The sequence below is a fragment of the Anser brachyrhynchus genome (assembly GCF_964034855.1).
Source record: "Anser brachyrhynchus genome assembly, chromosome: 14".
NCBI classification, from domain to species: Eukaryota; Metazoa; Chordata; class Aves; order Anseriformes; family Anatidae; genus Anser; species Anser brachyrhynchus.
This window is the reverse complement of record NC_137709.1, coordinates 776,597-920,775: the sequence shown is the minus strand read 5'-3', so window position 1 is coordinate 920,775 and position 144,179 is coordinate 776,597. Positions and strand designations below refer to the sequence as shown.

The window sequence follows — 144,179 nt, the reverse complement described above, 5'->3', positions numbered from 1 at the left end:
ACAACGTTTTGCAGGTTAACCACAAAGCAGAATTTAATTCGTCACATACTTTTATCATATTTACATTCCCTCACCCGATGATTTACATTCCCTCACCCAATGAGGGAACACTGAACATCTCCATTTCATTGCCGAGAGCGCAGCGCTCCCCCTGAAAGATTTGCAGCGACTCCCACACGTGCTGGCTGCACAGAAAGCTGACAGCACCCTCTTCTCTGCACTTGCTCAACATCTCAGTGTATTCTTGAAAAGAAGTTCTGCCACAGGATGACGCATAGGAATAAAGTAGATGAATAATGGAACAAATACTATCAAAAACACTCCTGTTTTCCCCTCCCTTCACTGCCACTTAACGTTCTGATGAACTGAAACTGAAAAGTTACAGACAACTGTACCGGTAGCAGAACTGTTTGATACTGGTTTCATAGGTGTCTGCTTCCTAAAAAGTGCATTTATGGATTTATAATTGTCTTATAAACCCATTTGTGGACAGGAGGCCCAATATTTCTTCTCTTCATTTAGATTTCAAGCTCTGAGAAGCATGGACTGAATTTTTCTTCCGCATGGTGCTTATGGTTGGAACAAAGTACAAATCAAGGAATAATGAAGTGATTGTGAAAATGTTTTGTACAGATGACCTGAAAAAGCTGACCAGCAGGACCCTTCCTGTCCGGGACATACCCGCTCACACTGGGCAGCCAGGTATGGAGGAGAACTGCCCCTTGCACAGCCCTTTTTAAAACAGGGATCAACTTTCCCTTCTTTCCAGCACTTAACAGACTACCTGCTCACTGGAGTCTTACAGCAAAGCCAAGAGTAGGTGCAGAATAACTGTTCCATGTTCTCTTTCTAAAATCTCAATTAAAAGATCAATAATGACAAATCAGGAAATGAGGGAAAATATGATAGTTTCCTAGTTTTATCTTTTCCTCATTTTAGTTCAATCAAGAGCCACAGTAGTAGTATTTAGTTGTAATTTCTTAAAGAGTCCTAAAACCATTGGAAGGCCGCTAGAGCTGGTGTTCCTGCACCCTGCACAACACTAATTTTGGTGAGCTTTGGTACTCCACTCCCTAAGGTTTAGGCACACAAGACACTTGGCTAACATACATTATAAACGGACGCATGGCATCTCTCTATACATGAGCACTCACTTCACTAAAAAATAGAGATAAATAAGTCTGATTTCATGGAAAAGTGCACTAAAATTCATCACGCTTTCCACATGCATTCATACAGAGCAAAAGATGCATGTAACTGGGAAGCCTTCGTTAGCTGCGCTGGGGGAGCAACCCCATCACGTGGAGCCAAGCCCGTGCCTCTGCACTGAAGTACTGAAGTAAGCAGTAGTGATGTGCACAAAGCAAGATATAGCAAAGTTGTATAAAAGTTTAAATGCAACCCAGAAGTGTTCAAGTCTCATCTCTCTGGGGTACACGGCATAGGAATGCAAGAATTTTTGGTAACATTAATCCTGCAAAACAGAAAACCTCAGGTGTCATTTTTGAGCTTTTGGGTTTCTAACAGTTTTTTAAAATTTTTGTCTAAGGTACTCCTGAAAATGAACTGAAAGAAATGTTGTCAAAAGACAAGCTAATTCCCAAATTAAACAATTCAAATGTTCAAAAAGCCAGGTTTCACCTCCTAGGCAGTTCCAACAGCCCCCCCCCACACACCCCCTTAGCATATGACAATACAGACCTTATCTAATTATATAATCAAATAGCGCTCTTGCCATTACACGTTCACCTCATTCCAGAAGTTGTTGAAGAGATCTTAGAGAAAAAGGTTATTTTCTATTTGGTCTTTTTATTTTTGCTGCCAAGACGGAAATATCAGCAGTAAAGAAGGTGAGAGGAAGATGGAAGGAGCAGCTAGTGCTCCACTGAGAGTGCTGATCATAATGCTATATACGAGCAGCATGATCAATAGAAAAACAAGCAAAGAACAGAATTCTCAAACAGATGGTAGGAGAGACAGCAACCAGCAGTGCTCTTCGCTGAGCTGCGCGCCATGTGGCATCAGCACAACCAAGGGGCAACAACGAGAGCCCTCCCGCTGCAGTAGCAGTGGGTCACAGGCACCTGAAGGGTACAGAAGAATGTGAAAGTGTGCCAGAGGCGATGCTGGCTAGGTTTTCACATGTGCACACAAGTGTCAGCATGAAAGACTCCACCAGCACAGTGAGACTTCTCCCAGCCTGGAAAGCATCTGAAACACTGCGGCGAAGCTCCAAGGAGTTTTGTAACCCAAGTGAACTCAGAAATGATGATGATGATTATTTTGGGTCAGAAAATGCATGCTGTAAATACTGAAATGTAAAGCCAGGAAAGAACAAACTGAGCTGAGGCTCAGCGGTACGATAAGGATTTGTATAGATACAGCTGCACTGTTGGAGTCTTAAAGTTTTCGGTGCTGTGCTGGCATTTCTGAACTCCTGGTAAAAATAGCACCACTGGTGTGGTTACAGAAAGCTGTAAGAAAGTCCCAGTGTTGAACAGGTATTAAAAATATAACAGCCTACTGGGAGTATGGATTGAAAAGCCGCAGGGAGAGGAATGAAGTTTGCATGTGTGAGAACAGTGACAAAATGCTGTGAGAAGCCTGGGGTGAGCAGGTCTGGAGCTGGACCTTCTGCACTCCCTCCAGCAGCAGCTGCTGTAACGTGGGCAGCCACACGTAAATTAACTCGTTCTCTGCAGTACAATACGGTCCATAATGTGCCACAACATATCTAGTGACTCTATTAGATTATTCAATACAAGTTCCTGATTTTAGGTGAAAAGATCAGAGACGCAATGTTCACTTGTGACAGCATCTACCAAGAAAGCAAAATGTAAACTTCTCCATTCTGATCCTTTCAGTGCATCCCCACCCTGAAATAAATGCTGTTTACGTTGCAGCATCAGACAGGCAATGGACAAGGACCTAGAGAAGACCGCGAGCTTTACAGATCTCTAAATACACACTCACTTTTGATTGAGAAGGTACAAAGCTTTAAAACTGTTATGTATCAGTCTTCGTATCTACGTAACAGCAACAGATGCCATCCTTTAACCAAACAATGTGGAAGTTATTCCAAATCTATTAACAGACACGAACAGTTAGATGATAGCTCAAAAGAGAGCATCATCCTGCTGAATTTCATCCCACGAAACCTTTAACAGCAATAACCATTTTTAGACAAATGTTATTTCAGCTTCTACACAACCAGTTCCAACTTGGGCTTGTGCGATTAGTTCCCTAGCCCACCTTCTCCGGTCTGGAAGCTTTCATTACTGTGGAAAAGCAGACATTGGGAAAAGCTTTCTGACTTCAGCGATGGTATTCTGAGCAGCACGGGCCAAATATCCCAGTCTGGCCCACAGATGTGTCAGAAAATATTCGCATGGGCTATCACTGCTTGCAGTATCACCGCTGGCAAGGCTGTGTTAGAATCAATGGTCCATCATGAGACTTGGTAGCCCCAGTGCTCTAGGGCCTCACACACAGTTGCAGGGATGCACTCCCATTGCCTCCGTGCTCAAACATCCGCTTACAGCTGGGTCACTTCGAGTTCAAGACCAGAAGATGGGTGTGAGCTCACATCCTCAGGTGCGTTAGCAAGATGCTGTCTCCTGTCTACCCCCCTCCCACCACCACCACCACCGGTGAGCTAAGGCACAGAGAGCACCATCTCCAGCCACCGCCTCAGGCATTTGGTAATACAAGGCTCTCTGTAAAGGGCTTTTCTGCAAATCAGCATGAGTCATTCCTGCTGCACCTCACCTTGTTGCTTCTTTTGACCTGCCATGAGCACATTCCAGAGCTATTGTCATTGCAGCGTGATTCAATTAGCCCTCTCTCTCCTCACACCCTAATTCTCTCATTTGCTAATTCTCTAGCCTGGAACAACAGATGCCTTCCTATCAAAACTTTCAGCGCAGAGTGCTGACATTTGGAGATAAACAGAAAAGCACTAGACAGGCAGCTAATTCTCATCTCATCCTGCTCAGAATTTCGATTACAATTTGCTTTTAAGATGTCTATCCACAGCACTAGTAGGGAGATACGTCAGACATGCAGCGCTGCTAATAAAAAGACAACATCGCACTTTGCATGTCAAACAACAGCGCAGATAGGTTTAGAAATTTCACAGCACACGTAAAATCCTATTAACAGCACCTCCATTTGAAGACCTAATTTGAAGCTGCAGCACAAGCTCATTCTCCAAACTGATTATGGCATTACAGAATACGTTTATCCCTCCAGGTCTGAAGATTTTATTTAAGATCTCTGACCTTGGAGGCCAAAATTCAGTAAACTTTGTGGCAGGCACAATAATTAGACGTGCCAGAGCAGGCTCCCCGCACTCTCACTGCACAGACTTCATTTCACCTGGCACTCACTTCCCAAGCACTAGGCAGCACAGCCAGGCTTACACATGGCAAGTGCAAGCAGTTGAACCCCTTACAGGCACACAGGCAGCTCGCAGGGTCAAGGGGAGTGAATATCTACAGAAAACAATACAGTGCTCTGCTTACTAGTAAGGACCAAAACATGAGGAATGGCAAGAAATCGCTAGCACAGCTTATGGCTAGCTCACAAGAATTGTCTCTGACAGCAGACACGTGTAACTCCAGTCTGTGCTCAGTTTGAAGCATCTCCCTGACTTGGGGAGCTCATTAGGCTAATGTATCTGAAGGCTTCACACATCCTGCCTATGCCAACCCAAAGCTCTCAGGTGCACGACAAGCTGAAGGGTCAGCAAAAGCTGCACTTCTGGTTCAATGGCTTGGTGACCAGGTTGACAGCTACCAGACAGCGTGCACAGAAATGGGTTTGAAAGAAGCCTGAATGACCTGAGTCCCCAGCTCACACACGAGGATCTCTTGACCAACAATGGACTGCAAAAACTAGGTCTCTTGCTTGTCTGCGTGAATAGGAGCATACTGAAGCCATGAAGAGGCGTCATAAGCTCTGAGCATGAATACAGCAATCATTCCCTCAGAGGATTTATAAACTATATGAAATAAAAGCCTTTTTTCACCTGGGCATGTTGGTAAAGCCACTTGATCTGGGTACTTAAGACAGAAGTACCAGGTATCATCATATGGATTTGCAGAAACCTTCCTTTAAGGCAAAGGAGCAGGAAAGCGTGGCCAGCAGCAGTGCATGGTTGTGCATGCTGCTAAATGAAACTGACGGAACAGTGGTCTGCAACAATCCTTACCAAAGCTATGAACATATCTAATGTGATCTCAAACTCATTTAGCCTTTGGTCAGTCTGATGCAGTTGCCAGCCACTAGCATCATTTGTGAGGTTTGCCCTATGCAGACCCCTCCAAAATGAGGGGGAAAAAACAATACAATAAACAAATCAGCTTTATTGACCACTACACTTAATGCAACATAAAGCCACAGGTAATTGTCTTGGCTCTGAATGAACACTAAACTATTTTTCAATAGGTTGGTGACAGCTTTTGTGGAATGAGAATTCAATTACTTATCAGTTAAGGAAAGCACAAAATGAGTACTACTGGGTAGATTTTCTAATAATTTGTGCAAGATAAGACATCTCATCTTTGCAAGAATTTACTGCAGAGGAAGAAATGACCAGTAGAGGAAACCGGTGTACGCAGCATTGCTGCTGGGGTAATTAGGAGCACAAGCAAAAGCTTTCACTATTGGAAAGTCAGTTTCCTTACAGTTGCATTTCTTTTAAAAGGGTATACTGAAATCATTGCAATATTATTCTTACCCTAAATAAAAGCTGATTCCTAGCCAGACTACACCAGGCACAGCATTTCCATCTGCATGCACATGAAACTCCGTTATGGAAACAAGCTAGGAAACACAACCTGCTTGTAATACGGAGAAGGACTTGAGTTGGGAACTTGCAGGTTTTTAGAAGGAACTTTTGCCATCAGCATTCAGGTTCACAACAAGTATATCCATTCCCCTGAGCACCAGTTGGCAGCCAGATGGCCTGAACAAGCTTGCAAGGCTGTTTCATCTGGTCCCCCGCTGCAGAGAGTGGCTGGCAGGCCAGCAAAACATGGCTTCGTGTGTCTGGGAAGCTGGAAATGAGGGAGACAGTGGTCAAGCCTGGCAGTTTGTCAGCACAGTGCTTCAGAAACTCTGGCGAGAAGTGGCTGTGAGCACACAGGCTCTGGAAATGCAGAGCCTTGCCAAGACAGCTGCACACCTAAGAAGCGGCAGGAGGAGCAGGAGGCAGCGCTGCGGCTGTGTCACAGCAGTGAGCGAAGCCTTGTCAGGGTCCTGCACAGCTGCACGCACTCAGTTCAGCTGGCTTCAGATACATCCTCTTCCAAAGTTCTGGTTAACTGCAGGGGTATCCCAGAGGACATTGATGCAGCATCTCTAGCAAATTTCCCTGCCTCCAGTAGAGTTTATCACCTGTTTGGAGGCTTTTGGAAGCCCCCAGAGTATTCCTGACAGACTTCTTGTAGCTGAGAAGTGTTTGACAGACAAGCTGCGTGTCCATGGGACAGATCAGGTTGTGCTGTACAACAGGTATTTACAGAATTTCCCTAAGAGCTATAATTCCATACAAGTTCTCCCTCCCACACCTTATTTCAAAGCAATATTTTGAAGACTCTCTACTAGCGGTCTATCAAAGACATTTTTCAAGAGTGCTTTGAACAAATACTAAGCAATAAAAGCTTATTTGTCAAACAGCATTACCTCCTTGGTTGCTGGAATTAAAGTGCTTTATTGTCATACAGAGACAAACATGGCTTTTACCCCACTCTCTGCAGAGGTACCAGGCTTATCCCAGCCTAACTATGGCCCCTTTTATTAAAAGCCCTTGTTAAAATACCATCAGTGTCTCATTGCCAGAGCAGGCACTGCCCAAGTGAAAGCCAGTCAGCTAATACCCTGAGCTTCGTTACAATCCTGATTTCCTATCTTCCAGTAAAAGCATTTCCACCCTGTCAACAGACAGGATTTCCTGGGTACATGAGGTATGTAGAATATATCTGATGTTGATTCTATTGGGCAAACCATGAAGTCAGACTGATCGGCATTTATGAGCACTGCAGGTATTTTCCTCCCCACACAGTTTAATAGATTTCTACCAGAGAATTCGTGCCATTTCTCACATGCCATATAACATGCCTCTGCCCTACACGCTGGCAGTTTATAGTGACTTCTGTATATCAGCAGCAATTGATACTTAGTCCAACTTGGCAATTTTCAATGAATCGCCACTTTCCTATATCACAATAGTGTTCCGAGATGAGATTTTTGTTTTAATGCTGCAGAACAAAGCAGCTAGTCGCAGGTCCTATTCAGCTCAACAGCTGCCTGCATAAAGTAGCAGTCTGAGTTAGTACCAGAACAACAAAAAAACAGGGTAATAGAATATTCCTTCATAAAGCCGTCACAATGCTTGCTGTTAAAGTATCAGTAGAAGAGCAGGGTATGGCACAAAATGAAACAGGAATCCAGCCCTTTGTACCAACACTTATTCAAGGCTCCGGACTAAGCTGGTTATTGGGGAGAAGAGCTAGATCCAGGCAGAATGGGACTTACAGAAATAAAGAAGATACTTCTGCACATTTTTATCTCAAAGTACGAGCAGCTTGGTCGAAGCTGCTGACTTCACCTCAGCACATTCTTACCAAATGTTTGAGAGGAAAATGTTGTTATTTAAAGCAGGACCCTGATGAACTGAAGAACGCATTTACCTAAAAGGCAATTAGGACATTCTCCTTCCACTTACCCAATATATTTTGTGAAACAAACATGAGCTTTGCTGCTGATTACAGACTTCTTCATAAATAAACATGGTTCAGAGATTGCCAGGTGCAGTTTTGTGTCACACTTCCGAGCACTTAACGGAGCATCCCTGATCCCCCACCGGAGGTCGTGCCCACTCCCCCTTTTGTAAGCACTGCTGCGGGAACATCACCGCCACTGCTCTAATGACAGCTGCTGCACACCCCACGAATTTGGCTGTTTGTACACACCTGCTCATCTCTTGAAACTAAGGGTCTGTAATGTGCTGCCACACCCTGCAGTTTCTGTACCCATCTGCAGAAGATTCTGCCTTATACTGCGTCTTTATTCCCAAGGCATTGTCACTAACTCAGGCTGGATTTTCAGACCCACCCGATCAGAAGAGCATCATCTGGATTTCTAAGGCCTACTGGAGCCCAGCTGCTCCACAGTTGCCCGAGGGTGCACCCTGCTCTTTGCCCGTGGCTGCAACGAAGAGGGGGAAGTGTGCTGTGCTCAGCAAGACTGTCACACAGACTTAGTTTTGATCCAGGATTTAGAGCAATGCTCAACATCAGGTTTCAGGTGGTATTGACATGTTTACCCATGCAAACTTCTCAGATTGGGATTTGTGCCAAGGCAATCTCAGAATGACATGAAAACCAAACAGGAACTTAATGACAGCAGCACCTGGACGTTGGTACATAGTGCCCATGCAGGTATTGCCAGCTGCCTGGGTATGCACTTCTAAGTATTTTCCACATTATTTTCCTCAGAGGTAGCTTTGCCCCTCAGCATCCTCATTCCCATTGATGCCTACTGAACTTGGGGTTCTCAGAGACTGCCACCCATTTTCCTCATGGATCTGCAAACACCACACATATCTGAGGTGCCACAATGTCTAACATTGTCTACAGTCCTCCTTGGAAATAGCATTTCTGATACAGTTTGTTACAGAGCTAGGCACCCTTGAAAAAGTCTACAAAGCCCAGCTAGGTTGGGAATGCACAAAGGGCAAGGGAAAGAAACCAAACTCTGGTGCCTAAAAGGGGTGACCTAGCCAGAGACAAACATCTGGGAGCATCTCCCCAGTCTAACAGCTCTGAATGTTAAAAGAAAAAAGAAACCTCTCATCCATGCCATGTAGTTTATCCTGTTACTTGTAGCTGAATCCATTTTAAAATTGTTCTCTTCTTGGCACTTGTACCCTTCACGCAGCAGTAGCTGATTATCACAGCCACTCTTAGTTGCTGTTTATCCAATTGAAACATTTTGTTCTTTTAATCTTTCCTTCTAAGTTTTTCAAGCTCCTTAATCATTTTTGTTGTACATCCCTGGCTTCATTGTAATACACAGCTTGCTGGCATTTTGGTACTCTTGATAATAACACTTGTAAGTTAATAGAGTCATGCCAAGAATGAATCTGCCCAAATTTAGATGCATTTTTAAGAGGCCAAAAATCCATAATCCCTCTTCAGACAACACTGGTAAGACTGCACCTAGATTTCTGCATTCACTATTCCATAACTAAATGCTAAAACTTTTAGGCTGATTAATGACTTAATTATTTCAAAATTTAAACATGGATGGTTCCATGGTTCCCCTCACTTCTTGCCAGCATGACTTGCTATAAACTCGAGCCAAATTGGCTTTCATCTACCATACCCAGATTTCTGTCATCCCCCCTCACTTCCCAAGTCCCAGCTCCTGCCCAACTCAGGCAGCTCCTGATGGAGAGGTTGCCCCTGGGAAACTCAACCCAGCAGGGAAGCCTTGGTCCTTCCCAGGCAAAGACCATGAGTAGATTAATTTTCTGCATAAAAAGAAGTAACGCTTGAAGAAGAGTTCCTTTTTATTTACTTTCAACTTTCTAACCTTTCTAGCGATGACTTTAAAATTATTTTACCTTCCCACGACTCACAACACTGCTCCACAGCTGTGTGCTGCACACAGTGAAAAGTGCCCTAGGGTAATGCTGAACATAAGCCAAGCATGCAGGAATTCATGCACTTGTGCAGTGCCTACTCCAAAACAAACCAACTGAAAAAACAGGTAAACTCACAGGAAGAAAATTCTTCGCTGTCCTAGCTGAACACTATTGTGCCTTATGGCAGCCATTTAAATTCCAGAAAGAATGTGTTTTTAGAGGCAGCACACTGAATCACGTAGACAAAAAAGCTGCTTGAGGCTGTCCATTTCTTCTGGCTGTCAGAGTTTTTCAGTTTGGTTTTATAGTTTTCTTTGGCTCTATAAAATACTATGACATACTGCTGCAGACCTCTGGCTTGCTATCTATTCCATTTTTTCTGACTAAGTGAGATGCCACTTTGAAAGGCACCGAGGCATCCCTGTTAAATTACACCCAGTTTGTGCAGACAAGCATGTAGTGAATTTACTCCTACTAGTTCGACGTTTAATTCAGCTCAGGCCTGGGACGACGTGCTGCTGACAGAAGACCCATGACAAGCTAGACAGACAAGGCAGGGAGACGCTTGCAGCGCCTGCTGCCGCCGAGTTGGATGCACGCATTGCCCCTGGGCAGCACGGGGCACGCAGACACACGGGAGCAGTGCTCAGGGCACCCGCATCACGTTCCATGCACCCATTTACCTTGTAGTGTGTATAGGGCAGCTCTGGTTTTCACCTCTTTTGATGTATTTGTTCTACCTTTGCAGAGAAGATAACTCTTAACACATTAATTCATTTTTTCCCCCAAAGCTTCACTTTCCCTTTAGTTGAACCTGTTTAATCGAACATTTGGGAGAGGGAGGGAGAAGCCAGCTACCCCATCAGAGCTGCAGAGCTACCACACCAGCAGGAACCACCCTGCAAGAGTGCATTTTTTCCTGCTTTTAAGGAGCTTTTATGTTTTACAACGTATTTTAAGCTCCTCTATCTAAATTTTTTTCAGTTAGAGAGAAACAAACATGTACTACTAAAATTTGATATTTACTGATTATTGAACAATTGCTTTTTTTTTTTTTTACAGTAGACAAAGACCTAATGCAGCAAATTAGCAGTATGGAAAGTCAAGTTAAAGAAAAATTAAAAATAAACAATATAATTGGATGTAACTACCTAAACCTGCATGCAGCTGTGCCCCCGTGCCATGCCTTGGGGGCAGCTTTAGAGAGCCTGGGGGCAGCCCTTCTACAAGGGAGGAATTTCCCTACTTCAGCCCAGCTGACCACACGCCCAGCTAGAAAAGCACACCGCTCTTCGTGGAATAGAAATAAGCCAAGTGACCAAAGACCCCGAATCAGCCTGCCGGCACTGCCATCCCGTGGGGGTAGCACTGTCCCCACAGGGCAGCTGGCCCCTCTGCCCCCACCCAAGGAACGTGGGCAGGTTTGCCCAGTGACTGCAGGAGCCCCTTTCACCTTTTTTCTTCAGCTGAGATAGCTGAGATGCCATGCTGATTTTTTTTTCCCCATCTTAATGAGAAAAATGGTACAAATAGACAGTGCTATGAAAAGAAGCATGGCTGGGAGATGGCCAGCCTCAGGTGACATCAGTAATGGGGGCGAGGGAGAAGGGTAGAAAATGTACTCTCATGTACTACAGATATTGTTCTTCAGAGACAAATGATACCAGCAAACACCAGCTCCCTGCCAAGATATAAATATCAAGCTGCTGATACAAGCCTGCCTTTGCTGGTCACGAGTTCAGCAATTCAGAAACGACACCAGAGGAGGGGAGCAGAATTACAGATGTTGACTCCAATGTTGCCCACAGCAAAGGAGCTGAGGGGTCTATTTATTTGCCAGGAATAGCAGCATCATTACTAAAAAAACTCCAGGATGACATTGAGCTGTTTAAGTTGCACCAGTTTGCTTCTTTTAAAGGTAATATCAGACTTCGCCTGGAAATATGCTAAACAACAGCCATTTTTCAAACCCAAAGAGGCTGAAATAAAAGCAACATACTCTACACTGAGGTTGTTTTCAGTGTTTTGTTTTTTTTTCCATTTTAGCAAAATACTTGCCACACACCTTCATGCTCACCAGCAAGAGCAACCATTTCTTACATACTGCACTGAAAGAGCTTTTCACACAAAGTATATTTCGGAATTCCCATCAAGAAAGATCTGCATGCAGTTCAGTACATTATTAATTAAATCAGACATGCCAAACAAGAAGTGAAAAGGAAACACTTAGAGCAGCTATCCTGTCAGTCTGCAGTAAAAGGAGAGTTGGCAGCTGAGATGCAGACATTCCTGGAAGAACAGCTTCTGTGGTGCTAATCCAATCTCAGATATTCAAATGCTTTGATTTTCACAGCCATCAAAAACCTCAGCCGAAAAGAGAAATGGATGCATTAGCCAGACAAAGTCAGAGAACATTAGAATGGCTGAAAAGACGCAGAACTACAGGAGTGGAAGACCAGTTTATCCGCAGTACAAGAGGATGACATGCGGCTTGTTACTGCGGGTCCAATGTACCAAATTTAACACTGCGTGCGTAGGACTGTGAGCCTCCCCAGTGTATTTGCAGCTACATTTTAAATGAGTAGTTAGCCCATAAGATACATCCTGGCATCTGGAAAAAACAGTATGTACAAGTCTGAAGGGAGTGATTCAAAATGTGGACAAGTGTGCAATGGAGCTTTCCAGCATGCACAGACGACAGCCGGGCTGGGTTACCCAGCTGCAGAGCCGCAGCATTTCTCATGGGCTGGCTGCCCTGAGGGGATGCGGTCTGGAAGGGGAGGGCACGGGTTTGGTTTGGATTTTGGTTTCCTTAAGCAAATAGTTACAAGCTGTAATACCTTCGGGACAATTAGACGCACCTCTTCCCAATGGGTTCATTTAGACACCTGAGTGCTGTACACAGGCACGCCCCCACAGGAGGACACGGCAGTAAAAGTCTCCTCTTCTGCTGCAGGGATCCAACATGACCACAGGTACTTTGTGTGGATACATTACCAAAGCTGGCTGGCAGTATCACTTGGGAGCTAAATCAGTCCCCTGAACATTCTTCTGCAGGGTACACATACATGCTGTCATGCTAAATGCAACCCAGTTCTTCCCTTACGGGCAAGTTTTCAGCTAATATTTCAGAACAGCAGTTTGGTACCAGCTGAAATCTACAGATCTTAGCAGCTCAAACTGCACAAGATTCTTTAAGAAATTCTGTCACAGTTGTCCTGAAGCACACCAAGAATATGAGCAAACCAGAAAGTGGAATATGAACTGACAGAGTAGGGAAAACAAAAGTCTAAAAAAAAATCGGCCAATTTTCACTCTATTTATGGTTGTATTTGTAGATAAGTTTTTTTTCCTGATTTAAACAAACCTTAGATATGCTGGGGAAGACTGCACATCTTGTTACTGCTCTGGGTTTAAAACTGGACTGAATGGTTTAGAGGATCAATTTCACAATTCTATCACAAAATCTGTCTGGCAAGGTGGGAACAGAAAATGGGAAGGATACCATCCATACTGTGAAATAAAATTCTTCCATTCCTATTAATCAGTGCAACAGCTATTAATAGCAATCACATTTCATCCAGTCATTGCTTCATAATATTTGGGTGTTCATCCACTTGTTTAAGACATATTCATTAAGTACAATCACCACTCAGTGCAAATAAATTCCAAGCTACTTTATTCAAAAAAATAAATTCATGATCTTCAGACTTCAATTCCATTACTTCACTTTTGCTGAGATGAAGCAAACTTTTCAAATCAAAATTTTCTCTTGAGTGTATGTTCTTTTCTTTAAATCTAACTATCCATCAACTTTGCAAGTAATTTCCAGAGCTCAATATAAAGAGGATTTTAATGACTTTCCTCTAATAAATTGTACATAGAGATAACAGTATGCAATATAGGCTTTGTATGAGGGAAATGTTTCACAGCCAAATGTAGTTCACTATTTGCTTAATCTCCATGTTTTATGTCAGAACCTTTAATTTAATTTTGCCATTAGCTTCTAAAATCTGCCATGTCTGAAATGCCACATATTAAAGCCTTTTTAATGACATTATATCCAATTTTTTCTTTGTGATATTAATTCTGAAAAATGGAAATTAAAAAGTGGTGAATGTTATTTCAGTAAATTTACTGGAAGCAATTAAAGTACAAACACATTTTTGTGATTGCAGAGAGTAGTGAAAATCCAGCTCACTTCTGAGTCACCTCTTCAAAAATGGGAATTGCTTGCTAATACGGGAACTGGAAGAAGCATGCACATGCAAAAGGTAAATAAATGCTGAACGTGCCACCGAAGTGGATGTCCTAGCAGAAAGCTGCGACCTCAGTGCCTCTTCAGACCACCACCAAGCCCTGCCCCAGAGCAGCCCAGCAGGGGCTGCGCACCCGCAGGACACAGGCACCCTGTGGGCGTGCGGGGCTGTGCCCCATCCCGCCACCCTCCCTGCTGCCCAGCTCACAGGCGGCTGGTGAGAGGATTTCAGATCTGTTCAGAGATACGTTATGAATTGTAATTTGCTGTTTATTTAATGAAACTCATTGAGACTAATCCTCATTTTCTAGCAAGTGTAAAAAAGTTCCATTTAATTAAAATTAATGACCTTCATGCCTACAAAAGATTTTCAGGCTTGGAGGATTAGACTTAACACTTTGAAAGAGGCAAGCACACATACGATGCTCAATTAAATAGAGAAAAATCTCTAAAAAAACATCATTTCTGTTGATACTTTAAACTTTTCCTTGAAGGGGGAAAATATAGTCATTGGAGAAAAAAATCACGTTTGCTAATACTGGCTACTCTCTGCAATCACAAAAATGTGTTTGTACTTTAATTGCTTCCAGTAAATTTACTGAAATAACATTCACCACTTTTTAATTTCCATTTTTCAGAATTAATATCACAAAGAAAAAATTGGATATAATGTCATTAAAAAGGCTTTAATATGTGGCATTTCAGACATGGCAGATTTTAGAAGCTAATGGCAAAATTAAATTAAAGGTTCTGACATAAAACATGGAGATTAAGCAAATAGTGAACTACATTTGGCTGTGAAACATTTCCCTCATACAAAGCCTATATTGCATACTGTTATCTCTATGTACAATTTATTAGAGGAAAGTCATTAAAATCCTCTTTATATTGAGCTCTGGAAATTACTTGCAAAGTTGATGGATAGTTAGATTTAAAGAAAAGAACATACACTCAAGAGAAAATTTTGATTTGAAAAGTTTGCTTCATCTCAGCAAAAATCAAGTTCCACTTTGGCAGATAATGCCAAATTAAGACAAAATACCACAGCTGCTCATCCCGCTCTGCGGGCACACTCTAAGCATAACAGGCTCACCGAGCACCACCAGTTTTTATTATTGAACCTGCCGGTACCGCTGCTCGCGCTAAGCAGGAAAGCTGTGGGTTTTTTGGTGGAAGCTCAAGTCTGACCTGCCTTCACACCTCAGCACCGCCAAGCAGCGACTAGGTGCTGGAAGGGGGGCACTGCTCCACTTCCTTCCCCTTTAAACTGAACTGCTCAGCCCTGGAGGAGAGGCCACCGCCTCCCCCCAGCACCACGCAGCCCTGGACCCTGGGGACAGGGACAGCCCCAAGGCACAGGCCAAGGCCACACGAAGCTCGCCTGCTTCATTGCAACTGTAAGAAGTAACACTTATTCGTAAGCAAGTTGTTATGCATACTTTGCTGTGTTTCTGATTTGCAGTGGGGGACTTTTAGTGAAATAATACATTTCTGCTGTAGACAGATGCCTGTATTTTAGGCTGAGTATCACAATGAAATTCTAAAATCCCTCTATTTAAATTACTGTGGTAAAGCAGAACATGACAAATTGATGTGTGGGAGTTGAGTGTTTTTAATTTTCTAATTAGTGTTTAAAAAATACCCCCCTTCAAAAAAAAGCTTGCAACTAAAAGCCCAGCAAATACACGAACAACCTTAATACCATACTTGGACTAATGAGAAACTGAATTCCTCACCACCACTCTCTCAATACTGTCTTTTCTGGGGCCATATTCAGCCCCTACCTTTCACCCGAGATACTAAGGACTATATTAAACGTAAGCTTTTATAGTCTAAAACTATAGCTGCTTTCCATACTGATGATTTTCAAACAGGAAAAAAATAGTTCCACTTCTCTAAAGCCCCCCATTTCATTTGGTGTTGGCATTTTACTTATTAACCACTGTTGAAGAAAGTTTCTCATGGCCCAGCTGATAATCTTCACAGCTTGTTGAATTTCGCCAAGCTGCAAATGTTTTATATATTTTCTCATTTATTTTAAAAAGTAACTTTCAAAAATTTCTCCTGAAGCAGCATCTGTGTTTGCATATATTTTAATTTCTTCCTTGAAGTTTACTTGTTAGTGGCTTTTCCTTCTCCACACTTCAGTGATAAAATCTGAGGCATAAATGCTTTTTACCATGCTGTCGTTCTGGTTTAAGGAAGGAATTAAATCTGCGTGAGCTGTGTGCCATTGCTCCTGCACCCCCCGGCAGCAGCCCCAGCACCTCACTGCAGGACCACAGGTTCGGGACAAGGACAGGGGAGCTTCTTCCCTCTGTATGACCAAAACTTAGAAAATACAAAGTAACAGATTCAGAAGAGGTTTCTAAAGCTTTGCTTACCATTCCCCTTAAAAACAGAGGCTTGAAATCAAACAGACTCCTGCCAACTCCCAACACTCAGGCCCCGTGCAGGCAGTCAGCAAGGATTTATCGGGTGGCACAGAGGAACGCAGCACAGAGCACCTGGGGCTCAGCTGTGACACTGGCTACCTGCCGCCTGTACGTCCACAATGTGAGATAAGGAAATCGGGTAGCAGTTCAGACTGGGGTAGCCTCTAGAGGTTACAGGAGATCCTTAGCACCGTCCAGATACATATAGCTACCTGGGGACTTCTGACTGGCGGACCTGAGCTGGGAGTATGGCTGAGCACTAAGGGCCCTCTTCAGCAGTCACTAAAACAAGTTCCTCCCACAACACATTTGCATCCTTAGCAAGGTCCTGGCATCACTGCATCTTGTGCTTACAGGAAAAAAATAAGATTTATTTTTGTATTATTTCTAAAGTCCAGCAGCAGGGAACTGTGCAAGGACGGGGCAACCATGAAATCAAAACGCAGTTCCTCTCTCCTGACCAAGGGCACATCCATCTTGGGATACAATATGGAGAAAACAAAGCAGTCCTCAGACTTCATCTTCTCCAATGAAATAAATATCTTAACGCATTATTTGGGTAGTTTAAACACAGCACCCATAACACCAGGGTGCTGAAAACCTTCCTGACGTGAAACCAGGGCATGAGGTGGAGGTGAGCTGTCTGAGGCTGCTCCAGAGTCAGCGTAACATGGACATCCAGAACAGGGCAGAAGAGCTGAGGTCTGTAGGAGTTTTCCTGTTCAAGAAGCCTGTAACTACTTTAACATTTTTGTAACAATTTAAGTCTGTATTTGTTTTCGTTAGGAAAATTAACTAAGTTTTACTTGGTTTGAAAATGTTGGAAGACTACACTTAACATAACTTGGTCAGATTTCAAAAAAAATATTTCCTTTCTTCCTAAAAAATTTTATAGGACACATTTCATCCCTATAAAATTTCAGGTACTCCATGTACACATTTTGTTTCTCCAACTACTTTTTCCTCAGCCAGTTGCTCGTAACCAGCAACTAAAGTAAAGCACTAGTCATGAGGCTGAATGAATTAGTAAAGTCTCTAGTATCCAGCTTTGCACAGATCATTCACCCTGAAGCTCAAGAAAAATTCTTGAGGCCCTTTGCTGAAATATATCCCAATACCCATCACCGCTAATTACTTTCTGATGCATTTAGGACATCAGTCATGAATCATAGCCTCATCTGCTCGTTTCCAGAGCTCAATGCAGTACCAGGGGCTCTCAGGAACATTTTCAGGGAGCACCGAGATGTAACAGCTTCCCCAGAAAGCTCTCTAATGGAGCTAGGAAAAGAGTCTTATAAAAGCATACTCATGAACTGATCCAAAGACAATTTTGTTCCAGCATCTAAACAATTCTTCAAAACAGCAGCATTAAAGTTTAAAAGAAAGAAAACTCAAACAAACCTTTCCTCAGTCTGGCAGCTCTAATAAGTCACAGGTTCCCAGAGATCACACCTCAGTCCCAAAAACTCTCTCCCTGCCTGTGAGGCCCTTTTATACCTCTCTGAGGGAGCGGCGCTGGCTCCTGCCCTCCCCTGGGTGGCCGGGGGTGCCAGGTGGCTGCTGTTAGTCGATCAACTTAATCATCACGGGGGGGGTCAGGCTCCTGTTGAAGCTGTTACCCACTGCCACACTCAGAGGACTCGGATCGTGGGTCTGTAATTCACACTGCTAATTTCCACTACAGGTAGCTAATCTTCTGAAATGATCTTCAAAAGCCAGCGGTGCTCTTGGGCTTCCGGAATTATTGTGCCACTGCTGAGTAAAGCCAAGTAGCTTGTAATTTTCCATGCATGTACTTTGATTTCAAAATCCGACATAGTAGATAAGCGTTAGTTGAAATAATTGTAGAAACTGCTTCTACTAAAGCATCTTTAATACAAATGAGGTATCATTAGCAGCAAGACACTTATTTTATTACAATTGTTTAAGACTTAGCAGTGATTATTGTTGGCACACGTACTGAAGTAAAAATCCTTTGACATTATTTTGGTTAATACACTTAAAATGTTGTACTAATAGAATAATTAAAGAAAAAGAGAGACAAAAATAAACAGAAAGCAAAGCTTAGGCAACCAAAGAGAACAAACTGTATCGCGCGTGCAGGCGCAGCACCAGCTCCGCGCACCCGCTGCAGGCCGGGCAGCGCAGGGCAGGGGGGGCCTGGGGAGGCTCCGGGGAGACACGGACGGGGCACGGGGAGCTGGGGCACCGGGCACACGTGGGGTGAGGGGACACGCGAGGGCAGGAGGAGCCGAGCAGGGAGGGCGAGGAGGCGCGACGGCAGCACGAGGCGAGGAGGCGGCAGTGGCACAAGGAGGGTGGCTCAGCCTCGGCCGCGGCAGCGGGAGGAGAGCGCGCTGCCGGTGGGTGGGCGGCAGCGATGCGTCCGCGGGGGACAGCGTCGCAGCTTGAGGGGACATGAACGCGGTTGGCAGCCATGTCTCGGGCGGCCTAGGTGACATACAAGCTGGGACAATTGGTCGCTTAAATTTAACCTCGGCAAATTTCATTTTTGAGTGAGAGAATAGAAGCACCAGATTGTGGGCAGATGCTGCATGCACTTCTGTTGTGTTTGCTGTGTTCGTACAGAGCTGCACAAGGAAAATGATCTCCAGATGCCACATGCCAACATCTAGGAGTTTAAAGATGAATTACAAAGCCAGGAAGGAAGGAAGGAAGGAAGGAAGGAAGGAAAGAAAGAGAGGGAGAGGGAGAGGGAGAGGGAGAGGGAGAGGGAGAGGGAGAGGGAGAGGGAGAGGGAGAGGGAGAGGGAGAGGGAGAGGGAGAGGGGGAAGGGAAGGGAAGGGAAGGGAAGGGAAGGGAAGGGAAGGGAAGGGAAGGGAAGGGAAGGGAAGGGAAGGGAAGGGAAGGGAAGGGAAGGGAAGGGAAGGGAAGGGAAGGGAAGGGAAGGGAAGGGAAGGGAAGGGAAGGGAAGGGAAGGGAAGGGAAGGGAAGGGAAGGGAAGGGAAGGGAAGGGAAGGGAAGGGAAGGGAAGGGAAGGGAAGGGAAGGGAAGGGAAGGGAAGGGAAGGGAAGGGAAGGGAAGGGAAGGGAAGGGAGAGAAGCACATCTTCTATCACCAATGTAATATTCTGAAAAAAATAAAAAATAAAAATAAAAAAAACAAGCATCCAAAAAAATCAGTACAAGATTCTCCTCTGAACACAGGAACTGGGACACCTGCAGACACGGCTTTCGCAAGTGAAGACCACCTCACTTCTCCCTGTGCTGCTCTGATTGCAGGGAGGGAGCTCAAAATGTCTCCTGGTGCTCGGGGAGAGGTGGAGCAGCTCTGCTCGCCTGATTGCTGCAGCGTGTTCAGCTCGTGGAGCTGCTTGCAGCTACCCCGGCACCGACCTGCGCTGCCCTGTGAAGCCCTGGATTTAATGCCTGCTCCTGAGTTCAGCCTCCCAGGGCTGGCAGGAAGCCACATGGAAATACAAAACTGAGTCCCTGGAAATGGATTCTGGCAATGTCAACGTTTTATGTGCCATTTAGATGCTGTTTCTGAGCAAGCTGTCACTAAGAAAGAGTTCAAAATCCAACCTACCACCTAAATAATAAAAAAAAGGAATTCTGAATAATAGTGCCAGAAAATCAAATTAAAAAAAACAATGCTTCATTAAATCAAACAAAACGGGGGGGGGGGGGGGCAGTGAAAATTGTGTCATTCACCATCCAAGACTGGCTTCAGCTCGTGAATAACATATAAAGCCCGTGCTGAGTGGTGCGATCACGCTCACAGCATTTGCACCGGGCTGCTCAGCAGGGGCTCGGCCAGCAGCAGCCCACCAAGAGAGGCCCCTGCCTGCTCCCTGCCCGCAGCGCGTGGTGGGGCGCTGAGCCGGGCCAGGCTGCTTCGTACAGAACAGCTTCCCCAGCAGCTCTCTGATCAACTGTTTGCACTCCTAAGAAACTCTTCAGTCCCTGTGAAAAAGAAGGTGCTTTCCTCCAGCCTGAAGAAATCTGAGAAATATGTCTGAGAAATGTAGCGTCTGTAAAACAAACCCTTATTTTCAGTGGTGCAACTCATTCAAGGAAAAGTGTTCTGCATGGTGCTACATGCTGCTGCAACGCCACCGCCTGCACTCGAGCATATGAAGAAACAGCTGAGCATCAGTCTAAAACAGTCCAAAAGTCAAGGAAAAAGAGAAAGTGCACTTTTAGTGGGCATGATTTATTGAGCAGCGTTCTTGAAGCTTTATATCTTGATAGCAGAGTTTATAATGCTCTTCTGTAGGACAGGGAATATGGAACTGTTCGGTTGTCTGCTACAGAAACTTCAATGTATTTAAGCTTGATTCAAATGCTCCTAAATGCTAAATTGCTTGTCAACAAAGTTCTTGGTGTATAAACGTACAACACAGACAAATATATAAATAGAAATGTGACGACGTGGTTTCAATGAGTTAGAATATAGGCAGGATTCAAAGGCATAGGTGGGAATTCAAAGATATAGGTAGGAATCAAAGTGAGATTTGGGGATATATATCTTCAGAGGCTCAACTGTGTCTTCTATAGTTGCACTGAGCCACATTCAGTTAGCTAGCTCAGATTTTGCTATCTTTGTGGATGAGGGGAAGCTCAGGCTCCATATGGACTCCTCTTGGAGACCTGCCCATATTACTGGGATGGTTTTGCACGATTTGCTAGAGCCTTCACTGGTGCGTGTACCCTATTGTCTCCATGGCTCCTGGCAGGTTTAACACCAGCGCAAGTTTGTCTGCCTGAATTACAATATAACTGTGCCCTTCAGTAGCACCTGTGTCATAAAAGGCTAGCACTTAAACCTAAATTAAATTATTAGGTATAATTCCACCCATTTGGCCAGTGGAATGACTGATCTCAGTGTAAGCATCACTGATGTCAGAGGAGGTTACCAAACCCAGCACAAGGAAAGAATCTCTGCTTATCAGAAACAGCAGAGGATGAAGACAATATACTGCATAGCTTGTTTTTCTCTAGATTAATTTAGTGGAATTAAGTATTTTTGTCTCCTGAAATCAGACTGTCCTGTTTTATTAGTGGGTAAAATCAGGCAACATGAAAATAACCTGCCCTGAAGTGGCTGAGGAGACCTACTCTGGGCTTGCGGCTTCGTCACAGGCTGAAGCAGGACACAGAGCTCCTTTGCCCCAGTGGTCACAGCTCAGGACACCCGAGCCCACCAAAGTAAGACCTTTGGGTAAGCCTTTCCTTCGGAAGGTGGCAGTGCCCCAGTGGCTGCAGTCTGGGAGCAGAGGGGACAGACCCCCGACCATGCCCAAGGGACCAGCCAGCACGGTTCTACAGAAACACGTGCTGTCACCGGGATCAATAACATATCGAGTAATGCATTCATCTGTCATCCAGCGTGCAGCCCTGCTTCACACCTGAAAGCAGCACTGCGGGGTATGAGGCCAGCAGCACCAAGCCAGCAAGGAGCGCCGCTGCCAGCACCTCATTTTCATAGCTCAGGGCTCTGCTCCCTAGCAAGGAGCAGGAGATGGCAGCTCCAGCAGCAAGCTCCAACAGAAGAGAAAGCGTCAAACAGATGGCTTCAATTACAGTCCAGGCACTGAATGTGAATAATGACTGTGCAGCTGACATAATATTAAGAGTGTTGTTAACGCTGCTAATTGTTAAAGAGGAGCCTGCTAAGCGAGGATGGATCACACTTCATCAGTACCTGCACAAGAGCATTATTAACTTCCTGCGGAATGGCTTCAGGTTAAGGCTACAGAATGAGGGTCAGGTTTTGAGACAGCCGTTGTGGAGCAGGTGAATTAATACAGGGTGGAAGGTATTTAGGGGGTGGATATGACAGTAGTGTGCCAAGAACTGAATTCTGTGACTGAATCTCCACCACAATTTCACTAATGTTTGTTGCTATGTTAACACCAGACAGCTTTAATACTTGTTATTTACTATTTAACTTATGTCAAATGCATGTGCCTGACAATCACTAGGCTAGGTGGTCAATGTTTTGTTTCAGTATAAAAAAACATAAACATTACCCAAAGAGTAAGAGTATTCATTCCATCCCAAACTCAGATGTGCAAACTAGGATCTCATTCTCTCTCTGATTTCAGGTGCAGTTTTCCTCTTACTCTCTGATGAAACGAGTGACATCATTTTCCTATTGCTTTGGTACAGATGATGTTGCTAACAGCAGCTGCAAAATAAGAGGCTATATTCTATCTGGATCTTACTCAAGGTTTTCCTAAGAGCTTACCACTCATAGCTGGGAGCTGCAGGAGCCTTCTGGAGTCTGTGAATGTTCATTCTTTCCTACACACTTGAAGGTCACATCGTAAGTGGCTGCGTTTCCAGAAGAGCTCAAAATCACTTCAGACGTGAACAGAAGAGCTGCTTTGAAAATACAGCTCCAGCACTGCCTGCAGAAGGCTTCAGTATTTAACCCATGAAAGCCTTTTGCTATTCAACAACTTTTGCAAGAAGTGCGCGAGCTGAGGCTTCTCTCCCCTGGGGCACGTGTGCCGCCAAGGAGCACTCACTGCCGGGGAGAGGGGGAGAGTGAACAGCAAGGAGACATCTAGGAGATGTCAGTTATTTAAGACACCTCGAAGAGCCTGCGAAATGAAAGGTAGCAGTGTATCACGTTTGATACAGGTAAAGCACCGAGAGGCGGCACACGGAGCTGCACTAGCGTGCCCCTGACCCAGTTTCCCACTGCAGGCGCAGTTCTGCCGCTCCGCTCAGTAGCCATGGAAGAGAAAAAAGGAGGGGGCTCACCCGGCTCCCAAAAGGCAAAAGAAACAGTTTTCTGCCATTCACCTGTCTCTTTCAGCCAGAAAAACAAACAACAACAACAAAAAAAAACCACAAACAAACAAAAAGCAGGGCAGTGTGGAGGGAGCCAGGTTCACCTTTTCCCTGCTGTCTCCCACCATTACGCTCTTCCCAGCTGCTTACAGCTCGGCTGCTTGGACTGAAACATCTCACGCTGTGCTCTTTCTTGAGGTTGATTGGTCTGAAAAATTTTAGTCATGAGTTGGACGTTTCTGAGAATAAGTTTGCTAAAAATACCAGTGACCTTTTTTTCTCCAGAACCGTCCAGCTTTCCCCAGGCTTCCAGCAGGAACTTGAGACTCAGGAGGGGTCCCTGGCGTGAAGCTGTGACCGCTGCAACGCCCCCCGGCCTGGCCCTGGGGGGGAAGACGAGGAGGAGTTTGTAGGTCGCCAGAAAGCGTGGAAGATTCAGCAGCTGCACATTCAGGGGCTCCCTCCCCAGAGGTGCCACCTGCTCAGGACGACAGCTCCAGCCAGTGCCAGGGAGCCCGCGCCCAGCCCCGCACACTCGGTCCCACGCAGGTGAGACAAGGTGGGCTCGCGGAGCATGCCCCGCACGTACGGCAGGCCAAGGGGCTGCATGGAAAGGGAGAAAATTGAAGGGCAGCAAGAGCGGGGGTTCTGGGGATGGCAGCGAGAGCGTTGTCCTGCTGCGGCGATGCTCGGGGCGTGGGTTGGGGGCACTTGCCTCCGGGTGTCCCTGCGGCGGGTGCACAGCCTGGCCCTGAGCCCTGCTGCAGCCCCCGGGGCTCTGCTGGCCCCCTTGGCACAGGTGGAACCTGGCTGAGCTGGAAGGGGTCCGTCGTTCCTGGACCTGCCGCTGTCTCACCTGGCACCTCACCCGCCCCTGCCCGGCGCTTTGCAATGCACGGCACGTGCTAGGACCGGGGTGCGGGCTCCTTGTTTGGGGAAAAAGCGAACAACAACTTCCAGGCTACCCAGCTGGGCGGGGTTTCATTGTTTCCTAATGACAGACCCCAGAACCACATCTTTCCTTTCTTGAACTCAACACTTGTTGCTTTTACATTAACTTCTGAGGTGTAAGTCATACGGGTTTGGGAATCGTGGATAATTTTCTTGGAGGTTAGGACTTTGGTAGTGGTGAAAGTTGGAGGTTGAAATACAAAGACATGAAACCAGAGGATGTGCCAGCGTGGAAGCGATACACTGGGTAGGTCGGGGTAAGGAGGGAAGGTCTCCACACTGACCACACCGCACCTCTGGGATGTTCTCCCGTTCCTGGCTTCACTCGGGCTGGTCAGCACTGGGTGTACAGTAAGGTGAAGAAAGATGGAGCTGCAAAACCAGTGCCAACCATTAGCAAGGAAGAAGAAAAAAAAAAAAATAATGAAAAAATACCATCAATGGATAAACAAAGCAATTGGGTATTATTCAATAGACCATTAATGCTACAAAGAAACAAAACAGGCACTAGGGAGTCATGCCTATAATCAATTTTTTAAAAAAAGATTAGGGTCAGAACGAAATGAAAGGCCAGACTTAGATGATTCTCTCTGCTCGTTAAGAGAATTACATGTTTCACAATGGAAGAACAGGAAAAAAAAGGGGAATAATTACAGTTATTTTGGAACAATGAGAGATCTGGGAAGAGAAATCTAATATTTTTTCTCCATTTTAAGCACAAATTCCAGTCGTGTTCAGTCTAGGGTAACTTCATGCATGTATTTTCCATGCCTCAGAAGCTTTGGTGCTGGGAACCAAGCGAGGAAAAGAAAACAATGTCTGCGTAACCCATCCCCATTCCCCTGCCGGTAGCCGTCTGCCACGCACTCACCGCAGCACACCTCGGGCTTCGTTACCAGTAACTGTGTGTTTTGTCACAAACTAGGGTAAATTGCAATCAGCCTGAAAAAATAAATAAATAAATAAAAGCCACCAGCTTGGCTTTGTTTTTCCCATAATAAGTTTTAATTGGATTTTAGCTCTCTGCCATTTATACTTCATCTTAGCCTTTATTGGGTTTAATTACAAATCCATAGCTATTTGTTATGTGGCTCTGGTTTGATATTTTGCACTGACAATTACATTTTTATTCAAAGAAAAAATGTATTAGGAAAAAATAGCAAGAGACAGGCTTATTGTATGATCTGATTAATTGAATTCCAGTTTTATGTGCATTTATGAGTGATTGCATGCCAAAAAATGAGCTGAATATTAGATCAGAGTGCACTTATTCATTTTAATTGGTTTGCACAAAGTGCAAGCCACCACAATGATAGACCAGCTGTGAAAATACAACGGCAATTGAGGCTTTCAGTGCCCCATTCCTGATGTCTCCTAAAACTCCATTTGGTTCTTTGAAATCCTTCCACGCAGAGGAAGAGAGGTAGGATGGATGTTAAAACATCAGCATCCTCTTTTAAAGAAACCAAGGACAAAACATCACTACCTCTGCTATGTTCTCTTCTTTTGACAGTTGCAATTTAGTTTTAATTATTCATAGCAACACCTATTAGCAAATAAGGTGTCATGTTTTTGCAGGAAAAAAATAAGCCGTAGAAATAAGAATGTAGCTCGCTGCCATTAACTTTTTTGAAAACATTGAGCAACTATGCACTAAACTAGTACTTATAATAAACAAAACCCAGTCGTGTCTGTGCTGGCTCAGCAAATCCGTTCCGGTGTGGATTTGCCACGGTGCAGCGTGGCACGGGTGCAGCGGCTGGCAGCAGCACCACTGAGCAGTGTCTGCTGATCACAGCCCCAGGTCTGGGCTGAGAGGCCACCCCCGCCAGGCTGCATGCACGTCCCACAGGCATCAGAAAGGGCAGGAGCCTGACCAAAATGTGCCTCCGAAGTCAGAGCAAACACCAGCCTTGCAGCAAATACACCTGTGCTCCTGCCCTGTGTAACCACAGAGGCTTTTCACCATACTTTGAATTTTGTTCAGAGTAACTTGCCGTGCTTTAATTTGAAGCTCTGAGGCTATGTTGTGCTGCTGTGGGTCAGCACCATCCCACAGCAGAAGTTAACACGACATGGCACTGAGAAATACAACCTGACAAACTAGTGATGATAGTCTTGCTGGAGAAAGCAAATTTGACTATTTGCCTTCCTCATCAACCACCATTAACTATAGTTTGCCAAGTACTGAAACTATTTCATCACTCCAGTGCCATCGTGTCACATCAAATTAACTTGGAACTAGGCATAGACAAACCCTAGAACATGAGCACACCACACTGATGATCTGAACCAAGTCCTGAGGTGCAGAAAGAAATAAAAAGTCCTTCTTAGAGGCTGGAGCATTGCAATGATAGAAAAATGCATCATTTATCATCACAAATTGATTCAATGAAATAATAATAATAATTTCTTCTTCAACCCTAAATATCTGCTGGAATAACAGAAGAACCCCCCAAAAAACACATACACCATGTATTTGGCCTTGCTTCTAGACAGCACATTTATGATATTGAGCCTTCATTTCAAATCAAGATTCCTAGTTGCTCCTTTGGCCTGTGCACGTTGCAACCTATTTAGTGGGTGTTCACAAATAATGACTTTGAGGGAAAACTTAAGTTGGTTACTCTCAGCTTCTCTCATCAATGCTTCAAGAGCTCAAGCCAAAAAAATGAATCCAAACCTTTTCTCTGGGAAGCTGAAGGGCAAGAACCTGAACAGGGACATTGTAAGTTTGAAACCGCCTGGAGATTTGTCTTTTTGCCTTTTTTCTTTTTTTTCCTAAAGCTTACTAACAAATCTGTTTGGAAGTCTGCTTGGCATATCAGGGAGAATTGTGTGTCCCAAGCACTGACCTAGATCATAACAAATTCACTAAGTAAAAACTAAGCTGCGCACTCCCATCAAGTACAGCCGTGGCGATGGCTGATGGTGCTGACACGGCGCTGGTGCCGCGCCGCTGCAGAGGCTGTGCAGAAATTCCTCCCGACCCTCGGTGACGCGGGGGGGCTGCAGGGGTCACACAGACACGGCGTTACGGACTGACAACGAGCATCCCAGCCCTTGCAGTAAGTGCTGCTTTTAAATCAGCCCCCCCGCTGCATTCCAGCAAAATTAGACAGTAGCATACATTATCAAATGTCATTAGGTAATCACGCATGTTCTCATTATTTTTATAGTTCCCTCCCAAGCAATTTGTCGAGTAAGCATGAGCCCCCACTCCCGGCAGCCCCTGCAGGCACCAGCGCCCTGCCGGGGGCACCCGCCTCTCGTCCGACCACGCAGGGGCCGCTTCGGCAGCGCCCGCACCACTGCCAGTGGGCACAGAGGGCATTGCCTTGCTGCCCGTGCATCGTATGCCCACGCATAAAATGTTCTTATCGCATTACCGGAACACAGCATAACAGCACATCAATAGAAATAGAATAATCAAAACACTCCTCGCGAACCTCTGAATCGAAATGTGAGTGCAAAACAGCTGAAGAAATGTAATACCGTCTTCAAATGTGCTTGCAATTCACAGTGAAATGATTAATGTCTGCCCAGTCTTAACATATTTCGATTTTACCTGTCATAGTCCTGACCTAAAAACAATCCTGGTCCTCAGCTTCCCAGGCCTGAGGATCCCAACAACAATAAGCATTCTGCAGCTGTCATCACTACGTGGAAAATGAGCTTTTTGCAACTGGTTCTGGGGTAGTTGCCCAATTAATGTTTCAGACCCTATCAACAGCACTGGAACAAAAATGAAACCTCTGAGATCTGCCAGTTTACCGTGCTTCAGGAGTCAGTAAAGGTCAACGCAAACCAAAGTAACAAGTGCCTGAATACTTACATGCAGGATGGCAGGATGGTTTCAAGGGATTTTCCCGATTGCTTTTAGGTTCTCAGACAGAGAAATTTGAATGGCTTTTGTGCTTTGGCTTTAATAATGTAGAATTAGTAGATGCTGCCATCAGCACATGCTTAAGGAAACAAAATACACCTGGGAGAGATGATGAAGAAAAGCCCATGTTTCTGCTCCATTCCCGCACCCCGTCCCTCGCTCTCGTGTCCCTCTGCCCTTGGAAGGTGCTGGAGGTCACTCAGCGGTGACAGGTGAGGGACGGGATCCCCAGCAGGGCACCTGCACCAGCGCCGCCGTGCTCCCTCCTGCCTGTCGGGAGCTCCCTGGGCCACCAATGTGACCGAAGGAAATGCGCTGCTGTGGAAGCCCAACAGCTCTCCCTGCATTTCTTGTGCTCTTCTTGGAGCAGCGAGCAATGGCACGTGCCCTGTGGCACAGGCAGGTAGCCGACGTGGGTGCTACAAAATCTCAGATTCTGATGGCCTTTGCTCTTCAACCATGAAAAGCTCAGCTTTCTCTGGCTTGTGAAAGATTTCAAGGATTAACATTTCTCTACGCTGTCTCCGTATGGTTGCTTCCCGAGGTGGGAGCACCAGCAGAGAGCAGCAGGTACGGGGCTAGCAGGGAGCGTGGCATGGTGCTGCTCACTGGGTTTGATGGCATTTTCTCTTCCCTTAACTTGTCACTTGCATCTCTCCATACCACACCTTCAAGAGTCATATCTGATACCAAGTAGGGAAAAAGGCTTTGGTCATCTTCCATGCCACACAGGGAGGTGGTTCTGGCCCTGCTGAGGATCCAAGATCTGCCAGCTTGTACTTAGATGCCATCCAACAGTACAGGGCTCATGCATTTATTTTTTGATGTTTGTTTGTGGGTAGGTTGGTTGTGGTTTTTTGATTATTTGTTTTTGTTTTTCTCTCTCTTCTTTTAATTGTCAGACTTCTCTGCTGGCATTTTGCTCTCAAAGAGACACACACGATGTAGCCCATTAAAGTTCTGCCAGGCAGAGATGAAGGAGAAGTAAGAAAGGGGAGGTGAAGGCCGATGCTCCATCACGGGGCTGGTTCACGCCTCCACAGGTGGGCAAATGGCTTGTGCCTGTTGGGAGACCCAGGACTGCTGGCCGGGGAAGATTCCAGCTCAAGTAATTTGTGGAATTAAAATGAGCAGCAAGTTTGCACAAGCTTGCAGCCTGCAAGCCATTGCTGAGTTCAGAGCACCAGATTAATTTTAAAGAAAACAAACTGCTCATACTCACTGAAAGCTGGGGGAATCCTGGGACCAACCTATGCAGGATGAGGCAGGATTTTTACACCACTGCAGAGCAGAATGAAGAGCACCCATCTCTAGACAAGCCACATTGTCCGGCACTTGTCAGCACAGGGTTGTGCCAGTAGCAGTACAAAGAAAAGGGAACCAATATGAAAGTGAAAGAGGAACAAAGGAAAGACAAAGGCTAGGCTCAGGCAAGGAATGATGCTGACAAGCAGGCAGCAAACAGGACAGTTTGAGGTCACACGCTAATTTATATGCACAAACGGCTTCCAGTTTCAGCCTCAGGATCAGCTGTTGTTTTTCCCACCTATTATCTTCCTGAATGCCCTTGAGCCAAGAGGAAGCGCCTCTGGCTCGCGCCTGTCCTTGAACAAGCTGCGGGGGGACCCAGGCAGCACCGGGGCTGTTGCTGACCCCACCACCCAGCGCATCTCAGTGGGGCTCTGCACGCTTGCAAGTGTGACGCCCCCCGTCCCTGACAGCACCCCAAAAGAAACACAATGACCGAGCAAAAGTGTTTCATTCATTAGTAAAACCCTGAGGTTTTAAGTAAAAATTGTAATAAAAGGGATGCACTCAGCAGCACTTCCAAGAGTTCCAAGCAAGCAGAACAGTGAAGTGTGTGAAGTGTTTTTTCCTTTATCCTGCCAGCATTAGTAACAGCTCAATCAGACAGGCTTCCCTCGGGAAAAAAGTGTGGGATCCGTAGTAGAGAGGTTGGACTTTATGGAAGAGTTGAACTTCATAGCAGCCATAAGCAACTCAAAAAAAGTCCAGAAATGTCACCACTGGCGTCCTCCTATCCCAAACCCATCTCACTGCCCATCGTCCACCCTCCACACCTGGAGGGTCTGTCACTAGCAGCACATCTCAGCACCCTGACGATCCTGGACCTTGCCAGGAACAGAGCAAGAGCACGGTGCTGCCAGACAGCCACCAGTATTTGTTGCAGCATTAGTGAGTAGATGCTAAAACTCTGCCACACCGGAGAAAAATTACATTTTGTAGCTTCTTTTTTTTTTTTTTCCTTCTTTGTTTTTAGCCACCACCTAGTCTTAGTCCTGCTACTTTCTGAGTTTCTTTACCGAAGTCTCAAATATGCTGAAATATAAACTTACATTTCGGAACAACCTGAACTCGGTAGAAAATAATTGCTATTTGTGAACATGCTAGGTATTAATTAGGGAGCATCACACAAGAACTTTAAAGAGATGTAAGCATTTTAGGGAAAATAACAGTATTGATCAGAATAGGAAAAAGAATAACCTAAAAATACACTTAAAAATTCAGGACTACAAAAATGGATAATAGCTGAAATGTAGTCCAAAAATAGAGATCGTTTCTACAACACAATCTGTATTTCTTACCAGGGGAACAAGCTGTACAAAAGAACTGAGATTTGCAAGACTAAGTTACAGCAGAAAGATAGCACAGGTGAAAAATTGAAAAGAAAAAGCAAAAGAAAATGAGCTTCAAGTGGAAAAGAACATCTCAGCTGGAGAGAGGCTCTCCAGCTCTGCCAAGGTGTTGTGAGAGGAAGAAAGTTTGTTTCCAGAAGCTTAAGACAACCAGATTAAATTATGTGAGTTGAAAGATGGCTCTTGCTTAGCTTGTCTTTACATACAAAGATAGTGGATATTTAATTGGGACCAGAAGGCAGCCTGATGGCAGAAAATATTTAAAGTAGGAGTGAAAAAGACACTGTAACAATGCAAATAAATTCCACCCTTCAAATCAGCTCGCTTTACAGCCACAGCAGGGCAAACCAACAGGAACCAGGGCACACGAGGGGCAGAGGGGGACCCGTCAGGGAGCCACCGAGCGCCAGCCGCCGCCAGCCCTGCAGCCACGGCTCACCTGCTCCAGCACCAGCACCCTGCCGGGCCCCGAACCAGGCAACATTCTGGGAATAAGGTTTCTAAGAGAACTGTATGCGTTAGTACCAGTGCAGGGATTAAAAAAAAAAAAAAGTACCAAATGAGAAATTGATGGGATATGTTAATATTATGATCATATATGAAAGTGTATCTGTGTTTTTGCTGACAATTAGTAGTCTATCCTGAAACATTCAGACTCTCATCTTGGTTTCAGAGATCTCATGACTGCAGTCCTCCTGCCATCTTTTAAACAGATTTTTGCTTTCCCGCATCCAAGTGGTTTAACGCTGTGATGTCCTAGAGTGTTGTACCTTGACCTTAGCATCCAGCTGACAGTCCTGAGAAGACTGCTGAGTACACGAGGAGCGGTGCAGGTATAACCCAGACGGCAAAACCAGCTGAGCCGAGTGGTGAGTCACGTGGGAGTGGGATAGATGCAACCACGATTTATCTTCAGTGGGATGCTCAGAGAATACCTTCACCTTCCACATTTGCAGAACTGCTGAAGACCCAGAAATTAATAACAATTAAAAAAAAAAAAAAAAAAAAGCATGGCTAAAGATAGGGAGAGAGCATCATTTCAACCTGCAGCATGAGTTTGGAGTGTTTGCCAACGTATGGGGGCTGATCCTCAGCTCATGTAAATTGTCACAGCTACACGAAAATCTAAGAGTTATGACATACCATACCAGCTAAATACCATTCTCTGTGTTGGCAAACATTTCACAGATCCTCATCTACTGGGGGCTGAAACAAAACTCTTCTTCCGCCCCCAGTAAACAGCTTGGTGGAAGCAAAGTTCTCGGAGCCCATGAGATCAGCTTCATGCCAGGAGCTCTGCCTCCCCCAGACACGTTTCACAAGACAGAGCACATCAGAAGGCAGAGAAAAAATCAGCTGCTAGAGCTGTGCTGATGGCAGAAACAAAGCTCCTTCTGCTCTAACGCATTTTCCTTCCGCAGTTGTCTGTCTCCATTTTTGACCAAACTCTGCAAATTCCTATTTATGTCTTTTAAAAAAAACCTGTGTGCCTCTGGCAGCTGAGAACAAGCAAAGTCCACCTAGAGCCAGTCAACTCAGTTACCTGATAATTCAGGAGCAGGAAAGAGGTTGACAATGAACTGAGCACACAACACCCTTTGCTCCACAGAACAGACCTCATGGGGAGGGGAAAAAAAAAAAAAAAAAAAAACCTAAAATATGAAAGCTACAGAAACTTCAGGTTAGCTATCACCCTTCAGAAAAGATGCCTGACAAAGCTATCACATGCCATTCCATCCTTGTTAATGTACTGCTCCAGAGGACGTTTGTACATGGTGTAGGAGAACAGTAACTGCATTACCCTGTGAAGTAACTCCGGGTGGTCTCCACACCGTGCGGCTGCTCCTTGTCCCGCCAGCAGATGCAGGTGAAGCCTCTGGCAGACGTCCCAGAGGCACGTCCAGGCTGTTCCTGCCATACGCGCCGACAGCTCCGTCCGGCTGTAGCTGAGACACAGATCGCACTGCACTAAGAAACTTCTCAAAAGGAGCGAAGCTGTACTCTGCAGCCTACTAGCCACGGCCAAATGACACCAGCAGTGTCTCACCGACGGTGCCCTTTCCCCAAGCACTTAGACTCAGATCCACCAGCTTCAGCAGCACGCGGCCACCGCTTTCAGGCCTGCCGGAGCTCCAGGGAGGGCACGCCGAGCAGCGGGTCCTCCACCTGCAGCACGATTGTTTGTCGTGTCCTGAACACCTACACCTGGACCAGCCCTGCCGGTGGCAGAAGTGCTGCACAAGGCCATTGCAGGGAACCAGCTGAAAAACGAGGAGTTATTCTGTTCCTCTGTGCACCTGTACGCCTGTGTCACACGGATGTAACTGAGGACACAGCTTGACGGTTTGAAAGGGTGCTGCTCCCCAGCATGCTGAGCCAGCAGGCAGCTGGGCAGAGAGGACAAAAAAGGGGGGGTTTTTACCAGCATGGGAAGCAGTGGTGGGACCAGGAGAGCCCAAGTCATGATTTATTGTGATGCCCAGGTTTAGCAGAAAGGCATACTGACTATTTTCCCCCCACAACCCACAAAACACCTACTGGGGCTTTCTCCCGGCAGCCTGCGTTCGCAGCTCAGCACAGCCGGGGGCTGCCGGGCCTCCTCCTGGCCAGCTCTGGGTCCGCGGTGGGGCTGGCCGGGCAGGCAGGGCTCCCCCCGCAGCAGCCCGGCCCAGGGCAGAGCAGGAGCCGCCACCTGCAGCACCGTGGCCGGTCCCTCCCATGGCAATCGCCTCGGTGACACCCTGCAGGGAGGAGGCTGGATCAGAGGGGGATGCGCAGATCCGCTTGGGCAGCGGGTGCTTTATATACCACTTAGAGCTTTGTAGGGCTGCCTACTCGCCATCGCTGCCTGGCACGGATACAAGGAAAGAAAAAGCTCTGCAAAGGTTTAAGGCAGCGGACAAAGCTCTTTTCCCTCCCTAGCTTTGCAGATTCTGTAGGCTTGTGTGTTGCAGACAATGAAAGAACCAGAAATTGCGTGTAAAATCTCAGCATCCTGTCCCAGTCCTGAGGTTGCTGTAGCTCGTTTTTCATCCGAGGCCAGTCAGTGCCCTGGCAGAGAGCCCCGCAGCTCCCCTTGAGCTGGGACCCGGCTGGCAGAAGGCCCCGCACGCTCCTCGCCCCGGACCAGGAGCCTCACGGTTACCCTGTGCTGGCCCTGTACATCACAGCCCGCTCAGCTGCACTTATCTGTTCCACAAGTATTTTGACTACAGGCTGCCTCCTGATTTTTCTTTGCCTCAGAGAAGAGTTAATGAGATGTCATCAGGTCCGAGTACTTCCCGATGTGCGCTGCTCAAACAACGAGTGGTGATCCTTCAATCAGCTACAGCCACGGGAGCAGGCAGACCAAAACAACGACCTTCCTTCTGAAGGGTGCAGGTGTACACATATAGACACAGATCTATGTTCTTTAAAGATATCATTTAAATCTATGTGTGTGTAAATTTGTATAAAAACCAGGCACTCGTGCAAGCAGCCTGTCATGCTTCATAAAGGTACCCAGAGGTAACAAGCATGCAGCCTGCAACTGGAGAGCTGGGGATGAAGAGCAAACACAGCAAGAAAGGGTAAAATTAATTTGTGTTACAGCTGGGATCACCAGGATCATCTTGTTCCATCATTATATTCAGATGGCATAATCATCAGTGTTGTTCAAGAAAAAAAAAAAGCGTAAAAAATACAGAAAAGAAAGGCAACCAAGAAGAGAGCTGATCAAGTGGAGCTGGTTTAAACAACTCAGCAAGTGAAGTGACACAACACGCTTGCAAGGGGAAGTATCAATTTTATTTAATGGTAACCAGCTGCATTAAAGGAAAACGCTCTTGACTTTGAGGGGAAAGCTCAATAGGAAACTGTCAGCACCAGACCCACAGGGCATGAGCCCGGGAGTTTTCCCTGCAGCACCACCTGCACCAGAGCAGAACATGCTCCAAGTCCTCAAATGAGAGATGAAAGTTAGGCTGAGCTGTTATTTCAGGGAATTTTCAACTCATAAGTATTCTCGGTGCTTACAGACAAAGGGAATGTTTTGAAGGTATGGAAGAAAAAACTACTTAAGCTTTCCAGAATACTGAACTGTTTGGTTTTGAGAATTACACTTGGATAATTCTGTGAATCTCAACCTTTAAAAAATTTACAACAAAATTAATTTCAGAATGAAACAATTGTAACTGATTTGAATGCTTTCTCTGAAATCAAATATGCTGTGATCCTTTTCACAGAGGTTTTCAGGGATTTTCTTCAATGAAACAAATTTATAAACTCAAGGTGTTTTAAAACTCCTGGTTAAATTGAGGCTATCTTACACAAAAAACAGTCTCCAAAATAACTGCTGACTTCTAAGAACATAACTATGCACGCGTTGTGGTTTCTCTACACATAGCTATGACCGCCCGTTACAGAAGTACAGGCAAACAGCGTTCCCGTTGCTACGAGTGGATTTGCAAAGAAGCAGGGCGGCAGCTGCCGGGGAAGCTCTGCTTGTGTCGGGGCCGCCAGCAGCAGCAGGAAAAGGAAGGAAGCATGCTGCTGTCGGGACAGAAGAGTCCTATGAGCTCTGAAGTAACCTTTCCCACAGGCTCTGGTTTCAGTTTCGCACAGACAGCTGGCTCCTCTGCCCACCAGAACAAGTGCCTGTCCCTGCAGCTCTCCGTTGTGCGCTTTGCCCCTGGAGCAGGGCGGTGGCTGCCAGGTCCAGCAGTGGCCCCTGGGCACAGGGGGTGCTGGCCGGGGCCACCCACACCACGCAGCTGGGACCTGGAGGAGGGCTGATGGCCAGGGCCGCTGGCCAGGCCCCTGGGGCACCGTCCTCGGAGCGGCAGGGGGACACCAGGCGCTGCCGCGGCACTGCCAGCGCTGCCAGGGGATGCCCATCAGGAGCCGGGCACGTGCGGAGGGCTCTGGCCACCCGTCTGCTGCCGACTCCTTTAGCTCCCTGACCTACCTGCCCAAGAGCAGCAGGATTTCTGGACAGCTCCTGCCATGCTGCAGGCACCTACACCCGCAGCTAGCCCACGACGTGGCAGAGGCAGAAATGAGGACAGCTCGACAGCAGGGCGCCTACGGAGAGGCCATTAGGAACAAGATGCTGACAGGCTCTAGGGGAAGAGCTGGAGGGCAGCTTTTACCTTGCCTTGCTTGTATAAACACACCACCTGCAGTAATGAATTGCGGTAGGAGGCAAATTGGAACGGATCACCCACAGATTACAAATGTAAAAACACGGTACTCGCTCATGGCAGGTGTAAAGGTTGGAGAGTAACCTTGCAAGTGATAAATGACGCTGATGTGGAGAAGCTAAACAGAAGGAAACAAATACGGAGGGAAAGCTCTGAGCTTTGATAATTAGCAAAAGATTGACCATCTAGAAGTAAAGTAACAGACTGAGAGGTCCCGTCTGCTGTCAGTTAACGCTGAAGAGTACCTGCTGTGGTTGTTCTTAGGACTCAGATGGTCTCCATTCATTTTGCAGGATTTAACAGAGTAGTAACAATAACAGTGAGGAATCTCCCTGCGCTCGCCCGGTGACAGGGCCCTCCCATCGCTCTTCCCATGATTTATCTGGGGGCTCGGGGAGCAATCATTAGACCACCACAGGAAGCAGAAGGCTTTCTGAGGGCTGCTGATCATGGTGGAACCCTCCCTGTGGGTGCACAGAGGCTGATTTATCATAGCTTGTTTTGTAATGCTGATGCACCGAGCAGTATTCCCATTGTGCCGTGGTCCTGGCAGAGGCAGGCGAGGCACGGATGCCGGAGGTGTGCTGTTCTGCCACACAACCGCCCCGAGCACGGTGCTTCTGCCTCGTCCTGGCCCGGTGGTGCCTGCTGTGGTGTCGGGGTCCTTGGGGACGCAGGGACCAGTTACCTCTGTCCTGGCCAGAAAGCGGAGCGGCCACATACTGCAGGAAAGGGAGTTGTCAGCGTCTGATCAATTGAAACCAAAACTGATCAAAATGTTTGTGGTTTTGTTTGTTTGTTTTAGTTTCTATATCATGTTTGCAGCCAAATCTGGCATGCAAGAAAATCAGGAAAGCCTCTCAAACTTCACACAGCAGAACCAAGACGAACTCTGTCCCCCATCCCCAAATATCCCAGGTAGTCCCAAAAGCCACAGGACACATTAGGAGTAACACCAGGCAGATTTCCTGAACTATTTTTTTATTGAACCTTCTAAGGTGTTTTGTTTTTTCCCAGCACAGCAGAATAATGTCTCTTCTCTGACTTTTGTGTTGTTACTCACATGACAAACAAATATCCACTTCTAAGAGAAAAGCCTCAGATTTTGCATTCCTGATCTGGGACTAACTCCTGGAAACTTTATGTGAATAGAAACAAGGTACTTAGTTTTCAGATGCTTTTAAAAACCCCACTGCATTTCCTTTGCTTGTCTAGTAAGAGACATTTTCAAAGTCACGTCCAGAGTTGGTTGGGACTTCTTGTTGATTTTTTTTTTAAGGAAACCAGTGCAGATTTAATGATAGAATCTACCTACCTTTCCTAAAAATCTTGATCTTAACTTGAAAAATGCTAACAGATATTTTTGGAACCAAATTGACAGTTGCAATAAGACCTTATCTTTTTCTTTAGATGAGAAAAGCGTTTATCACTTTTTCCCCTTTTGTGAGAATGGCAGCATTTGTGTACTAACATCTTTCTGGTACTTTGTCATGCACTCACCAGTGAGACTATCTGGGAGCATTCAGGAGGCAGCAAACAAACACAAAAGGAAGCATATGGTGCTCTGTTCAGAGAAGCGATGCCAGTCTCATCACTGCCGAGATCTCAGAAAATGCATCTCAGATGCAAATTGATTTCACAAAACCAGGGGGAAAAAAACAGTCATATTTCTAAGAAAATAAAGTGAAAAAATATATTGACTATGAAGAAACCAGGCATCACTGGCAGGATTGGTCATCAGCTGTTTTTTTTTCTTCCTGACAAATATCCCTTATTTTTTTCCACCCCAAATTCTGAAAACCAAGAAGGCACTCAAAGGGACCAATTTTAAAACTGGAAATCCCATAAGGTGGAAATCTAGTAGATTTCAGAGCAGTTATTGGGAGGTCTGCTAGAAAGTAAACACTGGTTTTGGCTCCCCTCAACCGACTGCTTCTTCCCCTCCAGGGGCCAGCGAGCAGTGAATGAGGCATTTGGACTTCGGAGAAGCTTTTTGCGGTCCTTATGGCAGTTTTGCTTGGCAGCTGTACGCAGAAACCTGGCAGCATCCTTGGTGAGGTGCAGGGCAGCCACGGGCCGGTGCCGAGACCCAGCGGGCGGCGGCGCTGCCAGCCTGGCCCACCGCACCCAGCCCCGCTCGCAGCCCCCTGCCCGGGGCAGCACCAGCAGCGACCACAGCAGCACAGCTAACGCCCGCTTCAGCCCAAAGGCACAGCACCAGATGAATGCCATTCCAACGGTACCCAGAAGTACAGCAAGCATTTTAGATTTGGGTAAATGAACAAATTGACGTTCACTGAACTGCTAGCGGTTATCCATAAGAATGGTGTTTGAGTGGCACTTCTTCAGCTATTTAGCCACTTTCTGTATGTGCCAAAAAAAGTTATTGAGTAACCAACTTCTGTGCTGTGATGCATTTTGATGCAGATGCTTTACAGGCTCCTGGCAGCCCCAACAGTTTTCTGCTTTTCTTGCCATTGCCATTTTTCTTGAAAACTCCGACAGTCATTTGGTTTCATTGCTGTTTGTCTCTAGCACCGTCTCCTGCAATGCTGGAGTTTATGAGCCGTAGTTAATGACAAGCATGTCTTTTGGCTAAGCCTGCTTAGTGTACCCATGAAACCAATAGCCATTTTTCCACAGAGCAGAAATTAGTCTGTCCTAAGCCTTGCCCCCAGTCAAGTATCAGCGCATAGCAGAAACACTGGCATCTCCGTTTGCTTTGCTCTTGCTCCCCAACATAAGAGGTCAGTAGATTTCTCCTGTGGCCACATTGCTGACTTTTTATTTTTTAATCTAGTTAAAAATAACCAGAACTTTTATTAGCTTTTTGAGTGGATTCATGTAGACACCAGTCTTTATTTTTACCCCTCAAATGTGGGTTAGTTAGATCTCAAATGGAGGAAAGAAAGAACAGGGTGACGGGGCAATAACTCAGTGCAGAAGAAAAGTCAGTTTCAGGACGGTTCTTAACTTTGTGAATGAGCAAAGTGACCTAGACCCCCCATGAGAGCTGGGTATCAAATTCATAATCCAGGACACCTCTTGCTTGTCCAGTCCACTGTCATAAAGATGTCCTGAAGTGTAAACAAAGTAGGAATGGTAGAATAAGGATTTGCTTATTCTCCCCAGCCCTGCAGGGCATCTTTCCCAACCTAAAACTGCACACGGACATCTTCTCTAAAGCAGAAAGTTGTATAGGATAAACAGAATTACATCCTGCAGGACCTTCTCCATCACATGGTTTTGTGTTTCGTTTTTTTCCCTCCTGACCTTGTGTTCGGAGCTTACAGTAATGAATACAAGCAATAACGTTTAAATTAATAATTTATTTTCTGGGCCACTGAAGGAAAGGAGGACCATGGGCCAAGCTGCTCACTTGCTCATCCAGAAGGTGTTCAGATGCCTCATGAAGTAGTGCATCATAGCTACCTGAAGAAAGTAGCATAAACAAGAAATTGGCTGGAGCACTGGTATTAAAATGGAAGTAAAGATGATGCAATAAGTGCTTATCCACAAAATTCAGTTTCTACTGCAATATTTCTAATTGTGATAATGACCTTGGGTACACTATTTTATAATAGGAGCTGACCAACTGGAAGAATGACCCTTCTTCCATTTGTAATTGCTGTAAAATGCATTCCAGATTAAACATTATTGCTTCAACAACATATGCAGAGCTACTCAAAGCTGTGTTTGCTCTGTACAAACAGAGCTCAATCCTAATTAATCTATGTACATTCCTAATTTTCTCACTGACAAAGAAATGGAAGGGTAGTGCTCAACATAGCTCAGAAGCGCAGGGTGTTTGCCAGTTGGTGCTACTTCCCAGCAATGCTCAAAGTTGCTCAAACAGAACAGCAACACTTACTGCAGAAGAAAGATTAGCAATATCACAATAGAAAGCAAATCAGGATGAAAACAGAGGAAGACATCAAATGTGAAAACAACATCCCTGTCATTATTCTGCAGCACAAAGCATCCCTAGGCAGTACAGTGTACATTCTCCATTTGAGTAAATGGATTATCTGAACACATTCCAACACTGCACAGCCTGTGCTCCATTACTCCCATATGGTAAATGGTTAACGACGCTCTGGTATCTGGTAAGTCATTTACACTGCCTAACCAGTGCTTTTGATCACTTTATAAATGACTTTCACTTTAATAGAATTCATTATGATGCCTTAACTGTCCTGGAGTTCCACATGGCAACTCACTGCTCTGTCACCCAGTTGTGCTGTTTGAGGATAATTAATGTCCTTGGACAAAGGCAAAATAGAATATAAATGCATAATACTTGTTCTGGTTTTTGGAAGGTGTGAAAAAAGCTCCCAATTTATCTCGTATTTTGCAGCTTTATGCCACCAAAAAAAGCCATTTTCTTCCCTGTGTTGTTTACTTACTGTGTTACTGACCAAGCCCCCCTCAAATTTTATTTCAGCATGAATATTAATTCAAGTATCATTTATATTACGAACAAAATGAGAAAAATATCTCAAGGCTGTTACAACTCCCCGTCTTTCTGGCAGAACCTTCTAGCTCTTAGAATAATCACACTCATTATTCATAAATTAACTGGGGCTTTACAAAATAAACGCAAAAGCACAGTCCTTGCATAGAAGGATTTCCAATGGACAGGTTGCTCTATCTTTTCTTCCAGCTGGATGAGTACCTACAAGACAAAGTGATCAACCGGTGATAAGACAGCACTATCTCTTTTCACTTTCCATATCTTTTCTCAGTTCTTTCTATTGCATTTAGTTTTCTCCATGTCTGGAATCACAGCACATGTACTACCATTGCCTACAAGCTAAATCAGTGCCCCAAAATCATCGAGCTTAGTGCAGAAGAAATCAAGCCACATATTCCTTTGTTTGGCTCATCACCAACATCATTAGCAGCTCACACAAATCAGAGTAGCTGAGGTTGGCAACATCTCTGGAGACCATCTAGTCCAACCCTCTGCTCAAGCAGCACGAGCTGCAGCAGGTTGCTCAGGTCCCAGTCCAATTGAATTTTGGAGCACCTATCTCCGAGGATGGAAACTCCACAGCTTCTCCAGGCAACTCATTCCAGTGTTTGATCCCACTCACAGAAGTATTTTTTTCCGTTATGCTCTGACAGAATAATTGACCTGATTACAACACTCATCCTAAGGCAGCCCAGGACGCTGTTGACTTTTTTCCCCCCAGCAGGAGCACATTGCTGGCTCACGTTCAGCTTGGTGTCCACCAGGAAGCCCACGTTTCTTCTGCTAAGCTACTTTCCAGACAGTCTCAGTGTGATCTGCAAACTCACTGAGGGTGCGCCATTGTCACATCATCCAGGCCAATAATAAAGATGCTAATCCATATTGGCTCAAAGTCAATTTCACAGTCTCTGATGATTACAGAAAAGAAAGCACCAGGCAGTGTGAGCAGGTTAACGATTGGACAGAACAGAACATTAAGTTTAATGAATTCTGAGCATCTAACTTGAATGGACAAGACGGTAGCTCTTTTCTGCTGCAAGACTCACACATTCTGCCTGAATATCACTTCAGAGAAATTTTCCATTAACTTGGACAACAATTTTGCAACCTCCAAGACATCAGCAGCTTACCCCTTACCATATATCCTCTGAACCTTGTTCATACATATTTCATGCTAACGGCTGTATCTGACTTGTTCATTCCAACCCCACAAAGTACTTTGTGCTTACATAGCAGGTTTGGGATTCCACGCCCAATCTTCCAGAGGCTGACTCTTGAACATCAGTGCTATGAAGAACACAGATAGTTCTTCATATGGATTCACCTTGGCTATCTGCATAAATTTTCATATAGGTCGCTGAAAATCTTCTCATCAGATCTCTGATTTCATTTGAATGTTTTGGATGTGTGAGCATCACCTAGCATATAGACAAGCTTTCTGCTGCTGTTGTAGCCATACTATCTCATGACAATACCACCCACATTGCAATCCTACCTGCTCATCTTCATTTTAGCTTCTTGCTCAGATCTTTCCACAGAGTTGCTCAGACATCTGACATACCCTTAGGAACAAATTCTATGTGCCACATCGCTTCAAGCCATTTAAAGTGTAGGTCTTCGCTTAACAGGTTCATTTCGGATGGAAGGGATTAGAGAGTGATCACACTCAGCTCTGCTGGCAGATTGACGTGATGATCAGCAGCTGGGAACGGGCAGAGCCCTCACCCCCAGCACAGCTGTAGCCAGACAGGGTGGGTGTCCGGAGCAGAAGTTGCACAGTGTTCTCTCTTTGCTGTTTTTATGGCATGTTTCATAACAGATGGATTAGAGACAGCCTTATTTGTGTATAGTTTCTAGCATTTGTATACAAATACAGTTCCTTGTACAAAGAAAACTACTCCCAAAACACTTGTATGAAAAACAAATTTAACAAAATGGTACAACTAGCAGAGGACACAAACATGACTGCACTGGCAACCGGATGGGATGCAAAGTACTGCTCTGTGCTGTTTTTGCAGTGCGCACCTGGTTCTGCTTGCTTAGACTGTAAAGAGCCCAGAAAGGTGCAAAGCCCTGGTCAGGCTGTGCAGGACCACGGCTGGAGTGTTTCCTCAGCTGCAGGATGCTGAACGCGGCGTGGGGAGGCTGTGTCCTTGTTAGACAATAAAGCTGTGTTGGCCAAACTGTCCATGTGCAATTGCTTGTGTGATCAAAAAGAGGCATAACTCAAGTGAGACTCAAACTTCATGAGCTATTATTAGCACTTTAATTGTCTGTATATTGCAGATTGCAAAAGCCAAATCTTTATAAAGCCAGTATGCCATTAGATACTGTTCGTATTTTCCATCATTATTGGCCATCTAAAAACCACAATGTCAAGATGAGCACTATGATTTCTTCTTCCAGTATCACCAAGAGAGCAGATGAGGTTTGGTTCTTGGCATTAGGTCCCTTTCTTGCCAGGGCACTAAGATTTTGGAAAGCCTAACTTAGCAAGTGGCTACAATTAATGAATAAACCTCTGCAGTAAAGAAATCCCCGCACATCTTGTATGGTAAGATACAGCTGCAAAGGGGCATCGTTTCATTCCACTGCTTACAGAGTTGTTTGTAACCTTTTTCAGTAAAGCTTAAGAAACAAGTAGGCTAGTACAGGTCATCATTAAGATTTGTCATTAATCATATTTTGGAGGGCCCAGACTCCAGAAGCTGCAGTGTAGGTACTGCACTACAGCTCTGAATTGCTCTTAAGCTTCTCAGAATAAAACAAAGCACTATCATCTTCTCTCTAGAGCCTGAAGAAATATTGCAGGTGTACAGGAGAGATAGAAAACTAAAGCCACCTATTCTGTGTCTGTCATCTGCATCAGTGAAGCAGATTTTTTTCCTCTGATGCTGGGGACAAAAGCTGATGGTTGATGCTAAGCTCCATGTGCTTGCCCCCAGGTCACTCGCAGACCAGGGAGAGCATGTGGATTCCGAGGGGTGTTGGGACAACAAGGAATGAATTCCTCTGCTCTGTCTCCTTTGTGAGGCTGGTGGCAGCAGGTCCTTGCGAGGGAGCCTGAAAGCTGGATTGCAGCACCTAACACCCATGCTCAGGCTGGGAACCGCAAACTCCCTGCTTCCCTAGCTGGGTGTTGAGCCTCAGAATCCGCTGCAAGCTGCTCTGAATTATTTTTACCAGAGTTGTGCTAGTTGATTGCTAGTGCAAAGGACAGCTCTTTTGTTTTACTTTCTTTAATTGGCAACACGAGTGTGCCTAAGAATATCTTCATTGCTTGGAAACAGAGTGACTTTGTGCTTGTCTGTCGTATCCTCCCATCTCAGCTCTCCATGAGGCATTCCTGGCCCTCGGAGAGCGGCTGGAGGCTGTCTGCCTGCTCCTCCTCGGCCCCATCAGGTGCGGTGCCATGGGGTCCCCCCCCAGTGCCCCCAGGGCAGCCTCCTCCTGCCTTGGGGGCGAAGCGCGCAGGCGTTAGGCATTACGGGTAGAAGTGAGGTGAAATAACGTAGCAGAGCGTTCAGCTTGCTGCTGTCTGGAACTTCAGGTGTTTTTTACCCCTTTGTAACAGAAGAAGCTGCATCTCAAGCTCCAATTGCACCAAGCATCGGAAGAAGGAAGGAAGGGGCTGCAGAGCGGCTGTTGGCATCTGGCCAGTGTGGGCCCTTTTTGCAGAGACATCTTTCAGAATAACAGTTTTGATTTGGCACAGCAATGCAGGACTGAAACACCTCTTTTGAAGCCCACAGCAGTCATCCTGACTCACCCGTTGTCTTGGGTTGCACACTGACATTTGGTGACTCAAACTTTCCCTGTGAGAGGCAGGGGTTTTCACACACTACTCGGAGTGTTGTACAGCAGTTTCATCTGGCAATGTAGGGGAGAAGAGGCGGATTTCATACACAAGCTTGGGAAAAAAGAAGAAAGGAGGAGGTTGGAGTCAGCTAAAATGTTAACGTGACAGCTCTCCTTCTGTTCCCTGTCTGGGGGAGGCCCGGCTGCGGCCTGCACAGGACAGCGCCACGCTCGGCCTGGCTCCGCCGCCGCCGCCCCATCGCCCGGCCAGAGGGAGCCGCGAGCGGGGGCAGCCGGGGCTCGGCACCTCGACACCCCCGGCCGGGGGCTCCGGGGGGCTCTGCGGGTGCCGGCACCCCTGCTCCCCATGGCAGATCGCACGGGATCGCTGGCAAAACCCATGCACAAGCTCTCTGGGTGGAACACCCGAACCCAGACAGAGCCAAAGTCTGCCATCAACGCTCGGTTCAGACAGAAATATGTGGCTACTTTCCTATGGGCTGCTAAATCTGGATGTCTTACAAATGTTTTCTTGTCCTGAGGACAGTAATTTCCTCTGTCCACTCTGTGTTGTGTGTGGCTCTAATGCCTGGACAAAAGGCTTCCTGGTTCGAAAACGGCATGAGCATTGCCAAGGAAATAGTAAGGCGTTCCAGATAATTATGCTTTAGTAGAGTTTAATCAAAGAAGCCGTGGAATGTACTAGCACCAGAGGCATCCTTCAGATGTATTGATTTCCACTACGAAAGCCACATCTGTGTGCTGTAGCATGTTGAGAAACAGAAAGAGGGGATTGTGAATCCTGGCTGGAAGATGGTTGGAATAAGCTTTATAAATCAATGCACAAATATGCTGTTTTATTTCTCAGAAATAAGAACAGAATATCTTTTACTCTTCCACCTCCTAGGGTTGTTTGTTGTGTTGTGTTGTTGTTGTTGTTGTTTTTATTTTTCATTCTTTTTCCTTCAGAAATACCTTTTTATTTGAAGCACACGTTTCTCTGGTTAGCAGCCAGACATACTTTATCTGATCAGGAGGTTGAACCATTTTATTCTCTAAAGTTGAAGTACTTCAGCAATCTGTTAACATTTCTCACAGCAGTAGCTCAGAGGGTAACCAGGACTGCTGGTGTAAATTAGTACGTTCTAGATTTCACATTTAATACAAAGTTATAATTCAGGGGGATGACTGTGTAGACCCTACAGCAAATTCCTCTTTTTCTGTCAAACCTTATTTACTCTACAGAATGGAAAATCGTCTGCATTTACAGTGGGTTTGATGGTGTGTTTATGTGCATTTAACATATCCGTAACATGATAATCCTAAAACTAGCCTTGTTTGTGGGTAAAAGGGTTGGTTAAAAACACCTCATCCCAAGCCTAATACATTTTACTAATGCCACGTGTGGCCTCTGTAAACAGCTGCTACTATAAATGATGTGCATGCACAGTTTGTGTGTAAATTCATGGCTTCAGTTCAAGTACGGAGCTACACTTTATATAAAGCTATACTTTAAACAAGCACACTGAGCTTCACCACACTCCCTTTGTCTTTCTGCTGCCTCCAAACATGCATTCAAAGCTGCAGTGGAGCAGAAGTTCCCCTCAGTGGAGATCCCCGATTTCCTGGGACATATTTTCACTTCATTAAAATTCTGTGGTTGGCAAGCAGAAACACACTGCCAGAGATGTTGCGGGAGAGCATCACTGGCTCCAGAAACCAGAAAACTTCCAGGAAGATGGACAATCTATATCACAATGATTGTAGGAAGAAGGAATCTGGGGTGCCTCTGGCAGGGCTCCAGCCGCGGAGGGGCAGCCGGGGGTTCGGTTGCCTCCTCCCGATCGCTGCCCCCCCGCACACCCCCAGTGGCAGCGGCACACGCCAGGTGTCCCGCATGAATTGGTTTGCTTGGTTCCTCTTGTCAGTAGGCACACAGAGATTAATCAGTCATCTTGGATGAAATTCATCTCAGCCAACATCATTTAAATGTAGATGCCTCACCGAAGCTAGTCGTTTTGTTCCCTCTATGGGGCGTTGCACACGTCATTTACTGAGGTGTGAGGTCCGTGCAATACACTCATCGTGGCGTTACGGCAGCTCCTCAGGCCAGGGGTTTGCCCGGCTGTCCTAGCGGCCGTCACAGCACCCCAAGAGCCAGGACTCGCCGGACCACGTTTGCCTGACGCTGTTCCTCCATTCGATCCCTGGGACTCTCCAGTCTCCAGTGGGCTGGAAAATCCATTTCTCTTCTCACACTGCACCTACCTGCTCCCCTTGCTTGGGTGACAGGCTGAAATGCTCAGAACCTGGGCAATTTGAAAATAGTTTTTCTTATTTCCATGGCACTTAAAAACACTAACTTGCAATGGGAATACCATTCGTCACCTGTCTTTCCTACTGTATGAAGCTAAATGGAGCTTACAATATCATGGTATTTGAAAGCACTAGGAAAAATACAGATACATCACAATTAACTTCTATTGGAGTTATTAATTAGCCCTGGAGCAGATCACCTGCCAGACACCTTTGTCCTGGCTGAGGGACCAGAGCCCTGTTGTATTTGGGCTGGATGGATACAAAAATATCTCTGCTCTGAGGAACTTACAGCAGAGCCAGCAAAGAAACCTCCACATGACCTGTTTCTCCCTCAAGAGGCTGATTTACTATAATGGAAGCATTTACAAGAACATAGGTGTTTCAACTACATTTTCAACTGGATAATATTTCTCATCTGTTTGAAGAAAGCACCGACTAAGCCCAGAGAGGCTCTGGGAGGGATGGCGTGGCGTGGCCTGCGCTGCGTCCTGCTGTGCCCCGAGCACAGGCACCACCGCCAAGGGGAGCGCCCTCCCCACCAGCCGTAAACCTGGGGCTGTGTCTGCTCCTTCACCTCTCCCGCGTATTTGAAAAGTTGGGTCTTGCACTGCTGAGTAGGGAAAACATTAAAGCTAAAACTCTTCTGCAGGTGTCTAAGCAGTTTCCCATCTATCCAAGTTACCATCTGAACAGACAAATGCGCACTCGGATTTCCACAACCTTGCTTTTCAAAGCATCGCTTTTCCTGTAACTTAGCAGCTTCTGGATGTTGCATGCCCAGCTGTGTTTTCCACTGAATCAGTCTTAGAAACAGGCTGATCGTCACCATAGCTGGCTAGCAAATAGGCTGAAAAATCCACTTTCCATAAGGCAAGACAGACCAAAGCCAATGTTTTAGTAAAAGAAACGATTGATATTTAGGTATTTGGCATATTCATTAAGTTACTTGAAAGGTCACCCTTTTAAACATTTGCAAACAAAATGCAGTAAGAAATTTTAGCTACACTCTATATAGCATACCAATGAGAAGAAATTTAAACAATAGTAGTCTTCCATTTAAAAAGAACAAACAGAAAGATTTGTGCTTCTCTTATCTCTAATCCTTACTTCTCCCTCCAGAGCTCTGGCACAATTAGTTATTTCATATTAATCACAGTTTTTGCTGTTCACTTTTTTTTCTACGGCAGCTTTCCACAGTCCTGTGTCTGTGTCAGAGGAAATAAAATACAAGTAGCACTAGCTCCTATAGCTTAGCAAGGACAGCACATTGACTGCTGAGGAAGATCAAGAGTTACTTTTCATTTTTCCAGCCTGCACATAGGGAGATCTATTTCTGTAATTGCAGGTGTAAATCTGCCCAGAAGGCTGATCTCTATTTGGCCAAAATAGCTGGAGTCAGTGCAAATCTCCAGCTATTTTTCAACTGTGGATTTTTTGATGCTATAGCTTAGGGGGATGTTTTTCTTATTTTTACATTTGATGGCTTATCAAATGCTAAAGAAATGTGAGATGTATGTAATTGTTTTGTATGCACGATGGGAGAGGCTACAATGAAGTTATATAAAATTGTGAATGGCAGATTAAGGGTGAATAGGGAAAAACTAATCTTTCACATAGAACAAGGAACACAAAATTAAATTATCTAGCAGCAGTTTTAAAACAAACAAAAAGAAGTACACGTAATTACATTTTGGAAATCATTGCCATGGAATGCATTGAAAAGCACGAAGTGTGAATGCGTTCAGGAAACAAGGGGCAAACTCCTGCCGAAAAGGCTGTCAATGGGTGCTAAATGCAACAGCGCAGGTGGAAGCTGTGGAAGCTGGGTAAGAGCTGTCACCTTCTCGTTCTCTCCTTTTGATGTTCCCTAATGACCACGTCAGGACTCAGAAACGGACCTTTGTCCGGACCCTATCCAGCCCTTCTAACACACCACAATCAACAGCCCCATGGCTCTACACCGTTCCAGGTCGCGCAGTCTGAAGTTACAGACGAGTTCCTGGAGCCATTTATAATCTCGTCTAACGTGCACTTTGGTCTCTGCTGCCTGATTAGAAGGAACAGAGATCACTTTAAAGGCAACAGGCAGGTCCAAGCAAACCAGACCGCAGTGCACAAGCTCACGAGCAGATCGCGCTTGTGCTGTCCCTGGCGTAGGTAAAACCGCACGGCAGTGCGCTGTGCCTACAGCGCGGCCACGATGATCGGTCACCCAATGCACCCCCGTGCTGCAGGCAGGTATACGGTGTACTTACATGGCTTCATGTTGGCTTAATCCACTGTCAGCAGGAGTCTGCGTGCAACTTGCTTATATTACCGCTCCACTGTGTATTTACGAACACACACCCTACCAAGAGGGTCACCTTTCACTGTCACAGCAAACCATGTCTTTCCCTGGATATCTGCTCATGCTTTTAAATTTTCCCTTAACATTTATTAACAATAAACAACCTCCTTTTGAGTTTAACTCCTCAGCATTAATATGATTCAATTTTACCTCATTTCAGTTGGAGCTCAAGTACTTTGGCAAATAGAAAAGTTTCAGATCATAAAGGTTTTGATAGCCAGAGCACGTTTTTTTATTCCTGAGAAGTGATAGACCAACAGTGAATGTCAAAGGCAATAAAAGCTGTCCAATCTCACAGGCTTTAACTTAGACATGTAACCGTACGGACAAGAGTGCATGTTAGCTCACCGCAGCCTTACCCTCTTCAGTCTTGACGTAAAGACGTTCACTTTCAGTCCACATTACCAGCAGTAGACAGGCACATCTTGAAATTTTTCATCAGAGAGCAAACCGGTGTCTGCAGAAGGCCAGACCTGGGAAATCCTTAGCTACAGCTTTCATTTCATTGTCATGTCTTGTAAATCAGTTGCACAGTCTCCATTAATGAGATAGAGGCAAGCACACTTCAAAAAAAAGTTAATTTGGCAGTCAGCAGTTAGCTGTGAAATCCTCATGGCACCCTGCGTTGGTCAAGGTGCTGCACAACAGTCCAAGAGAATGCCCTGAAGTTATTTTCCAGATATAATCTAGCACCTCGTGGGGCTCTTTAGCACTCTCTTGCTTACACGATGTTTGTGACCCATGCCTCTGCCTCCAAACCAGCCTCCCTGCTGCTCCTGCCCAGCCACAGCCCTGCTCAGTGCTTGGGAGATAACAGGAAAAACGTGTCTGGGCAGCAGCATGTTCCCCACAGTTTGCTGCTCAGCTGCTTCGCGGCAGGCCAGATAAGACTTGGGATAGAGGTTGAAGGTATCATCCAGTGTCCTCCCCAGCTCTGCTAAGCCATTTCTCTGTCAGAAGGTGATGACACATCTTCTACACTTCTGAAAGGCACATGGAGATGGGCAGATAAGCAGTGCTACTCCATAAAAACGTCTTAATTATTATTCTTCTCCTGTCCTGAAAATGTCACACAAATGTCACTTTTCAATATAATAGTTACTTCCATCTAGGATTGGATCACCTCTGTTCTTCAAGGTGAATATAATAATGTTGCATCTCCTCGGTGCTGAGATTGTACCACTGGCACTCAAAGTAAAAAGATGAGTAAAGAAATCAGGGTTGAGTCCTTTGTCTCTCCTAGATCATGTTTTTTGTTTCATACATTTTACTTCTCTTGAGATGAAGTGATAGGCATCTCTCTCGAACGAGCTAGACTGTCCTACATCCCCATTTAGGTCTTTCAGAAAGGCTGCTTGGTAAAGGCATCCCGTTCTCACTGGACACTGAATGTTATGCCACTTGAACTCTTATTGATTGTGGTATTTAGAGAATGCTGTACTCTGTCGTCTTCCAATTGATGGTTAATATATGAGATGAGACAATGTTCCCTGTCAAAGCATACTTGGTTATATTGACCTTGTCAGTAGTATTTAAAGCAGAACAACAGATCCGATTTCATTGAGGAGACTCTAAAAGGCGTCGCTGTACTCCCCAAAAGCCATAATCTGTCCAGTACTGAACTTTTCCACTAGATTAGTTAAATGCAGTGATCAAAAGCCAATTTTAAACTCAGAAGTATGTTTGAGGCAAGTATTACATTAGTATTATTAAGACGAGTCTTTTCAAATGAGGACAACAAATAAAGACAACTGACCTGCAAAGATACACCACCCTTTGAAGACCTACACTTGTCCCCGAGACGTACCTGACTGAGGGCTTTCTGCTGCTCCAATGCCTGCTAATCCGAACAACCTGCAATGTGACCTGAGCCCCAGGATGCCTGAAGGGGTTTTTAAATGCCTAATTCCTGTTTACTTTCTCCAGTCCTATAAATACACGGGGGACTTGGTCACCTAACGCTTCTATGGCTATAGGTCTGGACTGACTGAAATTACTGGAGACGCCGGGCTCTCCACGCCCAGGAGCAGGAAGCGGTTTCTCTGGTGATTAGAGATGATGCTCTACTCACTTTTACTTGTGTCCTGCTTGTACGACCAGTCAGCCGAGGAAGCCACGTCGCACCCCATATTAAGTTTTTAAGAAAGAAAAATACTATTGTACTTTTATTATTATTATTATTCAGTTGCTGTAAATATGTCCGCCTATAAATACATATTCAAAAATATATACTCAGATAATGTATTGCAAATACCTACAACCAACTCCCTATGACTTTATACCAATGACAGTATTTTTTCCCCCATATCTTCACCTAAATACGTAATTTTAACGCTTACAGGTTGGATTTTTGAATAAGAATCATCTCCTTCCGGCAGATGCTTGCTTTCGTGGTGAACTCGAGTGGAAAGCTGGTCTGTAGGAAAGTCATTTGGCTGAACAATTCTTTATCACATTTGAGGTTCAATGATGCGTTTTTATTAAGTAAAATAAAAATACAGCAAGTATTTTACAACGTGCCATCAACAACTACTGCCTGTTTGAGGGGGCAACAGGATGAAGATATCTGCTGTAATCTTTTTTCAACAAGATTAATCTTAACTCCACCATTTTTGAGCATTAGACACTGGAGCTTACAATATTGACTGTGTTTTTATCTTACAATGTTTAAGACCACATCTCAGAAAGTGGGTACTTTATGTTTAACTTAAATTCTTCTTTTCTCCAGTAATTCTTAGAAATTGTATTTTGGTTCTTTCCAACAATAAGTTGTCACGAGGATTAAATAAGTCATCTTGATAAGAAGTCTTCATACTTGCTCTGAGCTTCGTGTACATGCCTATAGCTACCTCAGTACGAAGCAGAGATGAAGTGCTACAAGTTGGGGCACACAAACCAGCCATGGCTGTAAGTTCTCATTACGATTCTAGTTCAAAGGCTCCTTTCAAATTTATCTTATCGTGCCATGAAACAGCACCAAAATGGCAACACTGAGATTGCAGCTTTGTTTTAAGAAATAAGAGCAACCCGCCCCAACAAAGAAGAGGTACTTTGATGTATTTCTCCTCCCACCTGCAGTTCTCTCTTCATCCTTTTCACTCTCTGAAGTGTTAAACAGAGTTTTTTCTGTGGCTAAACGTCTTAACTTTTGTTCACCCTGCTCCTCTTGATTTCTAAGAGTTTAGGGTGCAGCTTGAATAAGAAGCAGTCTTCATCAGATATTAAAGAGCCATGTGAAGTAAATACAGTAAAGTACACTTGGTCTTTTTATGCTCTTTAATTATCCAGAGCTGGATGTTAAATTTTGCTCTTCTCTCCAGTGACTACCACAGCTCACTCAGCACTTTGCACGTACGCGGGTCAGGTGCATCGCCTCCCGGTGTGCTGGGAATTAACGGCAGGGTGGCGCCTGCCCACGCTGCCCACACCCGGGGGACGAGCATAAAATCATGTAGCTATGCATCTCTCTAACACAGCCCTGCTTCACAGAATTAAAAAGCGTAACTATGAACGATATATGATGCAGAGTAAATTTCCACTTTGGCATCATGTGCCTAAGGATACGATTCCTGGTAACTCTCGCGTGTACGATGTCTGCCTGATTAAAGAGATTAGGAGTGTGTACAAGGGAGCATTACCCGTTCAGCCAGTTTAAAACATATTTTATAGCTTTGGGGGATAATCAGACCATAACAGGGCTGTCGTGTTTCTTCCACCTCCCAGCAGCGGTGATGGCAGACCCCTTGTCGAGAAGCACGCTGCTCTGGGCAGCTGCGACCCACGGGTGACAGCGCCGCATTTCCTGAGAGCTGGTCCCAGCACTTCTAATACCATCAGGCAAGCAGGTACCAGAGGATATCAAACCTAACAAATTTAATAGGTTTGTGCCTTGAAGAATGCAGCAAATATATCACCACCCTTACCACTTCAGCAGTTTGAGCTCCTGAATAAACCACAAGCGATGTATGGTACAGGAAGCACACCTTCTGTCAGGTGCAGAGTTGTGACCACCCCCTGTATGCCAACGCCCAGCTTTGAAGTATTTCAAAAGTTTCCAAAGGAGATGAAAACAGATCACTAACATGAGTTAAAAATATATATATATTAAAAAAGCCTTGTTTTTTAACACCACGTGTAAAAAAGAAAAACACTAAATAATCTGTTAGATGATCTCCAAGGGAGTGTTTATGGAAGTATAATCAGAACATAAGCTACATTTTTATATGAAGAAACCTGAGTGTGTGAGACCACAGAGTGAAAAACAATATGTAATCACCAGCTTAGAAGTGGGTATTTATCAGTATAAATGCTGAGAAGATTCTGATTACAAGAGGGTATTTTTCTACTGATTTGAGGTCTCGAATACTTTTTTTAAATACCTTTAGTAGAGCCTGGACAAATTCAGACAAATGAGTACCAGAAGGCATAAGGACGTTTGCCGGGTATCCAACCAAAGTTAGTTAAAGGAATCCACACGGATTTATTTTCCACGTGGAAATACCTGAATGCCCGACAGTTCAGTCTACACCAAGGAGGCAGCAGTAACTTACTAAGTTCCTGCTACTATCTTTGTTGTATTTCTTGTTAGCCCTATGCAAAAAGGTCTCCACGTTATGAAAGCTTATTCACTCACTGGGAAATGAGGCGACAGAAAAGCAGTGCTGCGTGGCCTTGAAGTACCCACGCTCCGGCTGCTGAACTCCTTTACCTGTCCTGCCGCTCCCAGGCTTGCCTCCGCTCTTAGAGCTCATCCTGCACCAACTGACTGGACTCAGTGAACGATTGTTTGCACTCTGCTTATTTAAGTTCTGTAAGAACTGTAAGCAATGCTAATCAAATAATTGCTGTGAAGAGTTAGAAATGTGCCTTGTATTAATATGCGCTGATTCTTCAAGTTTCTTACCAATAAATACCTGCAACAAACTGATCAGTTTAATACCAAAAGCAGCAAACATTTTACAGTTCAACAAGTTTAACCTTTCCTAATTCAATATCCTCATAATTACCTTTATTAAATAACTGTGCTTAATTTCTGTAACCGCAATAAAATAAAATGAAAAAAATAAGGTAAGGAATATCCGAGCACAGAGTCCCATGGCATAGGAGCTACCCTGGGACATACAGACCAGATTTCCACCCCATTCATGCTGCATTGCCCAAGCGACAGACTCCTTGAGGAAACCACAAACCACCCCTGCTCAGCGAAGCTGGCTTAAAATTTTCAGTAGAAACATTCTTTTATACCATAACTGACTTTTTCAATAGCTTCAAAGATGTTTTGTTTGTGGCTGAAATATCACAAGAAAAAAAAATCAAACAACTGCAGTTTTCCCTGTTTTGATCTTTCTTGACCATAACATGTTCAAAAAGGTCAAGTACTTACCAGTTTGGGGCAAATTAACCTGGTATGCTTCATACAGTTGGCAAAGAGAGGCAGTATCACAGAAGAGTAACTCATGACTGAGAGCAACATGTTTCTGCAAATACCACACATGTGACCCTCTATAGTTTTACATATATACCATAACAAGTTCTTCTCCTGGGAAATGTTCCCATGTTTATTTTACTCCTCCTAGTAACAAATTTAAATGTCTTTTTTTTTCCCCTGTATCTTATGTCTTTGCTTTTCTGTGTTTTGTAGAGCATCTTGTCACTGTGCTGTGCTATCGCTGCAGCACTAATCTGTAAGTATAATCCCTCCTGCTTCACATGGGGTGCCAGCCTCAAAAACCAACAGATCGCTCAGAAAGGAACAGACATCAGAACAAGAGCTTGGGAAAAACTGAATTCCCACATGGCAGAGTAAGAAATCTTCTGTTTTGGAAAGGAAAAACCTATGTGCTGCCAAGCCCGTGTTCTTGGCGTCAGACAGTCCCCTCTTCCTCAGTGGCAATTTTAGCTGTGAAACGCAGACCTGGAATCCCAGAGCGGGACGACGCAGAGAGAAGCTGGGCTTGGAGGAAGCTGATGAGAAACACGAACCACCCACATTTTGTTGTCACTGCTCCCTACCTGCATTCACATTACCTCTCCTGAAGAAGAAAGCTGACCTTCCTGTAAATCTCCCAGACAGCCTCCAGGCTCCGCTCGAGATGGGACAACCACCACCACCACCACAGCTCGTCCCCTTAGCAGCTGTCCCCGGGATTGTCTCAGACCCTTTCCTGGTGGCCCAGACCCCTGCCTGGCCATGTCTCCAGTGCTCGGGTGGTGGGGCTCATTCTGAAGCAATTTATTTCCATAGATTTAGTGTCAGCTCTGAAAAAATAGAGTTTAAATTACTGGAGGGTCTCTAAAGCATAAACCTGATAAGTCACATCCAAGACCTATTTAAATAAACCTTTCTACTTAAGCAAGAGACTGGACGGAAACATTCTCCTCCAGGCACCTTAGTACCTAGGAGAATGACACGTGTGCTTCCTCGAAACAGCATGATGGGGAGCTGGAGATGTGCAGCTGGGCTGTGACAACGCCTTACTACACAGATCTAAACTCCCCTCTGGCTCTGTGTGTCACCTCTTTGGAGGAGGCACCAGCTACCAGCTCCTGCAAAGGGATGCAGGACCTAGGATCAGGCTTCACTGGCAGCCAGCCAGTTGGCTGAGAAGAACAAAAATATCTCATTAACTGAAAAAAAACCTCCCAAACTGTCATGTTTCAGGGTCACAAGTGCTTTCAATCACAATCACTTTCTGTCTCAGCAGGAAGAATGGTTTTCATTCAGAAAGGGACCCGTTCATCAGAGAGAACAACAGAGATAAATCAATAAATGTCTGGGTCTTTATTAACTCTGGGATCAAGCCCTTTGGCACTACCTGTGAAGCCACCAGCTACAGATCGCAGTGAACGAAAGCATCCTCCACATTAGTTAAACTGACTTTTAGCACTCATTTCTGCTTAACTCTGGAACACAAGAAAATTCAAATGCCAAATGTGGGCTGGATTTCCACCATCCAGCCCCCAGTGTCACACAACTCCTCCTCCTATTCAGGATGGGTAGTGGGAGAAACAAAAAGAAGTGATGTACAGGAACATGATTTAGTAACCTCACAAATTATGTTATTTGTTATATATTGAACAGCATTTTAGGGTTGTTTTTCTAAGGAAATCATCAAAAGCTCATACTTTCAGTCCAAAATGATCACAAAAAGTTTCTGAATTCCAAAGGACATATGAGGAATGGGAAAACTAAAACCCACAGCTTTTGAACTAGTTCTACTTTTCACTTTCTTGAAGTGTGATAAGAAACAGCTCCTTGTTTCTGGTTCAGAGAAAAAATTGATTTTTAACTTTGGCAGCTTTCAGTGTGGCTGAGCTGCACAACACATGACACCACACTGTGTAGTTACCATATGAAAATGATGAATGAATATGAAGTGGAAGGAGCGGCAAAAGTAATTTTCCCATGACCTTGAAATGGAAAGGAAGGTAAACTGGGAAGGTGTGCGTGGCACCAAGCTCAGGCGCAGCCACAAACCTCGCTTCAGGTCTGTCTGCAGACCAAAAAAATCGCATGATATATCTTTTATTAAGTGATAGATAGCTGTGCTCTAGACCTACAAAACACTCTTGTGTGTATAAGATTCATTTTTCTCAAGCTGAAATCCCCAAGACTTGTGTTGTTTTGCTCTCAGAAATGAAATTTCTGCTGGTAGCAGTTATAGAAAGCAGAGAACATGCTTACCGTTAATGTAAGCAAACAGTATATATGGAAGTACAAAGCAGCAAATATTAAGAATAACTTATTGGTACCCCAAAAGACCATGGAAATTTTTAAACATACTTCTGGGGAGAAGGGGTGGTGGTCTCTCAACAGAAGTGATGCACTGGTTTAATAAATGAAATCTAATTTTGCAACAATCTCGATCCAGAGAGGCACGCGGACCTTGACTACTTACACAGTGCACTTCCATCCTTTTAACCTGCAAAATTGGATTCAAAATAAAGTTGCAAATTCCCAGCCATGCTCTCGTGGAGATACAGTATGTGCTACCACCTTCACAGTTGTTTTGCACCTCTGGACTTTCCAGTGCATAGGAAACTAGAAGGAAGCTGAAAAGAAAGCCTCCTTCAGCAGAGGTGTGGGAACAGGGGTGATCAGAGGGAGAAGCCCTTTACAAGCTGCTAAAAGATTTGTTTATAAAATCAGGAGGGCATTCTGGTAATAAAACTGGGAGGCATTCACAGAAGGTGATGTGCCTAATCACGCTGCCATCTTTGTGCAGAGGAAAGCTACCGCACCACAGATTGCACTTCTCCATGGCAATGGCTTCTGCAAGGTAGCAATCAAAAGATGGAGAAAAGTGCTGCATCACTCTGCCTTTTACAATCCCTCCATTATTTATTTACATCAAGACTAATTTCTCTGCTAGAAACAAAGTGATGAACTGTACCAGGGCAGAACTTCCCTGTTGCTTGAAATTGCTTCTCAGTCACCTGAAAAGAGAAATTCAAGTGAGAATGGCTTGTATTGCTCAATCCATCTTCAGATGAGAAACCCACCACCTAATCAGTATTTATCTTACCTAGGCAAATGGCAACATCTATCTGTTTTTTTCCTGATACCGCAACAAAGGGATGACTGGGCTCAGAGCCATTCATTGTAGGGAGGTTGCCTGTATTTAAGTAAAACAAGAAGACAAAGAAACAAGAAGAGAAAAAGTCAGCAGCAGGGCAGCACTGAGCTTACAACACACAAAGCTAAACTCACTCTCCTGATAGCCTTGATCAACCTTGTAAATTTGACCATTAAGAATACTATATTTGTTAAAAAAAAAAAAAAAATTGGGACTCTAGCTATTCAGAACACAATCTTTCCTGTTGTGAAATAACATGGGGATTTTCTTATTTATTTATAACATAACACTTACCACAAGCAGCTATTTTCTGAGGAGGAATCAAAACCAACCTCTTTCTTTTTAGATTTAGGGCAGACTCTAAATAGCCAAGGTGACTGAAGCCTTCATTACAGACAACGGTGCAGAGAGGATTGAATTTCCCAGTAGGAAGTGGGCAGACAGAAACTGAGCTCTGCAGCCCTCGGCTAGGCTGCGGTGCGCTGCAACGCCAGCACGGAGCACAGCGGCACCAACCGAAGCCCGGCAGCACGTCTGCCTGGCAGCAGCAGCAGGAGCTCCCTCCCTCCTCACCGGCCCCGTTCACCCGATTCCCGCAGCACCTCACTTCACGGTCACCGGCATCACGTGCGCCCTTCAAAGCCTCAAGCCAAAGCCTCCGGGAAGGTGAGGCACTGAACGAGCTCCCGATGCCCACCCGGCAGCCAGCTCCGGTCTCCAGCGAAGGCTGCCCAGTGCCCAGGAGATGCCACGGGAGCCCTGCGAGCCGGGAAGGCGGCGGTGCTTTCCAGAGAGCACAACACCTACGAAGAGGTTGTGTCGGCTCAGACACACCTTGAGCGACCTGCCAAAGCCAGGATCACACTGACCTTGTTTTAGGGCGGAAGAGACACCCAAGTAAGCATCAAGGTGCAAGCAACCACCAACCAACCGTTTGGTTAGTAAAAATCACCCTCCCTAAATTTACCAGCTTTTTCTCCTAGAGAAGTCCCCAGAACCATTCTAAAGTGAAGTACGGTGATAAGTGCACCACAGAGGAGGAATCAAGGTTATAAATCAATTTGCTACATGAATTATCTTTGTTTCATTCACATTCGAGAGCAACGGAAAACTTACTGGGATTCATGAGCAAATTACAGATTTGACGTACTGCGAACAGCTTTGCCATTGTAGCTGTGGTTGATTTTAATAGATGAAATTGTGTGAAAATTCTCCGTATTGTCTCAGAAATTAGGAAGTGCAGCATTCAGGGCAGGGGAACAGCAGCAGCACACAGCATCTTCATAGTAACATCATTCCTGGGCAGAAAAGTATCAAAATTCCCAAAAGACAGAATGTGAAAGTCAGCCCAAAAATATGAGGTAATGTTTGAATGGGAGTGAAGGAAGAGCCTATCCAGTGCCTTTAAAACAGAACAGTTCATACAATTAAATAAAGAGCTCAAAGCAGCACTGCAGAGCTCTCAGCACTTTGGAGATGCAGTTAAGTACTGATCACTTCCCTTTGTAGCTGCTCCTCTCAGAGCTGGTGGAAAGCATGACTTTCGTTCCCAGCTATTTCTCTTTTTCAGAGCTCATAAGCATGCTCTTTTATTAAAAGTTAAAAGCAGCGCATAAATTAGGTGCTTTTTCTTAAGAGAACAAGGCTGCTTTTAAAATGCTGGCATATGTTAAATTAGAAGGAAGTTAACTTCAGAAATCTTAGAGCAGTATGAAACAGTTGCCAGTAAGACAGAATGATTTATTCATGCTCTGCAACAAGCTTGCGCAACGGGGGAAGTTGTTCCTCTCCATTCTCTCCGCGCTGCGCAATCTGCCTTGACACTCAACCAGCCGAAAGTCCATTAAGAGGTGCTTCATTATTTATACTGTAAATTGATTTAAGATTAAATTAATTATACATGCCCGGCCAAAAACTATCGCAGCATCCCATAAGCACCTCTTCTGGGCAGTGTTCCTGGGCTGCTGCACCCAGAGACGAGCAGAGCCGCCGAGCGCTGAGCCCCAGCCCGGGGAGGACCCCGGCCGAGCCGCCGCGGCCCCGAGGAGCCGGCAGGGGAGCGGCACCGTGGGGCTGGGGGCTGCTGTCACGGGGCAGGAAGGCGGCGGGTGCAGCCCGGTCCCGCTGGGCGATAAAACCGGGCCGCAGGAGAGGGGCTGCGGCGCTGCAGGGGTGAGCAGAAGCGCAGCAGACGCAGGGACGCAAAATGGACAGTGCGTCAGCTAAGAGAGAACCTCCTGAGAATGAAAAAAAAAAGAAAAAAACAGACATATTTGTAAATAAGCACTTTTTGAAACACTGGATATCTTCATTGTAATGGCTTTTGGTGGTGGTGGTGGGCTTTGTTGTTGTTTGTTTTCTTTTGAATATAGAGAAGTAATTGCATTCAAAACTTTATTCAATACTTGGCAGGATTTTGGACCATTAGCCACAAAACGTCATGTAACATCTGCAATTTTTGCTTTTATATTCAACATGTTTTTCCAAGTGGTTGTAGTTTGTTTGCCTTTTTTTTTTTTTTTTTACAGTGAAACCATTATTTGCCCCCAGCTGAGATTAATAATGGTATTTTATCACATCCCATGTACTCATCAGCCTAGGGGAATACTCCCTGAGTTGTTGTTTTTTCACTTTTCTCTCATAAAATGCTTCATCAGTTCTCATAATGTAAAAAGTATATCAGAAGCCAGAATAGCAGTTAACACATTATCACACTTTTCATTCCTCAGGATGAAATCTAAGTATTGATTCCAGTTATTTTTGTAACAAAAGATTTGCTTGAACTCCCACTCAAGTCCAACGAAGGACCCCCAAAGGACTTAGCTGGCCCAGGACTTAGCGAACAATTTCCTGCAAAATTCTTAATAGGACTAATTAACTCTTTAATGTCAAGACTTTTTCAATGGCAAATTAGATTTTTCAAGTGAATACCATTTTTCCACAGCAAGAGCTTCTGCAGAAAAACGCTTTCTTTATTGTAGGCTAGCAGCCTGAGCCGGGGACTGCCCGGCCTGGCCGCGCTGCTTGCGGCCGCTGCCTTCCCCCGCAGCTCACGCTCCCGGCCTGGCCGCAAGGAACCCCGAAGCTGAGGGGTCCTGTCTGAACTGGAGGCTGAATGAGTAGCTCAGGCTGTAGAGGAGAAATTTTACTATATGGTCTTTTTGCACACTACGCAAATTTTCTGTATCTGTGTCTCTTTGTGGGTCAGCACAAAGCTACGGCTGTAGTTAACTGCCGCAGACTGGATCACACGTGTAGCAACAAGCCAAGCACTGAGGTGAGCTTCATTTTCTTGCAGGTAGGTTAAATTGAACTCGATGAGGGCACATTAAGCAAGTACCTGTGTGAGTAGCAGGGAGTTTTCAGATCAAGCCGTGCATTTATAAGGCAGATGTTCATTAGATGCTACGCTTCTGCAAGGGGAACGCATGCAGTCCATCTGCGTGCATACCTTTCCCTTTCTTGCACGGAAATATATTCACCATTTGCAGTGAAATCTTCCACACTGATAAGGCTAGGTTTGTTAGGGCCTTGCAAAACTGGTAATCCCAAAATAGCTGAAAAGAGCCAAACAGAAAGAGTGAGGTAGTAACTGAGAGCCGGCCACACGGCCTCACCAGTGGCATGCTGTGCGTGGGCTTTAGGAAAGCCACCAGCAAGCTGAAAAATGAGTTTGTTAAGATCTGCGTACAGTAAACGGTCCATATGATGTATGATTTATAAGATGTTACAGCAGTCTTGAAAAGCCTTTTAATTTCAGAGAACCTGCTGAAGCAGGGAAAGCTGTGCTATTTGAGGAATACAATGGGCCTATAGGCAGAAATGCTCTCAGATAACGGTAAAGTGGCTGTCTGGCACATCTGCATTTTGTAACTGCAAGTATAAGCAGCTAAAAGGAATAGAGTGGTGCAGGCCAGTAAACAACACAAGGGATAATTTATATCCTGTATGGTAAAGGATAAGATGCACAAGAAAAAACGACCTAGGAAGAAAGTAAAATAAAAATATAGCAGAGAAGCATAAGAGGATCTGTGTAAAGCAACGACAGAGTTAACAGGCTCTGTACGAGCACTTGCACTGCACTAGCTCCACGATTTTGGAAGAGGTTTCTGAAAAGTAATGAATGCTCGGGAAAGCTGAATGTCCTACACATACCCTGGATCTATTTATATGTGAATTATAATTTCTTTAGTGATTATTTCTGACAACCTGGTTGTTGAACAAGTTACCGGCCACATTTCCATATAAATACGTTGCAGGAGTAATATTTTGCACAGTTGTGAGTGACCCTTAACTCTACACGGTGTTCTGCCCGCGTGTGTTTGCATGCTTTATATTTCCAGTCTTGGTTAGGGTAAGTGTTGTATATAAGCCACTACATCCTTTCGGAGTTTCCTTGTGGTTACAAAAGCAGATTTCTTCTGCTTTACTTCCTGCAGATCATTAATCAAGATCTTCAATTTCAATAGACACTCCAGTAAAATAAATGGACAAATAAATTCCTTCTATCAATGGAAAGTAATTCATAACCACTTTTTGTTTGTATTCATAGTAACAGTAGAAGATGAAATTTGGCTTTCCCCAAGTTGTTGTTTGCTTGTTTTTCTAACATTATGAGTCAGGTATATCAATTTCCACATTGGAAATACAATACAGAATAACAGAAACAAACAAACAAAAAAAATCTATTTTCAGAGTTTGGGGGGGGGGGGGATTTTAGTGACTATAAAAAATCTCCATCTTTGAAAGGATAAAATCACATTTCATGTTCTTCTTCAATTTGGAGTATCTTCAAGGAACTTTCTTAATTTTTTCCATATTTTTCATACTCCATCAAAAAATTCCAAAATATTCAGCCTCTGTTGTGCCACTAATCTAAACCTCAGCAGTTTAATTAATTTTCCTCTGTATTTGTTTTCAGCTCTTTCAGTTGCCTACCATGCCTACTAAATCTTTAAATTTTCTAGAGCCAGGAATATCACTTACAGAATTTCTGTAGCACTCTAAACATTAGACCCATAATCTACACAGTCATGCAATGTAAATAGCTTATTTCTGAATATTTCTGTTATAAATTACAATGAAAAGAGTTTTTCAATACTGGAAAGACAACTGAGCTGATTAAACACAAACTTCTGGAGAAGGACAAACACTACTTCTATCTTAAGGGATGCATTTAGAAATTACAACTCCCTTTGGCAGCTGCAAAGATACCGAAATCTATTATTCATCAATCAAGTTGTCATCACCTAGAAGATTAGACAGTGGCCCAAGAGACGTAGCCAATATAAGTTTATAAATTTCTCAAGAATAAATAAATAACAAAAAGTCTAACTTACGGAGGATTTGGGCAGAGAAGAGGAGGGAAAGCACAGGAGGGGGTAAGTGACCTCATCACTGAAGAAATATGAGATATGGCATATCTCAGTGAGCAAGATTTTATATGCAATTCCATAAAACAATTTCATAAATAAAGCTAAAAAAGCATAGTCTAAATAAAACTAACATAAAGTAGCTACAAATATATTGAAAATCACCAATCAAAGAGTTGTTATTAGTGTCCCCTGTGAAGCTGAGAGGACAGATGAAGTGGAGGCTCCTGAACAGGCTCAGATGCTGGAGTAGAGAAGATACCAATATAATTTGTGGATGACAGCAAGCTGGGAGGGGTTGCAAGCACTTTGGAGGACAGGATCAGAATTCAAAACACTCTTGATGATTGTGGAAGTACTGTGAAATCAGTAAGATGAAAGGTAGTAAAGGCAGTTACAAAGAGTTAAGCTTAGAAAGGAAGGATCAAATGCACAGAAAATGGAGAGCATCCAGCAAAGCAGCAGGGCTGCAGGAAAGCTCTTTTGACACCTGAATACGAAACAGCAGCCAGCTAACAGAGTCTTACCTGCACACGGGCTGCCCACTGAACAAAGACTAGGAGAGGGCTTTCAGACATCATCTGCTTCGTTAGGTCTGGAAATAAATCCCCAGCCGACTGTCATCCAGAAGTACCTTTGTGACCTGGAATTTTGCATCATCCCTGGCCCAAAAGCGTCTCCCCCATCTTCAGAACTATTTGCCATTTACAAGAGAGGGGGGAACTGTGCGGAAATGGCAACTTGAGGTCACTTAACCCAAACCACTGTTTGTGAACTGGAGGTTCTCTTCCTCACGCACCCTCCCATCTTTCACCCGGGTGGTCTCTTGGGTGAGCCCACAGTGGCTATCGATGTCTACCTGTATTTGAGGAACACCAGGTGCCCTCACGCAGCAGTGGGACAAAAGAAAAACAGGAAAAAGACCATAACAGGTGTATTTTTAGCTAATATGTAGCTAATATTTAGCTAATATTTAGCTAATATTTAGCTAATATGTAACAAAAGCATTTCAGTTTATTCACTCTGAGTGTCCCATTATCAAAATACCTATAGTCATCTCTCAGCCCTTAATACGGTTGAAATTATCTTACCTATCCTCTCCATTATTCTTGGTGACAAGTGAACAGTATAAATGCCTCACAGCTCGAGGATAAATATACTTCCCTTACAGATTAGGTTAGATGATATAGTGCAAACAAACATATCCATGAAAAGAAAATAGACATGCTAATCTATAAAGATTTAGATGAAGGAAGAAGCCATCAATCTGGCAGGAGTTATCAGTTTGTTTTTCTTCCTGTGTTACTACAGAGATTTCTTTTTAAGCTATCTACTCTGACTACGCAGGAGATTATGCATGAATTTCAGCTGGCACACAGTTTTTCCTAAAAAAAAATGGGTATTTACCAAAAATGCATCCATTTCCCAGGTGTGGGAGAATGCCCTGAAAAAGAGACAATCTCTTCTTTGAAACTTCTCTCTTCCTGATTAGGAATGCTCTGACAATGTGTTTCACAATAAGAACAAAGGGAGAAGAGACAAAAATAGCGTTCCAACCCTGCTACCAAAATAAATAAAAGTGTGGCTTGAGAAAAGCTGTGCCATATGTATTTACACACACTTGGGTCTGGATTTTCTTGTTGTTCATATGCTTCAGTGCATTCTCTCTTTATTCTAGAAGACGTTTTTTGTTTCCCCAGCCCACTCCACACCTTGTAGTTGAGCTGGTACCAGCACCAGGTATTGCTCTTTGCAGGATGTGCTATCTAGTGTACACAGGGCAAAATGAGATCCCATTGAGAAAGAGGGAAACCCAAAGAGCTTCTCAGCTCTTCCCTGTCTCACCTCAGCTCTGGGGCCGCCAACCACCGAGGAGTCTCAGCCCCGGTCACTGTCCCGGACCCCGGGGTCTGGCACCCCTCACACACATGGGACCCCAGAGGCACTGAGGGAAATGGCTTCCCCACCGCCTTACTGAACGCTGGATTGAGTTCACGATGGACAAATCAGAGGAAAACAGTACTTGTCTTAAATTGTCTTAAAAGATATAAAAAACTATTATCTGGGCAACCCCTACCACCTTCAAGACTAATCGAAATTTTAAACCCCTAACATTTCACCAGGCTGAAAATCAGGGAAAATTATTATGCTTGTGCAAAGACAGTCAACATGGGTGGTGGTACTGCTGGCTATTTCAGTACTCAGCCTGAAGGACCCCAAAACATGCATTAAATCTCACTGTCCCCTGGGCACAGCATGGCAGCAGCTGAATGCTGATCACGGCTTGGGAAAAGGTGCTAAAGGCAAGGTTTGACTAGCATGGAACTGCAGGGAAGTTTAAGGAGAGGAGATCCAATTTCCAAACTAGAATATGGCAAGACAATGGACTTCCATGGCTTCCAAAAAGTGGAGTCATACTCCAGTCCACAGAAAATACAACAGGTTATTACAGCTGGTCCACACTTTGAATAACCCATGTGTTGTATCAGCAACTCTCCAGCAGATAAATATTTTTGCTCCTCACTCATATTAACTCTCTAAATTCATGCAGCTCTGCAGGACCACACTGGAGTCATCCACCACTAACCAATGAACTAAGCAAATTCAAAACAAAAGGTCTTCACCACTGACGATGACTTATCTGGAAAGAAGCCAGTGTTAAACTCAGCTTGAGTTCACCATTTGGGTAACAGAAAAACACAGGAAACATTAACTGGGAATCTCACGAAGCCATTGGTTGAAAAAAAAAAGATTCATTCTATTTATTGCATTATGCAGCTTTAAAACTGCCTTTCCCGGATATGTTAAGTAAGTGATAATTCACATCATGTTTTCTTTAATGAATGAGATAGAAATGCCTTCAATTTCCACATAAATTAGAAGCATTTATATTCTAAACAACTGAGTAGTTATTTGCTAAATTATAATGATGCAGCTCCAGTCCAACTGATGTCAATAGGATTACTCATGTGAGTGATTACTTGTCAATGTGATTAAGGGGTCACTCTCTAATGGCAAATGAGACACCATTTGCAGAGCATTGCTATAAAAGTCTCTGCTTTAAAAATTATGGCCAGTTTTTCACCAATGTTTTCCACATTCATGTAGGGAAATCTCCCACCACAGGACATCCCCCTTGCAGCACCAGAGCGCCCTTCAAAGCACACTCCCCAGGTCTCTCTCAGAGGCAGCTTGTGGATCCAGCCCCAAGCACCTCTGTGCCAAGATTCATTACATGCCCCTTTGGGAAAGGAAGGAGTCTATGGGCCATAGTGTGTACAAAAACAACCACACCTCTATTCAAGTGGGAGTTAACAGGCTTTCTTAACTGGCTAAACATTTACATGGTTACTTGTTCTGTACCTGCACACCTCACCACACACTAGACATACACAACAATAAATGCTGTCATAATGACTACATCTGTCCACAGACATGATCTCCTTCTTCATCCTTCTCAGAAATGCTGCGGCTCTGCACAGAAAACCTCAGCAATAGGTTAGGAGAGAGAGATAATATATTATGTGAAACTTCTGACTGCAGGATTAATTACATAGATCTTATTTTGGCCAGGACGTGTGTAGTTCATAGGAAATCAGATTGCATGGCCACATTTTATGTCTCCTCTACAGATGGAGCCTGTGACATTCCAGGCACCCTGGTGCCATCCAGGGGTATTTGTTCGGCATTGACTCACAGGAGAAAGTGCCATCTCCAGTCAAAAACAATTCCTCCCAGCATCATGAAATTCCTATGAAATCTCTCATCCAAGTACTGGCCAACCTCCAACCAGCTTAGCGTGCAAGATCAAAGACTGAAGTGCAATAGCCCTAGGCAACAGAAAGTACAAAAATGTATACACATCAATTCAGCAAATACTAATTCTACCAAAACAAAAAAGTTACAGAAATAGGAAAATAACACCTGCATCTCCATAAGTATTCTAATACAACCCCTAAATTGTATGGCTATGACAGAATAGACATGGGTGTTGATTTATAGGACGTGCCTTGTCATTCTTCACCTCCCTAAGTGTATGGATGGATATTTTTAACACGGAGTACTACCATGCCTGTGCTTTCCACAATTAGATGTATGGTTTTACCTCCCAGAAATTTCAGTATCCTTTCCTTTGTGATATCCTCATGAAGAGCTTCTGGAGACTTTACTGAAGAACACAAGCGGGCGGCCAAGAAACTCAGCATGTGATCCAGACCTCCTGGCAATGATTTATATGTAGAATATTAAGTTTCTATTAAAAAGAAAAAAAAGGCTAGTGCATTCAGATACTGATAAGTTCCTTTAGCCCTCTAGGTCGTATATCTGCTCTTGCTTAGACCGGGCAATGACACTCCCTCTAATTCTCATGCTTCTAAAGGCTTTATACAAGTTAGTGGATGCAAAAGAGCCGATTTAAACATTTTACATATTCTTTACACAATAGTAATCATAATGTTGAGCAATAAATACAAGAATCTCTTTTGAGAGAATGCCTCACTATTCTCCATGAAAAAAATAGCAGGGATAACACGGAGGGATAAGAGGAAGGCTTTGGAACAAAGATGCTTTCTATTGCCGAAGAGATGGCCATAGTTTCAAATACTAACAAGTTTTTTAGAGCTAATGACTAAAGCCTCAAGTCTAAGCCACTCATACAAACCAATACACAGGCAAGGCTTACAAGGATGACCCTCATAAAATTGGCAGAGTCATTTCTTCCTTCATAAACCACACCAAGAAATACATTCCTAGATAAGCTATTTCTCTGTCTCTGTGACAACCGAGATGGTACCGTGGGTCGGAGCAGAAGAGCTTCGCAGCAGAACCCTCCCACGCAGTGCCCGCAGCAGCCCACAAAGCCCCGTGGTGACGCGGGGCTGCCTGGGAAGAAGTCCAATACGGACACTGGGGGAAATGGTGGGTTTGTGCAACTCCTCCAGCATGAAACCCTTGCTTATAAGCAGAGCTGTAACAAGCAACACTAATTCCTCTACGCCATTTAAAGAACTAAAATTGTTCATTTTCTCCACTGAAAATGAGTTGACAACTGGGACCTACGTCTTTTCGTTATCCCACTCCACAGAAAACTTGGCCAAGAGCAACATGCATTGGACTACCACCTAGGAAACACACCAGGAAGCACAGCCCCTGGCTTGCAGACACAAAAAGGGCTGTTCACCTGGAGAAGACCAGGATTTGGTGCTTTGACTGGACAGTATTGACATTAGCAGAACACATTAAACTGACAGCTTAGTACAAGACATCAAGCTGCCTCACTTAGTTCTTTCACCTTCATTAAAAACAAACAAACTAACTAACAAAACCACCACCAACAAACCAAACCAACAAACAAAAAGCACCTTTTAACGTTAAGAAATGTAATAAGAGGCAGAAATCTTCTGGACAAATCTTCACACATTTAAGTATACATTTGACAAAATAGTAATCAAATTAGATCTGCCAATTTCCTCTGCATTTCTCTGCTGGTCTTTGGGGGACCAGCAATAAGCAGATGTCATGAAAGACAAGCACTCCTAGTACTAATGAACAACTTACATCCAGGACATAAAGGCAGATACTGCAAAGATACAGAAAAAGTTACTTGTGGAAGTTAGATAGCTGTTACAAATGTTATTAGGATGTTTGTGTATCATTAAGGACCACTTGACTGTAGATCTACCATAACAGAGAATAAGCTGAGTGGAGCAGTAAGCAACCTGTTGAAAGGTTTATAGCCAGATGAATAAGCAAGGAGAATAGTGAAGTGACGATCAATTTCCCCACACTTTTAAAGAGCTGTGAATAGCATCCTGTTAGCAAGCAAGCGGACTCGTTCCTCCAGCAGGTCCCTTTCATCCTGTGATTCAGCAGTCACCTCGATTATGCCCACAGTGGGGCTGGCTTTGATGGTCTCCAGCTCCCACCCATTGCAGGAGATGGATGTGTTTCACTGCTTTCAACTCCTGACCTGTGCTCAACTTCTGACGATGAGGCTCTCGCTGCAGACTTTGCATCCCCGTGTAAAGCAGCTCCCACTTTTTGCCAAAGCAGTGCTCTAGGCTCACGACTGCAGGAAGCGTGTTTGAAGTCTACCGCGGCCTTTTTGTCAATATCACTCTCATCACCGCCAAGTCAAGTTAATAAGCTCAGTTCATCAGCCTTGTCCCTCTGACTACTTCTTTCCTGAAGGGAAATATAATGCATTTAACATGTCAGATGTTTAACAGGCTCTTTCATGTGCAACCTCAGCTCATCACTAATAAAATACATTTTACTGTTTTGTTCCCTGTGTGTTCCATGCTGTATTGAATTCAAGTTATAACATCTCATCATACTTCTTTCTTTAGCAGGAAATAGCCATGTGCAGCCTCCTTAAAGCCTTCCAGAGCTCCAGGTGCCCTGTGCCAGATGCAGTTACACAAGGACAGCAAGGAAGAGCAGTACCAAACGCACCAGGAGATGCTGCACAGACCTGTGTGACCAACCTCTATTCTAAGCAGCTCTCCAAATCCTCCTTCCTCATGAGGAACCTTTCCGACTACCCACAGGCCTCCTTCCTGCTCTGCTTGTGGCGTGGGGCCTGGCTGCCTGGTGCTGGAGCGCTGTGTGGAGCCCACGGCCCGCGCAGGCCGGCAGCCAGCACCGCGGCGCCATCTGCGAGAAGAGCCCGCGCACACTCCGGAGCTCCGGCCTCCCTGCGGCGCTGCTCCAGCCAAGCAAGCTCTCCTCCCTCTTCCCCCCAAAGCAGCTCTAACAGCACAGATGCGGCATTGCACTTTTCCTCCCACTGACCTGTTTTAAGCAAAAATGAAAAGTGTCAGGATTGACCAACTTAGGTGTTAAAAATCCTGTTCTCATCCTGAAGGCGCATCGAGGCAGGCCAGGCCGGGCACCACAGCGGGCCGCAGCTCAGGGCCCTTCGGCACTGAAGCACCAGCACCTCCAGGCACCTCCCAGGTCTCCTGCCTGGTCTCCAGCCGCCTCAGGAGGCACCAGACCCTGCACCCCCGTGCCTCTGGGGCAGGTTCTGCACTCAAGTCTGCAGAGACCGGCCTCTGATCCCACAGGATCCCTGTCCCACTTCCCCACAGGAGCTGCTCCCTGAAATGACAGCCGAGCTCTCCGGCTCTCAGTCGTTGCCTCAGACAAGCTTTTTTAGAAAGACACAAACTTCAGGAGGTTTGTCCTAAGCAGAATGAACATCGTTCATCACCTTTTGAGAATCAGCAATCACTAAAAGTTAATGCCTCTCAAAGCTTCTCAACTGCAAATTCCTTTCTAATCCAACGTTAAAAACAACCTCTGAAATGCAAATAACCCAGCAACCTACACAAGATGATTTATGCCATGCCATCTTTTTCATGCAAATAAATTAAAAGAAGAAAATGTAATTTAGGGTGAACTGCATTGTATAATAAAATAAAAGAGTGACATTATTCTGCAAAACTCAGTGCAATGTTTTTTTACTATTGCTACTGGAGGTTTAACCTTCCTGAACATGCAGGAAAGATTTTGATTTATTTATTTTGATTTTCATTTTTATACAAATCATTTTACAGCTTCAGTCATGTCAGGAAAAGACACATTTTAATTTTTTTATGTTGGTGTCATTTCAAGGGAATGCTGGAAGTTTGACTCTCAATTAATGCTTGAAGCTGCACAAGAAAATTAAGAACCTTTTTTAAGAGCAGATCAACGGGGACACAGATCACCGCACAAGTGCAGAGACCGCTGACATACACCGCATAACACACACACACCAGGCAAGCTGGGAGCGCCCCGTGGGAGCAGCGGGCTTAGACATTTCCGATAAACACGGCCCTCAGACCTGCAGCCTCAGAAGAGGAAAGGCTTTCCTGTCCAGAAAGAACAGGAACTGAGGGATGCTCAAAAAAGGTACGCACTGAAGAAGCCTACAGCAACAAAAACCAACATGATGTGACAGTCAGCATGTTGTAACTCTATTCCAGCAGTGGAGATCACAATGAGAAAGGTGACTTTTTTTCCGTAAGGATTGCCAAAGACTAAAATCTGCAGTAAAGAAGACTGGGAGCCCAGGGAAGGGCAGCGCCATTGCGGCACCCCTCGGTGGGAGCAGCACCCCCTCTGCTGAGGGAGCGGGAGGGCCTGGCCTCCTCAGATGGCTCCCTGTGACTGACAGAACTGCGCCTCCTCTCGTGTTACCTTATGGCTCATGTTAACATTTGGGTTCTTGTTCTGCTCTGTTAAACTTTATCAAATGGAGGGGAAGAATCTATTTTGATAAAATGAGTGGATATGATCATGCCAGATGGGGTAATTGTACTCTGTTCAACAAAACTCTCCAGCAACAGCACGCCCTTACGGCCAAGCTGGCTGCTGTGTTATGCAGCTCACTTCAGACTGGAAGCTAAATGAGAGAGTACTTATAGATTTGTTTACTATCGCCGTGCAGCAAGTCAGACAGGGTGCAAAAGTGCCCTGCTATAAATAACGGCAGCAAGGGGATGTCAGTTCCAGCACGGAGGAATGCTAAAGCTTTCTCAAAGGGATGACTTGCACAGTACATAAATCTGAGCCAAGTGATACCACTCGGAGTCCCATTAATAGCAGAGAGCTTGTCCTAAGCTGTCGGGCTGTCACAAGACACTCCCAGCTCAAGGACACCCTGTTAAGGCACCTGGCCACGCCAAACCAAGTCGGGAAAGAAAAGGCTGCCGCAAGCTAGGGCATTACAGACAGCTTGTGCTCAGTACCTGAAAGGATTTTGTGGTCTAACATCCACATAAATTGCTGCCAGCAGCTTATAAAATCCATGGATTGATCTAAAAGGCTCTTCAAATTATGTTTTAAATCACAAATTTCATCCAAGTAAAGACATGGGCCTTAACTTTATTTTTATTAATATTAATAGCAGTAAGAAAAACCTGCACTATTAAAAAGCAACAACTACTTATAAATGAACAGATCATTTCTAAACTAGGGTCATTTCTCCTGGTAATGATAAGACCCTGTTAGGTAATCATAATCCTTACAGAAAAATGCTTCGCCTTCACTTCCGTCCTCTAAGATAGTAAATCTGAGACAATCTGTCTGGTTCTTAAAATATAATTCCTCTTTGCCAGGATTGATCTTCTAAAATGGACTGGAGGACATCTTCTCATTTCTTCTTTTCCTCTGCATTTTCATTGGCAAAGCCTCAAATCAGCTTAAGGTTGTTTTGTTCATCTCCCCTTATGCATGTTTTTGCAGGAAAGGGAAGTCTTCAAACAGAAAAATATCATAAGCATCAGCCAGGGACTGTAAAATCCCAAGCTCCAACTCGAATTCTGCCAAAGAGACAATGTGTGGCCTTGGGAAAAATCACCTCTCCTCCCTGCAGGCTCTCCATCTGCTTCTCGCTAATAAAATGGGATTATAAAACTGCCCCATCCCAAAGGGCATGTAAAACTTTGAAGGTGAAAATTGTGTTACAAGCATGATACATTATTATAACACAGCAAAAAGCCTTTCAGGCCTCTTTTCTCTTCTATTCAGTGCAAAGCAGCCACATTTCAAAATGAAAGCTATGGACCGGCTTTTCCATTTGCACAGATTTCTTTCAGCAGGCGGCAGATTAAAGCTGAAAGAATAATCCATAGCAATTAATTTATTCAATGAATTTAGCCTCATTTTCTGTTCACAAAATGCCTGCGAGCCATCTACCATTTTTTTGTGGTTTACTCATTATTCACAATTATTGCAATGTAACTCTTGGTCTGTAAATTACTCCTGAATAATTAGCTGAGCGTATTTTATAAGCTATTTGGGTTAGTTTCAGTTTAATACACAGGGTACATCATCTCTCCATCCTCTACTCCCCATTGAGAATAAGAAGTGCATTCAGTGAGTGCACCCAAAAACACCCTAGTAGCTCTTAGACCTGCTTGCTTCTGCAACAGAAAATGGAGCCCCACTGTGTGGTTCCCAGTACGCTGCTGTTTCCATTCCTCGGTGGGTCAGTCTTCCACTTTAGAAACAAGCTTCCAGAGAAAAGGCATGTTTTGAGAAGCTAACCATATTTTCTGTCTGTAGATATTTTCCTATACTGGTTTGTACAAATATTTTCACAAACATTTCTACCACCATAGAGAAATGCTGCAACATCTCCAAAAAGAAAAAGAAGAAAAAAAGAAAAAAGGGAGGAATTCTTCAAAGTATTTTACTTAAAAGAACATCCATAGGGGTATTTTAACAAAATATGTATAAGATTACTGGTAGGTAAAGAGGATGCTGGCTGAGTCCATGCAAGTTACCATCAGACAGGCTTCATATAGGTTCATAGACATTTTAGCATTTTAATGTTCTATTGGCTTAGCAAATAAATAAATTACAAAGTGCAGGAAAAGCTTCTGGAAAATACATTAAGGCAATTTGCAAATAATTGCAGTGAGCTGGGCTATTATGACTTTGACTTCTGAAGTATAAAATCTCCCAGAGATAATGATGATAATCATATTGAAAATAGTTGCCACCCTTTAATCTTCTAAGACAAAACAGAGATCGTTGGGAATTTGGGACCCTGTCACTCTAATTGAACATCTGACAGGAAAGTAATTAGAGTGGAAAGCAGAAAGGTCACCTGGTTGCCCGAGCAGAATTCATCAGCTTCCGCTTGCCATCGCATGGGGCAGCTAGTTCATCTCTCACACAGGTTTCTCATTTAAATAGCTTCTTTGCCAATAAAAAGGCTGTCAGACAGACTGTTTCCAGAATGGCTTTGGATCTGAGTAACTCACTCTGGGCATGTAAAGATTCACCATCGATTACACAGGCCGCTCAGGAAAAATGGCACCAAAACATTGGGACAGGAGTCATTTGCTGACAGCTCTGTTAAGACGCAGGATCGCTTACTGGAGTATCATCTTTCTAAAGACAAGAGAACCACATCAAAAATCAGCTGTGCAAAGGAAGCTCCACCATTTCCACTATAAATATTTTTCTGCTGACCCCATCCGGCCTGCCACCCCTTTTTCAAAGTGCCGGCTGCTCTTACTGCCCATTTACTTCCCTCGGTCCAGCCCACAAGGATGCTCCAGTGCTGGGTCAGTGCAGGGGTGTCTCCTCCTTGGCTGCCCGGGCACCTCTGGGCACATCTGGAGAATCAGCATTGCTTGGTGCGTGGTCTCTGCACCACTGATGGCCTGCAGACAGGAGGAAAGTCCATGTGAAAGTGGCAACGAGGCTCCTCAATGGACAGAAAAGTGCTTTAAGGAAAGAGAAAAATGCAATCTGCTGCTGTTTTGTCACAGGAGGCTTTCAGAGGAGGTTTAATAGAGTAGATCTCCTGGAATGCAATGGAAACATCCCATTGATCCCGTTGGCTTAAAAAAAAAAAAAAAAACAAAAAAAAAACACTAAATCCACTGTAACTTTTCAGTGCTTGTGTTTTGATGAAATGGTCAGAAAAGATACCTGTCAGTGTAAGACATGACATAGGCATGCAAAGAAATCAAAAGATCATCTGTTTGGTTAATTCAGCACCATTATCAGACAGTTAAGCAGAAAAGTAAATACCAGCTGACAGTCACAGCAAATCTCACAGACTTTAATTAGTGTGACGTATGGAGGCAATTTCATCCATGATGCCTATCTTTGGGAAATAATTTGATTTTTGTGTGTTTTGTTTTTGTTTTTTTAGTTGAAATGTCTGTATCTTATTATGTGTTGTCAACACAACCATATTTCAACCTAGCTAGTTAATAAGAATACTTCCTCTGGTTTTCATATATTCTTTTATATATACATACATATATATATATATATACACACACATCCCAAAATATATATGTATATATATATACATCCCAAAATAAAACCTAGAGAAGCTCCTAAAGGGTGCTACATGATTTTCTTGTCTAATATATGAATCTAATTCCCCTACAGAGCAACAAAATATTGTCTGCCTCAGGATAGTTAATCTGAAGGTGGCAATCTGGCAAAGCTGGCTCTCATTTTAGTTTAAATCTTTAGGAAAATGAGGGTCAGGTCCCAGGTCCCACCTCGGGCTCTATGCTGGTGATGCTGGGTACCAGCTTGTTAGCACTCTGTCCCCCCTGGGGACATGGGGGCACAGTGCTGTCCAAAGTAAGCGCACTGCTTTGTGTGAGAAGGGGCTGGAGGAGTTGTGCCAGGACACTTGCCCCAGCTCTGCTCCTGCGGTGCCAACCCCACCATCGCTTCCCAGAACAGTCTTCAGAAACTTGTTCTCAGCCACCTTGCAGATATTTAGTTGATGCTGTTTAACTCGGGGTCATCACTCAAGGATAACAATAAGAAGGCCTCCCTGCATTTTCAGAGTTCTGGGTGAGATATAAAAACAAATTACCTAGAAAAAGAAGTGCTTTGGGAAAGTGTATTAAGGTAATTGAAAAAAACCTGCTTGGTGTTCAACCAGTATAACACTTGGGTTTTGAAATAGAAATGATTCCTCATACGAAGGTTAAGCCCATATCAAAAATATATGTATATATATGTCTCCTTTAGATCATCTCAGAAAAAGAGCAAAAGACAACAAATGAAAGCCCAAGCCACACAGTCACACAGTTTGGGGTGATGTGATGCAGTATGGATTATAACTTCTCAACTGTTTTCTGTAACCTACTTAATGCTATAGGTCTCAACTAGCAAAATGACAAGATTTTCTATCTTTACTAATGACGTGATATTTTTCAACTTGCAACCAGTGTGTAGAACTTCACATTTCTTAGTACAGGCAATATGGCACCTCTGATTATGACATGAAATACATAAACATTAAGACAAAGACAACAATAAGCTCTTCATCAGTGCAGATACTTCTTTGGGTGCTTCCTAGAGCCTTCCAGACAGCCTGGCCTGTGACTGCCGAGCTGATCTCCATGAGCCAGGCAGTCTTTTCTCATGTTAATTCCTTTTAGTTCTACCTTAGTTAATCTGGCATCTTTTCTAATCAATCTTGCTCATCTAGTCTACAGCCTGGGAACGTGCCATAGTCTGTAACTCAGATCCAAGGACAAACAAGGTCTTTAATCTCGTCCATTTTCCACCCAGCATCTACCACTTTTATATACAACGAAATTCCCACTTTGCACCCTAGGAATAGATTTTATCCATGTATCAAAACCAGTGAGAAAACAGGTTCCCTCACAACAGCTTCAGAGAGGAAGGTAGATGCAGGCAGCAGTGGGGTTTTCCCCACACGCAGTTGTTCTTTTGATAGAAGACCAATGAAATTCAACCCTGTCTCCATTTGCTAGAGTTCTTCTGCAGTGCATCTAACTACACCTTCTCTCTTGTTGCAGGCAGGAAATGTCGCTGTGCACCTCAGCCAAGCGCTGCATCAGCAAGCTGGCTGCGTTCCTGTGAGAAGTGTAGCAACTAAAAACCTAAGAACCTGAGAACTGAAGACATTCCTACATTCCTGTCATTTCCACATGGTTTTGTTTTTTTTCTTTACATAAAAGTGATCAAATGGTATCACTGGCATTTGAAAATTTACTTTTTCTTAGCATCACCACATTACTCTTTGCAATTCTGCTTGTGCCATGCTGAATGGTTCTTCCAATCCTTTATATTTGTAACCTTCAAACACTCATAAAAAGTTATACTTCCCCTTAAGTCATCATTTAGCCAGCCTATACATATTTAATTCTTTAATCTTTCCTCATAAATCCCATCCTAGCTTTAATCATTTTAGCTGCTCTTTGAATCATCTCCTTCTTCCCAGAACTGGCAGGAGGAGCAGAGCCCCAGTAGAGGATGACAAGAAATGTATATTGAGAGACAACTGCAATTGCTCTGCAACTTAATACCTGTAATCCATAATTATGTTGTACTTTCATTCAACTATCACTCTTAGAACTAGAATTTAACCTACCATTAAAATCTCTCTTGAAGGCTGCGTTTCCCATGTGATGCTCCTCCATTACATGGATTTGATATATGTCCTCAACACTTCAGCTTCAGGAAACAGCAGTGATGCACCACTCTCTCTCTCTCTTTGCATCTTACAGGACAAGTAACTGATCCGCGTTTGTCTTTAGGTATTTCAAAGGCTTTCCTGTGAGAGTCAGGTCAAGATGATACATTTCAATTTGGTACTACTTCCCCCCCACACACAAACACACACACACAAAAAGTGGTCTGACAAACCTCATCTGCTTCAGTTCATTGACAGTAAAGTCACTGTACAAGTTGTTTTGTTTTTTTTTCCCCCTTCCTAACATCTGCCAGCTTACGACTGCAATGGCCCAGCCAAAGTTTTAAAACACTGGTGTAGAAAGCACTAACAAGTCTTATGCTGCTCTAGAGGAAGGAAAGGATGCAGGTTTTGATAGACAAAGAGATGGATAGATACAGCCATAAATATATTTAATTATACTATGACACATTTCTGAAATTTTCATTCTGTTCTCCCTTTTTGGAATAACAAACACAAATTTGAAAACTTGAGTTAATTACAATACAGGACCAAATCTATTTATTTAGACTATTCAAATGGATGACTTATTCTTCAGCAGATGTGTTCTTAACTATGCAGTACAGCTCAAGTGAGGCTATTAAAATCCTATACCACTATGAAAAATTAGCCAGAATAGAGCAAATAGCTGCTCAGTGTTATTACTTAATTCATATGATTGATAAAACTCACTGTTATGTGTGATCAAATACAGTATCTAATAGAAGTATTGTATGGTGTGGGAAAAGAAGAGGAGAGGAGAGGAGAGGAGAGGAGAGGAGAGGAGAGGAGAGGAGAGGAGAGGAGAGGAGAGGAGAGGAGAGGAGAGGAGAGGAGAGGAGAGGAGAGGAGAGGAGAGGAGAGGAGAGGAGAGGAGAGGAGAGGAGAGGAGAGGAGAGGAGAGGAGAGGAGAGGAGAGGAGAGGAGAGGAGAGGAGAGGAGAGGAGAGGAGAGGAGAGGAGAGGAGAGGAGAGGAGAGGAGAGGAGAGGAGAGGAGAGGAGAGGAGAGGAGAGGAGAGGAGAGGAGAGGAGAGGAGAGGAGAGGAGAGGAAGGATAAGACAAAAGACAAAGCAAATAGAATTTAGGATTGTCCTTTTTAACTCTATTTTATGGGCTTTCTTTTTTTTTTTTTAATAAATGAGGAAGACATTATGCTGGGTCATCAGAAAAGCCACTAAACTTTTCATACAAAACTAAAATAGAGCTGATAAACGTTCCTCTCAAAGTCAGCTTACCTAACAAGACCTAAGGCAAAAAAAATAAATAAAACTTGAAAATGAAATGCAAAAGCTGATAAGCTTCAAGAAAAAATAAGTCAAGAAATAATTTGTCTAAAAGAACACATGATCAGAAGAAACAGGTTTTTATTTATTTATTACTATTTCTGTTTTTAAAACCAGGAAATTAGGAAGGATAGTCTTTGTCAATCAAGACCTTGAAGAATCCCAGTCAGTGAGTCAGATTTGCCACATGCAGTCCAGTACTTATTAATACTTATGTTAATACATTAACGTAAATGTAGCAACAGTAGCAGAGTCACTTTTGATTTCACAGCACATTCAAAAGTCAACAGATTAATAACACTTTCAAGAAGGGTACCAACCAGAGTGAGGTGTGAGGTGGTCGCATCGTGGAGGCGCTGCTCAAGGGGAATTGCTGGGGGGGTGCAGAGGGTTTTCAGAAAGGTGTGGAGAACTTGCCACAAGGTAACGATCAAGTCAAAACTATGATGAACGAGACTTCCTGCAATGTACATTGATCTGTAAGCTATCATTAAACCTGTAAACAACTCACTGTCACAAGTTATATTACTACTAAGATGCTCTTCTTTTTATCTTGTGTTTGCCAGAATAATTTTACCTATGGCAACAAGCTGCAACAGGCAGTTGTTCCTCACGTGCAAGGTCATTGTTCAAATTAGAGGAATAATGCCTACCACAGCACTTTCAGCACAGATCCTGGAGGACCAAAAGGCTCCGTCTAAATAATTCAATACAGTTAAAAATCACCAGCACCTATCAAGAGAATTTGAAAAGCATTCCCACTCAATGTCCTGCTGCAGACATTTTTCTGGTTTCTAAGCCTTCACAGGATTAATTATTGCATGCATCTACTGAAGACAAAACCCCATCTATCACTGCACCAGAGTGCCTACACGAACAGAGTCCTTCCTGGCAACCCAGGTGCACGTCTCACCTAGAGCTCAACAGAAGTGGGTTCATCTCACCACCTGTGAGTACTCCTCAGAGCCTCGAGTTCAGCACACCTGCCCATTCTCTGCCTTGAAAGGAGCTGGAGAAGCCCTAAGGGGTAACACAGGATCAAGCTGAAGTCGCCTACGACGTGTCCAGCCCAGGCAGGCTGGGATTGAGCCATCCCCCAGTCACATCAGGGGTTAACGGACCCGTCCTGGGCTCAACTGCCATGAGCAAGAGAACAAGAGTTTGTCCTGTGCCTCTCACACAGATTTAATTTTCCCTTTTGCCTCGTGTTTAAAAAAATAGCAGATGTGATTAAGCAAAATTAAAGAGAATTCACCTAATGTATCTTCCTGTACCCCATTAATCTTTTATACCAAGACTACTGGAAAATGAATTTTTTTAAATAAGGTGATGGTAAGATCTAATGAAGTGATAACTCTTATATGAATTGCTATTGTCTGTAGCAGAGAACTTTGACAAAAGCAAAATACACAGGGTGAATAACATTGACTTTACAAACGTGCAATTCATCAAATGACACAAATCAGCCCAATGACATGAAAATACATCTGGAGACTTCATAATGTCACTTTACACTCCTGATAGGATTTGGCAGATACTGTGTGAAGAGCATTGCTTTGAGCTGCTTTAAGCTGCACAGAATGCTGTTATAGCATAAAACTATTCTATTGCTTTAATACGAGTTATTTTCTCATCTCTTTGGGGTTTTCTTTCCTTCTAATTTTACAACTGTTAAACTACTGACATGCTTCCTACCATTCCAGTCAAAACGGCATCCCATTCTCAAATCAAAGCACATCTTTTTTATACACTGAGGGAGTATATAGAAGATTTCCCTGTTCATTCACATCCAGTGAAAGGCGGGAAGGAAAATACAGTGAAGCAAACTTTCAGTATTTGGCTGTCTTTGATCAGGAGATTCTGAGCACGGAACTTATCTTCTGCTTCATCTTCAACCCTTTCTCAGTCTTACCTTCAATTGCACCTCCTGCATGGGATCACCTTCTCTCAGCTCCAGCTCATAGGAGTGAGATGGGGTTTTAGTACCACCAGTCCACGTATCTTCCAAGTACTCACACTTCCGCTGAAACCACCAGCTCTTCAGAACCTTCCAGCATTTTGCCGTAGCACCTGATACACTTAGGACCTTATCAGACAAGCACAGAAAAGGGCCCAGGTATTCTTGTGTTCTCCTGCTGTGGCTTTTGCTGACTTCAGAGGAAGAGGGCATGAGCTGCAGCAGCATGCAGCACAGTCTGTCCAGAGACTTCTGTCTTCAGGGCTTTACTCATGATTTAACAAAGCACAATTGAAAAGGCTTTTGAATAAATACAAAATGATCATTTACATTGTAAATAATGCATTGGTTTCTGATGCAAAAATGTTCTGACAGAGGACATTGATGCAACCAAGCACCACGTTAAGTGATTCTACAAATAGCAAAATTTCAGGAGTGCTCTCGGGGTTCTGTATTCTTCTGTTGGTTTTGGTTTTGTTTTTGGTTGGTTGGTTGGTTTGCTTGTAGGTTTGTTCTCTTCTCCTTTTGTATTATCTATTGATTGCTATTTTGCTAGTCAGCAGCAGCTTCTCCATATTCCTTGGTGCTTTAATGCGCACAGGATACATTTCCGTACTTCTCCAAGTGTACCGATGACATCTAATTTTCTACCCTGAATACTCCAACTGCTATTAGACAGGTATACAAGTAACTGTAGAATTGTGGCATTTAATTTCTTCTCTTTTCTCTCCTACCCTTTATATATTTATCACATCACAGGACACAATCCAGGTACTGAGCCTTTTCACAATACACAGAAGCCATGCACTTCCAAAGGGCAAGGAGCAGTTGTGCCACAGAGGAAGTGGTTTTACACTAAAACAAAGACTCAGTGAGCATTCCACAATGCAGCAACATCTGAGCTCAGTGTGAAGCAGCAAAATACAAGTCATTAGGTAAAAATGATCCCAAATATCATTTATCATGCTGGACTAAACTCATCCACTTCTTTTTCTGCACTTTTGGAGCAGCACAGTGAACAAAAACCTGATCTTGGCACCAGGCAGATGTGGATATGCACAGCTCCGCCAAAGTCCCTCTGCCTTCTGCTGGCACACACAAAGCATACCTTGCCCTGTTTCTGAGACATTGAAAGGCTCTTCATGTACGTGTGATGTTCTCTGAGACAAGACTGCACCTTGGTTTCAACAGAAAAAAGAATTATTAAAAATATTCCAGCTTAGATCATGAAAAAAAAATCCAGGTTTTACTTTTGCACTTTTACTCAGTTTTGTTGTGCAGAAAGACCTCAATGTTTTTAAAAGCTTGACCTGTTTTTCATCATTAGTATCAAACTTGATCCACAGCAAATGAAGTCAAATGAAAGAAATTTACACTAATTTCTGATTTGCTTAACAGTGCGTTTAGCTCGCCCCAAATGCCATCAGCCTAATTTTCCTAATGATACTTTTTCTGCAGATTGCTTTAAAATAATGAGGAGCTGAAATAAAATTCTTCCCATGAAGAGAAAAATTAGTATAAGTAGAGATTTAATTGTGCATGCTAATTGTTTTAGCAATGCACTTAATGTCAAAGCTACTGTTAGTTGATAAAATAAAATTAGTTGATAAAATCTAAAAATTTGGAAAAGGGTGAAAAAGGGAGTCAGTAAAAAAAAACTTGCAAAACTTCTCAAGAATTATCATCAAGCACATTCTCTCTGCTCTAAACTAAGCGAAACTAAACTAGGTCTGGATTTTTCTGTTTACATTGTGTTTCTTCTTACGTTGCTCTGGGAGAATATGTAACTTCATATGATATAAATTCTAAACAGTAACCTTTGAGATAATTGAACAAATTTTCCAATAAACAGCAAAAAACTTCATTAGGTAAACACCAAATCATGTTGTTTGGGCCTCAGTTTCTCAAGAAGCCAGCACAAGAGCCCACGGCCGTTCTCTACCCCCACACCCCAGCACTGGTAGGGCAAACACACCTGGGAAGGATGACACCGACGGTGCTGTGCCTCTGGCATTCAGCACTGCTGACACAGGACCAGGCGTTCAGCTTCCCAGGTGCGATTTCCTCCTCTAGCATCAGTGGCAGAAATGTTCAAAAACAGATGCTAACACGTCCCTAATAACGTGCCTCCGTCTGCAGAGACGGCATCTGCCATGCCAAAACCTTCCCAGCACCGTCCACAAGTGCCTCGGGCTGCCTGCTTTTCTATGAGCTGTGCCGTGCAGCCAGCCAAACGCAGCTGTTCCAGCTGTGGAAAACGCTCTTTGTAGGGCGGGTTCCTTGGTCCACGTCTTTGGCGGCCCTCTGCTATGCTCATTCCTTGGTTTGAGCCTGCTGCCCTACTTAATGCTTCAACGCCCGCTACTAACGCACCGGATGATAAGAGTTGCTTGGGACTAGACAGATAACTTGCCTTTCAGCTACACATTTATCCCACCTGCTACGCGAAGCAGAAGAGATGCTTTTGGCATGTTTCAAGGCAAATAACTAACCAGCATGGATCCTATTTGTGTCTTCTAAGTTTAATACAACTTGATGTTAGGCTGAACTGGGTTAATAGAAAACTAAAAATAGATGCTCCTGTTATCAGAACTGTTCACTAATTCTGACACAAGCTAACATTTGTTTTTATTAGTAACTCACAGGAGTAATTTATCTAAATGAAGTGGCAACACAAAATTAGTATTGTGCAGCTGGGCCCATTGCTTTCACTGTTTTGAATGTACAGCTTTCAAAGCCAACTAAAGAAATACCAAATGCACACTGAACTTCCCTGCTATCCGTTGCCAAATCTGTGTCAAGCACTGTCAGAGCAGCAGGGCCTGCCATCTTCCTCCAGGCACAGGAGGAAGGACAAGCAGCGCCCTGGCCCTCTTTAACTTTTTGTGCCCAGATACACCACATCACGCAGCTCCCTACTGAGGAAATCCACCAGAGAAGACAGGACATCTTCCCAGAGCTGTTGTCCAGCAGCTGCATTTCGATCTTCAGTTCAAGAAAACAGTAACTAGAGAGAGATGCGAAAACCCCAGGCAGAGGAAGGGCCGTTCACATGGCAGCAGCAGCGATGCCATGCCTGCCCATGTCAGATGTTGGATACAAGATTCTGGTCGTGTGGCTCTGTACCTAGGATGATCTGTCCATGGCTGGTTTCGGCACCCCCAGCAAGCCTCTGGAATAGGGCAGAGCAATGTTCAAGCCTCTGCTTTCAGCCACTCCCATCTGGGAACACCGAGCTGAAGGGGTTTCTCTCTCTATCATTTCTTGGGAGGGAGGTTTAGAGAGATTTCACCCAAAATACAGGGGTGGGGAACACTGAAAAATTAATAATGTTTCATACCTTGGTGTATTTTGTAAATTGTTTTGTAGCTCCCAAGACATTCTTGTCAGTGATGTTATGCCAAAAATGTAGTCCATCTTCATAGATTCCCAGAGTCCAGCTCACCCCAGCTCTTGCTCTTGTTGCTCACAGTGAAGTCACTCCTGTGCTTTCTGCATCACACACAGGTGATTGCTCGGCAGAAACAGATGTGCAGTTGCTGAAGAGAGCAAAACACAAACGGAGGTTGCAGGGGAGAATATATTTATTCAGCCATAAATGTCTGCTGTGGCACTCTGGGGAAAGTAAGGACAACTGAAAATTGCTTTACTTCTGTGGAAAAAATTGGAGGCAACTGAAGAAGCGTAGTGTTACGGGACATTATTATTTTAATGTCCCTTATTTTAATAAGTATTATCTTTCCCCCCTCTTTTCTTTGCCCAAGTTCTCTTTATCAGGCTTCACCAAGCCTGTCATTTGGGGTTTCTGTGTGATCAATCACAAACTGGAGTCTGTCATTCTGTGATAGCATCTCTGGGGCAGGCAGCTGCCGCCGGATCCATCACCCTGGGGGTGACACTGCCTCCCGTGAGGAATGAGCCGCTTGCACGGGGCTCGCGGTGCTGCTGGCAGTGCTGCAGGAGCTGGATGTCTGCAGGATGCCAAATTCAGGCTGAAACGCGTGGGTGTGCACACTCCCACCTGCCTTCCAGGAGGACTTTGAGCTACGTGCCCCTGGGGTCTGTTTGTGCTAGGACAATACAGCCATCTCCCAAGGAGAGCTGGAGCTCCTCCACAGAGCTTTCATTAAGTATTCAGGAAGGGAAAAAAAGAATCTAACTTAACAAAGTGCACTCTTCTCACCTCTAGGGCTGACAGGCCTCTCACACACAGCACCAGACCACAGAGACCAGCTGAACCGCGCAGCGTCAGCGCTGCCCACGGGGTCCTGCCAGCCGACGGCCCCGGTTTGTGCTGCACGGACACGGCTGGCCACAGAGCTCGGGGTTGCCTCTGGAGCTGGAGTTTAGCTCAAGCACGGACATAATTGCATAAAGGCATTACTATTTGGGAACGCATAAATACAATACCTTCTTTTAGTCAAGAATTCAAACGACGCTCACATTTTACATACACGCTGAAGTCCCAGAGAAGGAAGAACTTTGCACCACCTTTAGCTGCTACCCAAGCTCGATGCACGTGCCCCAGCCCTGCTGTGTTTTTCAGGGTCACAGTGCCTGCCTGAGATGCACACAGCCAAACGTGCAAGGGATGCTGGTCCTAAACGATAGATGTCTGGGACATGCATCTCCAGGGTATTCATAATCTGCTCAGGAAGTACTCGCAGGAAAGGCTGCAGCTTTATTTTAAAGGATAGAAAAAAAAAAAGTGTTTTATCTGCATCAGGTACTGGCACAGGGGCCTTTCCTTGTCTCTGTCCCAAAGCAATATAGTAACTCAAGTGTCATTTAGTTAAATTAATCCAACTGAAATATTCACCTTGCAGCAATTAAGTAAAAGAACCCATAAAACACCTCCTCCAAACAAGGTAATTTGCTGTTTCAAGTCTGAATCATGTTGGCATGAGAATACAGAGACTAACAGGTACACTAGAGACATGTGAAGTGATTTTAATTGCCTGAAACTCCAGTACTGTCAAACTGCAGGGTAGGCAGGAAAAGCCTTTATAGTTATCTCACTGCTGGAGATGAGTAGGGTGTCTGAGCTTGAAATGCCTCTACATGATAAAGGGCTTAAAATGGTAATCAACTTTCATTATTTCATTATTTAAATAGATATGTGGTGTTTTTTGTTGTTTTGCTGTGTTTTTTTGTTTGTTTGTTTGTTTTTTTACTCCTGTGGCTTTCTGCATGTGCTCTGAGTCAGTACCTAGGTCACACAGATAGGAGAAGCTGTGAGAGGGAAATAACTTTTGTGTTCTGGGGATAATTCACGCAGCCAGCTTCCCTGCAGCGAGGCAGCACAGGGCTGGGGCACGATCAGCGCCGAGGCAGATCCGCAGCCTGGGTCTTGGGCAGCAGCACCCCCAGAAGGGCCAACACACTCCCCCTGTGCCCCAGGTATCACCGCCTCGTCCTGCCCTGCTGGCCAGGGTCTCCAGCGAGGGGGCCAGGCCCCGTCCCGCCGGGAGAGCCACGCTGCTGGGGCTGCAGCACCACTGCCGCACGCGCCCCTGGCTTCCCACGTGCTCTGCAGCCCAGATAAATGGCACAAATTGTGTGTTGCTCTGCTACCCAGTGGAGAAGAGGGTAACTGAGTGCTTAATCCAAGTTGCTTTCCTAACTGCTGAATATTTGCACACTAAATGGCCTCCAGGGCAGTGAAAGGGGGGCGAGCAAAATGGCGCCTGGCGGGTGCCACAGGCCCTGTGGCCCGGCGGGGCCTGCTGCCAGCGTCAGGCCACAGACACCTCGGGAACATTTCGTTTTCTGAAAACGAGATTTAAAATGCATTCCCCAGGAATGATTCTGAATATATACGCTTTAGTTTAGGGGGATAAACATGATATGCATACAATTGCTTTCAGAAAATGTGTTTGTGTTCATATGCTATGTAACAGAGCTGTCCTTGTGCAGGCAATCTGTACGTGACAAATGTCTCACAGGCAGGGACTGCTCGCTGTCAAAGGTGCTACTGCATCTGTGCATACGGATCCACAACCAGCCCTCGTTCTGCCAAACCAGACAAATCCTACAGCAGGTAAGGGACAAGAGACAGATCTCGGCTCTTCGCAACTTAGTTTCTACTCCTGACTAAATAAGGATGGATTCAATTAGATTTGGATCACATACACAAATCTGCATCAGGAAACTCCCATGCTTCGGTGGCATTCACCTCTGGGTGTTGTTTACATACAAAATAAGAGGCAAAGCTGAGATTTAAAGTTCTCCAGAAGCAAGGCTGCACAGGGCTGGTGCCCGTAACTTTAACAGCAACAAGAAACTAAGAGTAAAAACACTGTGCTTCCACTCCTTGCAGGATCCAACAATAACAGCCCAAGTAACACGATTTGTGTTAGCGGTTGTTTTAGTCACTACAGTGATGAAATAGGGCAGTTTCATAAGCTATGCCAACAAGGAGCTAAAATATACCCAATCAATAGTACACACATACAAAAGGCACAGTCTATATTCATCTACACTTTTTCTAAGCTTTTTCACCGCAGGCGGCAGGCTGCAGGCGATGCCACGGGGCCAGAGGGCCCCAGGGGAGCCGCGCTGCTGCTGGCTCGGCTGGCCCAGGGCACAGGAAGGGTCGCCCTTTCCCACACTGCCCACCGCTGGCACCGAGGGGCTGAGCTCCTCTGAGCCTGAATACGTCGCACCTTTAGAAAGCAACAAAATGAAGATGTTAATTATGAAAAGAGAGACTGCCAGGGCTATTAGAGACGTGTTGAGCAAATTAGAAACTGTTATTCATATGGAGAGTAGCTGAGCATATGCTTGGAGTTTTTTTCATCTATTCACACCCAAGACTGTAATATATTGGACTGTGTCTTGTCCCCATGCTACCTACCTCTGGCAGGCATTTCACAATGAATCCCCATGCTTCCAATTTATTTCTGTCTTCCAAAGGCACCTTTCTGGCATAATGACGCACTGAAACGCTGCCAAAGATTCCCTCTGCTGTATGGCGACAACTGGGCTGCGGTTCTGAAAGAGAAAGTTCCACAGATGGGTCCTTCAGACCAAGTTAGCATCTTCTCACTGCTAGCTGACTATGCCATATTGTAGCTTAATTAATAACAGCCTTCTCTGGAATTTATTCATTAAAACCACAACAAAAATTGCATAATGTATTGTGGCAAATCCTCAGCAATTCATGCTAACCTTGCATGGTGGCAGTCACATTTCTGCTACAGTGATGGAGATTATGCAAATGGTTGGATTGTTAGTTTAGAGATGAAAACACAACCAAGAGATATCTATCTTAATAATTCTTGTAGAGCCAATTAAGTGGCTCATGTACGTGTCCGTGTAAGAGAAAGCATGCACATGCTCCTCTACTCTTTTCAGACTGCAAAGCTCTTTTTTTGAGCTCTTCCTGCTCTTCAGGAGTTTGTATACATTTGCAAGGATTTTATTTCCAGTTCTTCTTTTCCTAAAACAAGCATGTAGTAGCTGTCACAAATCCATATGCACACATAACCACATAATTTCTATGTGCAACCAAACAACTGAGCATGTATGCGTTGTGTATGTGTAAGTTCTTGTATGATGACAACATGCAAATACATTAGATAAATTAATGCCTATTTATTTGTAGGTGTGATGTTTCAAGCAATTCCTAGTAAAACTGCAAAAAATATGATTCTAGTCTTTGTGATGCCTAAAGTGGGTTAAGTATGATGATATTCAGATATACTGAATATTGAATGTAGATATCTTATTAGGTCCAAAAAATATGCTCTGTGATGTGCTGGAGAAAGAGATACTATGAGAGAGTAATTAGGGACCAATTCAGGGAACATAAGTTTATAAGTCTAGAGAACTTGGGACTCCATGAGATACCTTAGACCCAAGAGTCCATCTGGCACCTGCCTGTCAAAACACAAATAAATATTACAGAACACAACCCTGAGAAGAGCGCTCCTGGAATGAAGCTGTTAAAGTCAGGAGATCAACTCTGAAGAACAAAATGCCTGCAAGGTTGGCAACGTGTCAACCTTCTTATTTGACATTACCTTAACTATACAGCCGCAATCCCATGCATGTATGTTGAATACTAATACGATGCAATCATTATACCAAGGCACAAAAATTTGCTTCCTCAAAACCCAAGTGAAGCTTGAAGCACATCAACCAGAAATGTCAAAGTCATGAATAAAACAAGGAATAAAAGAAGGTTATCTGGAGGTAATTGTAGGCCTTTAGTGAAGGAGTCATGCTAGACTCAAAGCCATGTCACATCAGATAGGTATGTAAATAATATTGACAGATTAATGCTGAATCCATAAAAGAAGTCAGACTCATTCATTCAGAAGCTTTCAGCATGCAGCTGTGGATAAACATTTGGTACAATGCCTTTGTACCGAAACAAAGCACGGACATATCGCAAAGAGTCGCAGGACTGACTGATTTTGCAGGACTCCTCTGCCCTGTGTCATTTCAAAGCTCAGTACATACATTACCCCCAGCAAAGAGCTTCCCACTCACTGCAGGTGGCAGCAGGATGAGTCCCACAAGCACAGCCTTGGTCAGTGGGCGAGCAAGAACTGCACGCTCCTTGCTAGGGGTAGCGAGAAGCAGCCTTAATCCTTACCTGGAGTTTATTTGCGGTGCTTAATACAAAGAAAATTGGGATTCTGAGTGGCTTCTCCATTCAGATAAATCCTAGGTCTCAAATAGCAGTGCGTGAAAGTGCAACTTGTTCCTGTGCAGGAGCTGCTGTTCCAACCTGGTGCACCAAGAGATCTCTGGGCAGATGGACAGACAAAATAATTGCACCTGACAGCTGACAATAAAATTAAGAAGGTGTCAGTCCCACAGAAAAATCGGGTACTACGAAAAGCACATTTTAAGCTTACACTTAAAAATCCATACACACACTCAAAATGCAATATAGTTTGGGCTATCTTTGCTTTGCTTCCCTTTCCTGCTCTTCCCATTTTTCTGCTACTCTGCCTTCCCAGTTTGCAATGAGAAGCTGTACGGATCTGAGTTATACATACTAATGGCACAACCTTAGAGATGCACCAAAATCACAATTTTTTAATCGGGTGTCCTCTGACTTGGCAGCCCATATATAAAAATAAAACATTTATTTTTCCAATCTTAACTGCACATGCTTGCTTTCCACTAACTATTTGACTGCATTAATTCAGCAGTAAGGTTCTCAAAGAAGAGCTCTGCCCTCAAGCTGTGGTGGTGGCTTTCCATCTATTTCAACAACATACATCAAAATTTTATAAAAGCCATAAAATATGCTGCAGTCTAGTTTTATCTTCTCTCTTTGAACATGCATATAATTTGAATCCATCTTATCCAAACACTCAATAACCAGTAACAGGAGAGGACAGGATAATTTAGTGGCAGCGGTTGTCGGAGGAGCAGGAAAAGTGGTAGGGGGAGAGGACAGATGCTGCTGCTTTTGTGACTAAGGTGCTTGCTGGAAACACTGCTGCTGCTGGAGAAGCCTCACTTCTCCCTCTTTTATCACAGCACATCTCTAATCTTCTCCATTTCTGAGAGAAAGGAAAGCCCTCCGAACACCGGCTCCTGCTCTCCACCATGCTGTCATCCGCAGCTCCCTGCCTTCAGTACCAGGCTGCCGCCCCGTCCGCCTTCCCTCATTAAACGCTCTCTCCTCCCGAGTTCAAACCCCCCTCTTTCAGCACTTGTCTTGCTCAAGGACTTGGAGCAGCAATCCAGACACACAGACTATTAGGGATCAGAAGCCGACTCTGCTGGAGGTGTGCGCTCCACCACTGCTCGTGCCCACGGGATTTTAGGAAGGAACAGGACCGGCTGCAGCCAGCTGCCAGCCGGGCGTTCGAGGACAGGTTGTGATGGACGGAGCCCTCCCGGCAGGTCCCCACTTGAGCCGCTCTGCCCACAGGGCTGCCAGCACAAGCCCACAGCGATGGGACCACGGGGCAGCGCGGGCAGAGCCCCGCACAGCCCCGGCACCCTGCTGCCTGCAGGGCAGGAGCGTTCGGCAGCCCCCGGCTGGGCAGCCCCGGCTCAGCTCCTGCCCGACAGGGAGGGGTATCCAGGAGGTGGCCAATATTTTGGTCCTGTCACCCTCCCTGGGAATCAGGCAGGGGAAACGGAGGAAAGCATATGGTGAGGAGACCGGCTAGCAGGCCAGAACGCGCAGCAGATCCAGGCGCTCCACGGGCTCGTGTTTTTCAGAATTACTTTCACCGGCTTTAATTAAGCTCTCCCCAGCCTCACCAGCTTGGAGAGATTAAAGCAAAAGAGAGCACGCCAAAGAGCTTGCATACGACACAGCTTTCCCTATAAGCTTTTACAGTTCTGTAATTGAATTCACACACAAGTGCATCATAATTGTGCAATGTGCAAAGCCACACTGACCTACTTTCCAACCATTTACATGGACCCCATGGAAGCTTTAAGCCACTTGATAAACTGAAAGTCTTTTTCGTCTGTGTTAAACAAATGTAATCATCATTGGTGGAATCAGAAATCCCTCTTTTCCTGAGTAGAGCCCATCTATTGAGAAATTTTGCATAAGGTTTACTTACAAAAAATTATCTTGTACTTCCATAGGATCTTAATCATTTGCTATTACTATGTACATAATTTTGAAAGTCTGATACACAGGATTTGAATAATTTAATGTGATAATGAAGTGCCCTGGTGTCCATGGATAAGGATGTTAACACGCGCCTAAAAGAAGGATACAGACCCTCTGAGCAGGCAGGGCAGGACGCAACAAGCAGAGCTTTTAACAAAACATTAAAGCAGTTTTCCAGACAACAATGAGAGTACAATGAAACTTAAACTATCTGCAAAATTGTCTTAGTTTTGAGTCAATTGCCTGCAAAATATCCAACACAACACACCCTCTCAGTTTTAAGAGGTGAGGTTTGCGGTAACATTTAAAAAGTGATGGACTCCTGGATTTCCAGTCTTCTGTCTTAAATAAATTGATACTTTGATAAATCATAATTCGCTTACCAAATAAATAAAATATTGAGACACGAAATAATTGTGAAGAACCCAAGAAGCAAACTGTCTGTTAACAACTCACAAGGAGCAGAAGCACAATGAACTTAGCTCCTAGAAGGCTGAACTCACAAACTAATTTTTATATGCAGATCCTGTTCTGGAGGCTTCTGTGAGACGTGCACACGTGTCCTCCCAGGACAAAGCAGGGCCAAGCGAACCAGCAGGAGCCCTGCCACCCGCTCCTCGGTGGGTTTCATTTTTTGCTCCACTTCACAAGCAATAGCTGTTGGATGATAAGGATTTGCAAAACAGACTGAAAGCTGCACAGCGCTTGTGTTTGGAAGCTTTAAGCATGAAAATCCATTTCAGGGCCTATCTCCCCACTTGCTGAGATAAACCCGTCCTGAGCGTGCTGCATAAATCTCCTACCGGAAACACAAACAACTCCCAAACTTGTTATTTTCTTGGCACAATTAGTGCTCAGCGCGCAGGGCCCCGGCAGCCCTCACAACCCGCACGGGCACGAGTTCTCCCTGCCCGGCAGGAGGATGACAGGGGCTTGCCGGGACCCCCGGCACTGGGGCTGGCCCCTTCCTCCCACTCGTCCTCTTGGTGCGCGGGGCAGAGCCGGGCTGCACCGGGTCCTCTCGCCCCGCAATACAAGGCTGGCCTCAGCTTCAGCCCAAACAGAACCGCTCTGCCACAAGTCGCAATATTTAGGCAAAGATGCACCCCCTTTCGGGGGCGTTCCTCTGGGCAGAGGGGCTCCCCATGGGAGGTGAGACCCAGCAGAGAGACTTCCATCAAAGAGCAGATTTCCCCCGAGCAGTGTTGGTGGGAAATTCACAAGCAGCAGTGCTCTCAGTATTTTTCCTTGGGAACATACGCTATGTCACAGATACATATGTTTTAAAAATAATTACGAATAATATTTTTCGCTATTTTCCCAACGCTCCCCACGGAGGAGCAGAGGTACCGCGCTCCCCCATTAGTAAGGCACAACGCCCTGGGCACCCCAAACCTCCCGGCTGCACCTCCCGGCCCTGGCTGTGGCGGATGCAGCCCTGGGCAGCAAGCACCAAAGCGTCAGCATGCACACCTAAGCGTCTTGGGGAAGCGAACGCTTTCCCATGCACGAGCGGAGAGCTCGCCCTGTTTTACAAGCCTGCAAGCAGGGTTACAGCTGCTGGGGAAGGTGCCCCTGGCACCAGCGGTGCCATTTGGGGCGGGATGGGGCCGCTCGCTCAGCAGATGGGAGCGCACCCACCCTCGGTAACCCGCGGGTTAACCACGCAGCCCCGCCGAGCACACCGTGCCGTGCCAATACTGCAGTCTTCAAGGCTGATGCAAGCTTAACGAGTATTTGTAAGATTTCTCTGTCATCGACAGGGCTCACTCTGTAAGCACACCCTGGGGGAATAGTGCTGCTCCTGTCTGGATGAGACACCGCGCTCATTTAGGCACTAAGCTCATTACCTAGCACGGCACCAAATTGCTGTATTCCAATATAGCTATCTACAGGCATAGTTAGATTTTATCCTATTAATAAGTAAACAAGATGGGACAAGTGCATCAGAGGAGACATGGAGGGTCACCACGCAGCAGAGACCCCTCTTGCTCTGCGAGTTTTGAGAGCTGAAACCAGCCGGGGACAGGTGAGTATCAGGGGGGACATCAGAGAGGAGAATCAGAGCCTTGGTCTCCTCTTGCATCCGCTCACGGCCACCCAGGAGAGGACGTGGCGGAGCCCAGAGCTCCCCTTTGCAGGGGCACAGCGCGCCCCGGCCCCCCCGGCCCCCCCGGCCCACGTGCGCCCACTGCGGCTGGCTGCAGCCAGGCCCCGCGCTGAAGGCACAGCGTGCAGGCACGGAGGAGAATAAAGCTGTTTGCCCTCAAGTTCATCGCAGAATTTTATTTTCAGAACAATAAAGCCCCAAAGGAGGCAGAAGCAGTTGTTAACGTAAAATTAGCCCTTTTACTCACAGCGTTTACAATTTTTAAAAAACTGTGTTGCTCTGCCTTTGCCCTGCCAATCTTCAGTGCTATCTCTATATTTCTAATAGGTCTAAACTAATTAAATTAATTTCCCAGAATAATAACCTCCCAGGGACATACAGCTAGATAATCCTTAACTCCTCATGAAGTTAGTTTCCTATAGGGTTGGGGAGCAATTACAACTCATTAGTCATCCACCTTAGGAGGAGACGGCAGGGCTTTCTATTGATTGTTTTTCCAACAGTACCGTGAGAGAAACCAGGAACATGTGGGTGTCTGTGTTAACAAAACCTTTACCGGGAGATAGCATCAAGTGAAATGCGTATACAGCTCTTTAATCTTAATTTACAGGAGGCTCCCGAGCCAGAGGAGGCAGCAGTGCCACGGCAGAGCTGCTGTGATCCATCGGGCGGCCAGGCTGGGACGCTGCCCCTGTGCCAGCACCAACGCAGGTCCTCCCCACCTGAGCAGAGACCTCTGAGATTCCTGGGGAAGTGCAACAAAAGCTTAAGGAGAGCTGGCTGCAGCCACAGCCGGCCGTGCCCTGAGACGATGGCACGGTTCTCCAGACAATGGCACAGCTGCTCGTAACGTAGCATAAGCTTAGGTCAAACTTTGCTCCTTATGCTAGGTGGCGAATGCAAAATTGTACATAAAATCGGTCATTAGACTACCAAAAATAAAAAGTTCCCTTCCTCACCTCCAGCTCGGGTGGGAAAAGGAAACAGCAAGGCTGTTTAACTGGATGCAAAGTCAGGTTTCCTGCTGAGAAGTACGTCTGGAAAAACTCTAGCTTAGAGTGGAGACCCGGGAACAGCAGCTCAGGCTGCCAGGAGTTCAGCAACTTTTGGGGGCATGGAAAAGACACCAAAGAGCATTTGGAATAAAGCAGCCATTTGGCTTAACTTAGATAATTTATTTTCCCTCTCTGATGTCCAGCTATCTTAAAAATTTACATCGGCAGACTAGATTGGAGCCTTCCACATTCTATTTTTGAACTATACATTGTAAGTACTACAGTGCCGTAAATTTGACATTTCAAATGCCAACAAATGGCTAGAAAATTGGCCCCTTGTGAATAATAGCCTAGCAGCATTTACATGTAATTATTTTGTCCAGGAATTTAATTTGCTAGACATAAAAGTTATGCTGAATGAAAGAGTGCTGGATAATGATCTCTAAGCTCAGGAAACAGACAGCCATTACTATAGGCACGGGAAGACGTGCCACTCTTCAAGTCATAAAGCAAATTCCCTGTGGCTAGGAGCATTTCTGTAACAAATTCAGATAATGCTTTATGATGAATGGCACTACTTAATCTGCAGAGGCTGTAAGTATGTAAACCATCCGCCACCACGCTGCCAGGTCTGCGCAGTCACCCCACGTACCCCGGTGTCACACCAACCTGTGTCCCCAGGAGCTGGAGGTGCCAGCACGAACGCGGAGCAGAACGAGCAGCCCCAGCCCGGGGGGAGCAGGAGGAGGAGGAGTTGGAGGATGCTGTGCCGAGGGGCTGGCAGTGCCCTGCGGAGCTGAGGATCCACACTAAAACCACAAAGACCTACAACAATGGCAACAAAAGGAACATTTTAGTCCGTTATTATCGCAGTTCATCTACGTACATAGTTAAGCAACCACCAAGGGTTTTCTGGCAATTGCATTTGTGGTTACCTTAAATACAACTACTGTTAAGAAAGAAAAGATTGGAGGGAAAGGGAGAAGTAAAACAATACCAAACAAAAGCAAGGGGAATCAAGTGCAGGGAATACAACACTAAATGCATATCTGGGAAGAATACAGAATATTTGTTGTATGAGCGCAGCTGATACAGAATATAGAACATCTGTTAAATCTGTACTGATACATAGGGTATATATTAAAATACAGAACAAAAAGGATCTGCAACAAATTTGAAACACAGAGCTGAGCTCAGCTCAAAATACAGCAAATTCTTTTTTTTTTTAAATCACCACTAAAGATACGAAGTCAGCTTTCACCTCTCCTGTGACACTCTGGCACCTCCTGCGGTCACCGAGCAAGCCCCGCTTTTTTTGTCCCGCCAGGCTCCCCATCGATGCCAGCACCGCGGTGCAGCCTGGAGAATCCCACAGACACGTCCCAAACCCGTGCCAACGGCTGAGCCCTGCCGCAGGCAGCCATGCCCTGGGCCCCTCTGCAGCCAGACCTTATTTCCTAGCTCATCACTTCCATTTTAAAGCATGTAAATACACATTTGGCTCAGCATATATGCACTTTTAAGGACCTATGTTGGCACATTGAGGACCGTGTACCACAAGTAAAATGCTAAATTAAGACTCTTAAGAGCTAATAACAAAGCTACAGGAAATCGCTAAATCCCGTGAAATCAGCCAACAGAGTTATGCATAACTCTCAAACCAAATGTCCAGGGAATATAAAATAATCTGAAACAGGTAACTCGCAGTAAGGGGCGCTGGGTTTGTGAGTCACCCCCAAAGTAGCATTCAGATACAGTTTTAATTTTTTGCATTTATTTGCTTTCTTTTGTTTAAAGAAGACAAACATTTGAACACATTGCAGAAATGCTGGGTACGTATGTAAGTACATGCATGCAAACCTGTGCCAGGTCAGAGGTGGGCACATCGCTATGGGAACAGCCAGCAAAAATTGGGTACAGCCTCTTGCCGCTCCTTTGAAACTAAAAGCATGAATGCAAAGCCAGATTTGAGTGACAATTTCCAAAATTTTAAGGCTAAATAGATTATTTATATCTCATACCTGCACTTAAGGCTGTGATGTACAAAAGATGTCTAAATCCTGGGCCGTGCCATATCCTGCTGACCGTACGCAGCGTCCAGTGGCCCAGCAGGGCTCGTTAGACTCCAGGCCGCCCTTCCGGAGTGATACCCAGCTGTGTTGGGTAAGACCAACGTGTTCTGAGTACCCATGCTACCCAGAATTACATGCTTTAGATGACAGCAAGTGCTGACTAAATTTAAAGCAGATGGCACATGAGAAATTTCATATCGTTTTCATTTTGATTTACTCCAGATCATGTCCTTACATAACTTTGAAATTTAGTGGCTTAACCTAAGGAAAATGTTCCTAATCCTTTCCCTGCCTTCTCACTCTTTTTTTAAGATTTAAAGTTAAATGTTGATCGTGTCACTGTTGAAATAAATTAACTCTTCTAGTCATCAGGGAAAAGCAATCAATGGAGCATAATGTGAGCTGTCAGATAATCATATTTCAGTTCAAACCCAGTTCTGAAGCAGCAAACTACCTCCAGGAGCAAGGCAGGGCGAGAGCCACGCTATCTGCTTTTCTGGTTGAATGCGTGTTCATTACCACGGAGCCAAGGAAAAGCCCGGAGCAGCTGGGGACTGGCAGAGAGAGTTATTTTAGCTGAGCAATACGAACCAAGTCGTTAGCCATATCTGAAATGCCTTTCATCTCCTAGGAAACCCGGGATTTGGACTAACAGCGTACCCTCAGTAGTTTTCTTCTGAGTTTGGATTGGTCATGGGGTTTTGCTTGCTCTGTCTTGACTTCCACAGGCTATTTGCACTTTAAATTGTCTACCTCCCTGCTCCAATTACTTCCTTAATCATCCAGACAAGGGAGCTTGCTATTCCCCTCAATGTTTATACAATGTTCATTCACTAGATGCCCCACAATTTAATGCCAGTGACAAATGTGAATCATTTCATTCTATATACATAGTTTTGCCCCGGACTGATGCTTTCCACCCAGTCTCCCGAATCTGGGAGATTTCTCTGCTGTTGTGGGGACGTCACGCAGGGCTGGGTCCAGGCAGGGCCGGGCTGTAGGACAGCGCTTCTGCTGGAGGAGTCCCGGCAGGGCTGCGCACGAGGCGTCCTCCACACGAAGGGCTGACGGAGAGAAGCAGAACTCACACAGCTGGCAGGAGGAGAACCGAGGGCAGAACAACAGAGGAGGATGTGAACGTTAGTGAGAAGTTGGCAAGGCAAGCAAGGACGTGGGAAACAGTCTTGAGAAGCAGCTAGAGCAATGGTGCTGCAGAGGCAAACAACAGCTGTTTGTGCTTGCTGTGGTCCAGAAATCATATCAGGCTAATTAGCTGGCAACAGAGCAAATGAAATAACACAATGTTATTTCATAGAAAAGTCTATTGTGAGTCAGAGTATGAAACTGATGTAGCATGATGACCCCGTGCAGCTTCTGGTTCTGAGTTTACCCAGACACGGCCAGCTGAACGCGCGGGCAGACTGCTCTGCGCCCACTTGCAAACCACAGCCACAGCAGCACTGAGCTCCGACCGGTTTTCCTTTATCAGGCAAAACTTTATAAAAGAACTTGTAAACAATCTCAGGCTCAGGGCAAAGCAATAAAAAGGATGTTTCTTGGGACACTGTTCAAAATCGTACGTGTAAACCAATGAATCTCTGTGCAATTTCCTTGGAAGCCTCATTGCTGGCCTCCAAACACCGGCCCACCCCAGCAAGACCACCAGAAAGAGACTTCATGAAGAGGGAATAAAGCCTTTGGCAATACGATTTTAGTAGGTAAAAACCCCATAATCATCACTGAATCTCCTTAATTTATTCACTACCTATCCTTTCACCTCTCCAGCTCCTTGCTTTAAATAATACAAATGGAAAAGCTTGACATCATTAGATTCAGGATTTCACCATTAAAATAGGAGGTTGATACCACTAAGGTCTCTAAGGGGTCAGTAGAGAGGGACCAGATGCCTAATTTAGCTAATCTAAATCACCCCAAGTTACAGTACCTCGACAGGACAGCCAAGACAATTAGCATCCTAATCTGGTCACATCACCCAGCTTAGGTAACCATCTACCTTAACTTCATCAGCCTTCTACAACAGAATCCTCCAAGGTGCGGAACCTCTGCTTTGATTATCCAGTCTCTTCTCGGGGAATTTTTCTTCCCTTTGAGAGTTAAAAACTCAGCCAAGAACAAGAATATCCGGATAAATACACAAGAGCATGTCTACATTTCTACTGGTTATCAGACCCTGAAATAAGAATCATAATAAATATCTTCTCGGATTTTGAACAGGGACACATTTCTATCCAGAACAAATTTTACTTAATAGAGATTGTTCTAGTTAAACTAAGCTTAGCAATGTACTTCCTCTAAAGATCCACAAAACACAGTAGAAAGACATGAACAAAGACAAATCATGGGATCATGCGTGATGTGTAGAAATAAGACACTGACAAGCATTCAGCTAGTAAGATTGTATCGAGTCTTGTGGGATTCTTAAACCTCCTGGCTTGATCAAAAGGACTAAATCCTGATGAATCCTGTTATAAGGTATCAGAAATGAAAGCTTAATACTGGGCTTAATTTTGACATCCTTATCTTGGAAGCATTCCTAAGCACATTGCATAGCCAGAGCCAACAGCGTCAGAAAAGCTGTGAATCTCCATTAGATTTTCATCAACATATCTAGACAGAGAAGTCTCTCAAATCATTAGAGGAGATGAAAAAAAAAATCTTTAAGGGTATTTTTAAGTACTTCTCTGCAGTAGGATAACTGATTCATCATTCTCTCTGCAGATACATGATGGGTTGTTATCTCTTTGATGATTTTTAACCAAGAAGCAGCCTCTTTAAATAGTTTTTTATCCCATACTGTAGATCGTTAATTCCACGTTACCTTGCTTATCTGCAACTGATAAAATAAGTAACAAGGCCCAGTTTCATCTCAGTAGCTGTGGGAAGGACAACTCCCACTGTAGTTTGTCGTGTGTTAGAATGTGAAGGTCTGTTTCTATGAATACGCACACACATCCTTTAAAACAGCCTTTCAGCAAATGTTCATCCTCAGAGAACCGCCCTGCTGACAAGTTTCTGGAAATCTCACATGTAAAGGAAAAAAAAATCATTTCCCAATAAAGTGAATATTTCCAGATTTCCCCCCCCTATAAAACTCACGTTTCTCATTGAATAGCACGTGCGGGAGGCGGCGGCAGGGACGGCGGCACGACCGGCTCGGGGTGACTCCGCCAGGCCTCTGGGACGTGCCGCTCGTGTCCTCTGTGTTAATTTGGTCTTCTCCCGTGCTGACCCGCAGCCGCCCAGCCTGTGCACAGTCCCACCTGTTCTCCGCATGCTCATGGCCAAGTTCGGAGCACCGCACAGACGAGGGGCTCTCCTGTTTCACTTCCTAGAAGGAAGTTAGGCGGCATCTGGGTGTTTTGGAAAGCCCGCCTGTTTCTCAAAGCAATGGCAGACTCCTACCGAAAATGACAGAACATTAAAGTCAGCGTTGGACAGTTCTGCAAGTCCGGCCCCAGCCTAACTTTTCTGCAGGTGATGGGAATTACGAAAATAAAAGCCTTAAACATAGCCCAAAACATTTTCAAATCAACGTGTTCTATAACCATTTAAGTGTAGTTTTGCTCATTTGCACCAGGATGTAGCCAATTATCTTAGAATATTAAAGCTTCAAATTAAATCTATTAATTGAGGATATTAACTCAATTCTGCAACCCAGACTAGCAAAGTAACATTCCCTATGGCATCCAGAAATTATCTCCTAAAAATATAAAACAGATTATAAACCCAATTGCTGTTACCTCCCTACTCACCTGCTGTTAATTATTCCCCAGCCGTATCAGCCGTAAGAGCCTCCCACAGACAGCGCCCGTCAGCCCCCAGCTCCGAGGCCGTCGGGGGCATCGACAGCAGTCCTTGTGCTGCGCTCCCCACAGCTCGCCTGTCAGGAGGCACCTGTGCTCCTTTAAATTTAACGAGACCAAACGTCAATGACTGCAGGGAAAGGAGACGCGGCTGTCCCGCTCCGTGCGCGCCGGAGGACCGCTTGGCGCGGCCCTGATCTCCCGGGCAGACGCCTTCGTCCCCAGCACCGCTCTCCACAGGCCCCACGTGGGGCCTGCCGCTGAGAGCGACGAGCCCCGCGGTGCTCACAGCCCCGCTTTGAGTTCTGCCCTCGTGGTACACACACGGGACAACACGTCACTCTCAGCAACGCTTCCAGCACGTTACTTACGTACCGGAGGCGACATGTACGTGTGTTACACCAATAGGACTGAGAGCAGCCTTGTGTAAATGCTATGTAAGCATTAAAATAAACAGTATGTACTGTGTATGCACATTTTATATATCAAATATATATTATTTATATGACGTATTAATCAAGGAACAAAAATACTTCAAAAATAATAAAAAAATATTTCAAAAATAAAAAACTAGATAGCAGCGAGCCTCTGCAGGTGCATCTGCGCCAGCAGGCCATAATGCTTCTCCGCCAAGGTACCTAACGCCCGCTCACCCAAGCTGGAGCTACTTCTGTGCAAGGCACGGAAACCTGTATGTGAGTATGACTTCGTTTTCCTGTATTTGGTTTGGCTTTAAGTAACAGCATGGTTATTCGCAAAATGAGTTCAAGCTTAAAAAAAAATAAAAAATGTATCTACATATGAAAGATCTTATCTTTCCTTGAGACACTCTAGCAGCCATGCTTTGGGGCTAGTAATCGAAATATTATTCTCCATGAAACTAGTTATGGGCTATTAGTTATTGGTTAATGGGCTAAATTAGTCTCCATGAAAAATTACCCCCGTTTGACTTTATCATAAGCCTTCGGCCACATAAGCCTGCTTAGAGAAGATAGAGATCCATTAATTAATACTCATTACAGTGGCCTCAGGCAATGTTAATTCTGTCTTAGCTCAGCCACTTGGTTTTACAACGCAATTTTGTTCCTGGAATATGCACGCGCCAGGCACCGGGACCACCAGGGACAGCCCAGTGCCCAGCAGAAATGCCCTCAGAGCTGGAAACTGCAACTGCCACCTGCTGGAGCTTCTGGGGGGGCGAACCCTGAGATGGGGCAACAGAAAGCATCGTTAGGAGTTCATGGGTATTCTCAGGAAAAGGATGAATACTAACACTAACCATTGAGATAAACAGCCATGCCACATTTAAAAGGATGCTCTGTTTACTCTACAGATTTTTAATTATAAAATCAATGAAGTGTTAATGATTGCAAGCATTACTTCAGCTCACTGGGAGTTCCAAACAACTTTTTTTAGTCTATGGCATAAATTCATAAGTTGCTCAGTTTGACCAATTTGTCAAGACAATTTCCATTAGTAGACATGAATATTTAATGAAAGGGAAAACTGGCATGAGCAACTTCACTTAAGCGACTAATGACTTACTGGAAAACAGGGAAGATACATTAATATGTCACTTGATTAAGTATTTGAAGAGTGCAACAATCTGAATCTCTCAGCAAAAACCACCTTTATTCTGCCTGTCTTTATCTATGTATCCACCATCACCACGGCATATAGGTGGCAGCAAATCAGCTCAGAAATAAACACTTTGCAACTTTAAACAAATTACTGCTTCTTGTTTACTTGTTGCCTTCATGAGAAGATCTAAAAGCATTTTCAATTCTTTTATTCCTAATTCAGCTAGTATTTTTTGTTTGTATGTTTAAAGGTAAATACAAAAGCCTTATGACTATAAAGCACTTGCTGTTAACATACATGGAAGTTCTGCAAGGTATTGAAGATAAAAACCTGAGTCTCTTAATGCCACAGCAAATCCAGATTTCCTTCAGCCCACAGCTTCTCTGCCCGAGCTTGCCAGTGATGGAGACCTACTGTTACACCAAGCAAGCTGGCATCAAAACCTCTGGCCCTGCATGAGCTGCTGACTCTTTCTCCCTCTTCAGAAAGCTCCGTGGGGTTTGGTTTGTTTCAGGAGCTTTTTCATCTCAGATTGCAGAGCGGGCTGCGTGTGCCCTGAGAACGCCAAGCCAATGCATATGCATTGCATCTGTAAAAAGTCTGATGAATTCAGATGAAAGTCTGATAATTCTAGTGAACACAATCACATCCACTTGAGAAGGAAGTCTGCTTTCTGCAGCAGGAGCTCCCTACCCAACTGACCTCTCTTTGCCACAAATCTCTTTTGACAGGCGCTCACAATTACTAAAGTGAAAAGCTGTTTCCTTTCGTCACTATCCCCATAAAATACACTGACTCTCTTAATTACATGCTTAGTTGTTTTCCAAAGGCTCTACTCATGCATGTAGGCAATAATTCAAGCTCTGAGGCAAGACACCATGTCACAGAGCAAGAGCAGCACAGGCAGATGAAAACAAGTGGCCACAGAGCACGGCGGGAGCAGGGGCCCCGGCAGGGTCTGGCCCAGGCTCTTGGGGCATCCCCGCACCCCGCGGACATCTGCTGCACAGGGGGTGCTGGCCCCCTGGGCTCCGGAGCCACAGACCCACATTTCAGAGGCTCCCAGCCAGCATGGTCACACGCAGCTTGTGTTTCCAAACTGGTGCGAGCCCGTGGGTAGCCAACCAGACTAAGGACCTGGGAACAAATCCCTGCCAAATTCAGCTGTGGTTCGCAGTGTAGAGCATCTCCTCTCTGCAGCTGCAAGTCCTCAAGCTGTGAGCCCCTGCTGAAGCTCCCAGATGGTCAGAGGCACTCGGTGCTCAGCACAGCTTTGTGCTGCTGCGCACCAAGTTAGAGCAAAACAGCCAGCGTCAAGTTTTGCTGAATTATGCTGCTCCCTACAAAAGAGAGAAAATTCCAAGTGCAGCTGCATCTTCCAGTTCACTGCCCAGCAGTGGTGCAATCCCCACTGGGCGCCTGGGTTTGGGGCAGAAGCTCAGCTTTTTTTTAAAGGCATCAGTTCACCTTTAAAGAGTTTGTTCAGAACTAAGCTGATTTCCCACTTGCCTTCTGTAGGGGAGGAGATGTCTATGAGGCCTTCCCAGGTGCGCACACACACACACACACAGTAACATAAAGTTAATCAGAAATTGTTAGAATTAACAAAGCAGAGAGAATGTCAGAAAAAAAAAATATTACATTGGCTCAACTGTCTCTTCTACATGCAGAAGCAGAAAAACAAACTCACTCTGTTACTCTACTTTACTTCGCTAAAATAAGGAAAAGCAGGCAAGATGTGAACACCTGCGTAACATCTTCATTCACCACGCAGATAGGTCCTCCCCAGCAGCAGCTCCAGGCTTGTCTGCTGGAAAGTCAGAATTAATTCAGCAGCTTTCACTTCCCCACCTGCCAAATCGCTGCATCCTCCGCTCCGTGAGAGGTGGCGAACCTTGTGCAACTTCAGCCATGCCCACCTTCCCCACCACTACGTGGGAACACACGAGGATAACTGGTTTACTGGAAAAATGAGAGTGATCTGAATGTTACTGTCAGGAAAGGCACCAATCGATTCATTTTACATCAGAAGGATGAGAATTGCTATTAGCTAGTGCTCACTGAAGATGAAGTATTATTTGTTTGCTTAGGGAAATGCCTGACTGAACTGAAAATCTTAATAGATAATCTCTGTTGAACATTTTTGTGCAGTAGTTCAAGAACATCAAAACCATGCTAGCCAACCCAATTTTATGTGAATTTGATATAGACTTACTCACGGCAGAGTTTGTTTGAAGTCTGCAACAAGACACCTTTATACTCTCTCACCCCAAAGCATCCTTCTTCCATATTTCATAGCAGATTAGAAATAAAATAAAATAAAATAAAAATGAGCAAGCACAAAGTCAGATAAGAAAACCAAATAAGAAAAACTAGAAGGAGTTATTAATAAATATTCCTCTGAAAAGCACAAAGTGGGAAGAAAAATCTTATTTTCCATATACTGCCTATGGTCTCCAAGGTTTATGAATGCCTCATGACACCAGCTAACTTCTAATCGGCCTGACAATTTGGTTATGTATTCCAGCATAAATCAGAAGAAGCCACACTGCAGTCAACAGCACAGGAATCAGAGGCAAATCTACTCTGCCCCATCTATTCCTCAGGTATTTTCCTCCTCGTGACACCCAGTATTTACACACAGAGATGCTCCTGCAACAGCATCACACCTTCCTGCCCCAGTTTTACCCAGAGAGGTGATGGGTCCTCACCCAAATCTCCCAACTCGTCACTACGCCTTCAGATCTATTATTAATAGAGTTATCAACGCTGTGATAACATTCTGGGGCTTCGCCAAGTCTGTTTCCTGTCTGCAAGCATCAAGGTATGATGTCTCACCATACAATAACTAATCTTACACCTCTCAGAGCCAAGCAACCCATCGCTCCCTTGGGAATTCGGTCCCGGCTGCACTGAGCCGAGCCCCTTTGTTACACCTCATGCTACAAAGCAGGCAGCTGATTTTGAACACCTAGACCTGACGGGCATTGCTAGTATTCTGTCTGGAAACTGCTGACTGCAGTATCAATTTTTTTTACAGCAAAATACGAAGGGAACATCTTTTTCTGCCTACACTGCTGGCACTATTACTTTCAGTTACTCTATTCCATTTTAGCAGCAGTATCTATGCCGATCAGACTACCCCCATCCAGTACTATCAAAGACATTTACAAACTCTGGTGATAATACTTCATTATTATAGTCATCAAGAACAGAAAATATGTGAAGTATTTTCAATTTCTACAGTACAGACAGTGCTATACTGACTTATAGCTGGGACGGTCTCTGATGCAAGAGCACGGCGCAAACCAAAGAGCAAAGCACAAGCTGAACTGTGAAATACCGGTGCTGTGAGCTCTGATGGCCCTTCCGAACAATTTGAGAGATGGCAGTACTGGTTGCAGAGTTTCCTTAGCATCTGAAGAGGGCTTTGACGCAAAAGCTTTCACACCACGTTGTTCTCTGGGGTTCTCAGCCAAGTGTTCAGTGAACACTTTTTTTTTTCTTGTTTTAAATATCTTGTTTAAAAACATTTTCACTTCCACTCAGGTTTGATTAGCTTTCCCTGCAGGGCCTCAGTCCTGCAAATTTGGTGTGCACCAGCAGTAACGTGATGAGTCCTCAGTTTTCCTAACAGGGAGAGGCAGCTCCCCGTCAGCTACCGACTGCCGCATCCTGCAGGAAACCCTTCCAAAATAAAACTCCCCAGTCAAGCACGGAAGATGAAAGTGAGCAACTGTTTTTTCCATGTTATTTCACTAAGAGCCATGACCGTATTACCTAGCAATCCAGTGGCCTTCCATAATATTTTCTTCCTTATCACTCAACACCCAGCATGGAAAGGGTTTACTTCACCCTTTACATTAATGGGATCAGCTTAAACCTTTCACCCTCCTGAAGGCACAGCTAATAGAAAGGAGAAAGCAAATAGATGCCCACATATTTACAGAGAAAAAAAAATGAGACTTTTCCTTCTGCTACCAATGCACCTTCAGAGTCTTGACACCATTCTCCTCTCTAAATTAATTTAAGGATAATTTGGGAAGGATTGGGGAACAAAACAGAAGCAGTTTCCCTGGAGTACACAATCGTCATCTGGTTGGTGATCACAGGTCAACAACATCTTTAATCTTTTGAGAGAAATCTGGGCCAGTTTAGGATTGCCTCAAGGTGAGTGAGCCTGCCTGGGCGCCTGGCATTCCCCAGGGAAGGGAGGGCTCCCCATCGGACCTGGGCCCTCCAGAGGGGGATTTCAGTCATTACCACAATCCGCCACCTAGGAGTAAAATAAGAATAATATTAAATACTCAGAAAGGGCAGACTCCCTGAATTTCAGTAAGGGTTTGGTGTTAGCTTATCGGTTTGTTTTTGCTTTTTCTTCTCTCTCTGCTGAGAAATCAAGGTACAGAAGTCTGCTGGGCAAGTCACCAGAACACGGCGGCCCTCCTCAGACAGCACTTCACGTTTCTCAGCAGCAGGCGGATGGGCTCCTGGCTTCAGCCGGCCTGCCGGCAGACGGGCTGGCAGTCCTCCTGCCCACCTTTAATAACCCTCCTACAAACACACGTCAGAGCTGAACACCGAGCTGAACACCGAGCTCCGTGACGCGCGGGCACCGCAGCCCTTGTGAGAGGCAGCGAAGGGGAAGGGCAGAGCCGCGGAGGGAGCGGGACCCTGCCAGGCCAACCGCAGGGTGCTGGACGCCGCCCGTTGGCTTGCAGCAGCCAGCACTGCACCTATAAATATTTAGGATACAAAAAGAACGTGTTGGCACGAGCACAGCGTCCTTATTTTTAAGGCTTTGATCACCAGGAGTTTAAATGGCATTGCGTGGAAATATTACTTAACTGAACTTCAAATAAATTCAGCCCTTTCGTTATTGACCCTTGCTACCAGGAACTAGGGATCTATTTCTGATCTTCAGCCTAGAGAGAAATCAGCTAATCCAATGTTCAAAGGGAAGGGAGGGTAAAAATCATTTCAGTTTCTTTGCCCTTGGGCAGAAGCTTCAGCGAGAGGAAGCAGAAGAGCTGGGGGGAGGCAGGGTCCTGCCCGGCATCGCCCACCGAGGGCTGCTCTGGGAGCTCCAGCCCTCCAGCTGGGGCCAGACCCAAATTCCCAAGGTTTGCCCCCACCCCCCAGTGGGTGCCCTCACCCACACTCCTCACCCCCCCTCCGGTGCTCCCCACAGAGCCGCCCGAGCCCTGGCCCTGCAGCCCACCGCTGGCAGCAGCTTTCCACTCGCGCACAGCTTCACCAAAGGGCTGCAAAGCATCAGTCAGCCCGAATAAACGTTAACTTTGCTCCTCTGGGTTATTTCAGAAACAAGCCTATTTTATGAGTGCTAGAAATAAAGAGAAATTTCACGGCTCTCCTAAGACCACTTTCTGGCGCATCTGAGGGCCTGGTGCAGAGCCACCAGCCCTCAGCAGCAGCACGGCTTGCTTCCAGCTAACCCACAGACGTTTACGACTTGGGTCAAACTGGAAGGACACAACTTCTCAGAAACGTAAAACAAAGTCTTGATTAATAAACCCAGCTGCAGAATATTTTTTAATCAGCTCTTGCTTCCTTCATAGCAAGACGGTTATGAGAGAGATGGAAGAAAGGAAGAAGTAGGAAAAATTGCATCCTCAGAACTGCACTCGGTGGACCAAGACTGCACCCCGGTTCTGACTTCATAGCACAGCATCTTTGCTCTTACACATCACACTCTATTCACAACATCAGGTCACAGATTTCTTAACAGCAAGTTCTTCTGGTGAAAAAAGGCAGAGGATGACACACAAACACATTTCAGCCACAAATGGTGCGTTTACCCAGCACAAATGGGAATGAAAGCAGGGCTTTGGTTAGCAGCTGTCTGAGGGGTAGGAGGGTAAGACAGAAATAACAGCAAACCATCTCATGTCAGACATGAAAACCATATTTACAGGTTTTGAGAACACAGAGTGAGGGAGGGAGCATGTGCGACTCCATAGCCCACTGCTGGAATCAGCCCTTCTGCAGGTAAGTGATGGAGCCTACTGGGGCTGCTGCTTTGTTCTTTTTTATATGTATATATATATAAAGAAAATGCTCCTTCTCTCCAGAATCATGCAAAGAAATAATTTAGGCTGGAGAACTGATAAATACTCCTGGATTTCTGCAAGGCACCAACAGCCTCAGTGTTTTTGCAAGTCAGCACGCACGGATGGACAGCAGGGAATCAACGCGCCTACAGCACACCGTGAGCAGTCACCTCGTGCCATGCCTCCTACAGCAGCCATTTGTGCAGCTGCAGCATTAAAAACGCGTTTCCTGGACCCACGTACGCTGGATGCCCTGGAGACAGCTGAATTAGTGGAAATGCAGGCTGCTGTTGTCATACCATAAGTAGTTGGGGATGGAGTTGCCTGACTGCATTTCCCCAGCGAGCTCTTTACATCTATCTAAGCTGATTGATTTTCAGTCAGTTTTCCGTGGGATGAGTTCAGATTCCCCAGCCTCAGGTATGCGGTAAGAGCATGTAAGTTAATTCACTAAACCACACGGTAATCCATCCACAGTCCCTTCAGAAGATGCAATGTATGAAATGAAGATTAAGTGCCCAAAGTTGTTGGGTTTTTTATTATTCTTAAAAAGTTATTTATCTAACTCTACCATCATGTTTTCTTCCAAATCTACTCCCCATAAAACCAACAAAAATAGCCAAGTCCTTGCAACTTTTCGGAGTTCCCTCCAGTTCTCTGAGTCACAGTCAAAATTTGTATTTGAGGCAGTTATTTTGGACATAATTTTATTACCGGGGAATGATACAATTAAAAAATAATTTATTTTCTGGTCAGAGAGCTTATTGCTGTTGTTTCTTTTATATTTCATTCTGAACTTCATTTTTTTTCCAGTACATTCTTTTTTTCAGAGCTATCATTCGCAGAGATGATATAAGCAGGGTGCTTCGACAATGGCTTTCCAGCACAGGGAATTTATTTGGGAGGGTATAAAACCCTAAGAACTGATAAAATATTCTAGACTGCCCAAGGCGAAGCATGTGCAAGATAAGAATGGTCTCCCAAATGGATTATAAACACACACCGTACATCATGTTTCTCCAAATTCCCTTCCCCCACTCCACCCACTTTTAACACGAAATAAGATAAAATACAAAAACAGCTTTGAGCATACTCGGGACGTTAATCTGGTAGCAGAAGCTCGGCAGAGCGCCGCTCTCCTTACAGCCTAGCCAGCTGCAGCAGGGATTAGAGGAAGCTCCCTCCTCCCGGGCCGGCGGCTGCTCTCGCGGCGCCTTGGTTCGGCGGAGATGCGCCTCTCCCGCGCCCTGCTGCAGCAGGTGTGAAGCAAGTTTATGGCAGGAGCAGGGGGAGATGCGAACGAGCCTTGCGGGATGCAAAGCAGGACTGTAATAATAATATCACCAGAAAACAGATGCTGGAAAATCTAATGCCATTTCCTCGCAGCCACGACCAGACCCAAATCCAAATCAGCACGGGAAGGAGGCCGATTCGCACTGAAGGCCAGGCGTGATAAAATACTGGAATTCATTGCACATATATACCCACACACACACTTCAGTTTAACAGGTACGAGTAAAGCTTTCATTTCCATTAATTTGCACGATAAACATCTTCACTAATTATAAACTGTGCTTACACTAATCACCTGCCTGAAGCCATCAGATTTTATGCAGGGTTCCTGTCAGATCTCATAAACTAAATAGGGCTGGATCAGATACTCGGATGAAAAGCACCCTTATGATACACCATGGTGCTAAAATAATGTAATCAGTTCCAATTCTTTCTTCTCAATGGGCAGAACAGCAGCTACTTCTCAGCTGAGTCCCTCTGTGATACTGTCCACTCATCTTCAGGGATTGGTTATTGGTTTTTTTCTTCGTTGGGATGCTTATTGTTGCTTTCTACCCAAATTCCAGTTCCCTGCTGGTTTCACCCTCCCTACCTATGTTCCTCTCTAGGACACCTTCTCATTCAGAAATGGGCACATTTCAGGAACAGATGCAGCCCTCTGTGCTTTACGTATGATGATGAGAGAATTAATACAAAAGACTTAAGACAAAAGACTCTGAGACTCTCATTGTACCTTAACAACGGCTCAAAACTATGGTATATAGACACCAGTAGGACTGATGCTGAGGACCTCATGCACAAACCAGTGACCACCAGCAGCTCCCCCGCCCTCTGTTTCCCCCAGCTGCAGCAGTACCCCTGGGGCGCAGCTTGCTCCGGGTCTAACAGCACGCACACCTCCCGGCTGCCGCCACGGCGCCCCAGGCAGCACCCACAAAAAGGAGGTGATGCTTTAGAGCATCTGGCTCTGAAGAGGTGTGTGGAAACACAGGGAATGTCACAGGGAATGTCACAGGGAATGTCACAGGGAATGTCACCGCCCCGGCTAACCCTGCCCTGCCGCCAGGCCTGGGCACCAGCCCTTCCACAGCAAGCACACATTCCAGCATGTCAGAAACTGGATGAGTTTCTGTCTAGTTTGTAGAGAGAAAAGGGAGAGGAAAAAAAAAAAAGCAGCAACCAAATTTAACAAATGGACCGACTTTGCCCTGCTACTTTTTTTTGTATGCCCAGAGCAAATCTGTAATATCTCGTCACTTCCCCACAAAGAGCTGCACCACAACCCCAGCACAACTCGCACACGAGACACCAAGTAGCTAACATGAAGACAGGCTCTTAAAATTCAAATGCCCTCATCCTCCTCCTGCCACTCTTCTCAACTGCCCCAAAGCAGTCATTTATTTCAAGATGATCAACTCTCTGCCACAGTAGCAGCCCCACACAGTTCTGAATGCTCTGTGTAAATGTTCCTTTATTAATGAAATTAAACATCAGAGACACATGCTGCCAGGATAAATTGATACAGTAAGCTCTTCTTTAGCCCAAGTCTGATAAGTCACGTGCAACTTTTAGAAAAAGATTTGTAAGGGTATATTAAGAAGCTCAGCTACTTTTCAAATCCCAGGGTCTGATCCAATGAGGTTGAAACTAGTATCCCATTAAAATTAATTGGAAGTGCTGAACCATTTCTTCATGACTTCATTTTATACTTAAACATACATAAAAACAACTGGACTGGAATGACCTCTGGCCATACATATAAAATACCAAAATTACTGTGTAGGCATATGGAATAAAATGACTTCTACAATTTACCAGTACCTATAGCGATGGCAATAGCAACCATATACAGCTCAGAATTTAACATGAAATCGTTTTGAAAAGGATGTGGGTAGCTGCAATTAAAAGTTTAATTTCACTAGTCTGGAAGAGTTTGGTTTCCTTTGTAATGGCCAGCCTTCTGTGTGCAGCCTTGCTGTACCCTCTTCTCAACCAGCAGACATCAGACATACAAAAGCTTTTGTTCCCATATTTTGTTTTTAGAGCATTTTATTCTGATTAAAATAGGTCTTCTCTAGACATCTTTTTTTTGGAGGAGGGAAGAAGGGACAATAAGTTTTGGGGTGGGGTTGTGTTTTTTTGGTACTTCAGTAAAATAAATCAAGATGTAGAACCAAAATATACATGTTTTAGAGATTCTAAAATGGGGTTTAAGAAACAGACTTTAAAATTTTCACAGTATGCTGCAGAATCAGAGTCCAGAGGTGGAATTTGCTTTTGCAGTGCTGACCACCTGTGAAGATCAACCTGCTGTAGAGAAATTAGCCCCAACAGAAGCCAAGGCCATTATCTTCACAGAGCAAGTGATTTATCACCAGATCACAGAAGAGAAAATAGGCAGTAACATCCAGGTGATAAATTCACCTTCTTATTTCATCACAAAGCCCTTTCGCCTGATCCAGAACTTTCAGCTTGATACCCATCTTACATAAGCGTTTCACTGCAGAGCATTAGTGTTCTTTTCCGGACTCAGGAGATTCCATATGTTTTAAATATTTTAGAAAATAGCATTACAAAGACTTTACAAATGCAGCACTTAAGCATGCAGTTCAGCTATACAGAATGCAACAAACGTAAGTGCAGGTACTTTAGAGGTCTGCACTGGCATTTCAGATACAGAAAGAAAAAAGAGCCCAGAGTCTTTCAGTACTTTGCTCAGATACTCTCCTAGAGGGCTCCCACACACATCCATTGATGTGTTCACGTCCCTTTGGAAAGTGCTGTTTCATTAAGGGCACAATTCCCCAGAAATGCTCATTATAGCGAGCAAGGTTCAGAGATCAAGATCTGGATATAATTGTCATTCACTTGCAAGGATCTCCCAAGTAGCTCTGCATTTCTCATGAGCACTGGGAAAAGTTCAGAAGCTGACCTCTGAGTATTATTGCTACTCCATTACGAAAAAGGCTCAACCATTAACAAAACACAAAGTGAGAGGCAGGCTTGAGGAGAATGCTGCCAGAGCAGGACCTGAGGAGGAAGGATGAGAGCACAGATAATCAGACAGGTAGATCTGGAGCACTATTAAAGGAATATAACTAAGCATGGAAATGGGCCTCTTGCTGCTTCAAGGCCTGCCAGCAATGGGAGGGCTTCTGGGTTTGCCTGTGATGGCAAATTCAGGGGTTTCAGTGTCATGCACTCCTAAAAAGCCTATCTGCACCATCTGTGTGTTCCTTACAGCCTCCTTGGCAATTTATTCCCCTCATTCTCACTGAAATTCATGAGAAGTTCTGCAAAGAATGGTTTTTCCCCTCTTGCAATGCACAAACACAGCACACCACCCCCTCTTGGATGATCTATTTGGATGCAGGCCAGACCAACCCTTCATTCCAGATCCCCTTCCAAGAGGCCCCTCACGGGCGCAGTGCTGCAACGCGAAGTCACCGCTGCCCCCGGCCTCTCCAGGCCCAGGGCACGCAGCGCCCGCAGGCCCACGGCACTGCTGGTGTGCACAGCAGGGCCACGGGTACAGGAGAGAGCGCTGACATTGGGACAGGAGGAAGTGCATCTGAAGGGCCGTGGCCCACCTAGGGCACACAGCACGGAGGCACACACGGACAAACCAAGCTCTTCCCCACGCTTGCCCCCAGGCAGATGCCACCCCCGGGGGGCACAGACACCCTCAGACACCTTCCCCCACCGCGGGAGCTGCCCCCGGCCGTAGCTGGAGGCTGCCCTGAGCTGCCACCCCTGGGCCTGAACCCTGAAAATGCAGCCGAAAAAGCAAAAGGCCGTGTCTAACAGAGGCTTGGCAGCTGCAAACTAGAGTGGATTTTACAGGACAGAGCCTTAAAGTTACACAAATGTTGTTTTCTCTAGTGTAAAATCTAACGGGAAAATAGCACATCATTATAAAACCTCCCAAGGAAAAGAACGGGATGCACCTCGGGTAGAACTAAAACTCACTTTCTTCCCCAGACAGCTGGCAAGTTTATGCACAAAAGGTGACATGCACTCTCTGGAAAGGACCAGCAAAATAGACCATAAGAGGCATGGAGCATCATTAATGATTTCTGCAGACCCCAGTTCTCACTCAAACAAAAGAAATAGCAAACAAAATACAGCCATGGGTTGGTACAAAGGCTCCACATGATTATCCACTAACTGTAGTGACTGATATTTATTTCTGCAGGGAGCAAACGCGTTCATGACATTGAAAGCCTGGATATTGGTGTGCCACGATTCATTCTTTCTCCATTGCACCTGCAATATTTGGACTTCTACCAAAAGCTATGTTTTCATAGGAGTTTGGAAGATGGTTAATTTCATTTTTAACTCATTGAAAGTCATGTTCCCCTCTTCCCCTTCTCAAAAAATAAAAAATAAATAAAATATAAAAATTAAAGCAGCATTGTTTTTCCATTACCTATGTTAAATTCTATTTGATCTGAAAGCTTAAAAATCTACTCCTGGCATACAATGAAATATTGTGAGTTAAATTCAGATGAGAGTTTGCAAGCAGTGTCTTGTTTAATTAAAATCAAAATACTTACATAGGAAACTATTCGAGTTGGCATATAATTTCAATATTACTGAAGAGTCTGTGGAAATAGAAGTAAAACAGGCCATCTCGACTGCAAGTTTGTCGCTCCACTCATCCATCAGTGCTTTCTAGACTGCCATGGAAATGCCATGACTACACAGAGCCCAAGAAATAAGATGTTGTTATGCATTTAACCAGCTGCCTTTAAGACCAGGCAGCTCCTTTCCCCTGAGCTGCCATATTTTTCACCTTTTCCATCAATTTCAATAACAACCCAACTGAGAGGACATCACACCAGGTCCTCACGGCGGGGACATGGGAGGTCCCACTGCCAGCGTCACCACTGGAAGCCCTTACTGTTAATCACTGCAGTTTTATCATTATGTATATGCTCCAACATAAAGAAGAATTCAATTTTTATACTTCATTATAACACTTAAATTCTGCCATATCAGGGCTGCAACCCGATATGTGCACCTGTGAACCTAAATGTGGTCAGTAGCTAAAATAAAATAATTAAAATAAAATAAAATAAAAAGTCCAAGATACATTTTAAATTAATTTTCAGGAAAAAAAATCTGTATTTGAGCGTTCAAGGTTTTTGGAAATTGAGCACAAAAGAAACAGGAACGCAGTGAAGCTGCTGCTCAGTCTTCCATGTGAAAGTACTTCATGGAACAATTTTCCTGCTATCTACTGCAACTTTGGTTATTTTGTTATTATTTCTGAGTTGCTGTATTTTTAATTTGAACTTTTCCATGTCATTGTTCAGCAAATTATAGTATGTTAAGTTGTCATCTGAAGCTGCTGTTATGCCGAGTTCGGGCATGATGTATCTAAAATCCCTTTCATACACCACAGTCCGGTTCCGGAGCTGCGCCACGACGTGCGAAGAACGCTGCCAGGACATCACACGGATTTAAGGCACACGCAGCCACGTGGCCCACAGAACCCCTGTGAACAGACCCTGCTCGTGCAGCAAGGCACAGAAGCCATCCTCAGATGCTGTTCCCTGATGAAAGCAGGATAAAGAGGAGAATGGTGGGGGTTGTTTTTTTGTAGTTTTGGGGTGGTTTTTTTCCCCCCCATCAAACTCCGTTTTTTTCTCCGTCAAACTCAGGAGGTTGATGCCTGCATGCTAGCCAGTTTTTGTGACTGAAGGATTATTCATCTAAGCAGGGTTCTAATATGATGATTTGTCTGTATTTGAGCAGCCTCATTGCGCTTTACGAATGTCCTTTTCACCTTATTTATGAGCCCCTTCACATTTCCACATGAACAAACAGGCTCAAGCCTTTCCTACTTGCTACACTGCACTATCTTCTTATCTCCACAAAAGTTTTTGAAGCTTTGTAGGGGATATGCAAGAGGAATGTTACGATCTCACCTTTTTATACTTGCTGAATATTTAAAGGTTTTTAGCTCCCTTAAAATAAATCTTTTCCATTCGGAAGGACAGAGGGCTACTGTTTCCATAACAACCACTCCTCAGAAAATTTCCTTTTGGTAAATACAGTAGAATTAACTGCATAGTTTTAATGTTTAATCATATTCTGCAGGACACGGACTAAAAAAGGTAAACTTTAGTTCACCTTGCTTCTCTATCATCTGTCTCATTGATCAAAATACAGCTCCTTTCAAACAACTGAAAGACAGTAAAAGAAAAGCACCTGTGAACTCATTCATTATGCTGTTAAGCAAGCTGATAGGCACTGCCGGAAAAAGAAATAAGACTGAAAATTGCTGAAGCATCTTCCATCATCGCAATTTCCACAAGGTTAGGAAAAGTCATATTGGATAAAATCTTGGAAGTGCTAAGGCAATGGTCTGGGAAATAAATGCAAATAGCCATTTTGTATTAGGTGTGGAGAAACTGGAATTGAGTGCTCCTGGCAGAAAACCTAAAATCAAGGTGTGATTTCTGCAATCTGAATACGACAGGAGAGCAGGCAGCTGGGGGGGCCTGGCGCCCAGGCTGGAGGCGTGAAATGCACTTGTACCCATCTCATCACAGATAAAAAAAGTCATCTCACCCCCTCAGTCATCCTTCCCGTAAGGTATCTTACTCAATATCCACAGGAACTGAACCGAGATTTGTGTAGTGCAGCAGACTCGTGGAGTTTGGCAAGTCATCGTTTCCCTGCTGCACTGCTGGCACCCGTGTACATCCCAAGCACCAGCTCTGCAAGGCCCTGAAGAAATCAGAACGCAGTGAGTTGTTACCGCGACTGCTTATCTTTGCTGTCACACAGCTGGTGCCCTGTACTCCACGTTCAATACAGTAACAAAAAGAGGGGGGTTAATACTCTTTTTAAATCAGTCTAATTCATTTCTAATGTTTGTGTCTTCACTTGTTTGTGTTTACGTTCACTTCAATAAATATGCCACTAAACAATTCATCGTCAGAAATGCTTACATGAAAGGAAAATATTTTCTGTAGATGACCTGTAGAATCCAATTCCAAATGCCTAATCATGAGCCTTCATGCATACTGAAATTCAGCTCTGAGTTCATTTTCTCCAATGCAGACCTGGAAGACCACTTGACATGCTAATCAGATCATGCTGCTCAGATTTCAAATTAACTCCCTACATATGAATGAACTACAAAATTGGAATTCACTTTAAAAGTTTTAGACAAAACTCAGTCTTTGCTAACTACAGTCAAAAAAATGAAATGATCCTAAGATGCTTTTTGTGAAGTTCATTAGATCCCACACATTTCTGCCCATTTTTAATATGAAAAGCTCAGCATAAAACATAAAATGGGTAGAATATATTTACTGTATATAACTTTATTAAAAATCACTGTCATGACATTCTGACTATGTTTCTATTGCAAAAAAAGCCTTTGGCTTCAGTCTCAGAAAAGATGAAAAAAGCATCTCCCTCCTAAGTAAGTAGAGAGAGTACTATATAATGACCCAAGAAGAAAGAATATTACAATTCATCTATTTTTTAATCTCTCAGGATAATAAATATGAAGATCTGACTTGCAACCTCAACTAAAAAGCCTCTTCAAAGCTCCTGACAGAGAAAACATTTCATAAAGGCCATTTCATGCTCACAGCACCACTTACAGAAAATAAGGCGCAGTTCTGGTTGTGCCAGAACATCGCTGAACATTATCCTGGGCCACTCAGCTTAAGTGGAGCCTAGACGTTTTAATCAATGCACAGATACCGGTACTGCTGCATTCTGTCATAGGAAAAGGAGCAGAGAAAAAAGAAGTCAAGAGGTAGGTATCAAAACACTCGGTGAAAGAGATGCAATAAAGCAATTAGTCTCTCTGAAGTTAAAAGCTATAGAAATATTGTTATGGAAACTAATAAACCATAAAACAAGATTAAAGGATGTGCCCCTCATGCATCAAGAAGCCAAAAGGAAGAACAAAAACCACGGTGAGAGCTGGTTACTTCGTGCAGCTTCTCAAGTACATCACTGAAGACTAACCAACTTGTTCTAGGACATGCTGTTAAATGCTGGCATAACAGCACCTGGCCTTACACAGCAGCTGCTTTATGAAACACAGTTCACGTAACTGGCGGCACGTCTCCATCGAGAGGAATCTCGGCAGGCGGCCTTGCCCCGTCGTCAGCAGGTGCCCGGGTGCTGCGCCATGGGCAGAGAGCAGGGTGCCCAGCAGGGGCCGTGCTGGGGAGCGGATCCCTGAGAAGCACAGGGCTGGAGGGCCTGTCGGCTGTGTCCCCAGCGAGGTACCTCAGCAACTGATCCAGCCAGAAGCTTTCCAGCACTGGAACGAGCTCATACATCTCTGTGCGACACCACCACACGTGGCGTAGGCTGACTGTTACTGCTCTTTCACCCAGGGTCAAGAAGATGAAATTAAAAGTGGAAACACTTGAGCAATTTGATTCCCTTACAACATGGACAGGTTGCCCAGAGGCCACCAGGCTTCAGGATCTTTCCATTTGCTCAAAAAAGACAGTCTCCCAGCAGCTGCCTCCCACAGTGCTGGGGCTGCACCCGCTCTCATGGCAGTGCCCAGGCCTGCAGCTCCCAAAACTCCGTGCTCTGACAGGTTTCTTCCCCCACAGGTGCTCCAAATCGTCATTTTTCACATCCTATTCCACCTTGACTTTCTCATGGCCTCCGGTGGACACCTCACACGTGTCTCATGCCAATGGATCCTCCATGCGCTACACCAAGCTCACCAAAGGTCACTTCAAAACCTGATTCATCTAGTTTGAGCCCTAAATTCCCTCCGTGCCATTTTACAATCCAACCACAACAGCGCTACTAAAGCCTCCCAAAGCTGAGAGGAGTGCCCGCACTCAGTTTGTACCCAGCGCCCACAGAAACCTGGGGGTGGCAGCGTGGCCGTGAGGAAGAGGCTGGGCAGCTCGGCCTCCTCAGCTGACACCTGCTACAGCTCTTGTTGAAGGAGCGCTGCAATTCGCATTTCTCCCCAAACCCCCCCCTTCTCTCATGCCACATGCAGGGGCACCGTGTACAAACGGCACGGGGAAGGCATGAACGAGCAGCAAACCCCCACATCGTCAGCTGCTGGGCACCCGAGGCTCCTCACCCAGCCACATCCCTGCTCACCGGAGCAGAAAATTCATCCTGGAGCTGAGGAAAACAACAACCTACTCTTTTCTCTCCCGCAGCACCTTTTTGCTGCAGCTTCTCCTTCAAAATGTTAAGTGCACTTTCCATATCAAAGGCAAGAGGCCGATCCAGCTGCATTTGACATGCCAAGGGCTTTTTTCTTTTAACAAGCAGCACAGAGAGGATCCAGAGGATAGTGTAATCAAGGAAATACCAGCACAATAGGCTCCCTTAGTGAAAGCTGCCTGTGTAGTGATACCTTATGGCATCTGCAAAGTAATAAGCAGTGGAAAGAGTTGTTCAAGCTAAGAGAAATGTAAATTGCTGAAATTGGCATTATTGTACAATAAAGCAAACCTCAGCACAGTAGACTAGCAGGGAAGAAAAAGCCATATTACAAGTTACACGACATGCAATAGCAAGCCAGGCTGTTTCATGCTTCTGAAGGCTGACATATTTACCAGCCAGCAGTAGCTTTTTGCTTTATGTTTAGATATCAACACATGCAATATGCTTCTGTTTCTCGAGCACCTTAAAACAGCAGTTGGTAATTATAATCAAGAAAAAGCTCATACAAGGAAAGCATCCAGGTTTTCTAGAGGACTTCAGCACTCCTTTATGCATTAAGATACAAAACCTCCCGCGGAAGCCTGGTAATTGTACCTGCACATCTCACTAACTGGAGCAAACAAGTTGGGAGGGCTACGAGGAAGGCACTGTCCTGCCCCCAGACCCTGTCATTACCTGTTCACGCACATTTCCTCCTCAAAAATAACATGTTCATACGGCCCCTTGACCAGGCCCTTCCCCACACCTGCCTCCACAGCCACTCTCCTTAACCGCAGTGTGGCACCAAGGACAGCTGTGATGTCGCCTGCACATGAAATTGCAGCTGAATTATGAGATAGGGGTCAGGTATGAGTTGTTTGCTTTGGAAGCAAGAAGCTAAGCTACAGGCTAGTAGTTTTCACCTTCCACAAAACCATCCGTGTACCTCAGTCAGTTGTCTGAGGAAGCTAATGCCAACAGTGCCACTGCGAAGGTTAGGCAGGGGCACCGAAGTCAAGAGGAAAGGGATCTGAGCCTGGTTTCTGGGGAGAGAATTCAAGGAATACCCACCAGGGCCATTAAGGAAAAAGCTACAAGAAGACATATTTTTGAAAAGGCACCAGTCTAATAATTCCCTGGCACAGGTCAGGTGGCAACAGGGCTTCTCACACTGTCAGATTTGGAAAAAAGGAAAGGATTGGAGCTAAGAATGTGAGTGTGAATTTCTGCAAAATACACAAAACTTAATCCCTTGGGAAGTGCTGCCATCCTATGAGGAACTGAATTCTTCCCACTTTCATAACATAGATGCAAATTACACACATTTAGATGTTTTTAAAGAGTTTGATTTATCAAGGGTCTAGGAAGTGGTGAATAAGAGTGAATCAGATGTAAATCAGCTGTCACAAACTTGGCTCAAACCATCTACAAGAAATTCAATTCCAGTTTGCTAATGCCATTATTAAGTAGTTTGGCAACATGATGTTACAGGGATTGAAAATGCGTTGTGTAATTGATGATTTTACACCGACAATACATCAAAGCAGCAGGGATGAGGAATGTTTCGCAGCAGGGTTCGCCCCTTCGCTTTGCAAACATGTAGGGAACCATGCCAGCAATAAGCACCAACAAGAGCGCTCTTGGGCATCTTCTTAAGGCTGTTAAATCAAAAGGAAGCAGTACAACTTTTATACAAATACAAATGCACTGATAGGAAACCAAAAGCATGTCCATTGACCTGATGACTTCATTAAACTGAAATGCTGTGTAACCACGTCCTACCGATACAGCTTTGCATGAGCACGCCTCACAGGCTCCTGGCGTTTCATTGCACGCGCCCCGTTAGCCGTTACAGGCTGGCTTTTGCCTCCTCAATCACGCGCCTAGCAGAAGCGGCCACCTTGGGAATTTCTAATTTTACTTTGAGGGAGGGTCCCGCTGTAGGTCTTCTGTATTTCCATTTTGTGCTTTCTGCCACACAAGAATTGCTTCCCAGGACTGCTATTGCTCCCAGAACTATCCATGGATGAAGTCCCATCAAGATAACAGGCTGGGACAGTGAATACCTTTCAAGTGCTGTGCCGACTAGGCCACGTACTGACAGAGCCACACACACTTTGTTATTCCAGTGTGATGAACGGGGCAGATGACACCCTTCTGAAACCAAATGGTTTGACATCAAGAAAAGAAAGGTTGTTGAGTCTCCTTGCAAAATATGTCGTACTTTCAGCACCTCTAAACCTTGGCATTATTTATTAAAAGGTATTTTGTACCACATGTTGGGACTATGATATTTTTCCGTTCTCTTCAAAATTTTTCCTGCTCTCACAGAGCGATCTGCACAGACCACGCGTTCAGAGGGATTTTTCACAGGTAGACAGAGGGTCAGCTATTCCACCTCTCCTGGGCGCAGCCCCATGTTTTGGCACAGCTCTCCACTGTGGCCATCAAGGCAAGTGGCAGCCCCAGCCGTAGCTGGTGGGGAAGCAGGACTGGCTTCCAGAGCAATGAGGAGAACCGCGTTGTTGACCAACACGGAGTTGTGGTTCCTTCCCCGCAGCACCAGCACCCACGGGCTTCCCCTGCCGCAAGCAGACACACATCCGCACCCAGGAGGGCACAGCTCCCTGGGAAGCATCGGAGGAGACAAACGCGAGCAGCTCTTGTTGTTCACTGGTGCCACTTACCCTGGCCGCAGCAAACTGCCTGTTCAGAAGATTAAGCAGCATTGGGCTTTGAAGAGAGATGCCTACTGGGCTATTTCTGACTCCCTTATTCCCTCTTCTGACAGGATCACTGGATGTTGGGAGATTTCAAATCTGAAGAATTCAAGTCTTAGATTAGTATTCTCCATCTGTCAAACCAATATTGAAAACTGCCCAAAATCGAGGGTAGGGAAGGTATGAATATGGGTAGTAATTCTGCAATTTGAACTTGCTGCTGTTTAACTAAATTCTTCATAGATAATTTTAGAAGCCAAAATGTTATCAGGACAATGTGGTTCCACATTTTCGTTTTCTCTCAGGGACAGAGAGAGGAAGGGAAAATACAAACTGTGGAGGAAAGTTTTGCAGCACAAACCACCCACTGGTGCTTTAGGCCATTTACTAAAATGAGCCTTCCCAAACAGCACCAACAGTTCACGTTAATAACTATATGAAAAACTGTGTAGTCAGTAGTATGCTCTACACACACATTTTTGGCCCATATTAAGAATTCTGGAAGCTGATTAAACTTCCATACATAGAGATTAATGTAGATTTAATGTCACAGTGTAAAGTTACTTGCAATGTTTCCTCTTAAACAAGTTCTGCTTTGAAAATCCTTATTTGGACTGCTTTCAAGTTTTAGTGTAAGCAAGTTCAAGAGCCTTCTGTCACTAAATTAATTGCAACCGATTTTACTTAAATTTCTGAATGCTGCAGTCCTTAAAGGAGATGCAACAACTTTGGTTTAGAAAAATCATTAAATGCTACTGTGCATGTTTAAAGGCTAACAAACACAACGACCATTTGCCTACTGCTATCTTCCAGTTATGGATAACATGTAAACAGGAATTTGCTTAAATTAAACTGAGAATGATTATGACATAGCAGAGAAGGCATAGAAATAATGCAGATGGCACCATGCTGCATTAAGCAGTTAAGGTCACACTAATAGCAACAGTTTCTTTCGTAGGATTTTTGACACAAAACAGAATGATCCAGTGAGAGGAGAAATTGTGCCTTATGGATGTGGGAAATTGCATGCTCCCTCCTTTTTTTTTTCTTTATTTGTTCTCCTTTGTGGGAGGATTTTGTAGAGTACTGTTCGCTTGACTGACAAGTATATATGCACAGTTAACCTTCTCATTAGTTAAACATCTCCTTAGGGAAGCCTAAAATCCTTCAATAATGACCAGTATGTATACTTTCTAATGCAGCTGATGGGTTTTTCCTTAAGAAGAGCTCATTTTAGCCCTCAGCCAAAATAGCATATTACTTAGAAATCCTCCTTTACTTTTCAAGCACAGGCTTAAAAGAGGTTTTAGTGAGCTCAGCAACCTTAACCCTCTCATTGCTAACAATGGGTACATTCACTGGGATGTCCTCAATGGTAATCAGGAGAATATTGTACATTAAAAATATCAATATAGAGTATTTATATAGGTGTCTATTATTTAACACATTCAATTATCTGTGAGAATCTAGACAAAATACATTGACTACAGATATAGAAACTGGCCATGGTTTAGATCTAAACTGGATGTTTGTTACCTGACAGGTGAAGGTGAGCTTTAATTTTATTTCCTGGAAAATTAATTCGTGCCATTTCAGACAAAAGTAGAATGGAACGTGTTATATGTGAAGATGTGGAAATCTCTCTAGTTAGCAGCTGTGGAAAGCAAAGTGATACCACAAGCAAAAGTAATGTTTCAGATAAGAAAACAGCAGAAGATGAAGGTTTCAGAAAAAACGTACCTGTGATTTATCGAAACACAAGGCCAAGATTTTATTGCACTTGCCCTCATTAGAAAACGGAGTTGTCTTCTGTTTGACACATGCAGCGATGCCTGCATTTGATTTTTAGTTGCCCATACTCAAATTTAAGCATTTTGTGTAATGTAAGCATTGCTCACCTGAACTACACAGAAAAGAATAAAAGGTAGCAATATCTAGGAGGGAACAGGAAGATGACAGATCATTGAGGTTATCTCCAACTTTGTCATACAGCATTGGGAATTGAAGGCAGAAAGTCAGTGACAGGTCCATAGACCATGGGAACAAAGGGTTTCTTCCAGGCTGACTACCTAAGAAATGTTGAGGGTTTGTTCATGTTGCAGAATACACAATAGAGGAAATAAAAAAGTGGAGGTAAATTAGGGTCAAGCATGCAAGAAACTTTTAGTTTTGCTATCACTTATGTAAATCAATTCAAGGTCCAAGATATGGTAGGAAGAGAACACTACCAAATACAGTGCCTAATGTAATCAGAACTCCTCACACTCAGTATTTTTAAGAGGCAAGAGGAACTGATTTTCTTCACAATTAACTGCACTGGGCTGTGATCTTATTTACAACCCATTTGGGAGGAAAAAAGTGTTGAGAAGAATGAAAGTGTCTTTGACCTTCATCTCCTCAGAAGGATGGAGATAGTGCAGCTATTTCCTGTTCCACCCTCATTTCCATGCCATAGCACTGCTCATTTGGGAAACATGAAAAATATGGTTGAGTCAATTCCTCTGAGTTATTCTGGAGGAGTTAGGCTCTTCGTAAGATGGAAGGTGATTGAAATTCTGTGGCTACACTTTAAGTTATTGAAAACAGAAAACTGTCAGCTGCACAGTACTGAAAACAGTACAGTATCTTGGCAGAACATATTAGAGCCCATCATTTTGCTATTACTTATTATGCAATTTTAACCTTTTGTGTTCATGCAGGAGATTCTTCCAGTCCACGTTGACATGAACCAACAGCCATCCCCGCAGAGGCGGCTGTCCGCCAGCCATTTCACCTCAACAGCACTGACCTCGCGGGACTTCTTTTCACCTTAATGTCCTCCAAAAACAAAAGTGTTGCAGGGAAACTATGAATGTTTGGGGAATTCAGGCCCTACAGATATTGTCATGCTTGACAAGCTGCCTCAGCAATCCCTCAACAGAAACAGTCTGACATGATTTCAGATTATTTCAGATTACACAGCTCACGCCTGCTGGGAGAAGAGGTGCAAGGGCAAAGTGGGGAGGTTCAGTAACCCATATTTGGAAAAAGGTTTCAAAAAACACAAGTCCTGAAAGACAGTAACAAGTCAAAAGACAGCGGTCCAGGCTGCTGTCAAAGGACTAGGACAGGTCCAGCACCCAGGGTAGCCTCTGGGTGAGCTTACTACACATGAACCCCACCTCACCCAGGGACACTTGGTGCCTGCTTTCAGGCCCCCATTTCAGCTCACCGACACTGCACAGGATGACGGCTTCAGTATCTCAGCTCATACATCTGTTCAAGCCTAACAGGAGAGGGATCTTGCCTTTCGGATCTTTGCTGAGACCATAAACACAGCAGAAGCCTCCCCCAGCTCCAGCTGGCGCCGATCACAGGCACAGGCGCACACAGCCTGCGCCATGGGGGGAGAGCAGCAGCACCAGGAGGTCCCCGCGCCCCTGAGCGCTCACACCACGCGTGCTGCAGCGCCTCACCCTCCGCAGTGACTGTTCACCCTTCCAAATCGAAGCGATACCCTATTTCCGGAGCTCTGAGTCACCTGGGGTTGGCTTGTTCCTTACACACCAAGGCTACAAGCCCCTGCCAGGTGCCGTCACCCACCTCCACCCACCGTCTGACTGCCCTTGAAGCTCTGTTCCCTGCCTGCTCCCCAGCCATACACCCTGAATAACTAACAGCCAACACTGCAGCTAAAGGATTTGGTTTTCCTAAGAAATTCTTCTCTTCTTATATACAAGATTTGAAGCCTCAATAAATAGCTTTATCTCTAGTTGAAAATGCCCTGTTTGTTGATGCCATGTTAATATCCCTTCAGCTCTAACCTCACCTTGCTCCTGAGGGTTAGTCAGAGAGCCTGAGCTGCTACAGCAGAAAGTATGCGAGTGAAATTAAATTTACACATGCGTCATGGATTTGTGTTCCTCCAACTAATTTCAATTAGTAAGTCAGTAGTGAAAAAAGAACTGGTGTTTTTATAACACAAAGCCCAAACAGACTATGCTATGGTGTCAGCCTGGGATCTGAGAAATCCATCTTGAAGTTTTAGCTCTACTAAAATCTTTCATAGGCCTGTGCAAGTCACTGCATCTCCACGCCTCAGTTTTCTACCTGTAAGACAGAGATAATGGATCCACCCTCCCTGGGCACGATGGGAGAGCCTCTACTAAGGCCAAAGTAACAAGCTACAGAAACAGTAAATTAAACACAAAACGGTAGAGCTTTCGCTTGCTATGTTACTTAGATTAAAAGTGGTTTACAGCTCTTCATCCAGAAGATGAAAAGCCAGTCAGCAACAGCTGATGATGTTCATGCTCTTCCTTCTCTCCCTCCAAGACTGGCAGCACGCTGGAAGTATTAATCCACACTGTACAAAGTATTTACAGCTATCCAGTCAGCTATAACAGAACAAAATTATCTGTCAGAAAGGAGAGGCGGCAGCAATACGTTTTGTCAGGTTTCCAAGATATTTGAGCTTCAGAGATTTAACCTATGCAGTATTTGTTCTCCTTACACGAATGTGAAGATGGAGACCTGATCCTGCCTCGGACTGACTCTCACGGAGCCACCTCAGAACTGGGACCCTGCTGTTCCCAAAGGCAGAGAGCAGCTCTGGTGGCAGGGACCACACTTAGTAAGGAAAGATGTTTTGCATGCTCCCCACACAGAGAAATCAAGACTTCACTATTGAAAATAATTTAAGCTCCATCTATCACACTCGTCCTTTAGGGCTGATGGGTGGGAGAGAACCTAATCGTCTTCTCCCCTCAAGCTAGGCAGTCAATCACCTTCCAGCAAGCTGGCCAAGGAGCTGTACAGCTGGAAAAATAAAGCGATTTTGTCAGATATACAAACTCCCAGACACCTTTTAAATAGCCGCTGCCCATTATGACTAATTTAAAACCTCTTCCTAGTGCCGGGAGTGCCTCCGTGTGCAGCAACCTCAGCGCTCTGCAGGACGAGACCTCTCCCAGTGCTCACCGCTGAGACCCCTCTGGTGCAGGATGAAACCAGGAGAAAGCTCTGACAGGGCCTCTGCTTGCTTGCCAGCACATTTTGAAATGTCCTGGTGTGCCTCCACGCTTCCATTTGCCATCAGTCTCAAACGCAGTCTACCAGCTCACCTTGCCCAAACCGACTTTTTATCCTGTCCTGATTTCTGAGCCAGTACCAAAACTGTCCATTTTGTGCTTCTAATGTCTCATGTCTGGCGTGCTATCCCATGATGACTGGAAACCACCTAGAGGTGTCTGAGTAACTTGGCCTTCTCCAGCTTTGACTTCATTTTGGGGAAGACCCTGTGCAGGAAGCAAAGGGGGACAGGAGCGCTGAGGGAGGAACGACGAATACGGGGACTGGTGTCAGATCAGCTCTGGTACCCAAAGCCTTCAGTGCCACAACAACTTCCAGACCTTGCAGGAATTAGAGAGCCTGTCCCACAGTTCCACAGAATTTCAGGCAGAACTCATGGCAGATGAATGGGTGTGGATAATTTAAAAAAAATCAGCTGACTCCAAATTTAAGTGTTCACAAAGGAAAAAAACCCACAGCACAGGTTTCATTAACTTCTCTGAATGTAAAGAAAACTGAAGACAACAAGCAGATAAAAACATGATGTGCTTACATAAAGAGACACACTAACCAAAGGAGACAACTCAGCAAATTAAGATTTTAACCTATCTTTCATAAGCAAAAAATAAAAAACACCTCTAAAGTAATCCTTCCAAAACACGTAAGGCAGACAACTACATTAGCCCGTTTTAGCAGCCAGATTTTTGAGGCATTGCCATTATACTGGGAACACATTCTGTCTGCAGCTCTCCTATTCCCCATGCAGGCACTTACTGCTTGTTCAAGTAAATCTCAAGCCTGACCTTGAAAACTGCAGACAGAAGTGAAGTGTTATATAACTAGTGACAGCCGAAGTTAAACAAATATTGCAGAAGTAGAAGTAAGACACGCATCACAAAAAGAAAAGAAAGGTCTTCCACCAAACAAGAATTTGAAGCAGCAGCACTCCCCAGGTAAGGCCTGCTGTTGACTGTACGTATTGGCAATTACAAATACCAATAACACTAACAGTGATGGAATTAAAAAACTATTTACTCCATTATTGGGCTACCCACACCTCATTCAGACGAACGCATGTTAATGTTAAAACACCAAAACCCAAACTTGGGCAGACTGCATAATTAAATCGCAAGATCACCCTGAGTACATTTCAAATTGGATTTTGCATGGGCTGAACTATGACATAATTAATCATCTATAACCACGTAAATACAACAATGTGAAAATAAACATATTAGTGATTCCGTTTCAGGGAGATGGAGGTGTTGCATTTTGTAAGTCAGCAGTTCTCAGAGACTAAGATGCTGTTTACTACCACTGTGCTTTTACAGCACTCGCCTCAACGGTCTGACTCATAAATAATTATGAAGCCTTGGGAATAACAACTTTTGTTGCAGCCAGCTGGTTTTATTTCTGAGCAATTCAGGCACCAGTCACTGTGTGCACACCAAAAGGAGCTTATTGCTGCAAAGAGGCACCAGGGTCACTGGGAAGGCACAGGGCAACGCGCTGCACTAGCCAGGATCTGGTACCTACTGAAGCGCTTTTACCATCACCACCAGAAATCAGCACAGCACTTGGCATCCCTTCAGCACTTTGGATTGAAGCGTTTCGGCGCTTGTGTGCGCACACGTGAGCACACAGCCCACTGTCGGGGCTGCGGGTAAGCAAGCCGTGCTGCCATCGAGCGGCATCGCCCCGGCCGGCGCGGGAGGCGCAGCGCGAGGGAAGGCAGCAGCCAGCAGCAGCCCCTGCCCCGAGCTGCAAACAAGGAAAAATTTCTGAGGTGGCTGCAAAAATGGTTACCGAGCAAAGCAATTTGTTAATAAAGGAAACGACTTCTCGTTTGGAAGCACTTGGGTGCAGTTTGGATGTCATTTTGTTTAAAATCTACTCTATGAGGACAAGCAGGCCACACACATCCAAAGGCCTTGAGAACGGGGCTGTGACCCACTTCATGAACCATTCATCTGGGAGAGAAATGCACAGATACTCAGAAAATTAATAGTAAGATGCCGAAAACAACATTACAGCCAGAGTGGCATGCTTTTTTGTTACAGAGTCTCAAGTTTGTCTGGGCTTTACCTTCCCTCTAGTAACTAACATTTGGTATTCACAGGGCTTTTGCTAGGTCTCCAAAGTGTGATTATATATCACAAAGTGCACAGAGGTTCTTGTTTAACTTGGTTAATTTGCCATTTCAGACCTTACAGGGGAGGCTGCACAGAGACAGAGAGAATGGCCAGCAATAAGGAACTAATTATACCAAGAACTCTACCCTAGGGAAGCTCCACAGACCATTAGGGGGAATGCTCCTACAGCTGAATGGGCTTGCTTCTTTGTTTTTTAAACCTGGGAGAGAGGTGCATACATCACACTAATATGTTTTCCACCTTAGTGCACCCATCACTGTTGAAATATAGACAATCCCAAGAAAGGGCTTCCATTTTATGAGCCACATCAAACTTTCCTCCTTCCAGAGGGCTACAGTGAGATCACCGCACACAAGAGCAAAGTGCAGAGCTTGTTGCTGCCAGGGTCGTTTGCTTCCTCATTGCAGGACATGCAGGAGTACGTGAAGGCACTGCATTGCTCCACAAACCCTCAGCAGCACACAAAGCATGTAAAGCATATTTTTACAAATCTTCCCACCATTGGAATGGAAACTACATCACAAGCAGCACGGGTACAGAAGGTGGCTGGGTTCAAGAGTTTTTCGACAAGCTGATGCCATCATGGCAGTCCCTGGGTGAGCAGATGTACTACCTTGGGACCGATTTTGTCTTCACTTCCAAATGACCGATTTGAGGTCTCTAGCACTATTCATTAATGAATTCGGGAGCTTTCAGCCTTCTGGGCACACAGTTTAATTTCTTTCAAAGTCTTCATCTCCAGTGGCTTTCAGCTTACACGTCCATTACTGTGCAAGGAAAGAAACCTCAGCCATCCTCAGCTCGTCTATACGCAGCCTGGTATTCATTTCAAACGCGTGCTTACTGTAGTCGGCACCGAATGGGCGCTGCCTGTCCCCAGGAGATGCAGCAGCCACAGGGACGGGCTGTGTCCTGCTGCCCTGTACGGGGCACACAGTCACTTTCTTCTCTGGAGGTCACTACGTTGCTCATTGCTGTACAGTCACAGCAGAGCTGTCCTGCCTGGAAGTACCAATACTCCCTAAAACCCGGGGCAGTTGTCATTCTTACAGCCTTTGCACCGTCACCTCTAGATCGGTTCTTTCAGTGACACTGTACGGCGAGACATCCCCGACAGCACTGCCTGACCTGCTTTGCAGACAAAGCTAGACAGCAAGCAGTCTTCGTCCTACCACCTGGGGGCTTCGAGCTGCATCCTCAGTGTCCCAGCTGAATCTCATTAATGCCGTGTTATTTAGCTCCACAGTTTCCAGACAGCTTTTTGCATCTGCTTACTGAAGACCACTGTAGCCCACATTACACTGCCAGAAAAGGGGTTGTACTCAAAAGGGCCATCACAGTGAAAAGCAGAAAACACGTTCTTAAACTGAGAGATCGATCATAATTTTATTCAACTGCTCTGTTCGAAGGCAGAGCGTATCCTGATATTTCAAAATGGCTGAAAAAATGTCGAAACGTTCACAAACCCAGACGAATTCACCCAGAATGAAAGAATGGAAACTGCAGCTCTTCATGTCATAAGCAGAATATTCTGAAGAGCAGCAGACATTTATGGTAGATGAAATAACAGACTCCAATAGAAGTTGGTTTAAACCTCTGGTTTGTGGATGATGGCGTAAATATTCATGAAGCATTCAGTGAATTGTACAATGTACCATGGACATCAGCAGAACTAATTGTGTCAGTAATTAAAGGTGTTTTATTGCATCTACATCAAAGAAACTTCACTGGTGCCAATCATGCTGCGATAGGATGCTGCTACTCACAGAAAATTCAGCAACAACACTACTACGAGAAGCATCACAAATTTTTATATTCATCATCATTGGTGCACATTAAAGCTGTCAAGCCCAATACTATTAAAATCAGTAAAGCTCTAAAAGATGCTCTTGAAATTTCCATGCTGCCACATCCATTTGAAAATCACCTAAATTGGATATTGCATTTCAGAACATAAAATAGGCCTGAAATCCTTCAAGCACATTACTAGATACTCGGGTTCTCTGTCCAGCACGTAAGACCATCCATGGGGAAACATTACCTCACATGTACTCAGACGTGTCATTTACTTTGAGCTAAACAACCGGACGGGAAAACCATCCTCCAGGAGCTAGCTTAATGATATCAGTGTCTAAATTCACAAGGAAGAGAAATGCTTCTGTCCTAGTTTTGAACAGGGTAGAGTTAATTTCCGCTATAGTGGCTGGTATGGCGCTGTGGTTTGGATTTAGGAGGAAAATAATGCTGATAACGCAGCAGCGTTTCAGCTGCTGCAGAGCAGTGCTTACACCAAGCCAAGGACTTTCCAGCCCCTCACACCGCCCTGCCAGGGAGGGGACAGGACCGGGACAGGTGGCCCAACCTGCACAGAGGGATGTTCCATGCCACGTGGTGTCATGCTCAGAAATAAAACCGAGCAGAGTTGGCTGGGAAGCTGCTGTTGCTTAAATTGTCTCTCGCTCAACCCATGAGTTTTACTTTTCTCCTCCCCCAGTTCTGCCCATCCTGCTGAGGGGCAGAGCGAGCGAACGGCTGCGTGGTGCTGAGCTGCCTGCCGGGCTAGACCACAGCAGGAAAAACACTAATAGGAGCTTGTGACCCACCAGCTTCTCACAACGCTTTGTAAGTGGAGCTACTTGAAAAATCATTTTTAGAGAGAGTTCTGTTAAGTCCTTTGCATTCTTTCACTCCAGAACAAAACCCACAGAATTGTCCCAGGACCACGACACTTGCAGAATACCGAGCAGAAAAAAACACAAGCTTACTTGGTGTGTGCAGTTCTGCTTTCAGATGTGATCAACTGATTGCTCAGCTTCGGCTGCTGCAAACAAAGTGGCAGAAAGATCACAGAAGTCAGTTCAGAAATATCTCAGCTCACTCAACCAAAGTGAACAGCCCTTTCTGAAATGGAGTAGCTGATTTGAGTGGCCACCAGGAGCTCAAGAGCGCAGTTTCTGTGTTCTGACGTATTAAAACAGGAGTTCAGTCCACAATAGGATAATCAGCTGGTAGCCACAAAGCATAATCAGCTTTATATACAGGAAAAACATACGCGCATTGTAGAAGCAATTTAAAAAGCCTCAGAAAAGTAATATCTTTAAGGCCTTTCCTAAACGCTAAAGTAACCTTTCATTGCTTGTTTAAATACCGTGAGGAGCTTTGTGCCATCACCGCGCTGGTCCTTGTTTAGCAACAGAGGGTGGACCAGCTCCTACTCGAAATGTGCTACCAGATGAATGCAGTCCCCAGGCCGTCCTCCCGTCTGTGCCCAGGAGGAGAGAGATGAGGAGACCCGTATCTGCAGCAGGTTCTGCAGGCAGAAAGAAATGCACATCTAGAACAGTAAACAATAACAGAAGGAACCAAGATTGGCTTCCAAGGAGGAAACGAGCCCGATTTCTACTGGGAAAATGTTAATATGCAGGCTGCCTAATTGAAATGAAGAGATACCCCCCTGATTTTCTCCATCTAAACAACTGGCATTTTGCCTCAAACACACATTCTTGAAAGCTGCTGACATATTCTCAGAGGCCTATCGATTTGTGCAGTGCAGATGGCATCCAGCGAGCGGGCTTTTCTCCGCACAGCTCCGAGGACACCGGCGCAGCGCAGCCCCACGTCCCCGGGCCGGCTCTCACCGCCCACTGCCGTGCTCGCCCCTGCCAGGGGCACGTCCCCACGGCCAGGCGCAGCACGGGGCCAGCAGACCCTCGGCAGCACAGCTCTGCCCGGCCTGACTGCAGCTTCAGGTTAACACAGAAATCAGGGGAAGATTGATCTGAAGTGGCCCAACTGCCGCTTACTCCGCTAAACGCTCCGTTCCGCTCTGGCAGAACGATTAATGCGTTTTCGTTAGGCACTTTCATTCTAAATGGGGGGAAACAATTTTCACTTGGTATTGAATTAACCCCCTACCTACCTCTTCTGAGCAGCGTACATGGGCAAAGGCAAACAGCTGCGGTACAGAGGCTTTGCCTTCTGGTCCCAAGCAATCTCAGAAAGCGTGAGGACGAGGGAGGAGCTGGAGGTGCTTGCAGCCCCCGGTGCCAGCAGCAGCAGACAGCTCTTGCCAGCACAGGAATCTGAGCAACATGAAACCTGAGCACTTTGTGGAAATGGTAGAAAAATCTTCACCGGTTACTAAGTTTTATCATCCAGATATACCATTCTGAAAGTTTGGTTTTGACTTCAGCATTGCATTGCATTTCTTGGGCTCTGTTGCCTCCCAGAAGCGGAGGCCTTTTCCCCCCTCCTCCTGTAGGCTTCCAAAGGAGCACAGGCTCCCGGGTGCCTGCATCACCTCTGACTTCAGAACCCAGATGATCTCGTGCCTGGAGGAAGTCTCATCTCTAGTGACCTGCAGCAGAGCTCTGAAAAATGGCAGAGGTATTTTGGCAACAACCAAAGACACTCAGGTCTGATCGCCAAAGTCCGGGAGTACCAGGCAGTGCCCTGAGGCTCAGGAACAGCTGGTTCCTTGCAGCGGGACACAACAGGCCCAGGCCTTACCACGACATGAGCAGCGTGGCTGCAGCTTTCGCCATTTTCTGTGTCCCCAGCCTGCACGCTGATGCGTCAGATCTGTGAGCTACAATTTGCAAGACTAGCATCCTATGAGCTGGCTATCTTGGCAGCACAAACTGTAACTGCAATAATACCATTTTGTTCATCTGCAAATCCTGTAGCAGGAAACACGCACCCAGCACCGTGACTGGGTCGTTTCAAATTCAGCACAAAGCAACCACGTAGTTACCAAAGCCTGCAACGCAGCAGGAGCTGAGCTGCAGCAGCTGACCACCTTAACCGCCCGCTACCTTAGTGGTGCTCCACGAAAGGCACCCAGTGGCTTGGGAAGGAGACTTGTTCCAATCCTACACACCTTCAGGGCACGCTTGGACTGTAGACTCCTGTCCAAGAGGTGCTTTAAGGCAGGTAAAACAGTCCTAAATGCCACACGAAAACCCTGTGGAGAACACGGCTCATACTCCGTGCTGCAAGGGGAGTGATGGCATGCCGAAGACGGACCCTGCTGTGGACCACACACACAGACGGTGTTCTGCACCATACAGAAAAATGCAGGCTCTGGTCTCTTGATTTTTATTTTTTTTTTTTTTTTTGAAGAGACATTCATCACTATGGCAGGTTTCCACCTGATAACACAAGGGGTGCGTTTTTTTCTCTGCACCAGATCCTGACATTCTAAAAGAGGAGCAAGCACCAAGCAGAGCACGGGGAGGCGAGAACGGAGCCAGCCCACGCCCCAGCGGGTGCTGCCTCCCCCGCCCATCCACCACGTCCCTTGCCCATCGGTACGGAGTTCAGCTAACCCACTGTCCTGCGCTGCTGTTTTTAAACCCTGTAGACAAGCCTGGAAGCATGCTGCCAAGAGATCAGGCTCCACGGGCTTTGAGGCAGGATCAGAGCCTCACCCTGCGCAGAGTTTTGTTTCCAAACCTCCATCATAAGGAAGCTCCATAAAAGTCACAGAACGCATGAGGCCAAGAGCAGCATTTGACCATCTGCAGTTATGATCATTTTCTGACGAAGATGCCTCCCCTCTCGCCGGATGGATCCCCATGAAGCCTCCTTCCCCCGCCACCCAAGGGGCGGCCCTGCCCCTCGGCAGCAGCAGCGATGCCGCTGGAGACGTGCTGCATGCAGGCAGCCGCGAGCGCGCTGCATCTCGCACAGACAGGAGATCGGAGCTGGGGAAGCGTTACCTTGCCAGCACGGTGGCATTTGTATTAAACTGCCCAACAAGACAACACCTGGCTTGTTCCCCCCCAGCTCCTCAGTGCCGACTTGTCACAGCCACATGAGGGGTTCATGAGCACAGCCAGAGCCCACGGATGCTCTGATCTGTGCAGAGGAGTCAGAAACCATGCCACCCTTTGCATACCACAGAATAAACCAAACACCTTATGCCCTGCTTCTAAGGGATCAGGCACAGATCACAGGGAAGAAACTAAAAGTGAAAAAACCCATACACCCCAACAACCACCTGAGCTCACTTGTGTTCCTGTGCACATGCTAGTAGTTTAAAAAAAAAGACTAATTGATATTGTTAACTGCTGGCTTTTTTTTTTTTTTTCTGGCTGCTGCTTCTGAATACAGTTCAGAAGAGGCGCAGACTGCTGACAATAGTGAACCAAGTAGCAGAAAAGCTCCAGTGACAGCTTAACGAAGCCCAGGATCCCCTGGCCCACAGGGACTGCAGAAGGACAGCTATGATGCGGCTACGTCAAGCTGTGAGCGTCAGAGGACGTAACCAGGGAATTCACTGATTGCTGTTTCTCATAATGCAAGAATAAGGAGGCATGAAATGAAGTGACAAGCAAGAAGTTAAACTAACAGATGGCGATCCTTTTAACACCAAACACAGCTAAACCGCACAGAAGCGATAGGATAGATTTGTGGAAATAACGGGCAAAGGCTAACACAACGCAGAGAGAAGCTCCCGCCCCGGAGCCCCGGCAGGCAGGGAGGCCCCAGCGCTGGCAGGTGGCACGCGGCGCCGCACCCTGCCCTCGCCCTGCTCCAGCCACCTCCGGGACACGCGCCCGCAGCACGCCGGCTGCGCGGGGCTCCGGCCGCCCCCTGCCCGCAGGCAGAAGCCCTGCCGGGGCCTGCCCTGCCCGGGCCTGCCCTGCCCGGCCTTCACACCCGCACACAGCAGGGCCTGCAGCAGCAGCGGGGCGCCTGCAGTTGTGAGAGCTGTGCCACGAGCACAAGGTCCGGAGCGGAGCAGCAAGGTTTTAAAAATCAGCCTTTGGCCCCCCTCTGGCAGCAGACAGGGGCCGTGGCTTACTCCTGTCCGAGTGGGCAGGGGCTGGAGACAAGGCCGCGCGGGCAGGAAGCCATCCCAGAGCCACCGAGGGGCAGGACAGGTCACGAGAGCAGATGGACTACTTTGATTTGTGTAGACGTATTATGATTAATACTTTGTGTTCACTTAACAGGCGTAAAAAGCCACTGACTATTCGTTTCCTACGGAGATGAAACGAAATCGTTTTCCTCTTTGTTAGACAGAGCGGGTGCTGACACGGCTGCTGGGATTTAGCAACATCCCCAGCTTCCATATGCCCGTGCATGAAAAGACATTTTCTGCCTCTGTGCCAGCCCTGCTAATTGAAAACATTTACAGAAAGTTTACACCAAACCTGTTTTCCACTGGAAAATGTTACTGTATTAAAAGCTCTTAAATAACCAATTGACAACATTTCATTAAATACTGTCAGAAGTGTCAAAACAAGGCATTTTAATATTAGTTTTCCATTGCCAAGCTTGTTATTATTTTTAATACAAGGCAGATTCATCACAGAAAGACACTTTGATTGATCTTAGATTTCCAAACTTTCACGTGAATTCAACAGTTAAATTTAATGCCAAAATATATGATTTCTGATCCCATTTGAGACCCTTTTCAGAAAGGCGTATGAGCTAGAAGTAACCAGGACCAGGACTTTTAGGAACTCCTTCCCCATCGTGCTGCTGGGTCCCACCTGCCCCATATAGCAGATCCCTGCCCCGTGAGGAGCCCGAACTGTTTACAGACCTCCCATCAACCATTTTGTAGCACCAGAGGCATGAAGGCAGGGATTATTCTAATTTTTAAAACAAATATGGACCTGTAAGAGGTCCATCAGATTTTGAACAGACATAAAACGAAGAATGAGAACAAAACCCATGTTGCCAGCAGCCGTTGTGATCCTGCTCCGTGCAGTACGCAGGTGGAACCATTCTGGCTGCAGAGCCCATGCAGCCTTAATTCAAGCTTATTCCCTAATGAAGATTAACAGCCTCCTGCAGCTCTGCATTAAAGAGGGGGGTGGAGGGGTATAACAAAGTCTTACTTTAAGAATGACCTCAAGAATTGCTTTCCTAACCTGGCCTAAATTAAATAAGTCTTTTTCAAGAGACTGCTTGCACAAATTAAAAGACCATTTGAAATATAAACCTTCCTTTCCACATCACAAAAGCAAGGCAAAAAGAAATCACATTCTGTTCTTTCCCAGTAATTGCACAAGGGCTCGATATTAACCTGGTCAATGAAACTCAATCAGTTGATCATCACAGGTAACACCGAACAGAGCAGGTAGTTCTTTCTTGGGAACACTTCCCTGCAAGTGAAACAAAGGAGCATTTACCCGATATTCGCTCCTTGCTCACGCATTTCGAGCTCACTCTGAAATTGCATGCTTAATGGGATTTTGAACGATCACCTGCTACTGCTGGAAGTAACCCCCAGCTCACGGGCTCGCTTTTACAGAGCCTGCTCTTACAGGCTAAGCTGCGATCACTGGTCATTAGGAAGGGATTTTATGGAAGGAAAATGGGAAAGCGAAGACAGAAGAATTACTATTTAATTCATGATCTTCTGGGCCCTCGGTCAGTGATATTAAGAAGAAAAATCTTCCAATAAAGAAAAAAAAAGTAATAATTTCAAAGTGATGGGAATTCTTCCTAAAAGAAAAAAAAAAGGAGTTCATTACAGTCTAAAGCAGCAACAAGTACAGAAGAAACATAAGATGAAATAGCAAGAAAAAAAAAAAAAAGAAGTCCTGCTCCAAATTGCAGAATTTTCCCCTGGCTCCGGAGATGAAAGCCCACGAATTACAGCCTAATCTACCGGGAGGCAGCTGCCAGCACTGCCCTGCCCTCCCGCAGAGCGGGGCTCACCCGCAGCCAGCTCTGCCTGGAAGAAGGGGAGCAGAGAGCGGCAGCGCCAGGGCGGCACCGAGGTGCTGCTCCAAGCAAGAACGCACCGGAGAAAATCCCCTAATTGTTGATCCGGCATCAGCGGGATCATCCTGTTACTTGTCCCTGAGCCTGCTTGTCCCCCGTTAACTGACACCCTGCGTTTGTCTCTGCGGGCAGCCAAGAGAAAGGGGACGGGACCTGTGCTCGCTGCCACCCCCCCAGCGCAGCCCCAGCCGCGGGCAGCCTCTCACCAGCGGGCACAGCCGAGCAGACAGAGCCCGCTGCCGGGCCCAAGGACACCCGATCCCATCGTACAGCCGAGGAACTGAGCTCCAAGCTGCTGCTTCTCCCCAGGTTCTTGACTCCTCTCACTGCTCGCAGCCAGCGGGCGGGAGAGCCGCAGCCAGGCCCGGTGACCCGTCGGGACGTGCTGCGCAGCACCGGAGGGCCGGGGAGGACAACGGCAGTGCCACTTGGCTCAGGCCACGCAGCAATAGGGCTAGAGGTGAAAACACGATTCAGAAGCCATCGATTGCTTCTAATACAGTCAACAACGATGCCAACGCAAGCACTTCTCATTAGCTCCAGACTGTAGGGTCTCACAACTAAGTGAGGCTCTCAGGCACTGGGCGTCCTTGCAGGAAAAGGCTTGAAATGCGAGCTGGACACATCCCACGGACACACGAGTTCCGAGTCCCCAGTACTACCACCGCACCCAGAACAGGTGGGAAGGAGGCACGGCTCGTGGTGCTTGAGCACAGTGCCTGGCCAGGAGCCCCACAGCACTGCTTGGGCAGGGAACACCAAGGAGAAGGGGGCCCCTGATCCTCCCCACGCTGCCGGGAGGCACAGCCCTGTCCTCCAACAGCAGGAGGAAATTTTATCCTGATCACAGAGTGTAGCAACAGACAGCTAACCCCGAAGCTTTCTCTGAGCCCAAGGAAGGCATCCACTCGCTAAGGGAACAGCTGCATTTTCCTTCTTCTCACTAGCAGTACAAAACACCAACAATTTCTAATGTATTTAGATGGAGTGCCATACAAAAAAAAAAAAATTCACTGTAAAAGATTTATCATCATCAATTTGTTTCTAGAATAAGCTATTTCGGCCACTTGTAACATTAGTTGAGCCTAGCTTTCTTTTAAGATGCAATTCACCACCAACTGTACAGCTTAGAGACTCGCTCCCAGGCAGATAATTATGGCTGCAGGTTTCAGATTTACGGTTCTGCCAGCTGTGTGTTAGAGACCGTGCTGGGACACAGCAAAAGGCAAAGCTTTCTTTGTTCACCTTTGGTTTATCTGCAGTTCCAGTAAAACTGAGATCCAAACAACAGAGCAAACATGTTATTTTGGTGACATCTAAAAAAAGAGCATTTGAAATCATCCAGCAAATCCTGCAGCCTCCTCCAGCTAACAAAGGCAGTAGGCAACAAGCGGTTGGGGATCAACTCAATAAAGTCAGAGAAGTGTGCTGTCCATGCTCCTGATCTCTGGAGTGGAAAAAAGCCATGGACAAGTGCACTTCATTGCCATCAAACCAGGACTTAGCCCTCTCTCCCAGCAGCTAACGTCATCGGGCCTGGGTCTCATCTCGTTAGGCAGGGAGCGCTCCTTCTTCTACCAACATGACTGGAATTGGAAGTTCTCAATCCTTTTTTTTTTTTCCTCCAGACAAAAGAAAGTCCAGATAGTGACTGCCGGCCCTGGCAGTCGGTGCAGCAGAGCCTAGTGCCCACCCACCCCCACGCAGGGGGACGGACTGCAAGCCCCGTGCCCCGGCAGAGCACCGCGCCTGGATCCATAACCAGAAAGGGGCAGAGCAACAGAAGCTGCATCCGCTGATGTGAGAGCGGTAGGTAGAGCCACTGAGCCTCATGTAAATACATTATTGATTTTTTTCCTCCTCCAGATGGTGCAATTCAGAAAAAAAAATTGTTTTTAAATTATGCCTTGCAGAAACACCAAGAAGTGCAGCTAATAACAAGCATATTTCAGGTGAACACCGACCTCCTTTTCTCTCCCCATCAAGTGCAAGCATCCAGAGTACTGCAAGCACTTTCTGTAAATTACCTGCAGCCCGTGGACTTGAGCAGAAGGCACTCTAATTGCAACTACAGCACGGCAACCTCTTACCTAGCGCTCAGTTGTGTTTCCGGCGGTATTCAAAGATGGCTACAGAAAACAACTCAGGTTAGTTGCACAGTTCAGTGTTACTCTTGCCTTTCCTTTTAAAGTAAAATAAAGTGTACCCAGGAAAAAATCATTTGACTATGAGCCGGCATGCTTGTGCCTTAAGCATGCTCAGAGAGGCTTCAGCAAACAGCGCGGGCAGAAGCCAGAAGCCACGAGCTGGCTCCTGCTGCCTGCCTTGGGCCAGGCGTCCCCGCACGTCGCAGCCTGCGGCACCATCCCCACCACCACCACGCAGACGGCTTCTTGGTAAGGCACTAATTAGGAGCTGGGGCTCGTTACCAGAGGCTGCTTTAAAATCAGCAGGTGGAAGACCTGGCAGGGCTGCGTGGAGCTGCTGCTGCTGCAGTCTGGGGAGGAACAGGGAAGCGTGGTCCCCTCTGGAACTTTAAATGGGAAGAAAAGGATTTGAGTCAACGCTTCCCTGTTGTTAGAAGCTGAAGCACCTCTGTCCTTTCCCCACCATAAAGGATGGGAAGATTTCAACTCCTGCAGCAGGAGCTGGAACGTGATTTTTCCATAGCAAAGCAAAGGCGAGAGTGAAAATGCACAAGTTTCCCCCCTAGAAGCCCATTGCTCACTTGTAAATTAACATCAGACCAACAAACGTAACTACTAACACCGTTTTGCTACCAAAAGCCGCTTGTTAGACCCTTTACTCCCTGAGGACGTTAAGGTGCATTGTCATGGATTTTGTGCTTGTTCTGGTTTTAATTTCTACACACCAAGTAAAAGTCTTCATTTCTGGAAAAACATCCGTTGGCCAAAGCACAAGACTGCTATGCAAACTGCTGCCATTCCGACAGAAAACAGGAGCTCAAGCCCTCTGATGTTATTGTTACAGCTGATATTTTCTGAGACCAGTCAGCAGGTGATGCAGCAACCCTCAGCACCCCGACAAGCCTCAGGAAGTTGCGGGCACGCAGAAGCAGCAGGGCCCAGGGAGGGGGAAAATAAATGAACGAAGAATGTCGGTTTAGAGTAGACGGGTTCACTGAGTTCGGCTGGAAGGAACTTACAGCGTGCAGCAGGCCCAGCCTGATGACCACTTGGCCGCTTCCAGGTTTAACCAACAGCTAAAGCATATTAAGGGCATTATCCAAGCCCCTCTTCCTCTTCACTGAGGGCGTTGCCAAGACCTGGGGACCTGAGGCCCCCAGCGGGTCCTTCCCATCCAGGCTCTCCCATGACCTTCATGGAGGAGGCCACTGCAGGTAGAAAAGGTTTAAGCTTTTTCCCCAAAAATTTTGCTTCTGAGAAACCAGGAACATGCGCACTGCCTTTTTCCCCACCTCAAACTCCGTACCAGACCTATTAATAAAGCAATGGACTTTGTAGATACCGGGATCTGGTACACAAATGTACCCCCCTCCTAGCAACACACAGGGCTGATCTTAGAGAAAACTAAATGGATTCCCCATGCGCTCAGGAATATTTCTCAGCTAGCCCCAGGATTGTCTACCTATAAAAATTGCATCCTTGTAATTCCAGCTCCTCTCAGAAAACCTGACCAGCTATTCCTGCATCCTGCAGCTCAGTAAGAGCAGGCTGCCCCGACTGAGGAAGGACAAACTGATTTCAAAGCCCCAGGCACACAACAGCCCCCCGGGAGCTGCACCATGCCCCACAAGCCCGCACAGCTCCGGGCTCACCTGGGGAGCAAGGCTGCAGCTGCGACTCCAACGCCTGCTTCGCATCTTGTAGGGAACGACAGAAGCTAATGGGCAACCTCGAAAAAATAAAATAAAATTTAAGACTTCACTTCCTGGCTCTTTTCCCAGTACTTTAAAAAACTGCTGTAAAGTAGGTCAGCATACAGCGTGGAATTTCCCAGCTATTTGCACCTCCTAACATAAAGGTGAACACCAGAGGGGAAGGACTTGTACTGCGAGTGAAAAACAGGCTCAGGGACATCTTAAAATACGAAAGGTGGCTTTTGGCTGGTGGTCTGCTCAGGAAGCCCGCTCCTGGAGCGGCCGAACACAGCCGGGATGTCACGGGCACAGACCCTGATGGCTGCAGAAAGTCACGGAGATCGGATACATGCAGATTTTGGATATAACTATTGGCTCCTATGTGCTCATGTATTTTAAAAATAATACACCTGACAAGATTGATTGAGGAAAAAATCATCGGTTTCTCATGTTAAAAGTCAGACTGCATGACTTGATGTTACGTGAGCTCCGTCAGGTAGATCAAGGGGAGCATTTATCTGTGAGAGCTCCGCATCTACCCTAACTCAAGCATAAACACCCTGGAAGCTTCTGCGCTGATCTTACAAGCACGAGGAGCGCAGCGGCCACGAGGAGCTAGCACGGCCACGAGGAGCACCAAGCAGAGCCCGCTGCAGGGGAGCAGCGGAACAGGCCCTGACCAGAGCTGACCCTGAACCAAGGCATCAGAGTGAAACCATTCTCCCAAGACATATCATGAAGGATAAAGTTATTGTGCTTGCTGACATAAATCTAAACATGTGTGGCAATAGAAAACACATCAGCCTCTGTAGGAAGCAGCTTTGGGGGATCAGAGTTCAAGCTGATCATACAAACGACTCCAGGGATGCCCGTGTTGCACCACCCCACCCCTACGTTTGCACTCCTTGTGCAGAGCCCCGCAGCCCAGCACCCTGTTTCGGACCTTCTCTGGCACAGAGGCGGACGCAGGCAGCAGAGGACGGCTCTGGCTCCCTCGCCGCGGGGAGGCTGCTGCAGGCGCCAGCAGGCAGCGGGGAAGGGATGCTGCAGGCAGGAAGCGGCACCAGCAGGGGAACCGGCAGCACAGCTTCCAGGAGATCTCCCTCGTGTCCAAAGCCTGCAGTTTCAGTACTAGCCTTTATATCACATTCAAACACACTTGCATTTTTTATCCTTCTTTGGATTTAGAAGCAAAGAAAAGTATTGAGAATCTAGATGTTGCATCACATTCCCCAAACATTAATTTCCCTCCTGTTTCTATTTTTACTTCCCTCTCTCTAAAGAGATGTTAGGTTCCTGGCAGAAGTAATTGCCAAGAAGTGATTTATTCACCCGACAGGAAGAAGACAAGAGGTGAGATGTGCGCTCCTGCCCCAGAGCAAGCGTCCCCACGGACCGAGCCCGGCCACCCTGAGCAGCGGGACGGGGAGCGCCCGGCTCTGCCCTCTCCACCCCGTCGCCCCACGGCTGCTCCGGCACCACCAGCGATGTGCTGGGGCACCAGGAGCGAGTTTTGGGGCACGTCTGCTCAGAAGGACGACGGTGACGCGGCGAGCAAACCCCAGCCACCAAACACCGGCTCTCGGGCCTGATCCCACGCCTGGCTGCTGCCAGCCCCACAGCGCAGGGGCTGGGTGCTCGGAAGCCCCCCGGGAGCAGGGCCTGGTGCAGGGACCTGCTGGCGACAGCCTGAGCCCCCCGCCCGGGCACGAGTCTGCTTTCCTCTCCTTATACAGGGAGAGAAGCTGGTGGCCAGGTTGTTTATACAATAACAACAACAGACGTACTTGATCAGGTCAGAGACTAAAGAAAAATTTGGATAACTAAATAAAACCCATGATTGTATACATACACACACACACGCGTATGTAAAGGTTGTCAGCAATTTGCTGTTGTGCTTCTGAATCCAATCGCAGTACTCTCTCCTGGAGGCTCAGGCTCAGCTGCTGTAACAGAAAGAGCTCGTCTGTATTTAAACACAATTTCCTGCCTGGTAGAACACTTCTCATCACGCTGGGTTATCATTAATTACTGCCTTTGCTTTATATTTCCTCATAGTAAAGGGCAACTTGTGGGTCTCCGCAATACCTGCAGAGAAAAGCAGTTACAGCCTCGTCGTTGGCAGGTAGCAGAGATTTTATGGGGCTTTCCGAACAATATACATTCTGCTTACTTGTTAATGAGATTTATTCTAGTACTTTGTTTTATTGTAGCACACCAACTCAGAAGCTTCACAGCCATTACACGACAGCTTCTCTGACCAGTTTTTAGTATTTAAAATCTTTTTTTTCCTGAGGTGTTACAAAGGGAAAAGCTGAACACGGAGAAGGAAAGTAAAGCTTGCTTATAAACGTCACGCAGAATCTCAATTTAAGTCAGCCCGATTTCAAGCAGCAGTTACGCTATTCAGGTCAAGCTGCAGAGCACTGCCATCCCCTCCAGCACAGAAACCCGAGAGCCAGAGGCTCCTACCTGAGGCCGGCACCCAGGGGCAGGCAGAGCGCCACAGCAGGAGGACAAAGCAAACTCCAAGCCCCTGCAGCAGCACCCAGCTGCCAAGAGAGGCTCAGGCCCCAGCGGAGATGCAGCCACCTGTTTCCCAGCAGCCGACTGAGTATTAAATAAAATCCTGGCGACGCCCCCCAGGTGTCTCCATCGCAGCCACCAGCGGAAGCCTGCGCTCCCACAGCACCGAGTGCTTTCCTGGTGCGCTGAGGACCAGGTGGCATCCCTGCCCCGCGGCACAAGGAGTGTCCCTTCTCGTCTGACGCTGCCTCTGGACAAGTGTTTTGGTGGGCAATTTCTCATCCCATCTACCTGCGATAGATGAACAGCTTTTCCTTCTCACACCAGCTGCAGGAGCTACAACCACACAAATACACACAGTTGTTTTTTAAATGAGATTCATTACAGTTTGATCGATTTTCTGTGCATAAATAATTGCAGAAGCTCTTTATCTTCTTCCTAAGAGTTGCATCTTTCCTCCCGAGTGCTCAGGAAGCTGGCCGCTTTTCATATTAACCATGAAGAAAGTGCTGTAGGCTTAAAAAATACAAAGCAACAAAGCGTAGCAATGCGAGCAGCGTTAGGAGCACAGCAGCGCCCCTGACAAGGGCTCACTGCAGGCACTCCGCTCGCTAGCAGGAGGGAGGGAAGAGTTTCCCAGGACGAGCACACGGCACGGCCCCGCTCGGCCCAAAGCTGGGCCAGAACCTGCCTGCGCCAGGGCTCGGGCTCGCAGCAGGCGCCGGGCTTCAGGGCTGCGGCCCTGTCGCTGCAGGCAGGCAGCGCTCCTGCAAGGCTGCCGTGCCCCAGGGCAGACGCAGGGAAGAGGCAGGCCTTTTCCCCCGGCTGGGGAAGGCAGCAGAGCTGCTGTCGGAGCATCACGGCGCGGCGGTTCACGCCTTAGGCTCAGCGGGGCAGGAGGCTCGCTGCCCGCCTGCTGCCGCCCCTCCGCCTGCCCCACTCCTCCGGCAGGCAGCAGAGCGGGCCCAGCACCGGGCAGACGATCCAGCACGGCTCCGTGCCTCCCTGGGAAGGCTTTTCCCCCGTGATGGACGAGGATAGCAGGGAGCTGACTGCCTGCTATAGAGTGAATAATGCCAGCCTTGACTCTGGCCGTGGCACGAGCCGTAGGCTGGGTGTCGTGCCCTGAAACCTGCCGTGCCACAACACCGAAACGTGGGTGTCTGGCTGCTCGTGGCCGTGCTGCTGCCCTAGTGAACGTGAACGTACCCAAACCTGCCCAAATTTACAAGGCACCCGCTCGTGAGGGACCAGGCTGGAGCCCACGGCGCCAGGCAGCAGCGTGGCTGCGAGCAGCTCCTGGACGGGGCCTGGGGAAGCAGGGGGAGAAGCTGGGGACGGTGCTCCGGGCTGTCCTCGCTGACCTTCATCCCAGAAAATGTCCAGCGCATAAATGCTGGTCCTGTGGGGCCATTCCACAATCATCCCTTTGTTGGTATCCTCCCACCAAGTCGTTGAGGATACCACGAGCCCAAATAAAGAAATGCAACATTATACACGGATATAGATCAGGAAGAGTGTTCGTGCAGCTTTTAGGAAGAAATAACAACATTAAAAAACCTTTTCT

General features: G+C 45.4%; 3 long non-coding RNA genes across 4 annotated transcripts; all 3 read right to left on the bottom strand.

Annotated features, from left to right (window-relative positions):
- Window positions 1–37,485: 37,485 nt before the first annotated feature.
- Window positions 37,486–46,261, bottom strand: LOC308177546. 2 transcript variants are annotated; one of them, XR_013939243.1, is made up of 2 exons: window positions 41,753–46,261; window positions 37,486–41,165 (listed from the first exon to the last, which is right to left on the bottom strand). It is a non-coding gene; the product is annotated as an uncharacterized lncRNA (long non-coding RNA). The 2 variants fall into 2 exon arrangements; XR_013939244.1 differs by having other exon boundaries at window positions 37,486–40,458.
- Window positions 46,262–46,389: 128 nt separating this feature from the next.
- Window positions 46,390–63,622, bottom strand: LOC308177547. The gene is made up of 3 exons (XR_013939245.1): window positions 57,247–63,622; window positions 57,115–57,157; window positions 46,390–54,979 (listed from the first exon to the last, which is right to left on the bottom strand). It is a non-coding gene; the product is annotated as an uncharacterized lncRNA (long non-coding RNA).
- Window positions 63,623–68,297: 4,675 nt separating this feature from the next.
- Window positions 68,298–143,159, bottom strand: LOC308177516. The gene is made up of 15 exons (XR_013939182.1): window positions 142,559–143,159; window positions 141,939–142,032; window positions 130,649–130,810; window positions 130,266–130,321; window positions 98,762–99,567; window positions 94,242–94,397; window positions 88,470–88,661; window positions 86,724–86,860; window positions 84,051–86,532; window positions 83,208–83,406; window positions 78,231–81,044; window positions 76,546–76,728; window positions 73,684–73,831; window positions 73,270–73,556; window positions 68,298–68,852 (listed from the first exon to the last, which is right to left on the bottom strand). It is a non-coding gene; the product is annotated as an uncharacterized lncRNA (long non-coding RNA).
- Between the last annotated feature and the right edge of the window lie 1,020 nt (window positions 143,160–144,179).